This window comes from Lonchura striata, chromosome 2, assembly GCF_050655825.1.
Source record: "Lonchura striata isolate lonStrDom1 chromosome 2, ASM5065582v1, whole genome shotgun sequence".
In the NCBI taxonomy this organism is placed as follows: domain Eukaryota; kingdom Metazoa; phylum Chordata; class Aves; order Passeriformes; family Estrildidae; genus Lonchura; species Lonchura striata.
The window spans coordinates 47,863,628-47,977,039 of record NC_140704.1 but is presented as its reverse complement, the minus strand read 5'-3'; the positions used below and the strand labels follow the sequence as shown (position 1 = coordinate 47,977,039).

The 113,412-nt window shown below is 39.6% G+C and overlaps 3 protein-coding genes across 3 annotated transcripts; 1 reads left to right on the top strand and 2 right to left on the bottom strand.

Annotated features, from left to right (window-relative positions):
* Positions 1 to 48,392: 48,392 nt before the first annotated feature.
* On the bottom strand, positions 48,393 to 77,457 carry EPDR1 (ependymin related 1). Its single transcript, XM_031503909.3, has 3 exons — positions 77,192 to 77,457; positions 53,105 to 53,313; positions 48,393 to 51,076 (listed from the first exon to the last, which is right to left on the bottom strand). Exons 1-3 carry the CDS (start codon positions 77,446 to 77,448, stop codon positions 50,886 to 50,888), a joined length of 657 nt encoding a protein of 218 aa, XP_031359769.3. The 5' UTR covers positions 77,449 to 77,457; the 3' UTR covers positions 48,393 to 50,885.
* A 989-nt stretch (positions 77,458 to 78,446) lies between these two features.
* SFRP4 (secreted frizzled related protein 4) lies at positions 78,447 to 89,145 on the top strand. Its single transcript, XM_021553266.3, has 6 exons — positions 78,447 to 79,596; positions 79,752 to 79,832; positions 79,923 to 79,988; positions 82,575 to 82,773; positions 85,417 to 85,480; positions 87,934 to 89,145. The coding sequence occupies exons 1-6, from the start codon at positions 79,155 to 79,157 to the stop codon at positions 88,120 to 88,122; spliced, it is 1,041 nt and encodes a 346-aa protein (XP_021408941.3). The 5' UTR covers positions 78,447 to 79,154; the 3' UTR covers positions 88,123 to 89,145.
* Positions 89,146 to 90,512: 1,367 nt separating this feature from the next.
* NME8 (NME/NM23 family member 8) lies at positions 90,513 to 112,611 on the bottom strand. The gene is made up of 14 exons (XM_085561161.1): positions 112,488 to 112,611; positions 109,231 to 109,337; positions 108,149 to 108,220; positions 106,982 to 107,098; positions 105,987 to 106,053; positions 104,632 to 104,705; positions 103,317 to 103,409; positions 102,017 to 102,162; positions 100,529 to 100,707; positions 99,268 to 99,412; positions 98,350 to 98,454; positions 97,491 to 97,642; positions 96,351 to 96,495; positions 90,513 to 95,763 (listed from the first exon to the last, which is right to left on the bottom strand). The coding sequence occupies exons 1-14, from the start codon at positions 112,609 to 112,611 to the stop codon at positions 95,541 to 95,543; spliced, it is 1,749 nt and encodes a 582-aa protein (XP_085417287.1). The 3' UTR covers positions 90,513 to 95,540.
* Between the last annotated feature and the right edge of the window lie 801 nt (positions 112,612 to 113,412).

Sequence of the window (113,412 nt, the reverse complement as noted above, 5' to 3'; positions counted from 1 at the left end):
GACAGACATAGTTTCTGGAAATTGCTTGGGATTTGTTATGAAGACTTTAAAAATTGTTTCCATCTGTTCTTTCTCTGGGTTATTTTAAAGCAAATTTAGAGGACTACATGCACAGTATACCATGCCCACAATACATAGTTAATATTTGGAATAAACATTTTTACTATAAAGATATGCTTAAAGTCACAGGAACATTGATTTCCCTAAATAGGCATCCAAAATAATGCTAGGATTAAAAGTAACTGAAGAATCACACGGATAATCCTCTCTAAATAATAGTTTGAGGAAAGAAACATTCACTTGGTTAATAGTTATAGAAGGCTTTTTCAATGCAAATCTCAAGCCTGGGAAAGGACTGAGTTTTTCTTCACGGAGACATACTTGAGCAAAACAGGATCCCATCCACGGAAATACCCATCCTGCAAAAACTGATCATCTATCCCGCAAAAATTAGGAGGCTGCACATCCTGTGGTAAGAACAGGATAGTTATTACAGGTAGTTATTAGCTAGCCAAGATGCTGACACTATGCAAAACACTCTCACTACAGTAAGTGAGATTAGTTAAGTATGGCTGTGGATTAGTTAAGTACATGTTTTCCTCATGCTGACTTGATTACCCAAGAGATCAGGGACACCAGACATTTCCTTAAGCTTCTTTTCAGGGTAGAAATGCAACAGAGGTGAGGCGTCAAGAGACTACGTCCATACTCTCAGGAAATGTCCAGAGCAGAAGTGGCAGGTTGGCACAAATCTTCCTTAGTTCATGGAGAATGAACTTTACTCCACCTGTCTGGAGGACTTCTAAAAGCAAAGTGACAAAAAAAAAAAAATATAATGGCTAGGATCTTGAAAAAAGCTAACACATTATAGTCTACTAGGTTTGTCTAGTCAAACTAGATTTTTTACAAGGATATGTATACAAAGTGCTGCACTCCCTGGCTCCTGTTCTTAGGCCCAAGACCATAATCTTCAAACTATGGTGTGTAGACATGCAGTTCCATGGCAAACTTGCTCAGCCTCAGCTTCTTCTTGTCCACTGGCATCTCCAAATATAGTGTTGAAGCAAATTGTTATTTTTCTTTTTAGACACCAGATGCAGATCCAGGCATGCAGCCAACTTCATGTATTCTTGAACAGAAATAATAAGAGAGACTTTCTGGGAAGAGTAAGTGCCGAGTCCAAGGGGCAGATGTGCTTCCAGCTCCATTTATGTTATACTCACACAAGCCTGAGCACACACTACAAAACTTCAAAAAATATAAAATTGGAAAGTAAGATTAAGCCAAACTGCAGGTTGTTGGACTATCAGCACAGATAAGCAAATGGTTATCATTTCTCTATTTTCCAAATAAATGTCAGTAGCCATCATCTTTAGCCAGTCATGCTTATCACATCAACAGCATAGAAGGTAGAGTTGAGAGTGGAGGGTGGCATCGCTTCCCCAGGAGGAGCACCCAGGCCCAGCAAATGGCCCTTGTCTTGCTGAGTTCACTTCACCCCATTGCATGGTGAATAAATAGCAGACATGGGGGGAATGGAATGAAAAGCTTTATTTGCTCATGTGTGGGCTGTTAGGAAAAGTAGATGTCTTTCTCTATAAGAGAAGCCCCATGGGACAGATGAGACATAGACACTGCTGATACAAGTCTTTCTGAAGAAATGAAGTGCTTAGAGTGTTGTTAATAAATTCCTGCTGGTTTGAACTGCTTATTGCTGAAACTGATGGTGATAAAACTGCCTTTACTGAAGAATGTAGCAATCAAATAAGGCCTTTCATCTTTTTGTGCTAGCCTGGAACTTGCTAGTGGAATTTCTTAATGCATTTCCCAACCATCATTTATTTGTCCTTCTGTCACATGCATCAGGGTGGCTGTTAGAATTTAGGGACATGGAGATATCTGTGGATGCTGAAGAGGTTGAAACAGATGCTTCTTGCTGTGGCTGTAACTGCAAAAAGAGAAATTTCTACAACAGAAGGCAAGAAAACAAATTTTATCTACAAAACTCTAGCACTGACAGTTCTCAATTTTGTCTGTTGTCAAAACTGGAGTTCTGCTCCAGTCTAAGCCTGGATGAGAGGGGGAACAAACAAAGAACATGGATCTGCAGATGAATAAGTTGGTGACCAGGTGGTTGTGGAGTACTGGGTAACAATGGGATAGTGACCATGTCTGCACAGTCAGTGGCAGGCTGAAAAGGCAGCGGGTATTGCAGTCACATGAGGGTTTGGTGGGCACCAGTGTTGTTAGTAGTAATTATTAGAGAGGTGCAGAGGTAACAAAATCTCTGTTGCAACAGCAGAACTTGTTTTGATAATAATTTGAAAGAGCCTTTTTGTTCCCTACATTGCTTACCCCTCTCACTGCACCAAAAGGTTTAGTTCTGAGGTTCTCTTGGTCCACATCTTTGCCAGCACTTTACTGTCTGATTTATTCAGTTGGGCCTCAGAAGAGGAATATGCATGGAGGACCACAAGGAAATGTAATAATTTGTGATATAATCTGTGAAGCAGTAGGAAGAGAAATACTGATCAGTTTTGATGCACAGAAGTCAAATGACTGGAAGAGCACCAGTTACAAACTATAGACACTTGCATCCTGCATCATTGTTGTGTTCTATTCTAGAAGTAAATGGAGTGTGACAAGTGAGGCAATTGACATGGCCCCCATACAAACAAAGAAGTGACGTTTGGGGAAGTCAACTAGACTGTTCAAATTTGTTGCAGCTTGGCTTCCACCATGACATGATCTCCATGTTCACAAACTTATGTCTTGAAGGACCCTGAACCAAAGATTAATACCATTAGTGCAATCACTAATGTTCAAAAAGCAAGGTGTTTGTGGTTTTTTCCATCCTGGAAGACCTACTGACACACAAGCAGAAACAGCCAGACCAAAAAGCACAAACCCATAAGCAGTGCATATTCCATATTAGATGTACTCCAAGTGATTAGGGAACACCAAATGCAGTACTTGCTTTAATTTTGTATCATGAGCACTGAGCAAGCATATTTGGCAGGGTCTGTTGATGTATTTGAGCTTGGATAGAATTGTAATGAATAATTAAATTAACTGAAGAGACACGTGTTTGCCTTTGATGAATACTGAGGAATTAAACCCTTCCAAGTCTTTTTCTTGTAACATCTCTGATGCTGAAAAATCTGAATTACTTATCTCTGTCGGGTACTTCTGACTAGACTTTAGAAACACCTGTATTCAGATTTGTCAGTATTTTCATGGCATGGCTGTATTTAGGAAGTTCTCCTGGTACCTGACTATTTGATAAAAGTTGATCAAACCATGTATTTTTTTTTTCCCCAGGGTCTCCTGTACTTCATTCATATAGCTAAATAATTTTTGCCAGAATGCAGATATGAGAGATCTGAATTCTGATGTGGAGTTTCACTTTTGTCATAAAATCGTGCCCAACTGTTGAAGATTTTAAGCCAGTTCTATAGATGTCAGTTTCTATGCCCTTCCAGGCCAAAGGTGTTGAAGGTGTCCACTGTCTCCACAATTTGTTTGCTTTCTTGAATGTCTTATATCTTTGTGGTCTGGGCAAGGAAACTGAGTTTTCCTCTTTGCTCAAGAAACCCTTGGGTTTACTGCTGTCATACATGAAGTTTGACGGAACACATTTGAGATTTCTCCTAGCCTAAACGGACTTAATCAGTTTTGTATATGAAACTATTTTTAATCAAAATTTGCTCTTTGTCTTTTTTTAAAAGGCATATGCTACAGAACCTCAAATCCTTTCATTCATAAAAATGTAATGCAACAATTTATGTAAATATGTGATAAAGTCAGGGACTATAAATATGGGAAATGTTAGACTGAGAGCAACAGATTTTCACCTCTGAGCTTTTGAATAAGGGTTTTGGCATTATGTATCTGGACAATATGCTTGTAACTTCCATGAAGTGTAATTAACCAGCCACCTCATCTGTAAACATTAACGCTTTGTAGATTAACTGTGCTTCATCCAATCATTTGCTATGGAGGAAACTAGAACAAAATATCACAATGTGGACATAGGATCTTGTTACAATGATTAGGCATAAAATAAATCTATTTGGTTTCCAGTGGTCAAAGTGGGGTTGGAAATTTTATATTGGCTGTGGCCAAAAAATATTTCTGAGAGGACTTTTGGTCACAAAGAGAGACTATGTACTCACATGGTTGGTATGGCCTGTGAATACAGCACAGTGGACAATAGAAGCTTTCCCTAAGCTTATTGCAAATTCTCATGCTTAAAATGCATGAATATTTTTCAGTTTCATAAAATTTAAAAATTAAATGTTACCGAGGATCTTGAAGACATTTTTCTTGTTAAGTGGAATATAATGAATTGTTAGTACCTTTGTTCTACAAAAAATCTACACCAGCAATGAAATACAATACTATGGAATAATATGAAATGGTTCTTTAATATTCCAAAACCAGTAAGAATGATCCTGATATTTTGTTAGACCTTTTACAATAGAAATATTTATATAATTATATCAGAAATAAGAAAAATGTTAAATGGGTTGATAGATGATAACTGTGCAACTGACTCCTTAAAATAAGTGCCATGTTTGAGAGATAGCAGCAGCCCAAGTAGCTGCTGCCTTAGTTAGACATAAATCAGTGTAGCAGACAATTGCTGGGGAATTTTCTGAAATGACTTACTGGGAGAACAGGGTGTTGAAGGATGAGGTTGGAAGACAGACAGCAGAGTCATCACTAAATTTTAAGCAAAAGGTAGATAAAATCTGTGAAATTGCTGGTCTTCAAAAATAGTTGTTAACCCAGACTAGAGAATAATTTGTTTTAATTAGAATAAGCAGTTCTATTTTTCCTGGAGTCAGCATCATAAATTGTCAGGCCAGGATTTTAGACCATATTCTAACATAAACTAAAAGGAGACTTGACACTCACTCAAGTGAAATTAAAATCCTAAAAAAAGGAAAGCCTTAGTGTTTCTAATTAATTATAATTATTTTTTAAAAGATTTGTATTAAATATCTTTAAGAGGAACATTCTATGGATTGGCTATTGGGCTTTGACATCCTTGATCAGCCTTTACTAAGGAAGTGATTACTCAGACAGATTCCATGAAATTAGACACCAAAGCCAGTGGTCTAACAGAACTGCTTTTCTAACAAAATATTTTAAAAGGGTGTTCAGGACCTTGTTTGGATAGTCTTGTAATCAGTGGCATGATACACAGTGTTTATTTCATGCACTGAACTTGCTGTGTTTTCTTTGCTTCTGGAAGGCACTTTTATTCAAAGTGTTCTCATAATAACAAAACCCTTATAATTTGAGAAAATAAGTACTGTTACTGCAAAGAATCAGGTTTAGCAAGGAAGAGATTTGGATTTGAAGAATACTACCACTGCTAGGAAAGGAACTAACAACCAAGAAGTTGAAAGAACAGACAAATTCAGATGATTCATAGCCTGTAACCATGAAAAGTTGAAAGACCAAACAGCACAATGTATGGATGAACATGGATTTGGTTTCCTTATGATCATCACAGGAATGTCCCATATCAAGCTCTTGGTGCAGAAAATGGAGAGAAAATATTACTGAGATGTATCAACTGAGTGTGCAAGTCTTATCCAGCCTGCACAGAAGGAGATCATTGAAGCACTGTGACAGGCAGTGCTGCCATGCTAGGAGTGGGAAATGAGGGAAGCTGGCACAGAGGAGGGTAGTGATTCCTTTTCCTTGGTGCTCAAATAGAGCTGGAGGAGCAGATGCTGCTGAACCAAGCCTTGCCATGAAGACATGGGACTGTGTTAATGGCAAGCAACATAAACCATAGAAAGGAGCATGAGAAGCAGAACAAAAGCCTTTCCAAAGCCACTGGAGAAATGTCAATAAATATCCCAACAATGTTTTGTTGCACATGCTTACCTTCCCTGGTGACAATTAATCTACCCAGTGACTGTTCTCCGGAAAAATGTATCCTGCGCCATATGTCATCCTACACAGTGAAGACTGGTTGTGAAGGACATATGGCTGTAATATTTTATTTTTTTATCTCTTGGGTACTGTGGTGGGGAAAGTTTGTCACAGGCCATAGAGACCTGCTGTTACTGAGCTTTACTGCACCAAGGTTCCCCACTGGTTGTGCTTTTCACCACAAAAGCCCATTTTCTCTGTTGAACATCCTGGCAGCTGTCTGCAGGCTTGCTTACTCTGCTTATTGCTAGTGATTTCCTCTAGTCATGGTGGTTGGGGTGGACCTTGTAGCAGTCTATGTCAGTCAGTGATTTCCTTAAAGAGGGTGCAGTGGCATGTGGGATCCACACAGAGTCCTTCCCACATAAAAATCTAAGGTTTCCTAAAAGGAGTCTTTTCCTTTCTTAAAAAAACCTCTTTGCCCAATGTTTTGCTAATCTATGGCTTTAGCCTCTAATTAGGGTGGCCATTCACTCCGGGCATGTTGTGCACAGTGGATTTGCCTATGGTTTTCCCCACAGGGCAGTAAATACCCGAGTTTCCCCATCTTTAGGAACCCAATGATTTTCAAGTGAAATATCCCAAAATACAGTAACTAGGGACATGAATTAGGTCTCTAGAAGACTGCCCGCTGGTCCATGTGCATCAGGTCTCCAAAGATTCCTCTGTGAGCCATCCAGGCTCAGACCAAGACAGTGGCTAGACACCCTGAACTCTCAGAGGAGCTGCTCTTGCCCCTCTTCAGGACATCAGTCAGACCTCTGCAAGGCAAAGGGTGATTGCTTAAGCTGGCAGTTCTGATAACTACATGCTAGTGATGGATGCAAGGAGTTTAAACATATATAATTATGTCTTTATTTTTTCAAAATTTATTTTTTCAAAATTTACAACTGCCATCACCAAGCTAAATTTCAGGTTGTAGAGGTAACAGCTCATGTCATTGCATGTTAATGGAACAGGAATTTCACCTTTTATAATGTTAGGGGAAATTTTCAAAAACACTAACCCATGTTATCTGAAGTCCAGCTGTTTTTTTGTCTGCTGTTTCTAGGAGCCGCATAATAGCCAACCATAGTCTTTCACAAGTTGTCTTTCTTTAATGAGTATTATCATGGCACATTCAGTGGATATTTTCACTGCATTAACCTGCACTGGGCTTTGAAATTCTCCTCAAAATCTCAGGGCTGCTTTTAAGCATACTCATAGGTTATGAAAGAAAGTTTTCCTAGTCCCCTATTCTTACATTTTGGCCTTAATGTCCACACACAGGACCCTTAGATACACACCTGCAAACACATACATGCTCATATTTACATATGTATGCATATCTATATGCAGACTTGTTTAACTTGTTTAACAGACCCATTAATTTGTTTCTCAAGAAAATAAAATGTATCAGAGATCCTTTATCTCATCCTGCTAAATATGCAGTCACAGGAAATGGCCACATAGGTCATCGTACTGGGAGTAAAGAAGAGCAAAATCATAGTAACCATAGGTTACTATGATTTTCCTTTTGGGAGGTGGGGGAGGGGTGCATGTATTTAGAGAATTTCAAGACTAATCTTAGAAATGCTTATTGTCTTAGTGACCAGTGCGGCTGCTTTTTTGCTGTGTTTTTTGTTTTTGTAAAAGCTAAAAATAATTTAATTGGTTTGTGTTAGCAAGAAATGCTTGGGTTTTCTTCTGTGCTGCCATGTGGCATAGTCTGGGATGTGGGTTTTTAATGGCCTGAGTAGTTTGTGCTTTGTCCCCACAGTATCATCAACACCACATGCTCCAATGTACCCTCATGTTTGTACAAGGAAATGAAACCTCCAGGCATTGCAGCCTTTCTTTTAATAACTGTTCCACCTGCCAGACCTGAGTCAAAGTTAGACTATACAGCTTTCTAGTGTTGTATAGTGCTTGGGCAGAAAGCAGAGTTTAAAAATAACTGGGTTGTTCACATGTGCATTGGGTACTTGCCATAACCTTTGTAATTCTGGTTTTTTATTAATATTACAAGACTCCTCACACTGAACCTCAGAGATATTACCTTTATATGTTAAAAACAAATATTTAAAAAACATTCAGGTGGGCAACAAGGTTCCCAATGTCTGTTTAAACAGGTTTATGGACGCAACGAACTGTGACCTTGGTGCTGAGTTAGAATTCACTGCAAATAATGACCTTGAGAAACTGAACTGTAGTTGCTTGCTTTTGCTGTTGTCTGGAAAACCTTTTAAACATATTGCAGCTGTAGTGGAAATTATATAATTGATGCTACAGGTCCCTAAATCAGCCAACCTCTAGGACCTGGGATGGAAAAAAGGGAAGGATGGGAAGGAAAGAGGAAAGATCAGTCACCCAGTAGACATAAATTACCTGGAATTTTTGTCTATTTAGTGTGAATCATCCTGTAGTACTACGTCAAAGTCTGGAGGATAAGACTGCTTGTGTCTTACCCCAGAATATGTGAGGACCTTTATGCTATGCTACTGGTTCATGTTTCTTTTGATCAAGCCAGACAGTGCTTCATGTTTTAGTCTGTAAAATTCTGGGTTCCAGACTTGCTCAAGGAGCAGATTTCAGTTCAGGAAGGAAAGTGGGCAGTGTGTCAGAGCCAGTTGCATTACTCAGCTCACTTAGTGTGTCAGGGCACTGTAGAAAAGCTATCTCTTGTGGATAATGATATATTGACAAAAACTGATCTCTTCAGCTTTGTTGTCTTTATATACTATAAATTATTTGAATCCACAGAGTTTCTAAGCTGGAGATGTTTATGAAGATGAGAGTGACTTTCTGCTTTCAGTTGCTAAACCTTCCTTCCCCACCTAGATCACAGTAAAACTTCCTTTACACTAAAGGGTTTGGCACTGTCTGGCACTCTTAAAAGTCTGTGACTCACACAGTTAAAGTTTTGTGTTAAGATTCATGCACTTATGGGCTTCTATTATACTCCAAGTGAAAAGACAGAAAGGCTTTTATTATGGTTGGTTCAGCTGTGCTAAATTTGCTCGCCCTGATATGAAGTGCCTTTCATGTTTTACACCTACAACTGGCAGAGCTCAGGTCTTTTCAAGGGACATTTTAAATAATGTTCCACTGATTTTATTGGCTCATTTAATAAGTATTACTAATGTAATAATTATTTATTAAGTATTATTTAAGAAATATAAGTTAATATTTCATTTATGTATGGGTTGGTGAATGATTTAAAATGTTTTATTACCATGAGATTGTCCATTGATCAAAACTTAATTATCCCCATAAAAAATCTCAAGTCATTACTCCTTAAATGAAAATGGTAATTATATCAAATGAATTATAGAAAAAGTAACCCAATCTCTATCTCCTTTGAATGTAGTAAAGAACAGATAGATTTATGTGTAAGTGTTCAGAAATGCAAGGAAGGTTTTGCTTTCCTCTTTGCGTGTCACTGTCTATTCCCAGAGAAGAAGCACAGCTATGGAGCTCCACTACTACCTCCACAGCCAGACCATTTCTGCTAGGAAAAAAAAGCATAGAATCATTAAGCTTGGAAAAGACCTCCAAGATAATTGAGCCCAACCTTTGACTGAACACCACCACTCCAATTAAACCAAAGCACTAAGTGCTATGTCAAATAATTTCTTCAGCACTTCCAAGGTAGTGACTCCACCATCTCCCTAGGTAGCCTGTTCCAATGCTTGACCACCCTTTCTGTGAATTCCTTCTGATGCCCAACCTGAATTTACCCTGATGCAGCTTCAGACTGTCACTTTGTCATGTCACTGGTTGCCTGGGAGAAGAAGTTGTGCTACAACTCCTTTCAGGCAGTTGTAGAGTGATAAGGTCTCTTCTGAGCCTCCTCTTCTCCTGATAAGACTTACACTCTAGACCATTCCCAAATCTTGTTGCCTTTCTCTGGACATGTTCTGGCACCCCAATGTCTTTCCTGTAGTGGGGGACCCAGAACTGAACACAGGACTTGAGGCACAGCCTCACCAATCCCAAGTACAGGGAGACAATCACTGCCCTGGTCCTGCTGCCCACACTTTTTTTTTATACAGGCCAGGATGTCGCAGGCCTTCTTGACCAGCTGGGAAGAAAATAGCTCACGTTCGGTCATTGACCAGGTCCTTTTCTGCTGGACCCGCTTCCAGTCAGTGAATGTGAATATTTAACAATCTCTTCACTTAACCTCCTGTGATTTCCCTGCAAAACAGTTCCTTTGTTGTACTCTACCCAGCACCTTAAAAACTCATCTAATAACAGTCTTAATCAAAACACATATTTCTTCTAAATCAGTCATTCGCCAGTATTCATGCTTTTTTTTCTGTGCTTACCATAAGTTTTGCTTTAGGTTTTTTTGTTTTTGGTTTTTTTTTTGGGCATGTATACAGTAACTACAAGCAGACACAGGGTTGGCAAGGTACAGTAGAGCTAAAGGAAACATTACCATGATAAGACATGAACTATGGATCTGACTCAGGGACCAAACTTATGAGTGAATGTTAGAATGTGGCTAGGAACTGGAGTACAAAAGCCACCATAACCAGCCAGTTAATGCCACTGGATGATGAAAACCATGCTAATTACATGCTTGTATTTGCCTTTACAGCCATAGGAAATTTGTGGTAAAGCACAAACTGAAAAGCCAGCACAAAAACAACACCAGTATCTCCAAATGTGTGTCAGATTTTTACAAAAGCAACAATAACTCATTTTTCAAAATCATTTTTATTTTCAAATGCACTTTGCTGTCCTAAAGAATAAAAAGCCCAAAAGCTGCTGCTGATAAGTCTGTGAGCAGCCCTTAACATGCAATCCCTATTGTCCTGCCCTAAGAGGAGATGGGGCAGACTCTGCTGTCAGAGCTGCTAATAGGGACCAAATGGTCCCTGAAAGTGCAGCCAGAGGCACGTTCTTCAAACCCTACTGAGACTTAAAGAGCAAGAGTATCCCAGGATACTTCAGCAGAGGGAGAAGAAGAGGGCAGGAGATGCACCTTCTGGAGGCAGCCCTGGAAGCAAGAGCTCACCTGCTCAGCCCACCAAGGCAGAGTGCTAAGGCCTGGCCCAGTATTTGTGTTGTCCTGAAACCTTGACTAATCCTCCAAAGTTTCTGAAGTCAGACCATCTTGCAAGATTAGGCAGCAAGAAGAAGGGTTATATAGTGCTTCTTGAATTCTTTATAACTTTCCATCTGTACTCTCAGCTACATAATGGTTTCTAGGGAAGAAAGAGAAGAAGAGAGTGTAGATTTTGCTACATATCCTGGGCTTTGTCTGCATCTTATTTTAGGGGTAGTCATTGGCCATTTGCCTAGAGAACAGTCCTTTGCAATAAATCAGGCAAGGCTTGGGACATATTTATAACTTTTCTTGAGATCCCCAGCTTGATGCGAGGTCTGTTGTTTCAGATGTCCCTTGGGAAAATGGTGCAGCCAGAGTGGGAGGTGGTGAAGGTTGTCCTGCACTTGCTCTACTCCCAGTCAGCCCTGTCTTTATGGATCCAAAGGAGTTGTTGTAGTGAGCAGGAAAACTCCCTAAAATACCAGTGGTTTTTGTGGACAGACTGTTACCTTTACAGCAGGCTGGGATCCTTCCCATAACCTATTAGGATGCTTTTATAGAACCTGTCTCCCTTCAGCTCTCTGGGCTGGAAGTTGTTTTGTTACTCTGAGTTTGAAGCTTGGGGTGTGAAGACTGTGACCAGTGGCTCAAGGGATTCCCTGGGCTGCAGCCACAGCAGCCACCATTTGTTTTCTTTTGACAGCCTGTGGAGGCCCTGAAGGCAGCTCAAATCCACCAGCTGACTACAAGCTGCAAACCACAACCCCTCTCCACTGTTTTAGAGCATATACCTGACAGCAATATAAGCCCTGGAGGGCCTAGCTGTGCTTTTCCAACTGTTCTCTAGCATTTCATCAGCTTTTTATTTATCCAGATTTGCCTGAAGGAGTTTGCTTGTGTTTTGGCATCCCTAGAGCTCCAGCTGCAGACTTCCCCTGTGGGGATACTTAAAGGGCAAGGTTTTCAGAGGAGTGGGAGGTCTTTTGTAATAATTTAAAGTAACTTGGATAGCATAAGAGGTCTGCAGAAACTATGTTGTCCCTCTCTACAACTGTCAAGAAAGTGTGCATGAACCAGGTTAGGAAATCACAGAAAGGATGTTTCATCCCTAAAGCTGTCTATGAGGGTGCTGTTTTCATGTCCAAGAGCACTTCCCAGAAAGTATGTCTAGAAGGAATTTTAGATAAAATTGAGGTGGAAGAAGGACATTTATTAACTTTTTTTCTGTGTAAAATATTAGACCCCAATGGTCCGTTCTGTCATTCCAGTACCTTCAGGCAGAGAAAGACTGATCAGGTTGCTAACACAGAGTTCATCACCACACTAGTGCCAAAACCTTATTTTTCCAAAACATTCAGGAAAAGTGTTGAAGCTCCAAGAAGAGGTGGATAACTACTCTGGAGATATGTCTTTGGACAGATGCTGTAAACAAAGAAATCCCTCTTCCTATTCCCCAGTTTTGAGGAGATTCAAGCCTTCCTGAAGACAAAGAAACAACAACCAAAAACCCCAACCATATGCGTCACATATAAAGATGGTCTGTAAAGCCCCAAACTTATTTATGGGTATGGTCAGACATCATGGATCCTACCACATCTGATGTCTGGCCTCTCACTCTCTCTGAAGATTGGGGGTTTTCCATAGGCTGACTGTTAGACAGTAATCTCCAAATTCAGCAGTCCAAAACCTGGCTCAGCAACTGTTTGCCTGCTCTACTTAGCCTAAACAACCAGGCTGGGAGGATAGTTATTATTGCCCTGTGGTGTCTAGTAGGATGTCTTTTCAATCTGCCCCATGATAAATTTACATAGAGAATCTCAGCTGTGATGAACGTCAACTTTTACCCTCAAACTCTTACAAAACTACTGAAGAGATCAAAACAGCTCCAAATATCTTAAATAAATGATGGCTGTCCCACGCTCAGTCTGCTGCTGTGTGCTAAAGTTAAGCCCTACTAAGGTCAGTAGAACATGCATCTTGCAGGAATGTGACCGAGGCCTCTCTGAGGGGTTAAGCATTCTGATTTCAGCAGGAAAAGAGAAAAAATAGGGTTGCTGATTGCCTGGGGCTTTGTTATAAACAGGTACGCCTGAAAACCATTTTCTAGTACTGCGCAGCTACAAACACAATATTATTTCTAGAAACCACCCATGGCCTCAGTGCTAAAAGATGCAGAGAGGCCTCAGCATTGGGAACGTCAAGTTCTCTTGTTCCAGACTGCGGTTTCCTTACACCTTTCCATTTTGGCTTAAGTTTGCAAAGCCACTCTCCATTTTTAATATTTAAAGGTTAGCTGACGCACCAAGCATATTCTTGGGAAATGGTGTAGCTGCAGTTCCAATAGGCATAGCTGAAAGCGGGAAAAGTAACGTGCCTGTGTATCTCAAACAAATGGAGCGACAAGCTGCATGAGCCAGGAAATAAATTTTTGCCTTTCCTAGGGAGTAAGTCTTACTTTCTACTTCAAACTATAAAGATGATGGCTAAAATTAGATGATTCATGTTGATTCACTACAGGTATAAAAACAAAACGTCTCTCTGACCAAATTCTTTAGTGGGCAGGAGAGCCTTTTTTGTTAGAAACAGAAAAAAAATCCAAAAGACAAAAAGCACAACAGACATACACATTCACACATGCTTAAAACTTACTGTTTTTTACCCTGGAAAATGTGGTTTCTGTAATTGAGGGTTGTAAAAAAGAAAAAAACCTTTTAAAGCATCCCACTCGATTAGTCATTCCAGGGTGGGTCAGTCTTATCATATCACGTGATGTCCAGTAATGGTGATGCAATAAAACAGATGCTGTCCGAATTTCGTGCCACCAGTCAGAAGCAAAACTATGCAAATCAAACCACTGTCCTTTTCTAGAAATTCCAAAACATCCTATCTCTTCCAGGCCCTGTGCTTAGTAGCCTCTGCCTTCCCAAACAAACTAAATACGTGATCATTTTTTCTTCAGCAGCACATGACAAGAATGAGTTCCAGACTACTGGGAATACATCTCAGTGGAAATTCTTGTTGTGTACAGAGGGGTTCTGTACCTTCTTGGAAAAAAAGATTGGAAAAAATAGTATTTCCATAAATTGATTATAGTCTGGTATTCTGTATACTTTTATACTACATATATATACATATATTGTCTGGCAAGAAGTACTGTACATAAAATCTCATACTGAGACAGGATCAAGCCATTTAAATCTTTCAAAACACTGTATCACCTCTGAAAGTTGTTACCCAACATAAAAGGATGATGACAAAATGGCACCAATTCTGTTTCTATTTGGTATATTTCTCATCGAACAGATACGTGGATATAGAAAAAGAAAAGGTACTGTCAAAATTAATGGCTAATTTATTTAAACAAATTTCTGTCAAGTAGAGGATGTGGCTTTGAGTGACTAGATATAATCAACTTATATCCAAAAAATGAGGGAAAGCCCAATAAAAGTGCTACACACAAGATTTTATTGGCACAAAGTGAGATAGTGTTAGGAACACATAGAGAAGTATGAGGGTGCAATCAGAATGACTAGCAGCGAGTACAGCAGTGCCTATAAATCAGATTATCTGAATAAATGATAAGATATGACTTTTACACTGAATCTGGTTTTACTTGAAAAAATTGTGATATTTCTACTAGAATACATAGCCTGGAAGTTATTTATGGGTGAACTTTTCTTCATTCTGTAGATGAAAACAACATATACACAGCAAGGCTATCATCCCCCTTGAAGAATTTCATTGAGATAGATACATGTCCTGCCAAGTTTTGGATGAATTTTCTACCATAAACGTGAATTTCTCTAAAAATCTCTGAAGCTACTTTGGGTATATAAGTAAACCCTAGTGGGAATTTCCCCAGTGAGAAAATGCACTCAATTTCCAATTACACTTCTAAAATTTGTAGACATGACTTGTATAGAAAAAGAAGAGGTACCAGAGATTAATTTGATTGTGTAATAAATTCCTGAAGAACGAAAAGCAGAGCTTTCAAAATATGAGCCCAGCTGTAGTGAAAAGACAGAATGTGATGGCAGTGGCCATGTGGCAAGTGTGCTTGGGCATAGAGCCCATTACCATTGGCTTGCTACAACTGACCATTGTACCCAAAGAAGACACAACCAGGGTCAATAGGTGTCTTCCTAAATTAATCTCCAGAAAGGTATGTTCTATTGGCACCAGAAGTTTGCTCAGCCACTGTGGTATGTATACATCAGAGAAGTCAACTGAGCAGAACACACAGTTATGGCAGAACCAAATTGTCCCAGGATTTACCCTTCGTGCTTGAGTAGCTCCATGTTCTCTCTGAAATGGTGGCCTTGTGAGACTGAGGCATCAGAAGCTTGCTGTGTGACAGAGGTGTCCACTCCAGCATCCAATGAAGCCAGAATGTTTCTTGTGGGAAACAACTCAGACATTTTGAGAGGTCTCAAAGTGCTGGCTCAGGAGTAGGGCTTGGGAATTAACATGGAAAAAGCCTGGGGTAAAGTTCAGCAGTGGCTGATGAAATTGAGACTGAGGAAATAAAGTGTTTGGCCTCAATAAAAGAAATAGGGAGAGTTCTGGCAGGCTTTTGATGGAATAATGGTTGAAGCAGCCTGATTTGCAACAGTATGGCAACAAAGCGAGTTTAAGGACTAAAGGCTGGTGAAGGAAGCTGCAACAAAACCATTGCTTTGCACAGGATAACACCTTTTTTGGCATTGGCATTTCCCCAGATTGAATACTCAAAAAGCTTCAGCAAGGCTTGCAAAAGGCTCACAATGCCACCAGTTGTACCCTGCCTTTGGTTTTCATGCTCAATCCTTTCTCCATCAGCACAACAATGATGTGTGAAGGCTGAGTCTGAGCTTGTTACAGCCTTGAGGTTTTTACGGAGTCATGTATAGACTGGATACCCAGGAAAGGGATTCAAATATTGGGTCAACCGAAAAAATCTGTCCATGTCTTCAACCATGTGGTCCCAGATCCCACATACAATAGACTCCCTATCCCCTGTGTGATGCATGGTGCTCCAGTGTCACCCTGTTCTTTGAAAAGGTTTGAAGTTCCTTTAAAAGTTTTCCATACCTTCTGACATTTACATATTTCTACTGAAGTTCTCATGCACTATTCATGTAAATAATGATTGTTTTACATTCTTCTTTGTGGAAGGAGAGAATGGATAGGCTGTTAGTTTGACCAGTGTGGTTGGAGAGGTGGCAATTTCACCCTCCAATCCACTGTCACTTTTAGAATTCTATATATTGCAAGATCAGAAATAAAACTTCCTCTTTTCCTTCTTTTACATCTTAAGTGAATGCATAAATTATTTTGTGTCACAGTGAGACACTCTAGCATGACAACTTGGAGAAACTGAGCAGAAACCACCGGTTTTCTGAGCTAGAACTGAGGGATGCAAATGGTATTTGAAAGTGGAAGAGCAGCTACTGAGACCTATCAAATGAAAACAGAAAGAGAATTGAAATATAAAGAAAATTTCCCTCAAAACATGAACTTTGTATTGGATATTTCAATACAGCCTATGTAACAAATTGCAGTACCATTGCAGTCAGCAATGGATTCGCTATCTTTATGCATTCATAGGAATGAAAATGTTTTAAAGGTGCTGCAATATTATAGTCTATGGCCTTTATTGGAGACAGACAAGACATGTAATGGTATGTTTAATTTGGGAAGGGACTACATTTCCTGGTTCTTTTGTACTTTTTAACTTAGGTTTTATTTGGGAAAAATAGTCTAGTTGCATTAAACATTTATGCCTTGTGAAGTTACTCAAATGAATTGTATGAAACCAATACAGAACAGGGGATCACCCATTCTGCTTGGAACAGGCATTAGCATGAGAGTTCTGGAACAATCTGCAGGAGTGTGGCAAATGTGCTGTGCTGCAGCAACATGCTTTGTCTTTTTACTAGCTGTGTATTTAAGCAAGGGCCAATTTACACACACTCTTAGGTTTTGCCTTCTGACTGTGAGACTGAATACAATGAAGGAATAATTCTGGATAAATTTATTTTAAATGCCATCATGTCAAAATAGTTAAAGAATTTATCAGCTTCTGAAGTGACCATATAACAAGTGGGGTCAGCAATGGCAATACTGGTTTTAGTAATTCTCCTGCCTGCAACAGTATGGGTGCAAAGAATTTTCTCGAGAAGTTCTAGAATCTAGAAATATTCTGTTGGGCAATTTGACAGAAAACAATAGTATGCATGGAAATAAAATGCTTTTCTAGGCTTAAAAATAGCCAGCATTACACAGTTGATACTGTACAGGTCTGTCACTTGGACAATGTAGTCATAGAGTTTGTTACACGACACTTGTATTCTGATGTTTTCATTTCTTAATAATTCAAATTGCTTGCCAAACATAAGGAAACTTAAATTCCAAAGATGATCCAATACTGTGTTAAAGAGGAATCAATCATTTTCCAATAGATGATATCCAGGAAATATGCTTGCCAGAATCTCAGTGTGAGGCAATGAAATCTCTGTAACTGAAAGCAGAGGTGAACTTTACACAGCTCTTCAGCATGATTCAGTTTTCACCCAGTATCTACTCTGAAGTAACCATGACTATTTAATCTTGAACATTACTGTTTCGGTATTTGCAGTGTTGGAATATTTACCTTTCTTCATTTCCAGCTCTTAATTGAGGAGCTCGTTAGTGGCTGACACTTGGGAATTTTCATGCATGAAGGACGTTAGCCATGAGCTGGTTATGGATTAGATTACCCATCTGCATCTTCTGTGTGCAGAAACTCCCAGAGTCTCTCAGGCAGGGAAGGATCTCATGAAGTCCCTGCTCAAAGAAGGGTCAGAGCTGAGTTCAGACCACATTGTACAAGCCTGTGTCTGTCCTTTTGGGCCTTGAAAGCCTCCAGGGCAATGCCCTCTTTTTGGTATCCTCCTTTTGCACCCCAGGAGACTACACTGAGGTCCCACCCCAGATCACCCTGCCAGGTTATTTTGGCCTGAGGAGGCTGGCTGAGCAGTGCTGTACAGCTGAATGCTCAGGCAGCTTTAGAACACAAATGCAAAGATTTCCTCTACTTTTGGGTCATGTCTTCCCCATGCCTCATATTACTGCTCAATGCCCTGGGGAAGGGCATCCTGGGGGGGGGCTAGCAGAGACCTGTGGAGCTTCCCTGTTAACCTAAAGAATTCTATTTAAGATTGGAATGTCTCTGGGGAGTGCATACACACCACAATCATGATAGTAGCATAGCACATGTGAACCCCGTGTGTGAGAAGAAAAGATTTCAAGGAGCCAGAAATAAAGACAAGTTCCATAAGCCATATGCTAGAAGTGGTTTGTCCTTGTTTTCCACTCTAAGTGCTGTGGACTTGGACAGGCAACAGAGGAAACCTTCTCTTCCCAGAAATTTTAACCAAGCTGAATGAATTTCTGTGAGAGAGCTGAAATGGCTGACAGTGATGGGAAAGATAATCAATGCTAGGGTGAATGCTTTGCTCCACTGACTCAGACATTGCTCAGTTAATGTTACATTCAGTATTTGCAAGATTCCAGCACAATCCTTGTGGCTTTTCCCACTGGTTTTTTTCACTGAATATCCCTTCCTGGTAGGGCTGGTAGGGAAACAGAGGAAGAGAGGTATGCACCATCAGATGCAAGTAATATGAACCACCACAACTGAGCTTGTGCTCCTTGATAAAGTAACAGCAGAAAATTATAAAATAGGCATGAATAAATTCAAGCTGGAAAGTAGGAGCGGTCTAACTGTTAAGAGTAAGGGAGTCTTGCAACACCTTATTCATAGGAGCAGCGGGAGGCAAAATAATATGATTATTTTTAAGATGGAGCAACCCTGTGCTTGTGAAAGGGAAGTGTAGTAATATAAGGACTTAACCTTTGTGGTCCAAGAAATTCTAGTGCTCTCTTGATTGGTAGGAATGATGAATTTAAGAAATCTGCTTATTCATACAGAGAAAAACAAATTTAATTTCCCTTTATTTTGTAGATTATTATAATGGATTAATTTAATGTGAGTGAGCGAGGAAACACTCATATCTTCAAATACGGAGTATTCCCCCAAAACAAGGAATGTAGCTGTTCCATTTTTTTAAGTTGACTTGTGGTTAGTGAAGCCCTGGGAATATTTTCTTTGTCTAGTTAAGCATCATTTATAACCAAATGTTTGATGAGAAGTGTCATGTTTCTAGGCTCTTTGTTTTTTACAAAAAATCCCAGCAGCAAAACCTTTCAAAAGTAGATGAGTTACACTTATCTGCTATTGAGTAAACAAGTCTTGGAATTTGGGGTTTGGGACTTCGTGACCTGCTACCAGTGTCTAATACATGTAATGAGGTTTCAGTTTCTCTCATACACACATACAAAATCCACAGATGTTAAAAATGTGACTGCCAGAGCACTTACCCTTGTCTCTCATACTGCCAGCCCTAGCCTAATTTAAGAAGGGCAGCAACAACCTCCCTCACATTTCTGTGTGAGTGTCCAGCCAAGCGTCTTTCATGTCTGGTGGACCTTCTCCTGAGGGTGGTCTGCAGCTGCTGGACAGAAAATTGGTGATATGCTACTTACTGTCAGGGTGTATTTTTGGAAATTCAATTTATTTCCAATGTATGAAATACCAGTCAGGATGGTCCTACAGAAGGTCCAACTGGCTGCTGTTCACCACAACTATTAATTACTTTTTTCTGAAATTTTATTCTTCATAGTTGTAGATTTTGTGGGCAAAGCAAAAGCAGTAGGTATCATAAATCTTAAATATAACACTCATAAATAAGCTAGAGAAGCATGGTCAAGACAAACTGAGGATTCTGGGGCGGGGCAAAGCTTCTATAAAACCACATAATCTGCGGAGTCAAAGGGATGCAGTGAGTAGAGTTTCACAGGGATTTAACCTGAGTTTGATACGATGCAGTATTTCCTGGTCTGACCCAAAGACAGAGTAAAATATTGTACTAAATGTGCAAATGACACCAAGTTGGGGAGTCGTGCAAGGTTAGACCTCAAAGAAATCTTGCCATATTGGAAACACATCATGGAAACAAAATGAAACAAAACATTTTTCAACGGGGACAAGTGTGGGGGGTGCAGACAGGCAGCACACCAATAGGAAATGGCCTACGAGCTGAACATGAGTCAACAGAATTGTAAAGCTACAAGAGAATTAAAACTAGGCTCCATAGAGGATGGCCAATAAGACACAGGGATGGAAAAGACCAAGCATTGTGGAACAGCACAACCACAGCTTAAACTGTGTCTAGCTGGGGGGCTTTCACATTAAGAAGGGCATAACTACTTGGAAAGAGTACAGAGAAGAGTCATGACAAAGAGCATGAGCCTGGAAAATAAAGTCTTGGAAGAAAGATTAGATTTAGTTGTGTCTTTCCTGAAGAAGGAATGGCTAATCAGGGGCATCACAGGTTTCCAAACCAAGAAAAACTGCAGATAAGGTGATGAGAACAATAATTTTTCATACTCATAGGGCAAGCAAAATGTCTATGGGTTGAACATCAGCTAGGACACTCCTAGGAACATGGGAAGCAAAGAATGAGGTAAATGACCAGAGGAAAAATATTTTGGAGACTGCCAGGAGCAGTCTGGTTAAATGCTGATCAAGAATGATGCAGCTAGAGCTGACACAGTCATGGGACAGCAGAGATGAGTTAGACAACCCGCTGAGGTGGAAATCACTGACCTGGTAAAACAACAGTTGTAAATATGGGTGACAGCTCAAAGCTATTTTAAAAATGAGCTCATGCCACTTCAAAGAAATTACAGCTTCACAGCTTTTTCATGGCTGCCTGGAAATTCTGGGCTGTTGTACTCTGGGGAGATGGGGCTGTATGATGCCACTTCAGAGCAATTGACTGAAAGCATGGTTTAATGCTTGACAGTAAAAAGTTTTATTGTCTAGTTTAGTCCTCTCTTCTCAGTATTGCAACATCACCAGGACAGCATCAATCTCACAAGTCTTAGCTTGCAGTATTTCAGCTTAAGTTAGAAAGAAGCAGTGAAAAAGAGATACAAGATTTGTTTGGTGTATATTGCAGAATACATGCAAATTAAGGTATATATGCAAAAAAATGACACTGAACTGCACAGAAATATGCTTCTTAAGTAACTTCATAGGCTGCCATCAAGCATTACCACCACTTGTATATTCAGTATGCTTGAGTTCCTTTCAGATACCATTCAGGTTTCTCATAAAAATTGCAAGACTTTGGGGTTTACAGGGGAAAAAAGGTCAAGGATCAAGATCCTGTGGTCCGCTGACCCAGGTAATCAAAGCTAGAGCTGCTCACAGCAACTCTTTGTGAGCTACTGTTCCCAAAGGTTTTGTTAGACAGGGCTCTCTCATGTTGTGAAAGGAGCAAGAGGGGGGCATTTTCGTAAGTCCCAGAAATGCATCTTTTGGGCCATGTTTATGTGAAAAGTTATATGTGACATGTAGTGAAACAGTGTCCCAAAAGAGCAAATGTGCACAATGATGTAGCAACAAAAGTTCTTTCTATCAAACAGCTTTTGATAATGACATGGGAGAAAAAACAGTGCCAAAAATCTGTGGGGAGTTGATGTGAAAAATACCACATCTATAACTTTAGATTAAAAATACTCTGATGCTGCACATACCCACTATTCTTTTCTTCTGTTTTGATGGTTTTACACAGGAGATGTTTTTCTGAGGACTGGAACTGTGCCTTTGTTGAAAATTTGTTATGAATACTTACTCATCAAGGTTTTACAAGGAGCAACAAAACAACAAAAGTTGCACAAAGATACAGCAACATGGAAGTGTTGAGGATAATCACAGAATTACATAACCTTGTGGTCTTCCTCACCCATTGCACCAGAGCAGGCTGCTACAACAAAGATGAAGGAGATTTCCTGAGTGGTATTAGCTTCATTGTCAGCAAAATCATCAAATTACATCCTGCAAGAGGGAAGGTACTGCTGAAGTGGCCAAGATATTAAAGATCTAACAGATTTACAGAGCTGCATAAGCAGGATTTTACATAAGATTTCTAGACTGAAATGTGCAAATCCCTGGAATGCTTTCATTGCAACCAGATGGTACAAAAGACAGGAAACATCAAGTGTGAAACCATTAAGAGAAAGAGGTCAAATATCAGCCATCAAGGTGGTAGCATCTGGATGTTCAGTAAGACTCTGTGGGAAGAAATTTGGAAGTCTGTTTAAGGCAGTATTTAATTTTCAATTTAAAGAAATTCATAGATGATGGAAAAAACCCATTCACTTTTTGCACTTTAATTAAATAGAATTTAATTTTAATTTAATTTAATTTAAGATAATTTAATTTTAATTAAAAAGAAACTAAATAGTTTCTTTAATGAATAGCACCTTCTATATTTGAGTGTTGAAATTTTCTGTCTCTTTGATGAGTAACAGAATGAGGCTGATAAGTCTGTCTTTCAGCTCCATAATGCACTCTGTCTCCTACACCTTAGCACGGTGGCCTCTTTTCCCCTCAATTCTTTCTGAACAGTGACACCATAAAATAATGTTTACTGTAGTGTCAGCACTGAGTTAAAACTGTTAATGGAAAGAAACCTTATTTCACAGAGTTCTGTAAGAAGAAATTTCAGGTGATGTGCTTGGGCATTTATGCTAGTTTCATTGCTGCTAACAGTAATAATCCCTTGACTGCCCTCACTCAATGCTTGGAACTTGAGAACATTTTCATGCATTACACGACAATTTCTGCTGACTTTATTCTGCAAACATCAAGGCGTGATGAAAATTGTTTCATCAGCTTGAAATTTGACAGTCATTAGTCTGACTTTTAGACCAACAAAAACTGGATAAGTGATGATCAGAAGTGCATAGTCTTCCAGGCATATCTGGCACACTTCTATTTCATGTAACTTTTTGAACTTGCTGCAATGCAGTTTCTTTGGGGAGCTCCTTATGTATGAAAGGCTTATTTTATCTTTCTTTTATTTTGGAATATTAATTTAAAAATATTTGCAGAGAATATTGTCTGTTTACAAATGGGATGCTAAATGCCCAATCATTCACGTAATCTGTCCCTGAAGATTTAGGAAGCCAAAAAAGAATCTGAGTTAGCCAGGTTTCTGAGGTCCCCAGTTGCATTTATTTTCCTAAAGTCATGCTGAGCTCAAAAGGAGTTTAGCTGCCTAAATAATTTTTCTTAGTTTTGTTGGTAAAATCTCCAGACTTTTTAAAACTCGTGTTCTAGAGAATAGAACTATAAACCCATCTGCAGATAACATGCTAGTAATTATTTGGATAGCAGCAACACAATGAGACAATAAATCCTTTGTCACAATTTCAGTTAAAATAATCCTCTTCTCCTAACCAATGAAAATGAAATTTTAAAAATAAATAAATAAACCTCTGAGGGAAGAGTTTTAATGCCTTGCTTGGATATACTACATTTCTCAACAGGAATTGGAAGGTGAAGCCCTTCCCTATAATGGATGGAAACAGAGACACAACGAACAGAATGACAGAAAGAGACAAACTTCTCTAAGTAACTGGGAGGAAAAGGGTGCAGGGAGGAAATATTTTGTTGTCTTAAAGTTGGTTTGAAGCAGTTTTTGAAAACGTTTCATGCTTTAATAATATGGCTGGGGGACTGGGGAGTTTTTGCCTAGAATAAAACTGGAAGAATGATTCACCGCATGTCTGCAACTGTTCCTTGATCCCAGTTAAGTTTGACACCACTAACACCTATGAGTCAGCAGAGGCTCTTTGGGATGTGCTTTGCCTGCCCTGTTTTGAGACTGTTGCAGTAGGATCTTTACCCAAGGCTGGAAACTGGCTCCCAGCATTGCCTGTGTCAGTTTTTCCTACCCACTATCAAATAGCACCAGCCTCCACCAGGAGAAGGAATCTATTACTACATCCCATGATCTCTGCACTACAGCTGTACTACTCTATACTTTACTGTCTATGTCCAGGACCTCAATACTGTTTATCATCTCTCTGTAGTCAAGATAACAGATGTTCCCATAGGGACTTTGGGGCACAATGTTGAAGATGAACATCTGGAGTGGTCAACATAGCCTAAAAAAAGACAGCTGTCATAACCAGCAGTCATGCCATGGGAAGGTTTTGTGTGCCATGCTTGGAGGCTCCTTTATTCTTGAATATTCATGTGCTTAAGTTTAAAAAGCTCTTCTGCTTCTAAAATGTTATTATGTAATTTGGGGATTTGACAAAGTAGAAAATAAGGGAGCTCTTCTATGTATGATGCCATGTTACAACCACATCTTATACATCTTTGTCTTGTTTGGTTCCAAGATTGCTCAATCTCGGAGCTGCTTCAGCCTTCTATATGGACTTGACCTACAACTCCTTAGACAACTGTTACCACATTTAAATTTTTGGCTAATGGACAGGCATCTATCTTTTGGAGCCATTTTCCAAAAAACACCATGAGCAAATGGTAATGGGAATACTTGGAAGCACATTGGATTGTTGTGCTGGCCACCTTTATGCAGAATTAGAATATTTTACAAGTAGTTCTCGTAACTTCCTTCAGTTGCATACCTAACCTAGTTGCTTGTTGATTTGGGGTATTTTTGGGGGTGAAACAGAGATGTTAATGATCCTCTTGCCTATCTTACCAGTCTTATCTATACTGCAGAAAATGTACTGCTGGCTGCTCTGCAAAACAAAATAATCAAAATAATTTCTGAGAGCAATTTTTCTCCAGATTTAAGTACCAGCCACCACCTACAATCAAAAATATTTTTTTTTATATATGGCACATGGTCTTCTTGGAAGAGAGATGTTAGAGAATACTATTACCAAATAATTCAATATACGTAAAAGCAAGATTTACTAATAGGCACAGCAAGTCAGCAACAGGTCTGGAACAGAGGACATGGTATTTATGAGAAAGCAAGTATGGATTCATCTTCCAGATTTCGCTTCAAAGTACTCATTTTAATGTGAACTGATGGACAGCGTTAATGAATAGCCCAGATAAGAAAGTTTTCAAATAAATCCTCATGTCTGTAGCACTTGCTGTGTAGGTATTGATTGTAAGAAGTTGACGTTTAAAGACCAGCTTTGGGAAATAAAGAGTAAGGTGTTTGGGAGACATTTGGCAGACACTTAAAACTTTTCAAAGGAAAGATTATCTGCTAAAATCTTCACCTTGCAAAGTCTTGTGAGTAGTTTTCGATGCCAGTTGGTCTGAGTAAGCAATATCTGGCAGTGGTTTCACCTGGAAAAGCAGTGATTAAGGGGTTAATTAACACCCATGTCAATCACACAAAACCATTGGTGTTAGTGATCACAAGTTTCTAGCGCAGAGGAATGGTTTTGTTTCTCTGCAGTTTACTTTGAACTGATTTACCATGATGCACCTGATGCTTTTCCTGAAGTGGAAGACAGCACAGGATTCAGGTCATAGCTGGGTACAGAAGGCAACATTTTTCTATGGTACATCATGTCCATCTGCCAGGAACAAAAACACTCATCTGCTGAAAGTTCTGTACAGTTTTGTTCTATTGGGTTTTGTTTGTAAAGCCTGTAACAGGGTTGTAATTATTTATCTTGGTCTCTGGCTCTTCCTGTGGCATTTGTTTTACAGTCATGGTCAGAACTGCATTCCTGTTCACTGATAGAGGATACAGTTTTCTTGTGGAGACAGGGAAAAAATCCACTGGCATTTGGCTTTCTGGTTTTCCTGAAGGTACAGAGTAACTGTTGCATCTGACTTCAGGCTATACAGAAATGCTTTAGCTGATGTTTCTTTGATTTATTATTGACTAAACAAAAAGTGTCTCTAGAACAGATTATTTATTTTTAAAAAATTAGCACAAAACCCCCATGTTTCTACATGTTTATGTAAAGGATTTTTATCTTTCTTTTTTTGTGTTTAATTGACTTCAAAATTTACAATCTTGAAGGCTGACATTGAGTGCATCCTGCCCTGCCTGAGTTTACACCACCCTTGAACTTCCATCATGTCTTAAAAAATGAGGAAAAGGTACATCAGTTCCTACAGTCACGCTCTCTTTCATTCAACAACTCAAAACACTTTCTAAAAATGACAAATGCATTGTTATTTAACAATTAGATATAAGAATGAATTCCATTTTGTCTGCTCACCACTTGTAGATTTAACACTCTTAACTTAAATTCTCTTTATAATCTCCTGGAATTCTAACTGTAAAAGTTTAAATCTTTACCAAAGCATGGTCTTACAAGTAAAATTGAGGTAAAATTTTAAAAAATTGTTCCTGTACTGCAGTCTGTGATTCTTGTACTACCTCTCATCCCTCTACTCTTCTAGAGCTTTGAGAGAAAAAGATTGGAGCACACCAAGCTAGTACTTTGGGAAAAGTTCTTTTAAACTTTAAGGTAACTTTGCTAGTGTTGTAATTGCTGCTCTCCGAGGTTGCACTATGTGATAACTAATTTGCAGGAAGTTTTGGATATCTCAGTGTTAAAATATTGGTTTTGTTAAAGCAGAGGACCTTATGCTATTGCTAAATTTGCAGAACAAAAAGATTCAACAAACGGGTTTGTTTTCAAAGAGTATATAAAAATAAAGTTTAAATATTATCAAAAAGTTATTTGAGAGGAATTTAAAAATACTCCTGCCAAAAAAAAAAAGTACATTTAGAAGTGGATGGCAAGGTCAATATTTAAAGTTGTTATTCTTTAACTTTTTTAACAGAGTCTTTTCAGTAAAAACAAAGATACCCTATAATTAGCCATCCCCTCGGACTGTCCTTTTGGATTTTCTCTCTCATAATTATGAAGAAAGATAATAAGTCTTCATGAAGTCAATATTTTAATATGCCAAAAATTATATAAGAATGATGAAGGTGAAACACTTATTTCATTAGAGGGTCCTATATTGTAAAAATAAATGGCCTTTTAAATGACACACAAGAATTTCCTTTCAGACTGGTCTTGTGAAATGTAGTGGCTTTGTCTCTGTTGTGTTTTGGGTTGGAGGCCTTTTGGTAAATAATAAGGGTTTTTTTTAGCTTTTGTACAATTATTCCTTCAGATGCTGTCTAATCTAGGGTTCCTTCTGGGGCAACAATAATATTGCAGTAAATGCTCTATCTTCAGTGCAGAAGGAAATGAATTTTAGGAAAATACATTCAACTACACCTAACTTCTACGGTCAGCTAACATGAAACTATTTTTCCATCCAAGCAGGGCATTAAAAGGACTTCTAATTCAGTATTTTATCAGTCCATAAATCTCCTTATAATCCTGTTGACAAGTGCAGTTGTTGAAGGCATCTCCAGTGGCATGGGGATATGCATGTCATTGCCAGCCCTTTGTGGCCAGGTTACAGACCAGCAGAGGAGAGGAAAAAGCAAACCTTCAGAGGATCATTAGAAACTGTTAGGGGTGCTCAGCACTCTCCTTTTATTTTAAAAGGTGCATTAGTGGTGGTGCTGACCCTGGAGACACTTCCTGCAATGACCTGTATAATTCTTCCCATCTGGTACATCTGGCTTTCTGAATCTGGAATGATAAATACCCAAAGGCTTCATTACAATTCTTTTATTGCTATTTGCAACCCTAGCACAAAGCTACAAAAATATTTTTGCTGCACTGATGAGTTTAAAAAGAAACTGTTAGAAATGTGCATTAGAAAATGTGCCTTTTCTGTACACAGGGACAAAAATTTGCAGACATGAGACTAAAGCTGTTCTTGGTTTCTTGCCTGCCTGAGGATGACTGATCTACCCTGGGCAGAAAAGTTAGGGCTAGAGTTTATTGCCTTGTATTGTACAGTATGGCAAGTTGCACATGGCAACTTTTTAGGTTTCTGGAGGAAGTGAAAATTAAATCTGAAGAGAATTATTGATTTCCTTAATTATATATCCAGGTGCTTTACTTAGTTCAGAGGTAGGTGAATGCTTTACTTCAGTTAGAGCAAAATATGTCCATATTAAATTATTGTTTATGAATTCAGAGTGTGAATTTACATCAGCCACTGAGGTTAGGTTTGGAGAAGACAAAACTAAAGTTTAAAACTTTAGGTTTAAAAATTTCAGGTTTAAAAACTTCTAAGTTTAAAACTAAAACTTGCCTGATTTTTCCAAGTCTCTGTTCTCTATACTCCCAAGAATTATACCAGGTTTTTTTTTTTTCCTTTTTAAAGTTATCCATCAATTTTGAATATTTTATTCAAAAACTAATTGCAGCTTTTAAAGCTTTGATTTATCCAGTGCTCTCAGGTGATCGAGGAAAATCTGCAGAGACATTAAGAAGTGAAGCAGTTCACGCCTGTATACCAACCTTGGTGTTGTGTTTCTGTGTCTGTCACCTTAGAAGTAAAAGGCTTTCCCCAGTATAAACTTTTCTTCCTTGCTGCATCCAGAATTAGAGTATTTGCTGCAGAAAGTTGAAATTTCGGTTCCAGAGGATGTTGCTCAGTCTAAATGACAGTGAAAGCAAGTGAAGTAAATTGAAATTATTTCCTCTGTTTTCTGAAGGTGATCAACTCTGATGACTGCATTTGTGTTTTGTGATATTTTGAAAAAGTCATTTGAATTTAAAAGACCTGACTTTTTACCAATGTTTCTAAAAATGTAGCTGGCACTGTTTAAGATGTTTCCAGGCTAGAATTATTCATAAAGATCCTCCAATAAGAGACCATAAATTACTCCTCATTTTACAAAGTCTGTCTACTGGTTTACCACACAATGTCTGGGGACTTCATCCATTGCAGATGCCTCTTCATTCTTTTATGTGACAAAATAAGGTTCCTTTCTGTAATAGATCAACATTTCATTCCCAAATTCACTTGAAAATTAGACAGCTTTGTTCCAAAGGTAAAATAGCAAATATTGTAAAATACTGATGAAAATACAAAAAAGTCTTCAAACACTTGGATTATTTAGTTAATTTGCCATATTCTCCATTCTCTCTACTACCTCTTTGAACACACTTGAGAGACACCTAGAAGGGGACTAAGGTGTAGGAGTCAATAGCCCAGGCTTTGTAAACATCTGCAGGTGAGACAGCAAGGGTGGCAGAGAACCAACATTTCAACACCCAAATACCCTTGGAGTCAGGAAGAGGAAGGTGCTTCCTAGGATTTTGAGCCATAGGAGCTTTTGGTGCATACCAGAACCAGCAGTCTCCTGAATGTCTGAGATCAAGAGCTACCTGTGTGGGCAATTGGCATCACTGACCCACCAGAGTGGTGATATCCTGTCTGAGGTGGCACACACAGCAGGCAAAGAAGGTTGCTGTCTTTGTCCTTCACTCCCTGAAGTCTGGCTATAGATTAGATTCAGCCAGGATTTCCAAAGTTCTAGGGAAAGGTCAGAAAGCAACAGCTGAGATTTGCAGCAAGGCAGGTGCTAGCTGGATGTAAGCGTGGGGAGAAAATCCACTGGGTGAGTGGTGCAGCTCTGAGAGAGAGGAAGCTTCATCCCTGGAGGTGCATTCTTTGGAGAAGCTCAAGACACCGCTGGACATGGCCCTGAGTAACTTGAATTTCTTTTGGAGTTAGCCCTGAAAGGAGCAAAGATTGACTTGGGGGCCACCAGCAGTCACTTCCAGCCTCAACTATCCCCTGGGAAAATGTCTTTCATGTAAGACACCCAGGTAGCGTAGATGTGCAAAGACTGAAGAAATCATTCTCATACCCTTCAGAGAGATAAGGTGAAAGAAGAGAAATGGCTTCAGAAGAGAGGTTTAGAATAGAAATCTAGTTCGAGTACTCTGGTTATAGAAAATAGTCTAAAGTTCTCTCAAGGATGCACTTTTTACAAAGTACAATGAGAAATCATTGTCTTCTGAAAGGATTTAGTTCAAATCCTTAAGTCAGCAGCAAACTGACAATAGTTAGTACTGAGTAGCTGAAAACTGTTGTATAGTCTCGAAGGTAATCCTCTTCCAGTTCATTATGATATTGTGGGTTTCATTTTCATTTAAGAGAAAGTTCTTGTTAGAAAACATTCACTGTGTCTGTAACAATGATACTATAATAAGTTTAAATGAGTGCCATTTTTTTTTTAAATCCTCAAAAATTTACTACCTTTATTCTCTGAAAATATTTTCCAAAAGTAGGTTTGGCTTTACTTTTACTTTGCATGTTGCCTCACAGAGGAAAAAAAAGGTCATAGTAGTGAAATCGGAAGACATAAATCTTTTTTTAACTCCAGTGATTAACATTTTAAGGCTGAAAATATTTTGAAAAGACAGACAATCCTCTCCCAAACTATGGTATAAACAGAGCTGCCACAGTCTTCAAATCTAACATAAGGCTAGGCTTTGTGAACATCAGTGGAGGCTTTCTAGTCCTCTACTAGATATGGAAACGTAAATTATCAGTTTTCTGAATTTAAAATCCCATCTATAAAGGAAGACAATGCTTGATGAAATCATGACTTAAATGCAAATTAAAAACTTGAGTATATGAAAGAGTTCATGAGTAATGATTTTTTATACTGCTTAGGTTTAAAATTCTTCAGAAGCAGTGGTTAAAATGTTTTAAGTGCTAAATTACAAGTTAGCTTTCCAAACTAAATCAGCTGGATGGTACAGGAGATTGCAAATCAAAGTTTGCATCTTTTCCTTGAGACACTGGTCCAAAGCCTGTTGAAGTTAACTGGAATCTTTCAAGTCAGTTCAATGTGGGCCTTGGAAGAGAAACATTATGTAAGCACTTTTGCCTTTATGATCACCTTCTACTCCCATGCAGGATATGCAAACAAAGGGGAAACTAAGAATTGGATAAAAACTTCTGAGTTTTCTGTCTGAGAGGCAGTAGTGGCATGTGCTAAATATTCCATTTCAGGGCTCTGGCAAACAAAAGCTCACAAAATCTGCAGACAAGCATGGACAGCCACCTCTGCTGCTGTATGCATGGTCCACCCTTTCAGGCTGGAGATCTTACAGGGGCATTGGGACATCCTTTGCAAGGACAAAGTCCTTGGGTCTGCCCCAAGCCTCCTGCAACTCCCTCACTCCCACAATTAAAATATCTGTAGGAGAAACCTGTGATGTGCGCAGGATTAACTATCACTTACTGGTACCTCTAGGTATCAGTGTGCTGAGTTTCACCTCTTTGCTTGTCATATTTGCACTGCTAAACCTGATTCAAATATTTCCAAGTCATTAAAGTATAGCCCTACATCTCACCATGGGGTATGACACTCAACTCCATCTCCTTCACCCATCTAAAATGTGCTTTGAAGTCAAAAGGCTACCTAAAATTAAGATACTTTTGGTGCTCACCTGTCTTGTAGATACTGGTATCATATGACTATGAGACATATTTCCAATTATTTTCTTTTTGCATCAACACAGAGTAATTTTAGACAGGCAAAATCCCAAAGCATAAAGGGAAGCAGGACAGAAGCTCTGGAGAAGCCAGATGCTGCTGCTGGGGGCAGGAAAGACCGGCAGGAGTGGGGTTTATTGCTCTTGGGAGATGTCCTCCCCATCCACAGCCCAGGCACTACAACCCTCACCTCTAGGTCAGCACTTTGCATTTCCATAGCATTTTACATCAGTGTGGAGCAGGGTTGAGTGTACTTTGGGTGGCAGGTTCAGAACTTGGTGAAGGATTTGCATCAAGTCCTGCCAAAACTTCTGCATTTGCTAATCGTGACAACCTCATAGTGTCGAAAAGGACTGGAGGCTACCAGAACCCATGCCAGGCATCTGAATCCTTTAATGGCAAAATTGCAAGTTTAAGACTGTGCTCCTTTCTGCTCCTGTAACAATGATTCAGTTTCCCAGTAGATTTCTGGAAACTCTGATAAAATTCAGTGGCAGCCTTGATAAAAGATGTTCTAATGTCATTCAATAATTTTTGAAAACCTCTGCTGTGAAATGACTAGCTAAGGCACTGAAACACACTCCTGATCCTGCTTCTTTCATAAGAAACATTCATGCAGCAAGGCCTGAGCCCTCCCTGTCACCTGCTGCTGAGCTAGTTGCTTCTTGGCCCCTCTGAAAAACTTCTCCCCTCTTTCTTAATACAAAATTGCTGGTTTAGCTCCTTTTGCCCACTTTGTTCTGAAGTTTAAATCAAGGGCTGGGATGCAATGGCTCAAGAGTCTCTCAGAGCAAAATTTTGTTATAGTACCAGTTGATTATTATGCATGATGTCTAAATATTAAATACAATTTTTAGCTCAATCTAAGATATATTATTTTGCTATCATAGTTAAAATTTTACTGCAGGAAACCTGAGCTTGGTACCTCAGCTGAAATGAAAGGATGTTTATGGTAAATTTTCCTTCCTCAGTTTCCTAATTTACCCACTCCTAAAATGCCCAGACCATTACAGACTAATGCTTTTGTGCAGACCTGGACACAAACTGTCAGTGTAAAGAATATGTAATATGTAATTTACAGCCTGAAACTAAATTTATATTGCTTAAAGCAACCATTTTCTAGCTTAGCTGTTGGAGAGACAGAGGTGCTAAAACTAACTACAGCCTAGTTTTGCCCATTGTGAGAGGTTAAGCCATGAGACTGACACAAGACTAATGTGGAAAAGTGAGGCTGTAACTTTACTGGAACTAGAAAGCTGGCCATAGTCAAGATGCTCCCTGGGCTATACCTCTTATGAGTTTCCTGTCCTTGGATAAAACACTAACTCTAGATTAAAAGCTCCCCCTTGCTTCAGGAAGACAGATGGAGAGATTAGGCTGGGTGTCAGGACCTACACCCAGTTGTTCATTTTGCGCAAGGGAGCCACATGGCAAAGGGTCTTCTGCTGCAGGGCAAGATCCAGACCTCTCTGGGTAGAGATCAGTCCTTGGCAGTGAGTCCTGGCTTAAATATTAGCTTAAATATTAGCTGCCTGCCAGTCATACTCTTAGGAGCCGGCTTTTCAGGAAGATAAAAGCACCCAAAGCACCAAAGAAAAATCTACATTCATTGACAGTGGGCACAGGGTCAGAGGAATGCTGTCTGGGCAAAATACAAAAGGCAGAAATAAAACGTCCTGCTGCTGTGAAGCTTTCTCATCCAGCCTCATGGAAACCAGCCTAAAGCCAGAGAACCCTCTCTGTGAAGGAGGTGGAAAATTTCACAAAGTGAGAAAAACTTGAGCCTTTGTGAAGAATCTGGGTTTACCCTTCCAAGTGCTGCAGTAGGTGATAGTCCTGAGCATGGCATGGGACCTTGTCTTGTCCCACCCATGCAGCACCTTCACCACTCCATTTCCCTAGGCAAGCCTAAGGAAAGGAAAAACCCTTTGGGAAACTTGTCCTCTTTGGCATGCAGGAGTGTCTGACCATGAGCTGCAAAAAAACAATTGTACATCCACTGACAATCTAACACATTAATTTTAGGGGCTTCAACCCACTCATTATATTTGGGAGGATTTTTCTTGATATTTGGATGTTTGGGGCTGATGAAACAGCTTCAGTGGATGATATTTGGCGCTTCCTGGATTTTCCACGCAAGGTAAGCCAACAAGCCTGAAGCAGCTGGGGCTGGCCAAGTCCTCTTCCCTGTTGCGCAGACTCATGATGTGCCAAGGAAGCTCCACAAGTGGAAGCCCAAAGGTGAGAAGGCAGTGGGGGGGAGATGAAACTTTGGCTGCCCATTTCATATTGCTTCAAATAACTCAGGAGGAGAAAATACAGTGAAAATCTCTCCCTGCATGTGCAGGACAGTAAACACAAGACCTTTCTACTGAAGCCCCAACACAAGGTGGTCCTTTATTTGGATGCAACTTGTCTCCCACGCCCTCACCACTGGTGATGAATGCCCCCAAATTTGTCCCAGAAGTGTCATACCTGGCCATGTGGAAAACGACAACTGTCTGCTGCAGAAAGAGGAGCAGATTGGGCTGTGGTTACCAATCCCATCTGTGGCTGAGGCTCGCTGATGGAGGAGCCTACATCCAGCCTTTAGCGATGCTCCTGCCTTCCAGAGGTGGCTGGCAGAAGTTGCTGATGTCTTTGGCTGCCCTGAGTGTCCCTCATTCAAGGTCCTGCATGGAATTCCTTTCTCTGCCAAGTGGTTAAAAACAAAAAAAAAGGGGGAAAAAGAAGAAAAAAAAATTAGACTTACACTTAAAAAAAACAGTTTGGAAAATATGTTGCTTAAAATCAACCCCCATTTAAAAAAATTAGTTCAAGATGTTGTCACTTCCCAAGCCAGGAGACACTGGGAGCACAATGCAGGAAGCCTGTCCAGCCCCTGCACTGCTGTCGGACAGGGACAAGTTATTATAGTGTGGGTGAGATTAAAAAAGGTTCTGAGCACCCAGACAAAATTTTCCTTTGTCTCTGTGCAGTGTGCGTGTAACCCAGTCTGTGACCTGCACTGACCAGGGGATGGAAAAGAGGTTCAAGAGTTTTACCTCTATGAAGTCATTTGTTTCAGACAAATTGCAAACAGCAACACAGATCCATCTGTGGTAAAGACTATTTCTGCCATGTTGTCGGTGGGATGTTGCTAAACAGGGCTGCCACAGAATCTCTTCACCCCACAGGCCACCCTCAGGAGATCAAACTCTCAGAGAGAGATGCAGTAGGATGCTGATGCCAAACAATCACAGAATCATAGAATGGTTTTAGGCTGGAGGGGACATTAAAGATCATCTCATTCCAAATCCCCTGCCTTGGGCAGGGACATCTTCCATTAGACCAGGCTGCTCGAAGTCCCATCCAACCTGGCCTTGAATATGTCCAGTGATGGGGTGTCCACAGGTTCTCTGGCAACAGGTTCCAGTGTCCCACCACCCTCACAGTAAAGAATTTCTTCCTAATATCTGATCTAAATCTATCCTTACCCTAATGCAGGAGGATGATGAGTCAGCTATGAGAGACATAGGAATCACACTCACAATTTATTTTAGAATTGGGAAAGAGGAGGAATAGCTTTTTTCTCTTTAGCACTTCAGGACCAGATCCAAATCTCTTCAAAATCAATGGGCACCTTTGCAATGCTCTCATTAAGTTTCAGCACATACTCTGCTGCAGTAGAGCAAATAGGGATCATTATCTAGGCAGATAAACCTTCTATCACCTTTAACTAGCAGTAAGTTTCAGTGTGACAGAGACATAACTTCATATTTGGGAGTCAATATGTTGCTTGTTAATTCTCGAATAACACTGGGAGATACGTGTTCTTGGAACTGAACATTTCAAGGAGATATAAACTGGAATCCACAGTGCATAAGTTGCTGCTTTCAAGAGGCCCTACATTTTCTTCTCTTTCTTTTTTTGTTCCTCATTTCCTTAGCTTCAGCTTCCCCTTTCTTTGATGTATCCTACAGTCTTCATTTCAGTGAGGCAATGCTCAGTGTACAGAACATGAACTCCAAGTTGAGTTTCTTTGTTTTAAGACAATTCTAATTTGACCTTTCTCCATTTTTAAGCTTTGCAGCTCTTTTTGGCATCTTTTAAGTTAAAATATATAATATTATAGTGTGAAATAAAGGTTTATAAGACACAATAAAAAATTTAAAGTTTCATTTTCAAGGTATATTATAGTAGACCGAACCACTGACAGAGGTGTGCTAATGGCTGGATGCAATAATCTGAAAGGTTTTTCCAGCCTAAACAATTCTCTGAATCTATTAATAAGTTTAGTAAGTGTATAATTTAACATTATTTGCTAAGTGTTTATATCTACAATTTGAACTTACAGATTTTTTTCTCGGTATTGCCTGTATACATTTCTGAAGAATAGCAAAAATTAAGTTTAAAGGGTCTAAAACTTACTCTAACTTTCACATAGAGAATATTATTGCATTGATGCTGGATCTCTCTGGATTGCCTGTAGAAATCACTTTATTTCCTTTGATTAATGTTATCAAAGTATTGACTCCAATTTTTGAAAGTGAATGTCAGAAGTCATGTTTCAAGAGAATTTACAGGCAATTGAAATATTAACTTTTTGGGTTTTTTTCCAGGGGTTGAACATTTAATAAACCAGTCTTTGATAATGTCCTTTAAGTGCTTAAATGTGAATTTAAGAAACTGAATTGTGAAAGCTTATTTTGTTTCATTTAACAATTAAAAAAAATTGTTTCCTGTACATTGACAAGGTTCAATTTCATAAAGTGGTTTGAACAAACAGAAGTATTTTTCCCCTCTCACTTAAAGACAATACACTGCAGAGATTAGCAAAACATTTTATTTGCTTCCTCAGGTTTTGGTAGAAGAGAAAACATTTGTTTTCCCATCAAAGTAATAATGTCCCATTTTATCATCAGCTGTAGGAGTATTTGATCCATATTTAAGTAAATGAAAAGCATGGATAGAGACTTACAGGTCTGAATTTCAGAACACTTAATAACAATAATAATACTCCAATAAATCAGTTATGTGATAAAGGAGGATAAAAAAATCTAGGAAATTAATCACTTCATGATATTTCTATCTAAAGGAAAATTCATAGCAAGTTTTGTTAAAATTTGCAATATAAGGCAATACTTGTAACAACAGCAGCAATTTAGAAACCTGAATCTATGACTTTGGGGTTGTTTTATTTTTTTTTATGGATACTGAGCTTAAAAATTCCTGATAAACTGAAATATTTTGTTTATTTTCACTAGAGAGATATGAAATGAGTCACTAAGTCTTTGACCTAAATGCTGGCTTGCTTGCGTATGTTATCTGCAAAAGAGAGAACAAAGTGTTTTGGGGCAATAGATTATTTTTCAATGTGTGGGTTACTTTCAAAATTAAATAAAAAAAACATTTCCACTTGGTTATATATGTCTGTTGCCTAGTGTCACTTTGCCCTCTTTGTCTATTTCTCACATCAAGATAGGATTCACTCCTGTCCAAAATTTCTTCCTAAATTCAAAGTATAAGAAATGAAGGTCAGAAAATAAGAGGTTAACCATAACTTCTAACATTATAAATCCATTCAAGCCATAAATAGCAAGGTGATTTGGTTTCTTAATGTTTACTGTGATTTTAAAATGAGTAGTAAGAAATCTCTAGTGCTGGAAAATTGAACATTATTAAGGGTAATGAATATCAGCCAGAACTTAGATGTTAGAAATTGGGGCATAAATCAGGCCAAAGCTGTGCTGGCTCTGAAGAAGTAAGGGTTAGGAACAAGACTAATTGAGTTTATGCCAGAGAAATTCTCATTTGAGCAAAACATTCCATGAAATCCACTGTACCTTGTCTGTGTTCCAGCAGCTTTCACAAAGGCAAGGCATCACAGTGGGACATTTTCCTGCTCACCCCATGCAGTCTGGTGCTGAGCTTTTCAGACTGAGATGCTGGATGTTGGGCGCCACAATGGCAAAAAAATGCACAGTTGCTGCCTTAGAAGGTAAAGCTTGAAAAGGAGTTACCTTGATGGCCTTGGGTTAACTTTGAAAATGCCCATTTGCAGTCCTCCAGTGAGGGTTTGGGTCTTGTTTTGAGTTCATTTACCTTGAATAGATGATGAACCTGGTGTCACAATGTCCTAGAGTTAGCATAGCATTACACTCCGGATTTTCGAGTAGATTATCTGAGTTTTGCCCAGCTGTGTTCACATCGCCTCTTGGAATCCTTGCAAAACACTGTGTGGCCTCAATTTCAGTCCTCTCAAGGAATTTCACCCAAATGAAACTAGCTATCCAGATTATTAGCAGAGGATGCCACCATCTACAGTGTATGGATACCTCAAGCAACAGGGACCTCTTGGAGTTGCACACATGCATTACAGCTTGTGAGGCCAAAGCTTTTCTGTTCATCATGTCAGGGTGACCTTTTGTGGTGCACCAGGTGCACTGAGGTGTGACCCATGGGCCCTGTCCACCAAACAGGACACCCAGGCAACATCACAGAACCCGTGAGAGATGCTGACAAGCACAGAGCTGAGCACGAGTAAAGAAAATCCAGATTGTGCTGAGCACCAACACTGAGCCTTGGCCTTATGAAATGCACTTACTGGCAGAAAGCTGCTGTTTGCTTCCGCTTTCTTTTTCGCTGGAGCCAAGTCTTTAATCTCAGCGAGTGCCACCCCTGAGCAGTCTGGCATGTGCTCCTTGGGGGCTGCTGAGATCCCAGCAGCCTCCTGCCAGGAGTTCATTAATTACAAGAGCGGGAGCTCTGCCTGTGTGCTGTGCCAGCGTGTGACTTCCAGGTCTTTGACGGTGTGTGTTTATGCAACTGCAGACGGTGCTGGCGTCTGCTGCGCCTTGCAGGGTGACAAGGAAATGACAGTAAAATCAAGGGCGTGCTCGTTTGTTGCTTACGTGAAAATATCCTGCCTTCATCACTCCGGAGAGGAGCCAATGTCAGCGCTCAGAACTGTGAGGTCACGTCCCCCATATCATGTCACATGTCCTGTACTTGCATGGACAGACCAGCAAAACTGATGGATTCACATTTTGTTTCAGAGGCAGTTGACCATCACTCTGCTGCTGAGGTCTGTTGAAATGGAGACTAGGCTGAGCCATGGAGTTCTCTGATACAGCCTTTGGAGCTACCCAGCTCCAGGAAGGTTGCTATCCTGGACTTCACAGACAGAAAATAGTATGCAAGCGTCAGTGACTTGCTCGGTGCCAGCCAAAGTACCTCCACTGAATGCTGTGGACTGACACAGTTTTGCACTGCACAGAGATGTGGAGCAAGGTCTTTTGCACCTTCTGATTGCTATGAGTCACCCAGATCCCAGCTGAAATGTAAACACATTCTAAGACAGCTTAAAAATGTAAAATTAGTGCTTAGTTTCTTGACTGCTAGCATCAATTCTGGACAAGGCATCTATCTGTAATTTTAGAATATATTGAGTAGATTTATAGACCTCATGAAAACACTCTTTTCCATCTCCCTGGCAATTTAGTCTTCCACTTGCTTTTTAACTTCAGCCCGTCTTTAGATCCTCTGGAAACAACACTAAAGCTAAACACAGAACAAAAATGAGCTCACACCATCTGGAAAAGCTTCTTTCTTGGAGAGGCCATGTTAAACTTAACAAGACCCCTACCACGAGAGCAGAAGTTCAAATGAAAATCTTTTTGTAATAAATGTATTTTAAGGGTTTATACAGTGATAAAGAACACCACACTCTCAGATAACCTTGTCAGGGTTTGTCACAAAGGAACATCAAAATAGCAATGAGTTTCATGAGCAGATGTCAACCCCTTTTAATGTTAGACTGAAACAAAGGGTTTGAGGTATAGGAACAGAAGAAGACGAGTAAGACTGAAAAAGCTTAATATAATGATTATAGAAGTTTGGAAACTTCCAAACATGGTGTTATAACCATTGCATGTAAAATGAAGAGTAAATAACCACACCAATAGTAACCAGTGTTTTTATGACTTGGCAATTATATATGTTATCCTTCTATTATACATAAATGCATGACAATTGAATATAATATGCAATTAAGAGTGAGGGGTTAGGTGTTCTCAATTGCTACGTGAAAAGGGATCAAGCATTTTAGTACCAAACAGGAAATATTCATAATATGCCAGTAAGTTAAAACAATGGAAGCATCAGGATGGAGTAAGTGGAAAAACAAAGTGATGTGAGAGAGCTTGGAGCAGAGGCCAGCCATAGTGCAGAGAGAGGAGGAAAGACTTTTGGCAGAAAGGTATAAGCTTAAACTTCTATGAGTTGCAGCTGAGCCCTGCATCTACTGCAGATAATTTGAAATAAAATACTAGGAACTATAGAGTGAACTGGCCTGTGCTCTTCTGAGAACTGCAGAAATTACAGACAATAATTTTCCTTCTTAGAGTTTTCCGGTCTTTCATAAAGAAATTTCACAAGAAGTATTTAAAAAATGCAATGATCAATGAACAAATAAGGAGCCCAAATCATTGTCATACTGGACTGCAACCAAAGATGTTTGATAGACTCTGTCATGATGCTCCTTCATGCCCAGATGCAGAGTTGTTGATGCCCCTGCTACTGAACATCACATTATCAGTCTTGAACTGCTTACTGGGATGTCTGCTTTCCTGTCATAATTGCCAGAATAATGTTGCTGAAAGTCTGATCTGAAGCTGCATACTTTATTTCTGTTATCTGACACTGTGCAAAGAGTGAGACGAATCTTTCATTGTCTGTCAGCAAAATAAAAAGTGGACTGTCTGAGTCCATCTCCCCCTGACCTTGACACCATACTTAAACTCACAGAAAGTTTAGGCTTTCAGCTTTCTAGAAGATTAGATGATGCAGTCATCCAGATGTTTTTCATAGAAGGCTGTATTAAAAGGATAGTGCCATTACAACCATTGAACAAGAATTTTTAGGCATTCTCAAGCACCCTTTTTTACTGCAGTTGGCCAATTATGCTACTTCAGCAAGTATGGTGATAGAACCTGGTGGTTTTATCTGTAGAGGTTCCTGCTGACTGAAAGGAAAACAGTGTTATTCTAGTTTACAAGGGCATGAGGGAAACCTTGGAAACTACAGTTAGCCCTACTTTTCCTACAAAAAACTACCTTGTTAGCCCAGCCTCAGCATCTGGGAAAATTACAGAGAACATAATACTGCATGCTACTGATAGCCCTTTAGAGGACAAGGCAATCATCAGGCACAAACAACTTAGGTTCACAAAGGAAAAGTCCTGCATAACTTATTTAATATTCTTCTAGCATAAGGTCACCCACCTATAGGATGAAGGGAAGGCAGCAGAGAAAGATTTTCTGGATTTCATTTTATTGAGGCTTTTGATTCTGTCCCTCACAACATTCTTCTAGACAAGCCACCTGACTGTGAAGCCAGCAGGGACAGTGGTGGTTCAGTGGGTGAAGAATTGAGTGAAGTGCATGGCTCAAAAGGTTGTAGGTAATCTGGCTGGAGGCCAGTTACCAGCATTCTTCCTCAGGGCTCAGTTCTAGGGACAGTTCAATATATTTATCAATGATCTGGAGACAGGAGTTGTAAGTTTGCTGATGATGCTAAACTGGAATCTGCTGTTGACTCTCTTAAGGGACAAGAGCCTTGCAGAGGGATCTGGATAGACTGAAGCACTGAGCAATCATCAGTGGCATGAAACAGCAAGAACAAATGCTGAGATGAAGAAATACTTTCCACAGGTATGAACTGGGAGTGGGATGGCTGGCAAGCAGCCCCACAGGAAGGGGTCTGGGGCTGCAGGCTGACAGCAGGTTCAATACAAGCCAGCAGTGGCAAACCCATCTCAGGATGCACCAAAAACACCACAACCAGCTGGTCAAAAGGGGTGATTATCCTGCTGTATTTAGCACTGGTGCAGGGTCATCTCGAGTACTGTGTGTCCCAAAATTTAACAAGGATGTGAAGGCCCTTGAATGTGTCCACAGGAGGACAACAAAATGGTGAAAGAGCTGGAAGCCATGTCCTCTGAGGACAGGGGCTTAATCTAGTTTGGAGAGAAGGAGGCTGAGGCAACCTCACTGCTCTCTGCAGCTTCATAAGAAAGGGAAGTACAGAGGGTACCCAGTGCCAGCATGTGTGGGAATGGCTAAAAAGCTGCTTCCAACAGAAAGGATATAACTGGAAATAGGATTTTAATTTATGTTTCTGACTGTCTTTCAGGGCAGATGTTCACAAGCATTGGCACAATGTGCAGGTGTAGCCAGGAGCAGTTAATGCAATCCTCAGTTTAGCTTGAAAAACCATCACTTGAAGTCTGGCAAAGTCAGAGCCAGAATTTTGCAAACCCCCTACATCTTGTGGAAAGCCATTTGTGGGTCTGTGTGGGGAGAACAGATTTCTGTCTCACTCACATGTCTCTTATGGCACAGAGTAAATGGCACAATTTGTATTCCAACACAGTTGCTTTGAACTCCACCTCTCCAGGCAAGTTTGCCCATAGAGTTTCTTGGAATATTCTAAATTATGGGCTGTTTATCTTCCTGGTGAGCATCCTTCACCCAGGCTTTCCCTGGAGAGAGTGAACAAGATGCTCTATAAACATCATTCCGTCACAGGACATATTTCGTTTGACCACACATACTTCCTGGAGCCTGCCATATAGAATAACCCAAACAATGGAACTGCCTGGAGCCAAAAGAAGTGGTGCCAGGTGAACCCAGTCTCCCACAAATCAGAGGCAGACACTGGGTCAAGCCACACAAAATACAACAGTCTTGAAAATATGTAACTGATATTGAAAAAAACACTGAAAATTATCTAAAAAGTATTAATCTTTACCAGAAACAGGAAAGTAGATAGCCAACTGATGCACAAAGAAGACTCTTTCTAGGAAAATAAAAAACTCAAAAGTTTTAAAAATGTGATTTTCTCTGTTTGGTAATGTGTTTTTTATGTATGAATTTATATTTTGGCATTCGAAAAATCCAACCCCAAGCATTCTTACTTTACTTTTTTCTCTGTTTTAAAATTATTATGATTTTTGGCCTTTGAGGAGGAAGAACAATAACTAAAGCCATGTATTACTTTGGGTGTAAAAGCTGAAACAATTTGGGTTTATGAATACAGGTCAAGCAGTCCCTGTTTCCTGAAAAGCAAGAATAAGGATTGGTTACAGTCACACAGAAAAGGAGTAATGCTTGGTATTTTCCAAATTATGACACACCTTGATAACACATGAACCACATTTTTTGCCTTCTAAAACATTATCTGCTGTGGTTCTTGAATAGTGATGCATGAAGAGCACTCCTGTGCCTGCCTGGTGCTTGTGTTGCCCACAAGGAGTGCTGAAATGTGGCAGCTCTTCATGGGGCTGCAAGCCTGCAGCCCTTCCAAGCACAGGCTGTTTTGCACAAGCAAGAATCCCTGGAGAAATGGAGCCAAGGGAAGAGCAGAGCTCACTCCACTCCAGGTTCACAATGGGCCAGAGAGAGCTAGGGCATATGTGGTGCCTTGGAAGCACAGGCGCAGCAGGCAGGAACAGAGTTGGAAAGGCCCAGAGGAGCCCTGGCAAGGATCTTTGCTCACTTACACCAGGGGAAGAAGCAATGCCTGGGGGCCACCCTCAGAGCCTAGAAAGTCTCTTTCCCCAGATGTGGGGCATAAGGGTCACCTTCATGGGGCATGAGCAGCAGGCAGCAATCTGGCCAAAAGGGACCCCTAGATGCCCTGACCTGAGGTCATGCTTGATGCTGCATAGGAAGGCCAAAAAGCCATGGAAAACTGCGCCAATCTGTCCCACACTAGTACAGGCTATTCTCTAGACATGCATGTATGTGCCTAAGATCTGTATTGTTGTCTCACAGGTTGGTCAAAACATCCCAGATGTCTAAACCCTATTATCTCTCAGCCTGGAGCTGTCTCAGGGTCTTGTCAAAGTGGCCACACTCAAATGGATGCTGAACTAGCACATCCTGAAACAATTCACTAAGGCTGTACTGATTGCATTGCCATCCTGTGCTGTATCTAGCAATAATCCAGACTGGAAGTAGCAACTTCCTATATAATTGGCACTGAGTGCCACATCAAAATAAACAGTCACATCTTTTGGCTGCTGCGGGTGGAATTTTTTTTTTTGAAGTGCAAGTGAGACTTGGCTTTCTTCTTTTACTTTTAACTATTGTCATTGATGGCCTGATGTGAGGTTTATGTCTCATCCCAAACATTTTGCTATGGGCTACTGTTACATAGCAGGGCACTTTAGTGTGAGCTTTTTGGTACAAAGCACATGCTGTTTACAGCACTGGAGTGCTGTGATTCTGCTCACACCCTCGGGTTCAGGTGGCCCAAAGTTCACTGTAGTGCTCAAGGCACCTGACCAAACACACACCATGTATGTCTCCCTCCTCTACAGCCCTTTGCCAGCCATGTTTCAGGCAGCTGCTGTAGAAATAAAGGAGGAAGTTTCAATGATATATTGTGCTTGGCCGCCCTTGCCTGCTTCTTTTGGCTGGCAGGAACATGTTTCCCTGCAACGCAATATCCAACATTTTCTTCTGCTGTTTAAAGAGATCCTGTGGAGGGAGAGGTTTTGTTAGTGACAACACATCTGACATCATGCTAGAGGTGCTCTAATCTAGGCAACATTGAGCCCCAGCCTTTGAAGCACAATAATGCTTTGCTTCCTGTGGCTTTGCTTTTGCCATTTTGCCATTGGACTGTTTCACAAGTCCACCTCAGGTGGCTCAGTGATGGGAGAGGCAGCAGGTGTATGGGAACTTGTCCTGCCTTGCCTCATTCTGGACTTCACCCTCTCATTATTACTCATAATGTTTCCTAAGGGGACCATCAGTCCTTTTCATCCACATCTGTGGGAGTGAGACTGTTGGAACAAATAAGGGCAATATCATTTTGGCAGTGTGAGCTAGTGCAAGGTGGAAATTAAATGGAAGGGAGTTGGGCGCCTTCAATGTCCAAATTCAGCAGCTCTGTTAAGAAAACTTTTCTTGGAATTGAACGAACAGAGTCATAAGTGCCGACTGTTTATTTCCACCAGCTAGAGATTATTTCATGCCTAATCTATTCACTTCAGTGGGAGGTGCAAATGTTTGGTACTTCCCTGAAGCAAGCGTGAAAGGTCAAATCCATCCAAGGCCTCCTTCCTTTTGCAGGGCACCCAAAAGGCATGCACCGGTCCCTATAGGGCCCTCATGCACTGAGTGAACAGCAGCTGTGTGAGCAAACCCCAGAAGTGCTCTGTCAGATTGGTGAGGTCTTTCAGGAATTTGTATTGCCCAAAGAGAAATGCTGATGTTTAGGAACCTTTGAATATGGATTTGGTCCCCATAATTAATGTCCTTTGTATAAACTTATAAAATAGGCTGAGAAGGGGCAGGCAAACATGGTTCTCCATCTTCCTTTCTTTCCCCTCTGCCCCCCTTCCCCCCGGCCCCTTTCTTTGGGGTGTGGTTGACTGGTTTTTTTGAGCTACCACTCTCTTGGTATACTTTAACTGTCATAATTTCTTTTTTCACCTTGCTCTATTATTGCTGTTTTTCTTCCCTTCTCACCTACATGAAACATGAATTTTACAGATTTTTGAATGAGATGTCCCATCTAGGATGTCCCAGCAGGCTGGAAACAGGGAAAAGTGTCTTCATTTTGGGTAAGCTTTCTCCCATGGTGAGGGATACTGCCTGTTGCTCATAGCCTCCTCTGTGTTCAAGCAAGCGCATTTGACAAAACAAAAGATTCAGAACACATCCTGTGCTGGCATAAAACATCATATTTCTTTGGAAATCTGCAGAGTACTGAGCCCATACACAAGCAAAGAAACCAAATTTCTTTGACAGGACTGGGTCTGCAAGAAGAGGCAATGTCTTTAATTAGCTGAATTGGTATGGTTGCAAAAGTAGCCAGCTTTAGGCAAGAGCTCCTCTTCAAGCCTACAATAGAAGCAGCTTCTTTCAAAGCTGAATGCCAGCTGAGAGGAATTATTCAGAGTTTAGACCTTCTGACAAGTTGTGTTATTTATTTACTTAAAGTAGAAGTTCTAAGGCTAAAAACTTTATATTAAAGCTATATAGTGCTTTATAGATACAGCATTTGTTCCATGACAAATCTTTGGAGCTTTCTAAATACAATTTCTTTAATTCAAAAGTCAACATTTTATGAAAACAACTTTTACATCATCTCTGTAGAAGAATGATAGAAGAAAACATCTTGTTTTCTCTCTCTCTATGAAGCAACTTCTCAAGAATTAGTTATGGTCATACATACAGGATTTAGTATAGCACCTTACTTTAATAAAGCAAAAGCAATGTGGGCTGTCCAGCATAGTTCTCCATCTCCTTTGGAGATATGGTGTATTTCCTGGGGTTAAGTGTCTACAGACTCTGCAGAGCCCAGAGTTTTAACAGTCATCATACTTGGTAGTCACTTGGGCAACCAGCAAGGGTATCCCTGCTGTCACCTGTCATTACTTACAGGATTTCTACCTCCTGTGCTCTTGCCAGTGCAAACTGCTGCCAACATCAAGAATGTCCTTCTTTATGCAAGTCATTGATTATGAGATATTGCAGTAATAAACAAGGGTTGCTACATGGCAACGAGTCTGCGGCAAAAAAAACCCCAAACTCAACATTCATAAGAAAGGAAAATCATCCCATCAAATTAACAGAAGCAGCTCACATACAAAAAAAAAAATAAAAAGAAGAAGAAGAAGAAGAAGAAAAAAAACACATAAAAAATTAATTTCAAAATGGCACAGCAATGGGAAGATAGGAAGGGCTTTTCCCACAACTTTACAAGTCCTACAGGAAAGTGGAGAAGACCTGCCTGGCCTGTGTGTGGGTACAGTGAGGTTCCTACAGATCTGAAGAATGAAGATGGGACAGTGGGGACAGGCTGAAGGGCACTGTCTGGCCACACAGGGGCTGTCATAGACTGCTGGACTGGGGCAGGAGGCAAACCCTGCCAGACAGGCTGGGATGGCAGTGGCAAAGGTGATGGGAGTGGGTGTGCGTTCTCCATGGAAAAAAAAACTGAGTCACTGGCCCAGCCTGAAGGATAATTTTAGTACAGAGGGTGAAACTCAGCCCTCTCCTTCAGCGTGACATGGGCCGTGACGTAGAGATGGCAACTCAGCTTCTGCTGTTTCAGGAACGTCAAAGCTGTTTATCAGCGCTGGACAAGTGTGGGAAAAACCTTGGCAGGGAACAGGGTGAGCCCAGCAGGTTTTCCTTTCATTTCCTCTCCTTCCCTTTCTCTCGTGAGCCCCTCTGCCCGGCGCCACGGAAGCCTGAGCTGAGCCCAATTAATGGTGACGGCCGGGTGCTGAGGGCAGGAGCAACACCCCGTGCACGGAGCGAGCGCGCAGGGGCACAAAGGGCAGACGTGTAACACACACACGTCATTTTATTGCACGCTGTAAGGCAAGGGCTGGGAACCCTCCGTGACATCGCTGCTACTGCCCCAGTGCCTCCAGGCCTTGAGGGCCCCAGTGTGGAGGCAGTGATGTTGGCCCAGAGTTATCACAATCAGGAAGGCAAGAGCAGGTGGAAAGCAGAATTATTGTTCCCACCTTGCAGGGTGGGAAAGAAAGGCATCTGAAGTAGATTCTTATGGATGTAGTGAGAAAATGAATTCTTCAGTCCTCAAAGGCTGCAGGCAGCAATCTTTTAAAGGCACACACATTCTTGTAGATAAACACACAGGTCATCAGTCATGCAATCGCACCTGCAAAATGCATAGTACTGGGCTATTTGTCTTAGTTTCAAACAAAATATCCTACTGCAGATATGTGCATCACTTCATTCAGGATGCAGTTGTGGGCACTGTGCTGACATAGCCATACTGGACCACATGGATAATTACCCTGGAGCACACTGAATCAAATTAGTGTTTGGAAATTTCGCTAGCATCTTCAGAGCAGCACCTTGTCCTACATTTCTGACAGTTTTCCAGGACTACTGATTGGATCATAAGGTTTTTTCCTCTCCCCTTACAAAGCAGTAAGTCCTCACGATTGTTTAAAAAGTTTTCCAAGCTTGCTCCATTTGTTCCTATCCCTAAGTGCAGATGTGATGAACAGATCTGTAAGTGTCTGCATTCATGCAGCCTCCTGCAAAGACTGTGACCTCTAGATCTTTATAGTCAGGGACCTCTATCTATTTGCATGGGTGCCCTTTTGAAATCTTTATTCCTTATAATTAGGGAGTAAGATACTGATGATCTCATGATGTGTCTGTCACGTGGGAACATCCTGCAGTTTGCCTCCAGCATCAGTTTGTGGCCAGGGATGCAGCAGATGCAAGATGTGATACAATTGACATGCCAAGACCTCTCATCAACTGGTATTTTGGGACAGCAGTAATGGCACATGAGCCAACTCTGATCTCTCCGTTGGACACCCACATGTACTTCAGTGTATGTTGCTCACATATGGCTGGCACTGCCCTTGCCCTTGAGATAGAACTGCTGACAAAATAAATAGGTCAAGTACAGCTCAGATCCATCAGGTATTCAGATGCTAAATTTCTACTGAAATAAATGCAAGTGAAAGTTGCAATCACTGTTTGGAAGTGGAACTTCACTGACATTAGGAAGTAAAGGGTGGTGGGAAAAGAGATGCAAGTTTGCAAGGAGTAATTGTAAGCACTAAAATGTAATTAACTTAAAGGTGAGAAATACACTGATTCTGTTAATGTCCCAAAATAAGAATGTCATACTGTTAAGAGATTTCTTGACCAAAATTGACTTTGACAATGGATTATTGTGTTTCTTCCTATGTTCTTCATGAAAGTTGGCATTCCCTGGTAAATGGCAGAACTTCCATGGTGTGCAGCATGGCTTGAGGCAACAAAATCCGTCCCTAATACCAGAGTTAAGCAAACTGTTAAAATAGGAACTGAACCAAATGGCCAGATCTCTTCCCCAGACTCAAACTAATCCTTTCTTTGAGGTTCAGGAATGTTTGCTTAACTTTAAATTAAACAATGTTGTGCTTCTACACATCCTGCTTTCAGCGAAGACTCCGAGCAGAAACACAAAAATATGGCAGGCACTTCTATGTTTGCACTATTTCTGGCCCAGCTGAAGCCAGGAAACACTGGAAATCTCACAAAATCAGCTTTGCCTCACAGACTATCCAGATACCAGGTTCTCTTGTTGTAACTCCACAGAATACAATACAACTCATGTACACACCAATTTATTATTAATTTTTCACCAAGTAACTGTGATAAACAAGTTTCCCATACTATCAGACATATGAACCCTCCGTTTTTTTTCAATTGTGGCAGCATACTACATAGCTACCTTATATTCCTTTTATGCTCCTTCTCATTGAGTCACTGGTGTAGTTGCCTAAAGACAAGATGTCTCTTGTGGTACACGACAATAAACCAAAGCACATCATAACAAAGATAACAAACCAGGCATACGCATGGTGTACTTCATATTTGGTTTGTGACTAATTCAAAATACGTCATCCTAAGTTTTGCTGTTTGATATCTCTTTGACAACTCTCTGCACTGGAACTGTAGAGAATAAATATGAAGACAACAGCATTGGTTTAGGAGAAAATATTCAGCCATATAAAATTGCCCTGCAAGTCAAGGCAAAATTTTTAAAGCACTTTTGTGTACCAGAATTTTGCAAATTTGCAAATTCATATTTAAAGGAATACTTAAATGCTATTGCTAGAAACTGCATCACTGTCGGCAAAACATAATACAGACACCCTGATTACCCAGCTATCTGCTCGACCACAACAAAGCCATCCCAAACGATTCAGTACCACAGCTTCATGCTTGCTAGCCAGATTTATTATATTTTCCAGATTCTAACAGGACACATATTAAGAAATGCATGCTAATCATTGTCCTAATGAGAACAATATGCAGTTAGCATTTAGGGTGCCACACAAAAAATACAGAAGGCGAGTACAGAATAAATGCACTCTAAATCCAAGGAAACCCAATCCTTCCTTCCACTAGCATATTTCAGTGAAATGGCTCTCTCCAAGAGAAATTTTTAATGAACTAGCTAAATTTTAACCAGTATGTATATGTGCTTTCATTAGGCATGGGGCAAAGTAAAATGCCGTTGTGACCACAACTGTGAAAGAAAAGCAACCACTGTCCCACTTGCTTACGTACAAAAATCTATGAGTATATAAAGCACTAAAAGCCTATCCACCACCTCTCCTCTGGAGACACGAAACTTCCCTTTGCTTACATCCCCTTACATCCAGTTGACTTCTGGAGCAAACAACTACCCAATATGTGTAAGAAGACAAGAATCTGTCTTTAAATTTTTTTTGCGAGTAGCAAATAAAATGCACACCTTACAGAATAAACCAGTTAATCTCATTTGGTAAACTTGCAAAACCCATCACACTTCTGAGAGTATCAATAGTGCATGGAAGTTTGGTTTGAATTTTCTGATGCAAAATATATGCACTCTGCACTTTTTTGATTATGTGGAGATAATCAGGTTGAGATGCTGATGAAACAGTAAATAAAACAGGCATCAAGCCTAACAGGATCTGCTTAAATTGTAGTGCCTTGCTGCCATACCACACATCTAAGATCTGTGCCTCCCCCATTCCTCCCTCCTGCCTCTCTACACAGGTCACAGGCTCTGTCTTTCTCTCCATCCCAGCCACCAGGAACTGTGTGAATGCTGATTCAGCCTTTCCTAACTATGCACAAAGAAAAGCTTTTATTTTTTCAAACTTCACTGGAATTATGAAGATGTTTCCACACCCTGAGTAAAGACTGTTGAAAGTAATTACAAAACATTAAAGCCATTTAGAGTGTGTTTTATCCCTTTCCATAGGTTAAAAATAGTATTGCTTTGAAAAGTGAGTGCTGAAGTAAAATGGACTGAAAATTGTTAATCACACCCTACTGGAAGCCTTCTCCAAAAGAGAGATGCATAAAAAACTTTGGCTTACTTATTTTTGAAGGTGTATCTCTCCCTCCTTCCCTTCCATTCACACCATTCTCCCAGGAAACAGAAAAGCATTTTTTGCATGTCAGCAAGCATTACATTAATAAAGCTACACCAGTTTCTTTTCAGAAAGAAAAAAACTTAGCTCAAAAATTGGCTATCAGCTTCCTGAAGAGTAGAAAGAAAAAACAAAACAAAACAAAACAACCAAAACAGAACACAAAAGAAAATAAAACCAAAAGAACAAATTAACACAATTTTGATGCATATAGTTTAAAATTATATTTTTCACTTAGGGATGAGGCTTTATGCAGGTCATCCATCTTTCCCTTCAAGTCTCCAGAAGTAACAACAACAGTGACAACAAAATTTAGCTTTTTCTTCTAGACAGCACCATTGCTGGTGTCTGCCTATGCTTTGTCTTCTTGAAAAAATAAATAATGAAATCTTTGCAAAAGGAAAATCAAACTTAAATAAATAGTATCTAGAAATATTATATTAATGGTAACTATAGAATACTGCAAGTGCATCACTGAGCAGATTGTGATCAAATGATATATTTTGTTTTATATATTTTACTCATTTATATGTTTATATTCTCTCTCAAGTGAAAAATTACAGGTTGCAAAGAGAGCAATTAGCTTGAAAAACCAGCTTAGCTGTCAACAACTGACTACTAATCACCATCCTCTTGGCTAGTATGTGTTTGCCCAGGGCAGCCAGTGTCCATACTCAGCATTCATCTTTCATCCTTGTCAGCTGGGCTGCCTGGCAGGTGCTGGGTGGGGTGAACACGGAGGGGTCTGTGATGCCCGGGTGGATGTCAAAGAAGCGAGTGGAGGTTGTCACGCTGTAGTTCTTGGTGTAGGTTTCCTGTACTGGGTAACAGTCTTTGACGGTGTAAACGCCGACCCAGGATTCCACTGCAACCAACCAGAAATGCGACTACTTTAGGTGACAAGACAAGATCAATGGGTCATGATGTCAGTCTCTTTTAACTCATTGCTTCTGTTTAACATTGTCTATTCAGATTCTCACTATAATTTTTTTTTAATTCCTATTCCTTTCAAACATGTCTAGCTGTTCACATGTCTCAAGACTACACTCAACACTGATCTCCTCCAGAATGTGATGTAGCAAGTCTGTGTCAGTTTTTAAATTTCAGTTTAATTCCACAGTGTGCTAACCTCAGATGTGTCCCCTTGCTCTGTTTTCTCTCTGTTCACTGTCATCACCTCTGCCTTTTCCACTATGCTGTTTAGGCAGTGGCTGTAATACCACTGGTGCCCTCTGAATGCCCTTTGTTTTTATCTCTCTTTTATTAACCTCACAGACACCTTTTGTGGTCATTCTTTACCCCTTCAATCATACTCCATTCTGTTGTTTTATGCATTTCAGATCTCTTGATAGCAGAAACTCATGGTGTTAAAATTACCAACTGTGATCATAAATCAGCTCCTCTGAAGAATGCCTGTAACAAATTTTTCTAGTTCCAAGAACATTTATTTTCTCCCATAGAGCAGTAATCACACACACTTATTTTCAGTACTTGCAGTTTTGTGTCATGGGCTGTAGCACAACCGTATTACCAGAAATAAATAAATGGTGACATGAAACACACTTATACTGTATTCAAATAAAGGGTGGCAAGCTAAGCAATATCTGAATAGGCCTCTTTTGAGCACGCTAATACACCAACAACATTTTGACCTTAATTAACATGGTTTCGAGTACACAGAAATAGAGGCAACCTTTTACTGAACAAGCCTTCTCTCAGAATTTAGAATAAAAAATCACGGTTAAATGCTACCCAGTTAGCCCATATCTCCCCTAGAACTTTCATAACTGTAAAAGAAATATAATTTTCACAATTCAAACCAATACTATCTGAAAGGTATATAGTAGGTAGGTAACTTTCAGACATTATGTTTATGAATGATCATACAGGAAAGCACTGGAGATACAAATTAATACAGGATAAAAATCACACATCATTAATTGAATGTATCTGAATATAAACTTCCACAAAAATTACAAAAATCTCAGATCTGAAAATAAAAAATTATTGGAGTGAGTGATAATTTGCCTCTTGCAGAATACCAGAGGATATATCAACCTAGTTACAGAGGTCTAATGATCTTATCCTTCATTCTCTACTTCATTTTTTCTACTTTTAGTCAAGAAGAAATATTTTCCTCTGGCTTAATGCTCAAGTTCAAAACCAGCCTATATATTAGATGTCCATAACCAGAACTATTGCATTAGCTGAATAGTCCCATAAATTTCATGGAGGTTTTAAAATTATTTTTATAGTTGTCGGGTCATCAATAAACCATAGGTGAAACCGAAGCCAAAGTGCAAATAAATTTCTGTGCATTCAAAATCTAGCATACTATACACTGGAAAATTCAGTCTCCTTTCTTCTATGATGCAAGTGTTCAGTTGCCAAGTGCAGAACTAAGCCTTGCGAGCAGATATTTCTTACCAGTACAGAGGACAACAAAATTTAGGCATATATTAAGGATTTCAATGGCTGCAGAACCATGTGCAGACAAACACTGACACCGGCTCTGTTTTTGTTACACAGACTCTAGTTTGAGTGTGCCCCTAATTATAGTACCAATTCTTCTCTAGATAAATTTTGGATACAGGCTGCCAGATTCAGACACAAAATGATGCTGTTCCAAGCCACACCATGTATGATACCAAATACAACACAGCCAGTCCCCTGAACATATTTAATCCTGCTCAAATATGAAATTTTTCTAAAAACTGACATTGTTATTATAATGATATTCTGTGCACAGTGCATTTTCATTACTTCTTCCAGAAAACTCTATAGAAATATCAAAAGCCAGGGTGAAACACGAATAATTTTATTTTTTCCTGTGCAGCAGATAATAATAATAATTTATTATTATTTTTAAAATAAAAGAAAAGCATGCACATACATTTCCTGGCTGGTTTTCTGTCAGACCATTCCTGTACCATAACTTCATCTCCAGGTCCCCCAATGTAGTACTGATCTTCATAAGTTGAATTGGCAGGGATATCATATGGATCCCATGGCTCTGTCAGAGCAATCTTTGAACAAAGCTTTGTAACTTGTTCAATCTGAAACATCACCGCATCTTTGTAGAGCAATATATACTCAAAGAACCTGAAACATTAAGAAAAAGCAATTAATATATATATATATATGTATATATAGATAGTCTTTTTCTGTCCCAAGCAAGGAACATTGCTGATATGTAAGCTTCCCTTTGACTTCTCAGCATAAAAACATTTCCACTTGCATTAAACTTTGCCAAACTTTGAGAAAAACTAACCAGTTGGGCTGAAATTTCCCATGCTAAAAGTTTGTCTCAGCTGATTCTTTCCAAAATAAATAAATCAGGCTGAACTGGTGCAGCCATTTCTGAGAACAACAGAACAACTTTTCTGAGAACAACTAAGAGAAAAACATGTTATTATTCCTGGTTTTGTTTTGGTTTTTTCTTTTTTTATTTTTTTTTTTTAATAACTGTTTCATTAAAAAGCTCCAGTGCTTCCATGTTTTGGAGAAAGGACTTAAAATTTTGGCAGGGGAAAAGTTTTTATTAAAATTTGCCCAAATTTCGCTAAGTTATAAGCCTTTGAAAAAAATTTGTTTGCACAGTCTGGATAGATTCAATTCTGCATGAATGTGGTAGAGCCTTCCTCTGTACTGGTTAGATGTGGTATGTGCCATCCTCACAGATGTTTCTCCATGGCAACACACACAGCTTAAGTGGGACATGGTGGTGAAGGGGGAAGTGGGGATGTACATGGTCCCAAGGGCAGAACTGAGAGGGTCACCCTCCATAAGGCACAGTTTCTCCCAATACGTAGTGAAAAGAAAAAAGCAGAGGAGTAAAATAGTAAGGCAGAGATAAGGAGAGGTGTGGAGCTCAATGAGCTTGAGAGGCTAGAAGGTGAAGTCACCAGCATGGGTAGTTAATAAGGATTTAAAACCAATCTTCTAATGAGTACGAAGTGACGAAGCCAGGCTCTGAGGAGAGATGAGTAACATTTATATGGACACTTCAATCTAGTTTCTTTTTAGTGGTCTGCTCTACCACCAGTACTTGTGACATTGCTTCCATACCTTCAAAAAGGAGGTGGTATGGTCCTTACCTTTTAACTAGGCACAAAACCAGACAGAAACAAAAAAATCAAAATTATCAGAAGTATCAGCTGATCTTGAATACTCAGCTGGAAAGAGCAGCAACTTAACTTCTCCAGGGTACTTTGCATTACTAATTAGATGAGAAGTTGTTCAAAGCATGTCTCAAATCATCGTCATGCATGCTGTGCATCTTTTGCAAAGGACTTACTGGGGTCACTTTCTAAACCCTCCAAAACTCTGCATTCATTATTAGAAGATTCCCTTGAATATCTCAGCTCAAATATTTGGCTACAGACTACTGTTATGCAGTGACTCTAGAGAAAAGAAATGGAACAGCTTTATCTTCCCATTTGTAATTCCTTGCTTCATTCATAATGCTGCCTCCATTTCCTGCAAAAAAAAAAAAAAAGGCTTAGGTGCCTTTGGACACAGACATCTTCTACTTCATAAATCTGATGCTAGTCCCTAACACTATTCATTCTGTGCCACCAGAAAGATGGGAAGTTAGTAGAAAACATTGCATAATTCACGTAATTGAAGAGATGATGCACAAATGCAAGACCAGACCCTTCTCTATTTCAGAACTTCCACATGTCTCTCTTTGCAGTCCTCACATTCTTTTGGGGAGGATGCAAAGTTTACATAAAACAGGGTTGAAACCAAAACAATCTACAGTTTTAATTTTTGCACTACACAATAGCACCAGAGAGCAATAACCTCACCTACAACTGACATTGTAGCATTTAATGATTGCCTAATAAGAAATGTCTCAGCATGGTTAAAAGCATCTGAGCAACATTCCCAGCACTTCTTGAGAGCATCATTTATTCTCCATGCATGGAAATGTGGTCAGGCTAAATGCCCTTAGCAAAACTGAACAGTTAAGGAGAATATAGAATGGGACAAGGAATCTGGCATGATGTAAACTGGGGCCTATCTCTCATTCACAACCTTGTAAAACATGGGAGGTAGCTTGTCCTGCTTTCCAAGTTGGAAACTGGGAACTTCCCCCACACTGACATGACTCATGCAAAGAGGCTGATAAACTGCAAGGCTACATATGACCTTCCCCATGGTACATCATTCTCCTGCCCATATCTTAAAATATTCCTGCTTCTGCCATGACTTTTACCAACCTAAATTTCCCTGCCATTTTCTTAGTCAAAGGCAAGAATTCCACAGTCATGATGTGCTAATGAAGAATTCAGTATCTTTTTAAACTATTTTCTTACATAAATCCAACCTGAGATCACATATGGACATTAATAACGTTTATATCACATTTGGTCCTGAGAACATACAAGAACACTAAAATACATTTATTTATGTGTTTTCAATGAGAGTGTAATGACCCAACTACTCTTCAGCTGGCTGCCCAGCAGCTCCCATAAAAGTGGGATGGAAAATCCTTTACAGAGGAATCTATCACCATGTTTGAGACATCTGAGTGATAATACAGTGATTTTGTAAAAGAACACAAAACCCCAATAGATCAGAAAAGCATTACAAAGTACTAGGAATAAAAATGAAACTGTCATTTCTTTTTTATTTTAAATCCTCACTTAAAACTTAATTTATTCAGAAATTTTACTTGCATTTTTAACAATCCTGCAGACAGCAAAATGGACATTATGAAACACTGAAGTAAATAAAAATGAGGACAATCCAAACAAATCAAACTCAGCAATAATAATCTCTGTAGAGTAAGCGGCTCTACCATGGAGATCTTTGGTTCTAGGAGAGGTGGACAGATCATTTGTGTAAGAGACACCAGCCCTACACCTTGATGTGCTGCTGGGATGAACTCTGCTTCTCTGGTGGCAGGCAGACAAGAGGAGATCAGCAGAAAACCTCATTCTGCTCACTGTGCATGACAGTCCAGGGTAAGCAGGGGCAAGAGTTACACTGTCCTTTTTCAACCCATATGTGCCACATATCCAAGCTTTATAGAGAATTGATCTGTTCTGGAAAGAGCCAGCACAGAAACCTAAGATTACACAGGATCCGAGTTTAACGGCATATGAAAGGTGAATGGTTAAGTTGTTGTTTTATAAAGAGAAGTATTTATCAGCCAATATTAATAGCAAAATGTGCATTAATAGAAAAATTATAATTAAAAAAAAAAAAAAATATTTTTCTCTTTTTGGTTTTAATCAGCCAAGTCCTGAGTGTACTGCCTCTGTTTGTTTTAAGTGCCTGGTATTTCATTGGCTTCTTGAGGGGAAGCACAGAGTCCTGAGAATAGGTCTTGGCAAAGAAACAGGAGAGGAAATTATTTTTAATTACTTTGTTTTTTTTCAGAAAAATGTAACATATTTGCAGCCTGCACCCACTTCTAACATTATTTTTATAATCATTTAATTACCTAGACTGTAATTTCAAGAAAGCCCCAAAAACCAAGTGCTCCAGCTACGCCTCAATTAGGCACCTTGAAACAGATGTGAAGAAGTTACTTGGAAAATTATTCTATTTGACTGACTGAGACTATTTCCCTTCCTAGACTAGCCTAGCCTAGCCCAGCTTAGCCTAGCCCAGCCTATGCCTCATCCCCTTGTACACTACGGAACTCTTGCATGATCCTTAATAATCCCTTTGTCTGTGCCTGAAAATTGATAAATCCCAGCATATAAAGACACACATGTTTTTGCTCCCATGCTTTAAAGAATTTCTGGACCATATAATGCACAAATAATTAAATTGATTTTGCTGGAAGCAATCATGTCAGATGCAGGCTGGATTCAGTACTTTCTTCTCCCAATCTAAGGTAGTATTTTTCTGAATAAGAGACCAAGTGAGTTAAATGCAAAGCCAGAATACCACAACCACACAATCACAAGGTGAAGTACTTGTGTTAAAGATGTACTCAAGAGGTGGCTGTGCATCCAAATACTGTCCCAGTTCTGAGACTCCTCATGAAATGTGGGGAGATAGGCAGAGGTGCCTCTCAGGACATAGCCCAGATAACATAAAGAAACACTCCTGGACCCTTACAAATGCCTGAACTAATAAACTTGTCTTCTGAATGGGTGATTTTTTTTTTTTATTTTAATAATGCAATTCATAACAGTGAACTATTTTTCAATGTATGTCATAAAAAAAAAACAACAAAAATCTTTAATGTTAAGATCATGCTACCAGCTCCTTTTCAGGTGCTCTGTCTGCATCCTATGCTGGGTCCTTCCCAGCCCTGAAGCCTGCTAGCCTGCCCACCACCTAACACATCTGCCTGACTCCCAGGGTTTACTTCTGCACTTCCAAGGGCTTCCTTGTGAGAGCCAAACCAAAAAGAAAGGAGCTTCTTGCTTTCCAACTGCCTTTGTAGTGACTCAGAGGAGCAGAGGTGCTGTTAGTGGCCTGGCAAGACCCATGTGATGTACTGAAGAATATCAGACAAGGTCATTTGCTAGAGAGAAGCAAAATAACGGTCTGAGATTGATACTGAGTAATAGAAACTCTTTCTGTGCTAAATCTGCCCCTGCATAATTGTGCTCTGTGGCTTTGGACAATCAACTTACAGTACCAGAGCCTTAAAATTCTGTTTATTGTTTTCCTTTGATTGCTGTAGTACTGGAGAGACACAAATCTAATCTGCAATCACAAAGCAGTTGTGTGAGGCATTGTATTAACAAAGAACAAAACCACAAATCCTGCCTCCAAAAATCACTGAAACAATGGCAAAACAGACTTTACTGCAAAGCTGTACTAGGGTTTCATGAACCTAGGACTTTATTTAACCTGTTGATTCAGGATTCCCAGCTGTACATATTGTAACCTTAAAACTTTCATTCATGTTAGCCAGGACTTATATTACCTAGTAGTATAAAGCTACTGAAAATGGAAGCAAAATTTTATGTATCATTTGTATCTGAAATACTGTATTACTCAGCAGGAAACAGTATTTGCTATTTGATATTTCAAGTTGAGGTCATTGCATTTATTTGCAAGCTAACTTTACTTTCTCCTTGGTGATTAAATTAATGCTTGAAGCATCTGTCTGCCTTTGTGGTACTACTTAATTCCTTGCCAGTTATCTTTGTAAAAAGACACTTTTAAACATTTTGGAAGAAGCTAACCCCACATTTGACTAGAAGAAATTGCCCTACAAATATCCCAAATTGTCTGTCCTAGTGTGCACAGACAGATACATCAATATATTTAATTCTTGAGGTATCTTGTATCCTCCTGATAAAATACCCTACAATTTACCCCAAAATGTGTAAAAAATTTTTTTACACATTTTTTTCTGATGATGGACTGGGAGAATGGGAACCTTTACTAGAAGTGTGACTACATAACCCCATCTTCTCAGGTTCTCAGATCAAGAATAGTTCAAGGGAGCAGAGCTGCCAAGCAGACATGCAGACAGTTGATAAACACTCATCAGGTCAAGAACATTCATCTGCTTTTGGAAAGATCTGGCAAGCTCATTTCAAAAGGGAGAAGCATTCGTTTTTTAGTATATTCTGGGAACTCCTTTCCTCTTTTCCATTAAGTTTTCGGTAATTTCAGACTTGTGTTTTTCTTCTGGTATATCAGACCTCAACAACAACAGTAATTTACCATATTTGATCTCACATGTTTGGCAGTGGGGCAGAACTATGGTATATTGTACAAATACAGGACTGTGCGAATACATGTGACAGTAAATGTAATGTGATATTGTGTAAAAGCAGTATCTTTTAGTCTGACTTAAATCACTCACAGATTGTAAAGGCTATTTTTTTTTTAATAAATTTTCAAGGTGATCAGGCCCTGTGGATCAGGTATCTAATTAACAAGGTATATGAGGAACTTTGACCACACTACCAGTTTCTGAAGCAGAGAGAATGAGCCAATTAAGTTCTGTTAATAATGCAGTTTGTTTAGAAAGAGAACCTTAAATACAAGAATCAAAAGCTGCAAAGTCAAAGCTACATCAGCTAAAGGACAACATACTTTTGTGACTCTAATTATGAAGCTCAATAAAAAATGATGCAATTTCTTATTATTTTCATTGTTTTCCCATAAATTAGATTAGTTATTTTGGCAAACACTAAGGGAAAATCAGCTCTTCAGCAAGAAGCTTGTTTCCCTCGCTGTCCCCTTTTGGCTATTTGACACTTCTTAATAATCCACCAAGTCATAGCCTTGAGAACAATGCATCGCAATTGAAGCTGAAATTCAGAAAAACAATAAAGCAAGAGGCTACAAGATGCAATGCCCTTAATGGAGAGCATCTGTGTGTTTGCATAAGTAACAGTATATTCGTAATTGGAGCCCTCAGTAGACAACAATGCAGCTCAAAAGGAAAGGAATGGAAGATGTGGCCAGCATACCATAATGCTTTCCAATGAATCAATGGAATCACCTCCTAGGGAATATGGTATATAATAGCAGAACCACATGATATCAAAATATACTTGAGGTCAGAGATTATTTTCCTGTTATGGGTTTGTAAAAATGTCTAGCATAATGACGCTTCCATGAGTAAGTTAATAATAATAAAGGTTACTGGAAAATCACAGCAGGACTTAGAGGAGACCAAAAAGAGTGAGGAGGGCCAGGACTCACCTCTCAGTATATACAAACAACCTTAGGAAATATGAAATAATAAAGAGGAAAATTACAGTGGTACATTATAATTTACTTATTACATTTCTCACCCTCTTTGTGCTGTATGAAGAAGGGAAGTAAATAACTCAATTGGAAGAGCTGATGCTCAAAACTGAGACATAGAAACACTCTTTTGAGAGTACAATTATTTTAAGGCTCTCTGCACGGCTGTAAAGACGTAAGAAATAGGAAACAGAAATTTAACATGTAGAGAGCCAGAAAAAACATGGCTACAATGACTGGGAGTATCTCAAAAAGGGAAAAAAACATACCCAAACATAAAAGACATACCTGTCTTCCTGTTTTTAATTTTACACCTAGAGGCCAGCCAGGAGCCTGCAGCTTGTGCCACAAGGGCTGGCAGGCCCTGGGCAGGGCCAGGAGCGATGGTGGCCAAATCCCCCTAGCATGTCCAAATGGAGCCCACAGGGAGCAGCAGAGGCCAGGGCAGGCCAATAGGATGTGGAGCAGCTCTCCCCCTGCGAGTGCACTGGATGGGATCCACCCAAGAGTATTGAGGGAGTGCACACAATTGCTCACCGAGACACTTTCCATCATTTCCCAGCAGTCCTGGCTCACACAGGAGGTCACAGTTGACTGAAAGTCATCGAATGTGATCTTCATCTGCAAGAAGGGCAAGGAGGAGGATACAAGGAACTACAGGCCTGTCAGCCATGAGAGCCGATCACCTCGAGTGGCATTACGCAGTATGTGCAGAATTGGGTCCAGCCCGCAGGAAAGGCTTGCTTGGCCCATCCAATCTCCTATGACAAGGCGAACCGCTTAGCGGACGAGGGAAAGGATGTTGATGCATCCCTGGGTTTTAGTGAAGTGTTTGACACCATTATCCACAGCATTATCCTGAAGGAACTGGCTGTCATGGTTTGTATGGGTGCACTGTTCGCTAGGTTCAACACTGTTTAAAAAGTTGGGACAAAGACGGTGGTGAATGGAGTTAAATTCAACTGACAGACAGTTATGAGTGCTGTTCCCAAGGGCTCATAACTGTATGAGTACTGAGGCTAGTCCTGTTTAGTATCTTTATCCATGAACTGGCTGGATCATTGCGCTGAGGTTAATGGTATGAGGTCAACAAGGGCAAGAGCTGGGTCCTGCACTTGGGTCACAACCATAGGAAGCACTTCAGTCTGAGGGAAGAGTAGCTGGAAAGCTGCCCAATGGAAAAGGACCAGGGGTTGCTGGTTGTCAGCCAACTGAACATGAGCCAGGGGTGTGCCCAAATGGCCAGGAAGGCCAAGGGCATCCTAGCTTGGATAAGCAAGTGTGATCAAGGCAGTGACTGCCCCCTTGTACCCAGCCCTGGTGAGGCTGCACTGGGTCAGTTCAGTGTTCAATTCTGGGTCCCTCACTACAAGGACATTGAGGGGCTGCAGGGTGTCCAGAGAAGGGAAATGGAGCTGGTGAAGAGCTGGAGCAAAGGCTGATGAGGAGCAGCTCAGGCATCTAGGGGTGTTTAACCTGGAGAAAAGGAGGCTCAGGGGGGACCTTATTGCTCTCTACAACTCCAGAAATGGGGCTGCAGTCAGGTGGGTGCCAGTGTCTTCTCGCAAGGAACAAGTGATAAGACAAGAGAAAATGGCTTGAAGTTGTGCCAGGGGAGGTTTAGATTGGATATTTAGAAAAATTTTTTCAAGCATTGTTACAGGCTCAGCAGGGTGGTTGAGTCACCATCCCAGGAGGTATTTAAAAGACCTGAAGATGTGGTGCTTAGGGACACAGTTTAGCAGTAGCCTTTGCTGTTGTTAGTTAATTCTTGGACTCAATGATCCTAATGTCATTTGCAACACAAACAATTTAATGATTCTAATTGTCATTAGAATTATCATTCTAGTTCTAATTTATCTAGAGTTTTCGCTTAACCTTTCTCTTAACCAGGGTCTGAGAGAGGATATTAAATTGGATGTTAGCTCTGCCCCCTATGAAAGTATTTTACACATCAGAAAGGCATAATAGAATAAAGTTCCTTCATTACAAATAAATAAATTAAAATACTCTAAATACTCTCCCTTTCCCACACATGTATTTTAGAATAATAATAAAATACAAAAATTTTTTTTTTTCAACTAGGACTGGGTATTGCAGCTTCTTACACATCTTCTGTTTATAAACAAAGGAGGATCTTCATATGCTATGAACAGGCATTACATGCATTTCAGAAGCCCTATGATCTTCATTGAGATTGTAAATCCCATCATGAATATACTTGGCCAGTTAGTTGTTTTTCAGTATGCATTCCTGCAGAAAAAGTAATCATGAAGCAGTCTAAGGAACAGATTGCCCTTTGGAACAGACTGGGAGGAGGTCCCTATTCTGATAGAGCAAATTTTTATTTCATGATGGAATATTCTCTGGAAAAATTTGTGAGGATATGCACTTGTACCAGATTGCTGTCCCAAGATGTAATGATTTCCACCTTCTATCTGCAATGATTTCCTTAAGAGGGATGATTCAGGTCTTTCTGATATCTATCCAATATAAAAAATAAAAAGACTGTGAGTGTTTTCAAAGGGAGATTGGAAGCCAGGCCAGATAATCAGACACAAAAGTTTGAAAGCTAAGTCCTTTTCAACTTTCCAACCTCCATCCAAAGATCTGAGAATAGCTTATTGTTAAATAAACTTTGTGAAAGATGGAGATTCACTTCACTGGAAATACATGCAACCTGAAATCATAGCACTGAACTACATTCTTCCTCCCCAACTCCAATGTAAAAATAACTTCATTTCAACCAGAAGTCTTTGTGCAGGTCTTTTTCTTCTTCCTTCAGCAGCTATCGATCAAAAGTCATAGTTAGGTGTTAGTGGGGCAGCGTGTTAAAATTCCAGGTGTAACTGACTGAAAGTGTACAAAACAGAAGAATTATGGAAAAGAAGGGAATGTCTGTGTAAAAGAAAACATATAATTAGGGAAGGCAACTGCCACATGGTTGGAAAGGAAATGGCATTTTGCATACATATCCACTGAGAAGTGGTGCAGTGATGATTTAGAAAGGGAAGTTTACAGTTCTGGGTCCATTAGGGAGGTCACTTATTCTGCTCGGCTTAGTCCTGATGAGACCAGAATGCCAATGCTGCTGTTGGTTTTGGATACCTCACTTAAGGAACAGGTAAACAGATATGATATAGTCCAGACACTATCAAGGACAGTGGGATGGATGTCTAAGAAACAGGACCTATGAAGAAATCGAGCATGTTTAGTCTACAACAGCAAGACTGAGGTATGATGATAAGAAAGTGAGTATATCAAAAGCTAAAAATGAATACCATGTCCATGTCACCTGAAGCAATGAGGGCTTACTTAGGAGATACTCTGAAAACATCTGGGTCTTCTTACACACCAGCTTCTACAAGAACTGGTAAGAAAATCAGGGATCAGGGACAACCCATGTAAAGCTTTTCTTCTCTAGGATGGAGGAACAGGTTATATGGCAACTTGGGGACCTTCCCAGCCTTACACATAAACGATTAACTGATGGCTGCTGGTCTTTTTTTTTTTTTTTTTTTTTTTTTTTGGTAACAGACTAGCTCAATCAATGAGTCCTGGTATTATAAGACCTGGATTCTTGACACGGCTACCTTCATAAAGACACTGAACAACCTTGTGGAGATGACTTCCTGAGACCTCCCAAATGCAATAGTGGCATTCTCTGAGAAGTCTCAGCAGAGGGCTCAATCTTATTTCACACAGGAATTTGAGAGATGGTGCCATCTCCTGCACACTGATGACCTTCAGCTCTGTCTGCGTGCATAATTACCTATAATTACACCATCACACTGTTTTCAGTGTCTGAATGAATTAAAGGCAGATACTGTCTAAAATCAGTACTGGTGAGATAGGAGTAAAATTAAACATGTTCAGCATTCACAGGGAATAATGAAAAGGTTGAACTATCTGTGAAACTTGTTCTTCACAGAACTGTTTTTCTTTGGTCATCTATTGAGTTATTGTGCTTTTTACAGTTTATTGTGTTACGGCAACAACTTTTCCACCTTTGGGGGGTGGGGAGTGGCTTTCAGCAGTCACCACATGCCTAGTGCTTGTAGGAAACCTCTGTAAGCAATAACCATGATGCAGCACAAGAAACTGGCATGTCCATAAAAATCAGCTGGGCTGAAACTACTTAAGTAATTAGAACATGAAAATTAATTTCAAAACCTTTATCTTCAAGTTATTAGGACCACATCAGTGTGTTTGATAGAGAACTACTTCCCAGGTTATCTGTTAGTCCATCACAGAAACAACAGTTGCTGAAGACACTGCAATCAGCTAAAGGAAACATGGTTAAGCATACATTTCTATTTTTAAGAATGTTTATAGCTATTTCAATTTTATTAAACTCCTGACATGTTTATTTTTCATTTAAGGACAGTTCTAAGAAGCAGTAGCAAGGAGGGCAAGACCTGTAAATAATATTGGTATAAATATACTACATTGGCACAGCTGAAAGTTTTCCATTACTTGGGAAAAGGTCACTAGACCTATTGAACATGTTTAGACTACCCATGCTGCTTGAAACATGACAAAAATAGCTTTACCATTTAGAATCTGACACAAATACAAACTGAAGTCTTTAGCAGGCTGGTATGTTTACCTAATTTTGGGGTGTTTTCCTGACATGGAGCCCAATGTCCTACATGCACACACACAGGGAACTACAGCTTTCTTTGAGCTTTGCCTAGTCATATGAATTCAGAATTTTTGTGTATGCTAGAAGTCTTTTCCTCTACCATTCCTATAATCATAACAGAAATGAATGTAACTCTTGTTTTAAAAAGAGAAAATAACTTTATAATTATTTCAAAATTACATTTTCATATTTGCATATTACAGTTTTTTTCTGTTCTAATTGCATTATTTTATATACTTAAGGGGCAGAATTTTCAAAACTGATCAGTGATTTTTAACAGCTTCCTATTTTGGGCATTCAACATGAAGATACTTAAAAAGAGCAAATTTTCAGAAATACTGCATTTAGAATTTTCAAAAATTCAGTGCAAGAGTAATCACTGCAAAATGGGGGTGCCAAATTTTACTAGACAGCTTTTTTTTAATTCAAAGACTACACAAGAAACTCCTGAATTCTCTCTCCAGAGAAGCATATGAGCAGAAATCACTTTCTGCCCATCAGATTTTCTCTCATCCCTCATGTTTCCAATTGTCAAGAGACAATTGTCCTTTCCACATCAAAAGAGCAGATCTTCATGTAACTGCTGCTGTTTGCAATTTCCATCCATCAGCTATGTAATTAGAGAAAAATATGGCTCGATAACCCCTTCTCCAAATTATACATTAACCTGACCTAAAGTCTTGTGAAATCAGCCAGAAAAGTATCACTGATTTTTACAGATGCTACATCAGGGGTTCCATTTAGAAGAAAAAGTAAGTTGAAAAAAGTTTAAAACCTAGCAGGCTATCAACTTATCTCAAATGGGCAAAAAAAAAAGAAATACTGAAAGGCAAACATAACATTTTATGCAATTTCAACTGCACAAAAATATATTTCCACAGGTTTTTCCCAACTTTTTAATATTCTGTGCTTTGTGATATTTCTTTTTATTATCCCTTATAGTGTTCTGGGCCTTGTTTTTAGGCAAAGTAATTAATATCTTTATATCTTTAACAGCAAACACCTGAATTACATGAAACATCTTTTGGTCATAAAAACACTCCTTGGGAAGGATTTTTTATGTAGCCTCTTGCTACAGCTAACTGGACAAAAATCCTCCAACTCTGAGAGTATGGAGGCTCAGAAAAATTAATTTGCTTATGAGAAATCTTTGGAGTGTTTTCATTTATTAATTTTGTTTTCTGGTCTGCTGTATTGCTTGGGATACTTGATCTCCCACATTCTCTGCATTGCATTAACCATGTAGTTGGACTAATCCAGGGAATAGGAAAGTGGTTTCTGAGGGAGCGACGTGCTACTGAAGCAACCAGGGGGAAAGAGGATGGAAAAAACCTTCTGCACCAAGCAAGTCTCATGTTGTTACTGCCTGCTCCAGTGCTCTGCACTGCAGGTCTATCTCAAGGGCATTGTACCTGGAGGGTGCTATGATCTGGTCTCCCAAAACTTAATTTCTACATGTGCTACTCCAGTACAAACAGTTTGGGCTAATGATGTGAGCTGACTTCATTCCTTATATTTGATTATTGTTCATACACTGTACTAAGATCCTGGTAAACATCATACACATACTGTAATGATGAGATGTTGTTTCACTTTTCGTAATATTTTAAGGGACATTAAAAAAACACCAAATACTATCTACAAAAATAATCTATAGAGTTTTACAGCCTGAAACTGCCTTTCCATATTTGGGAGCATGAATCAGGCTTGTAGGCCTGATTTTTTTTCCATTCTTTCAGAGGAAGGAAATCCAAAGAACCAAAGTGTGTTTCAGATGTGTCAGACTTCCAAAACACAAGACAGGAGGTCTCACTTGACCCACCATGGATTCCTCTACCTGGCTCCAGATAAGCAGTTGTGGCAGCTACATTTTTGAGGCAGTGCCTCAAATATCATCTGACTGTACATCACTTTGACTTGGCTTGACTATGCTAGCACAACTTATGTGACAGACTGGGTACACTGGACATCTCTAGTGACCAACTGTTTTCTTCTTCAGAGGACTAGATTACTTACTTTAGGAATTTAGGAACTTACAACAACCTGGCTATGAGGTACATATCTTATGAAGTCACCTACTCTTACACTCAGTGAAACTAACAAAATATGTGCGTGTGTCATAATAATAAACAAAGAATATACACAAATGTATTGAGAATTAATATCTTCATGCTCACATTTGGTTTAGAGATAGGCAGAGCAGAAGTTAAAAAAAAATAGGAATTTTTTATCTTCTGCTGTGTTGAAGCAGTTAAGTGGTCTCTTACATTTTCCCTCTTCAATAGCAAGGGGATAAACTTAATGTAATAGGGTGACTCTGCTCTCATACCCTTATCTCCTTTTACCTTCCCTAATTCTTTTCTTTCATCTATTAAAAAAATACCTCACCTTCACACTTCATCAATGTATTATCCAAGTTTGTGCCTTCCTCTATTTTCTGGAAGAGACAGGGTATCAAACCAGTCTAGCTTTGCAAATCCTGTGCAGTTTTGGGCACAGATACTTAAAATGAAGTAAGTGCCCAAATAATCACAGAATCACAGAATGCTTTGGAGTGGAGGGGACCTTAAATATCATCTAGTTCCAGCCCCCTGCCATGGGCAAGGACATCTTCCACTAGACCAGATTGCTCAAAGTCCCTAGGTACTCTCACAGATAAGAAAAAGAAATTAATTTCTTGTAGAGAAGATGTAAGTTAACGAATCTGGATCTAATTAAATAGTGATACATTAATTTTGAAACAAATTCTACTAAGAATTCCTCAATCTGTACAGAATTCTGCTCTACAAATAAGCATCCTCTGAGAATTACCATAACTGCACAGCATGAGTAAACTTTCCAGTGCTGGCTGCCTAAAAGTATGGCAGAATCTTAAGTTTCCTGGCAAGAAAAGTATCTGAATATGATAAAACCACAGTTGCAAATATTATTAGGAGATACTGAAAGAATGAAAAATGAAACCTTTCTTTGTTGTGTTCACTGGGTGGACTCCGGTCTCCATATGAGTGTTTAAAAACCTTTTAGCACTGCCATGCACAAAACTGCTGTTGGAAAATTCTGGGGAAAATCTGGCCATTCCCCCTCAGAAACATTAATTTCTGAAACGACAGGTATCCATACAAACAGTAGGTCTCCATGCAGACAGACTACTTTAGAAGAAATTTCCAGCTGTTTAGCAGCTATGCAGGTCTCATACCAGCTTTCCTGTGCAGTGTTTCACCAAAATAAATGGCAAAGCACAACACATTTTCAGAAGCCCGCGCATCTGCTGAGCCATCTGATTTTCAGATGAAGTAGCAATTATGAATTCCCACAAAAAACTGACAGAAGGACAGCAAATTAAGGCATGCTAAGTGTGAAAGTACCAGGACTGACAGAGTAAGGGATGGGTAACATCAGAGACCAAAATCTCAGTGGAAAGTCTTATTAGTGGTTTATCTTCCTTGCTATCTTTTTTTACTGCAGCACGTCCCAACCTCCGAATAAGAACAGAGAAGAATGAAGATAGAGGTTTTTGTTCTTTATCTTGCTGATAAAGATTACATTATGAGGAGGTGTGTTGGGGCTCTTTTTATCTTACCCCATTAAAGCCTGAAGAAAATGTACATTACAAAATGGTTTATTCCAAACAGACAACTTGAAAAATTAGTTACAGACATCACAAAACTTTTCTTGCTAAAGCAGTTGACTGTGTGTTTTGAACATACACTCTAAAGTATGAAATAATATTTGGCAACAGCTATAAAGAAACAGATTCTGAAGAGTACATTACTGCACTAGAAGTCAATCATTAAGGGTCAGTGAAGCTGTTTTTGGAATGATGTACTTGTGAACTATTCAACTGACCAGAAGGTAAATATGCAGGGTATTATTGCAATGTTTTTTAAATTAAGAAGTAAGTAACCTTAATAAGAGATGTTGCAATACATGTGGTAATATTGGTCTTCTGCATTGTTTGCTACCTATCACATTATCACATTCCACTATGAACAGTCTTCAGGAAAAATAATACATATAGAAAATAAGATAACTAGTATGTAGACAATATTGCTCTCCATTTGAGAAGGGCAAATGAGTTTAATGAACTTAAGGACAAGCCACTTAGATGTTTCATATTAAAAAATAATTTGAACAGCAGTGAAGAGATTGCTTTTGTTTATGATTTAGGGAGAAGCTAGAGCAAAAAAATTAAGCTAGAGTCAAGAAAGTTTCAATCTTCTAATATCCAAAAGAAGGCAGCAATTGACATTTTTATTACTTTTAGAACTCCATAAATATGATGTCCTCTTATCACTCTTAGATCTCTCTTTGGGGACGGTTGGGTTGAATCAGACAGCTATGCAGTCCTACATGTATTTCTATGAAGCTTTGAAACATGTTCTTTTTTTAGTTACAAAACAAAACAGAAATTTTAAAAAATGCAGACCGACCTCCAGAATCTACATAATTTGGTATCTCTCAATGATGTTTGAAAATCTACATCATCTTCACTGCTGGAATCTTACAGGTTATTTTTTTCAGACAAGAAATTAATAATCCCGAGATCACTCACTGTCATATGTAAAAGAAATAAGCTATACACATGCAGTGTGACATCTGCACACATATTACCATGAATTTCCAATCACTCCTTCAATACGGCACTGTAGGCCACTGACCCTCAGCCACAGGGTTGACTGAGGTGATTTCCAACCTATGCATCCAGTTTCTTCTGTTCCTCCCACATGCAAAGAAGGGCAGCAACTCATTGGGATCCAATTTCAGACAATCATTAAACCAACAAGGAGTTATTCAGTGGGGAAAGGCAGAAGGCTGGATGGAAGTTGCCTCTGGGCTGGATTTAGCCCACAAAACAGAGTCTGGATGATGCCAGAATGGAAGGGTAAATTTCATAAGGAATGAAAGGGATAAAATAAGCTTTCATGGAATGAATAGCTAAGTAGCTCCCCAGACATATGAAGTCTTAGTGGCCAAAGGCTGAAAAATTGTAGTAACTACAGTGTGAGCACTGTACAAGAAGAAAATGCCTGCCAAATTCATGTTCTGATGCCAGAAATGTTTAAAATCATGAAAACACATAAACACAAATCTATAAAAGCATAAATATGGTCATTGCTAAGTTATGGGAACAACCCTATTGACTGCAGGAATGTAGCTAGTAAAATTCTCACAGCAAAACCAAGAATTGCTGAAATTACCATACCTTTCTGACTTTTTGTGATACACGGGAAGCACTTTTAATAATCAAGTTGGACACAAAGCCAAATGTCTGCACATAATCCTAAAAATAATGATTAAACTGATTCTCAAACAAATGTTAGCCAGGGATTTTTGTTAATGAAAGATGAAAAAAAAGCGTGAGTTCACATGAAAGCAGATGATTCCTTCTTTCTTACTGTAGAAGAAAACCATAAATTGGGTAGTAAAACCACCTGTAGTAAAAAAACCATAAACTGGGTTTTGCACAAGGACATTTAGGCTGCTATTGGAAACCTCCAATTTACTCCTGAGTGCAAATGTGTAAGAGGTACCAGCTCCAAATACACTACTTAATACACCACTAAAAACAAAGACTGTCTCTCATGTTGAACTGTCTGCACTTTCACACATGGGAACAAGTTCTTGGCAGAAAATCCTGTTCTAGGCCTATGACTCTCAGGTATGGGAAAGTGACCATGATACAGGCAAAGAAGCATCCCTGTGGAATCTCAGATCTTGAGTCAACATACCTACATCTCCCCTGGGGCCATGAAAGCGAGGCAGTGAACAAAAACAACTGAAAGAAGCAGGGCTGCTTGGCAGAGGTGAGGAAAAGTTTCACTGGCCGCTGGTACCTTCATGTTATGCAATGCCATGCCGGGCATAATGCTCCTTATTCTAGAAGAGCCAAAATATTGCACAAAGTGTCCCTGTTTTACCCAGACATCATCCCCTCCCCAGCACATCAGACACTGTACCATGCCTTGAAAACACTCTGGAGGAGAAAATAATTTCCCCTTTGAGTAAAGATGAGCAACAGGTAAAAATACTTCATGAGAGAGAACTCCTCAAGTTGCTGAGCAAGCAATTCCTAGCAAATCTACAGGTAAGGCCAAAATGAAAGTCATCTGAAGACAGGGATGAAGCTGATCAAGATGAGGAGTTGGATTGTTGCTGCTCCAGCTACACAGATTCACAGCTGGGTGGCCTCAAGTCTGAATAGCTCAGTATTATTTATTATGCCATGTCAAGGTTAGCCACCAGTTAGTTCATAGCAAAATAGAGAGGCTAGAAGGATACCTGAACCATAACTTTCAATTTTCAATCAACCAATGACTTGGCATACTAAAAAAGGCATAATAAGGCACTATTTCACTGAAATGTCATCCAGTTGAAAACCTGTCCCATGCAGCTAATGGATAAGATTGTTGATATGCAATACAAATCAAGTCTCTATCTGGGAAACAAAACTTTTTTTTTTACCTCACAGAAACCCTATATTAGAAAATTCTGGTTTAGCCTTCAGAGGAGATACTTTTTCAGATGAATGGCCTTTGGTCCTGTGAGAATAGGTGTGATGTTGTCAGTTGTGACATCCGAATTGCGTCAGGCCTCAAGCTGGAGTCCAAATTAAGATCATGAATATAAAGATGTCTTTCATTGTGTTTGTTTAGTTGTGCAGTCACGTCACCATCAGCTGTCTGTGACCACAGAACACTGAATCTCTTTTGATTCATGTCCACTTTAAATCTCTATCAAAAAGAAAAAAAAAAGGAAAAAAGTGAATAAAATTTACAGTGATTTTATATTTTGAAAACATTAGTCCAAATTATAGATACACAGGCATATTGTATTTTCAGTGCAGTCCTGGTCTTGCCACAAGTTTTTGCCATAATGTCCAACAGTACAAAATGAGCCATAAGTTTCAATGCAAAAATACATTATTTCAAAAGGTTCAAATAGACAAGCAAGAGATAATAAGAGGGAAGAAAGTAATTCCCTGGATTTAAAGGATTCAGATGGATAAAATGCTTAAGCAAATTTACTATATCAAGTACAGCATGGTGTTAAATGGTGACTACCATTTAACATCTTTTAGAAAAACAAAACATTTTAATCAGAACCTCTGTTTTTTAACAATATCTAGTAAACAATAGCTAGAACTCATGTGGTAGTAATGACCCCAGTAGTGTCTGACAGTGGTTTTTAAGTACACCAACCAGCGCTCTATCAAATTATCAATTTGAGGTCACTGGACACTTTATGTACATTTTTTCCATTTTTTCCTCTAGCTTTAAAAGGTTTTGTGGATCCTGCTACTTTGAATTTAAGAGCCAGTTTATTCTGTTCAGATTGGACGTGTGCTATGTTTTGGTATTGTATGAAATGGCTCCAGAGCACTCAGCATAAACAATGGTTTCAAGAACACTACACTAACACTACACTAAACATTTCAAAGCCATTTCAAAGCAATAGATTTGCTTTTTTCATACTCAGGTGTTTTTTTCTGGGTTTTTTTTTTTTTAATAACTAACAAAACTAACAAAGATGCTGTTGTCCAAGGAAGCACAGCACACAAGACAGAAAAAACTTTGCTAAGCTAACAGTTCCCAACTTCCTCTAACAGAGTCCACTTGTTTATTACTGATGCAGTTTAACCGCTGAAGAATTTCAACTGCCTCTCCTGAGCAGTGTTTTCATCTCTTCCCAACCAGCCCACCTGTAACAACAGAAGCAATTAACTCCAGTGCCTTCCTGAGCTGTATAGCCTGGCCAACTTCCAACAAGACTAAGAACTTGGAAAAGGGAATGATTGCTGCTGCCTGGGAGCAGAAGCAAACAGAATGAACAGCTGGAGTGAGACGAGATGCTCCTCCATGCAGTCATGGGCCACAGCTCCCTCCTAGTACAGTGCTCTTCTCCAAAGAACCAGCTGCCTTGGCAGGGAGCATCACTGAGGGACTCACTAAACTGACTTGTAAATGGGCTTATGATGGAAATGCAGTTGAGGCTTTTACAGCCAACCCTCCATACCCCACCACACAACTCTCATTAGAACAACTGAGGCTTGCTTCAGGGTATTGCCTGGCATTTGACAGTCAGTGTGCATCCAGCATAGCAGCTACAAAGCCACATTTCTAAACTCACAGTCATTAGCAGCAGCACACACTTGAAAGAACTTGACACCTATAGGAGGAAAGTAAATGCAGGAGGGCTAAGTACCTTCCTTCAGATCTTGTTATCAGAAGCAAGTTATATACACAGCAGCTTATGAAGAATTTTAGGTCCCAAGAACTCAGGTTACATTTAGAGAAACTGCTGAAAATTCATTTCTGTTTCATGGCAAATTAAGGGTCTCACAAGTCTGCACACTCTACATAATCTTTAAAAAATGGAACTTGGGTTCCTGGGCAACTTGGCCAATTCTGAAAATTTTACCCATGACAGTCTTTCATTCCCCAAAACATTAAACTGCAGAAACCACTCCCAAAACCAAGTCTGGGAAACAAATTTGCAGTTGCTCAGCGTAGCTCAATACTTAGCCTATTGAGTCACCACAATGACCACAGAACGGATGGATTATACGATTTTAATAGGTCAGACACCGCTGTTTTTTCCTTTACAATCACACATCCTAAAACAACTAAAAAGTAGTTGAGATAAGTCAGACACGTGTGCCCACACTCTGTTTATTTTGAAAAGTCATCACCTCTTCTCCAGATGAATGTTGTTATATTTACACCTGACCTTATGCTGCCTCTCTTCAGTCAGGGACAGGGATTGACACACACAGGCAAAGAGCTTGCCAGAATAAGAGAATTATTTCTCTAAACATAGCTTTGTCACTCCATCAGTTTGTGTGGCCAGGTGAGAAGTTTATCCTCCCCTTAATTGTGCCTATCTTTTGCAAATTTGATTGAACTAAAGGAATTTAACAACATGCAGTTCTCTTTTTAAATTAACACTGATAGGGCACCTCCTGATTGTTTTTCTGCGGTGCAGCTAGTTTTTAAGACATTAACCCTGACAGCTACAAATACACAGGCATCTCAATGTGCTGAGTACTGTACAATAGGGCAAGGAGGTTACTGTAAAAATACATGCACAGAAGAAAAAACCAAAAAAGCATTTTCTTCCTCCTCCTGACTTTCTTGACCACATGGAATTTCTTTTCTTCCCACCATCACATTTCTCATAGGACAATATGTTATTGGGCCTTCCTTGTAAATCATTCTGCAGAAAATAGTACGGAAGATAAGCATGAAACTGTGTGAACACAGCATGTGGCAAGTAACACTCCAGCTCTCAAACACCACCTGTACTATTTCTGCTCTGCTTCTCACTTTGTGCTTTTCTTTCTTCATAGCTGAACACTAACACCTGTTGCGTGGCTTCAGCAGTGCCAAAGAGCATACCCCTTGCTCTGTTTCTCCAAGAAAATGAAAGGTGACGGATGACATGAAGTTCTGGCCACAGTGCAGTCAGTAGGGTTTTTTTGTTTGGACTTTTTTGTGCCAGAATTTCCCACCAGTTTGCAGAGATGTCATACTCAAATCTACACCATTTGAAGTTACCTTAAAAAGAAACTCTTGCCCCAGCTGCAAACCATGCTGGTGACTGCTACCTATTTTGTGAAGTGTTCTGAGATAGTGGCCAACAGAGGGTTGAACAATAGTGAGGAAGGTTTAACATCCAGAGAGCACAAAAGGAAGTAATTTCATATAGTAGGCCATAAAGGATTAAAAAAAAACAATGTTCTGTGTTTAACAGCATGAACTCAGCTTTGCCTCAAGAGGTCTAGGGAGCTGTTTCAAGTGTTCCCCTTTCAAATTATATCTGGAATGAACTAGTCCAAATGGGAAACAGAACAATATACTCAATGTTTGTTTTCTTTTCTATTCTTCTGCTATTGGTATCAGCTGAGCACCACACAAAACTTTAAGATTGTCCCTGCCCACCTTGTCTATCCCCAAAAATTTGATCCTGAAGGAGAAAGCAGCAGTGCAAGGCATGCTGGAGAAAACAGAGGAAGTAGAGTGTAGATAAGGCAGGGTCTGTAAAAGGAGTGAAAAAGAGAGCTCAGAAATGAATCCAACTGGAATAGGTTCTCCTCAAAAAATCTCAGCCTAGGATCACTGTTGGTAGTTTTTACACTCTGAGCAACAGTGCAGGAGTCAAATGTGGACCTAGAGAAACACCCACCCAACAAGCTGGCTGAAACCACAACTATGACTTCTCTAATGAACTGGCTCTGCTGGCTGTCTGGCAAGCCAGGCATGTGCCCAGGTGGCAGGTGACACAGTGCAGCTGGACAGTGGGGAATGGGCAGTCTTTACCAATGGGGTCACTGCATCTCAGGTGATCTTCAAACAACTGATGGACAAAGAAGTAGCAAATGGGCATTTACCTTATGGCTACTTTTCTGGAGTTGAGGTAGGTATGAAAATGCCACATGGCAGAATGCATGAATTTGAAACATAGATCTACAATAAAACCTAAAAGTTTCATGTTTTCCTGTGGTTATGAGCCTGCAAGCCATTCCACACAGGCAAATCTTTGTGTCCTTGATTAACCTCAACCAACAACTCAAACAGGGCTGTGTCTCATTAAGGTCCACATTTGCAAGCTTCAGAAAATGCTCTGTAGAAAAATGTGGTTGTTGGCCAACCCTGATTGCTGCACATAAGTTACATCTGATAGGAGGAAAATGTGACAATTTAGACTGAAATTTCCTTACAGACCAGGGCAGCACTATTTTTCTTGTTGATTTTGTACTCACTGCCTCAGCATAATTACCTCTTTCTTGTCAGTGTCAAAACGGGGTGGAGGAGAGGTTATTTTTCAAAAGACAGAATAAATCCCTGTGAAATGAAGTTGTGATCACAATTCTAGACCTGATCCAACATATACTGAAACCAATGGGAGACTTTCTGTTGACTTAAATGGAAGCTGGGTCATGCCCTGAGCAGACATTACTGCACATATAACAAAACCCTTCTCCAACTATGGATGGCAGAAAACATGGACCCGGAAACATTAAAGACCCCTGAGGTCAGAAATTTGTCTACAAAAAACGTCTAACACAGCAGAAATCAACAAGCACACCTGACTGCACTCTGCCTCTTTCTAGCACTACCAACCCAGACAAAAGTGCATCCACAGCAGGTATTTATCAAAAATGTAGAAGGGTAAGATCTTGGAAAAAGACAAAATGTGGCCCAGAGTCCAAAATGTAGAGTAATTATTCAATCTTAAAATAAAGTTTTCAAGCAAAATACATATAAGCTTGAAGAAATGAGTGTAATACAACTTAGAAGCTAGAAAAGACTTGCATCGGGCTTTGTAGCAGAGTTTTATGGTTGTCAAAAATTAAAGGCAGCCTAGGACTTGCAGAAGAAGGGAAGCATGAACACCACATAGCCAGTGTCAGACTCTGTCAGCAAATCACCAGCAAACACCTGTATGTTTTTACCATTCTTCATATGGCTCCTATGCAAAAACAGTAATGAAAAAAGCTTACAATGAGGGACAGGTAAGCCTGAAAATGAGACACACAAACCAGTTCTATGAGTGTCAGGAGATTTGGAGGGAAAGGATCACAGAAGAGCATATGCTTCGGAAAGATTAAAACAATTACTGTGCAATGTTGATATGAAATTGATTGTCAGGAAACAAAAATACAGCAGGAAAAAGGGATATTGATCTTCTAACAGGAGAGACCATTAGTTTGGATGATACAGCATTTGTAGGCTGGTCATTACCTTGTCTCACACATCCTCAGGATGGATGCACTACTATTTGAACAATCTGTAGGTGGAAGAGGCGGAGGTTATGGGCCGACCTGCTACGCTCACACTGTTTTGACATATTGTCTGAAAGTGATTGACACTCAGTAGCCAGAAATGTCTTGCTCAGAAAGGCCTCTCTAGGCCAATCAGTTCTCCCACCCAACCTGAGTTTGGCAGGCTGAGGAAGGAAAGAGGCTCTTCTTTAGTCAGCTTTTTCCTACATTTGTTTTTCAGCAAATCAAGAAACACATAATGACACAGGGATTTTTTTGGGATTAGTTATGGGCTTAACAGATACATCCTGTATTAATGAAGAATAGGAAGATCCTGCAGGGCTGTGCAATGGGAAAGAATACACTGTACCATAGGTAATGGATGCATCCTGACACCCTGGCACTGACTTAGGACCAAGCGCTGACAAGGACCAGGAACACACAGAGAACTTGTAACTCAAACTTATTAGCTGATTACTTCATAATACCTTAGAATACCCATAACACTACAAACTTTTGGATTTGTTTCAAATTCCATTTAAATAGAAAAAGAGATTGGGGGGGCGGGGGGGGGGGGGAATGACAACTGACACTGTTGATCATAAATGTCTCGATATATACATACATATATCTACACGGAGGAGGGATGCAAACCATGCCGGCGACAGGTTTCCTAGCGCCAGCTGTTCGCAGCACGCCGGTGCCTCGCCTGCCGCCGTTTCCGCGCCGTGCCGACCCAGGCAGGGGAGGAGCCGCCGGCAACGCGGGGCCCGAGGGAGACCCCCCCGGCTTGGCATCACCCACACCCCTCGGGAGGCGCCTCCGGGCTCCGTGCCGACCCTCCCCGCCCCGCCCGGCCCGGCCCCGCCGCAGGTCCCGCCGCCACCTACTTCTTGCAGGGGATGAGCGCCTTCCTCTCCTCCAGGATGCGGAGGCGCTGGTTGGGACCGTCGTAGGTGACGGCGGCCCGCGTGTTGCGGCCCGAGCCGTGCTCGTAGAACACGGTGCGCCCTTCCCACTGCCGCGGCGCCTGGCACGGCTCGGCCGCCGCCGCCGCCGCCGCGCCGCGCAGCAGGAGGACGCCCAGCAGCAGGAGCGGCGGCCCCGGCCCCGGGCGCTGCCGCCGCCCGGCCGCCGGCCGCGCCATGCTGCGCTGCGCTCCCTGGGCGCACGGCCGGCCCGCACGGCGCGCAGGCGGGCGGGCTGCGCCGGGGGGCGGGCGCGGCCCGCCTCCAAACCCGCATCACCGCGGCGGCCAGAGGCGCTGCCGCCACAGCGCCCGGAACGCCGCCGGGGCACGGGGCGGCGCGGCCGCAGGCCACCGGGACCGTCGCCCTCTCACGCCTCCCTCCCCGCAGACGGGAGGGTCTGCGCGCCCCGGCCGTGCGCAGAGGGGCAGCTGCGAGCTCCAAGCCCTGGGTATTCTGCGTGAGCTCGGGGAGGGAGGGGATACGCGAACTGGAGTGACCTGCTGGGACAAACGGCTTTAATGTTGCCCTCGAGGGAGGCATTTCAGTGCCTCCCTACGGACAGACAGTGTCACCAACCATTCCTTCACCGCATGTATTCCTATATCTCCCACTGCCCTCTTAGGTGTATCACCTGTTCTTTCCTGCCTGCTCTGGATGTGCTTTTCTCACCCGCTAAGGAAGGGGAGGCCCATGCCCCAGATGCTCCGTTTCTGCAGCTCTGCTGCATCTGCAGGGAACACCACGGTACCTGGCCGGTGCAGGTACCTCTGAGCCACGCTGCGGCTCTCTCAGGTCACTGGGGTAACTTGGCATTGAGTTAATCTTCTTATCTCAGCGGGTCTCTCAAAGACTGGGGAACGGCATTTCCCACAGTGAAGAACGGGCTTGGAGGTCTTTCCGTGCAAGGCGGGACGGAGGTGGGCAGTGAAGGGAGCCCTCTGTCCCCGCCTGGGCACGCCACTCCTCCGCACCAGGGGTGCGTGGCCGTGGAGTGCCAAAGAAAGGAAAAATAAAAAACAGCTTGAGAAAAGTCTGAAACCCCTTCTTCCGCTCGTGTGCAGATGCGATTGATGGGGGACAGCGGCGGGGGAGCGGGGCGACGGGCGCACCGCCCGCACAGCAGCCCCGCACCGGCCCCGCGCTGCCCCGGCCCCGCCGCCCGCTCCCGTCTCAGCCCGGCCGCCGCCGCTTCCCCTACCCCGAGCAAACCGGGCCACGAGCCACCACCCCGTCTGGCCGCCCGACCACTTCACGCCTTTCCCCGTCCATGCCGAGCTCATGGAGGAAATTTTGCAACCCCCTGGAGGCGACGGGAACAGCCGCCGGAGCTCCCTCAAACCCGCAAAAAGTTTCTTCTCCCTTGAGAAAACGCGGCGTATAAAGTTCAGCCCCACGGGAAGAAGCCGCGGTTCCTACCGTCGCCTTCCCTCTCCCCGCGCCGGAGCGCAGAGCCCCGCCGCAGAACCCTGTGGTTTGAGTTTCCTTCCCCTCCTCGCCCCCCTTCCACCTGAAGGAATTTATGACACAGATGAAAACTGAAACGGAGCTGGAGCGGCGGCCGAGAGACGCAGTGATGTCGCCGGGGGATTAAACGGGGTGGAGGTGATGTCACCGTGCCTGCACAGCAAAACGCACACATACACGCACACCCCCCACCCCCCGGAGGAGCGGGGCTGCCAAGGGAGCGCGATCGGCCCCACGTCACTCGTGCCACTGGTATAAATGCGGTCCTGCGATGTCCATGGCTGTCGGCGCGGCGGCTCCCGCGACTTGACTGCAGCAGGGCTCCGGGAGGCAGCGCCGCTCCGCGCCCTTCGGCCGCCGGGACCCGCGGGGCGGCGGCGGGCGGCGGCGGACGAGGAGGACAAGGAGGAAGAGGAGGATGCTGCGCGCCTTGGTGGCGGTGTCCCTGTGGCTGCGGGTGAGCCCGCGGGCGCAGGGCGCGCCGTGCGAGGCGGTGCGCATCCCCATGTGCCGCTCCATGCCCTGGAATATCACCCGCATGCCCAACCACCTCCACCACAGCACCCAGGAAAACGCCGTCCTCGCTATCGAACAGTACGAGGAGCTGGTGGCCACCGGCTGCAGCCCGGTCTTGCCCTTCTTCCTCTGCGCCATGTACGCCCCCATCTGCACCCTGGAGTTCCTCTACGACCCCATCAAGCCGTGCCGCTCCGTCTGCCAGCGCGCCCGCGACGGCTGCGAGCCCATCATGCGCCGCTACAACCACAGCTGGCCCGAGAACCTGGCTTGCGACGACCTCCCCGTCTACGACCGCGGCGTCTGCATCTCCCCAGAGGCCATCGTCACCGACGTGCCGGAGGGTGAGAACTCTGGGGGCAGCGAGAGGTGGGAGGGAGGAGTCCCTCCACCGCCGCGGGACGCCCCAGGGTGGGACGGGGGGGCTGCGGGACCCCCACGCTCCAGTCCTGGAGCCTCTACCGACAGTTTTCACTCCCTGAAGCACTTCTGTTTGCAGATGTGAAGTGGACGGACTTCACACAGGGCTTTATGGTGCCGGACAGACCTCTGGAGCCTGACTGCAGGAGCCGTGGCCAGGGTGAGCCTAGGACGATCCCCCGCCTCCACCTCCCGGGAGACAGGGTCCTTCTGACACCCCTCAACCTTTCTCCCTTCTCTTCCTTTGAAGAGCGGTGCAGGTGCAAAAAGACAAAGCCTACGCTGTCAACCTACTTGGCCAAGAACTACAGCTACAGTAAGTGCATGGGGGAAATGCTTTACTTTGCCTGCCCCACATCCTCCTCGTGTCCCTGCAAGTTAGGCAGCTCTGTGTGGGTGCTGAGCCCACACCAGGCTCCATCCAGCAAGTGTGGCACGAGAAGACTGCCTTCAACACAGCCTTTCCAAGTGGGTGTTTGCTGGGGAATACCTAGCTGTCCTCTTCCAAAATCCAGCTGTAGCACACACCATGTAGCACACACCATAATTGCACAAATGATGGTGTGTTTCTGACAAAAGCAGTAAAATGTCAGTAGTGTGCACCCTGCAGAAAGGGTAGTTGCTGCTGCAAAGGTCACTCTAGTAAAGGCAGTTAAGCCTGATGTGAGTGTGATGACTTGGCCAGCTCCTGTTTTCATCCAGCAGGTAGAATAAACAGGGGTTTGCTACCCAAATAAAACTTGTAAATGTGAACCAGCTGCAGCAAAGTAAAAAGTTTTTAGAAATTTGCATATACTTATTAGCCAGACAATTCTGTCTGGCGCAGAATTGTCAGAGAATAACTGAATTCAGTGACAATTTACACCATCCAGCCACAGAGATAGCTGATAGTTTTATTATATGTTGGGTGACATATTTGCAGTAAAAATAAGTGTTCACCCCTCTTTCCCCTTGGCTTCCCCCTGCCTCAGTTTTCTGATGGTGTGAGTCAGGAAGAACTCTAATTAATATTAGATAAATGCCAGATTAAACTTAGTGTCAATACAAAGCCTCTATTGACTGAATTTTATATGCAGTGTTTCTTCATTTTGCACTTGGTGGGTATTTTCTCAGATGGTAGGTTTTTTCCCAGTCATTTATCTAGTTCTTCTGCAGTAGGTTTATAACATAGTTCAGTTCCTATTTGTTTGCTATCAAATGAAAGTCAGTTTGTAGCTATTTGCTTCTTTGTTAGCATGTTTGGTGGGAACAATCAAGCTGAACCTCTAGATTAGGTAATTGTACAACTTTTTGTTCATTATAGCATTTTGGTGCATTTACACGACTTACTCTTTTTATATAATTCTTTGATCTGTATCGGTACAACATAGAGATATGTTTAGGTGGAACAATAAGCTACCACAGTTGCCTGGAACATTTGAAAAGTAGTGATATCAAATGACTGTTCCAAAATGAAAGACAGGTGTTAGCTATATAAATTCTGATTCCAGTGGTTTTGGTGGGAGTGTTCCTTGAGTAAAACTGGTGTGTTGAGGTCCAAAATTTAATTTCATTGAATTTATGAAATCAAGATTTTGTTTTTGAGATGTAAATTTTTATTCAGCACCCTGTGATATAAATAGACCTATTTATATGGAAAAGGAATTGAGGGACGAGATTTAATGAGTTTAGAATCAATCAAATTTTTTTTTAAAACCTTTAAAATAAGACATACAGCCAAATTGTACTTTCAGTTGTACCAATCAGACTTGAAAACAGATTGTGAGTCTCCAAAATTGAAATTCCTCACATGTTTTGTGTGTGATACATGTCCTGATAAAGGTAGCGAGGCGTAGTGTGGTAAACCCCAGACCGTATTAACAGTGCTGGTCTCCTGTTTTCTATGTGTGAAGTTTACTACAAATGTTTTGAGGTTCATGTGGAGGCTTTTGACCCAGTGGCTGGCAGGAGCAGGCTGATCACCCTGTGATCTATACACTTCTCATGCCTCTTTCACTGAAGAATTTTTGGACAGCAGAACCCTTTCTATTTTGACGTATCCTAGAGACAAAATCCTTTATGTAAAAATCATACTTAATTTATTAGATCTGGTATTTCTCACAAGAGAGAATGGATAAAATGCTGGAGTGGTAGGCGATGTCAGAGTTTGTCAGTACAAAGTTAGCCCAGGGATCATTTCAGAGCAATCTATAGTGTTTCACCTTCTTGCATCTGTGTAGGCAGTTTTCCTCAATGAAAGGTAAAAATACAAATGATTGTGTATTCAGAGTTAGAAGAACCTTTCTCAGTGTCTTGTTTATATGAGGATCTCACTATTGGTAGAGAATCCAAAGGCAAAAGATGAAAAAAAGTATAGCTCAAGTAAATAATGGAAATCCTAAGCCTCTTAGTTTTTTTGACTATTGTTTCTAGCCTTCCCTTGTTTCTTATATTTAAGAAAAGACTATATTTCCTGATTACAATCTACAGGAAGTGATTTTATTATTGAAAAGACTGAATTCATAACAGCTGTCTGTGAGGTAAATTATTCATTACTTAATTGGAAATAACCAGATGTGGCTGGAGAATGGGTTAGATTTATGCAAAGGGTTCTTCAAGTCTGAGTTGAAGGAGCTGTTTGAGCTGTTTGTGTGTGTGATTCCAGGCGAGATTGGTTGGCCTGATCTGGCAAAGATTTAAGCACATGTTTAATTTTACAGTTGTCAACAGTCCTACTGAAAGCCAAATTGAGATCAGGCCTCTGTTATTCTAAGCCACTGTTCATGCCCACACAGGCAGAAGTAGTTCTAGTTTCACAACCAAAACAGCAGCTTCCAATTCAGTATATTTTATTTAATTTTGAGATGCATTTAAATTTCCAAGACTGTTTATTGTTCTCACTCCTCTATTTTTCTATTTGCAGTCATTCACGCTAAAGTAAAAAGCGTAGAAAGAGGGAACTGCAATGAGATAACGACTGTGGTTGAAGTCAAAGACATACTCAAGTCTTCAACACCAATTCCTCTGTCCCAAGTGCCTCTTCTTACAAATTCCTCCTGCCAATGCCCGCCTCTTCAACCAAAGCAGGATGTTCTCATCATGTGCTATGAGTGGCGCTCAAGGTGAGCCATGATGTCTGGCAGAAAAGTGTTAGAGCCGTCTGTGATAGATGGGAAGGAGGACCAGTAAATCTTCCTCAACACAGGCTTGTTTTGCTGGTAGTTTTTCTTAGGCAAACAAATACATGCATGTACATGTTTCCATTACTTTCACAGCTGACATTGTCCACTTCATCAGCCTCAGCTCTGTGCCATGATGTGTTTACAAAATTTGACTCATGCAAAGAGCATAAAATCTGGTGGCATTAGGTGCTGACAGCATAGTGATAAAGCATCATGCAGCAGTTCAGTTGCCTCCAGCTTGGGAGTGTTTTTCCAGGACCACTTTCCATAGGGATGAGTCGCTTTTTGTGCAGCAAGTCTAGTGGTGGCTGTAGATGATGATCTGTGTTGGCAGGACCACATGGAAGGCATCGTTCTGCCTGACCGGGGGAGTGGGCAGGAGATGATACACATCCTCTGTCAGCAGAGCTGCTGGAGTCAGAGCCAGGCCTTCTCTTCTGGCCTGTCCATACTTTGGACCAGTGCCATCAACGAGATGTTTCTGATCCCGCAACCGTAGCAGGACCAGCCAAAGCTGCAGCCATTGGAGCTCCAGCTCCCGGATGGCAGATGAAAAGTAAATACTCTTAGAGCAGCTTGCCAGTCCTGCTATATGATTAAAATTAAAAACAAAACAAAACTAACTTTACCAGACCTTTCATCTGGCAGTTAGCCTAGCCCCAGGCATGGAAGGAAATCCAGCATGCTGGCGTGGAGGAGAAGGAGTGATGAATCACAGCTCCCTTTTCTCCCTGGTTCCTTGAGGCAGAAGGGGACATCCCATCCACATTAGCACCCCAAGCGCACCAGTAGATGCCAGCAGAGCAGGTTGTGGTGCTTTAGGTTCTGTGTAGGTCTGTGTGTTGTGGTTTGGAGGCAAGGCTGTCTGTAAAATGTGCAGGCTGGTTTTGCTGTGATGTTGCTGTTAATTGTCCACACACACTTGTAAGGACCACAGAACATCCACATGTGGGATGTGATGGGCCTTGGGAGCATTTTATAGGTGTTTCTAAAATTTGCCATCTGATGTCTTACTGCTTTAGCTTGTTTTTTGGTAAGCTAGCAGACTCAGTATTTTATTACTACCCAGCTCTTTGCCCCTCCAGGTCTGGAAGTATTTTACAAATATTAGTGTAGAGCCCTCTATTTGTGTTAGTCATTTTAGGGATACAAGCTCTGACTCATGTAAAAGGGCAATGACCAGAACGGCGATGGAGGAGCTCTGGGCTGCAGAGGATCCTCTGGAGACTGATAGGAAAGGGAGATTTCATAAGTCAAAGATCACAATCGGCATCTCCATTATTATGGAAAAAACACGTGATTCACTAAATGTCTTGTGATGGTTTTTAAAGGTCATTGAGGTTTTTAATTTCATATAGTGTACTAAAGTGGATTTGAAAAAGAAACATAAACTATTATATGTGCTTCCTGTTGAACTCAGTGGCAGGAAAACAGAAGGTTTTGAGTTACAGCAGTTTTTGAAATGACAAAATGGGTTCAGGCTGTACCTCCTTGGCAGTCAATAGCAAAATACCTATTCCCTGTTGTCAGGGTTAGAACCTCACTGGATAATTTGACCTGAACCAAAGCTGTGCCAGATGTACCCCATGTTGTGGTTTCATCCATGGCAGTATGGCCTTGGCATCAATCCTGTACGTTAGCTGTCTAATTTTTCTTCTGAAAAAAATGTACAACATACTGGTCCTGATTCTCCAAGGTTTGCACTCACATTAGGCCTTTTATGTTTGGTCAAACTGGATGGACAGTGGCTAATGACTATGAGAGACAGCATTTTGTACTGTGTTTGAGCTGCTACGAGCAGTGATGCTACTCATAGAAACTGGAGGTCAGGCCCTGCTACACTGTTTAACCTTCACCAGCCAGAACAGTGCACTTATGACAATGTCTTGATGTTTCCACCCAACACTGGTGTTTAAATACAACCCCCCAGAATTTTAGTGGCATTTTTATTAGGGCATGTTATGACCTACTATCTCAACCAACCAAACAACAACAACAAAAAAACCAAGAAGTTGTCTCTAGGTTGGGATGTGGAAGGTGTGGCATCAGACTGCTTTAGAATAAGCTGCTTCAGGAGCTGTTTAAGGCATATATATTTAACAGTCAGATTTTTGTTTTGTTCACTTCATAACACCTAGACTTAATGTTTTCATGCAGGAACTAGCCAGAATTCACTGGTAGGCAAGTATGGCAAGTATCACTAACCATACCTCTTCCAAATTCATCTTAAAGGACTCATTAATGAGTTAGATGTACTGCCATCCTCATGTATTTATAGGTAGAAATGGATACAATTGTAAGTGATCATGTACTTATATTACTGTTTTCAGCTAAGCTGTATTAGCTGGTGCATGTGAGACAGCTTATTTTTTTAAGTCAGATGTAAAATGCATCAGTTTAATCTACTCTTCACACAAACACACAGAGAAACATATGGTATCCCATCATCCCATCCATAAAACCTGTCAGGACCAGTACCTGTGGGTGCATTACAACCCCAGTCTGTGTCAAATCATTTGGAATGGCATCTCATGAATTAAAATCAGAAATATGTATAATTTGTGTGTATTTCTTAATTTTCAGGTTGATGCTTCTTGATGGATGTCTAGTTGAAAAATGGAAGGACCAACTAAACAGAAGATTTAAGGTAAAATGCAACCAAAGAAAAGAAGGCTGAGGTTCTTGATAAAAATTTAAACACCTTTGTTTTATTTCAGTATTGATTAACTTCAATGACTTTCAGATATCTATATCATTATTTTCACTTGAACATTTTCAGCCCTCATAGTTACCCAAGTTTAAGTGAAAATTTGAATACTTTAATCTTGAGTTTTAGGATCTCTAAAATTTTTTTTAATTTTACCTTGTGGGATGATCTTTGTGTGAACTCTGGTTTCTTACAATAATGTCTCTACGAATTTCTTTCATATCCCTGCTACTGCAAGGAGTGATGATATGAAAGGGAAGATGATATGCAGATGAGTACATAGCCCACATTAGCTATGAAAATAAGTTTAAATCCTCTGCACTGGATTAATGTTTTTTGCTGCATTAAAGATTACAGGCTGGAGATGCACACTTCTCACCAGGTACTCCCTACTAAGACCCACCCAAAAGACTGGACATTGTTTCTCTGGATTCAGGAAACACTGGAAGGAATGTCTTTAGTATAGAGACATGGGTGGCAGGCACATCAGATTCTCCTGCTTTTTGGGGCTTCAGGATAGCACTTGATATCACTCTCTATTTGTAAATACCTCTTTTTAATGGAAAGAAAGGATGTATTGAGAGGAGGTCTGATTCTTCCTCCCAGTTTTAGACATGGAAGAAAGTTATTTTTGGAATTCAGAAAGGCTTTCAGAGCATTAAGGACATACATATATGTTTATGTATGTTTCAATTATAAGTTGATTGGCAATTGATAGAGAGGAGGAAAAGCAATGTAGGAATCCATAAGCAGAAGCTTTTAGATTACAGACCAACTTATTGCAGGAAATTGCATTCAATGCTTCTCTCATACCCTCTTCACTTACTCATCTGTAATCTATGTGTGGAAAACATGCTTTATATCTATAAAAAATAAATGCATGTCAATTGCAGGGGATGCCATGTGGGATTTAGAGGAATACTGACATATGATTTGGATTCCTGAAATCCTTTAGCTGTCAACTTAATAGCCTGTTACTGGCGCACAGTGTGTTTTAGTCACCTCCTCACACTGTTTTGTCATTTCTAATTGTGTCTTGAATCATGTTTAGGCGTTAGTTTTCAGATTGTCAAATAGATGCATGACTGCCAAAAAAAAAAGCCCTTCAAAGCATATGTAATTTCCTCTCATATTTCAGAAACTAAATCCTTGTTTAAACATGTTGGAGTGGGACACAACTAAATATCTTCTGATAGTTTTGGTTTTATAAAGATGCATAAAATAACTCTGACCACACAAAGCCAGTATGGAGCTAGGTATCACAGTGGCTTCATTTTAATGCCCATCATTCATCTCTGAAGACTTGCATCCAAATTTTGTCTTGAGTTCCCACCTACAATGGATGTTTTGAGCTGTCTGTCAACCACAGAAGACAGTTGTTAACATAACCACAACATTGCTGGTCTTTTCTCTAGCCAGGACAAGAGTCTGAGCTGCAACAAAGACAGTGCAGAGATACTGAATAGGCAAGCTGGAGAACATTTCTCTTGCTCTGATCACTGGGTAAATCCACTGCCTTTAGGAATTTCAGAAGGGAAAGATAATAGAGGGGAGAGGTGAGATCTTTTCTGGGTTGTATTGCCTGCCTTGTTTTCCTTAAAATAGGTATTTCTGTTCCTGGAGGTGAAAGTCTGCAGTCTCTGTTGCTGTTTTATGGATCCCTCCATGTTTTGGAGAGCTGACCAGTTAAACTTACTGTAAAAACATATTTTGTAACTACTGAACTATTGGAAAATCTGACAGCTGTTATCTTTGGTAGGCTTGTTGCTTTTCAAAATTTATTGGAGATGCTGCTGAATAAAACTGCAGGTGCATTATTCAAACCATGCCATTGCAACTCTCGACACTGTGATTTCACTGTGATCATTGCTATTGTCTGTCCATAACATAAGCTTGTTCATGCCCAGTCCTTTCCACCCCAGAGAAAAACAGAAGTGGAAAGTAAATACCAGCTCCCCTTGTAGCTGTGTGCTTAAATATATATTGTGAAAGGATAGTTTGATTCCTGTAGACTTTTCTGAGGAAAAGTCAAATAGCAAGTCCAGCAAGACAGCAAAGAAGGGCCTTGCAAAGGAGCTCAAATGTACTAGTCCTGACTTTTTGGCATGATGCAACCTCCTCTGTATTTCTGAAAAGGTACTCACATGCAGCATGCACATGAGATGGGCAATTGTCATTTCCATCAGCTGGTATTGTGGAAATCCCCTCTCACCTAGAACACACTCCCTGCAAATAGCCATTACATGCTGACATCAGTGGCCTTGCAATATAGAGCATAAGACTGTTAAAGGTAGCACTAGCATCAGTGGTTCAGGATAGCTTTGATTAGGATGTAATTATTTATGATTATGTCCTTCCCTAACTCATCCTCTTTGTCTTCTGCATTTCTACAGAGGTGGGAACAGAGGCTGCAGGAACAAAAGCGGCGAACTGCTCGCAGTAGAAACCACAATTCGGGACGCAGTGGTCAGAGTGGAGCCCTGAAACCGCAAACCAAGAACACCAACCCACTGATCAGTGGCTCCAAAAAGGCCATTAAAATAAGAAATGGCCAGAAAGAAATCAACCCCAAAAAAGTATGAGTGTGAAATTCCCAAAAGGAAGGACTCTGCCTGCACGACAAGGGTCACAATCTGGCTTGGTCAGCATGTTTTATTAACCTGGAACTCATCGACTTAAAAAAAATCATGTCAGTTTCTACATAGACCTCTTTGCTGCACTTTACTGTTACAAGGTTTTCTCATCCTTTCATGTCACTGCAAGCCATAGAGCATAGGTTTGCACTAATAGGAGGTAGGCATATTCCAGCTGACTGAGCTTTGTCTTTGGGCTCTGATTTCCCATCTAGATAGAACTAGCCTTGGCTGCCAGAGGTTTTGACTCCTTGTACCAGTTTTCTGGTTTGCTTCCCTGCCAGATGTTGGAGAGTTGCATGGAGTTTCTCTCTCTCCTCAGCTGGTGTAGTAGTTGGTGAGTTAGTCTGTGAGTTAGTCTGTGAATTAGCTGAGAGCTCACTAGACCAGGCAGCTGAGGAGCAGGATGAAGGATGGTAACCTCTGGCAGATATCTCAGGCAGCAATGACTGCAGCTGCTGGAGCTGAACCTATCTGCTGTTTGGAATCACAGCCCTTGTTCAGAGTGTTCAAAAGCATAGTTTACCATTAAGCATCTGGGTACACATTATGTGATCATTTTTATGTGTGTGCCAAAATTATGCTTACAGTGATAGCATTTGATCTTGTGGGTTTGTGTAGTAAAAATGTATTCAAAGCAGACATTTAATTTTTTTATTGTACTTCAGGCTGGCTTCTGTTGTTCTAATTTCAAATATATTTAAACATCTAATTGAAAAATCTGTATTTTTTTGAAAGGACTGATTAAAGTGAACAGATCTGTAGAATTCTTAAAAGTAACACATTTGCTGTAATATAGCTTTGCTACGAAAACTGGAATAGAAGCTTTATTCTAAAGATAACTGTCAGCTACTGTACAGAATTAAGGAGAGATTAGGGCTTCAAGTGGCTCAGTAATCATTTGGATAACTTTTTATTATTTGATACCATATTTCTAACCTTTGTCTGAGATTAAATAAATACATACATAAATCAGCTTTGTCCTTATTAATGAGCTTCTCAAAGCAACTGGCTGTCTGCAGTTTTTCATATCAGAAAGTAACATTTATGCATTTAAGGGTGACAGAAGAACAAATTATTTTATTTATGGGGTATGTTTACTGACTTAACATTTTCTGTATGAGGCATTAGAGCAGCAAAGGTGATACAAATCTAATCAATATAACTCCAAGATGTCATTTGTGCTATTCCTTCCAAGGTGTACTTCAATGAGGCAGCATAGATAGTACATTCTGATTTCAATTTCACGTAACACGCAAGACGATCACCAACATTAAGATCAGAAGAGCTCATAATAGATTCCTGAAAGACCTTCCACGTTTCCTGCAGGAAGGCTAAGAACTAGACTTGTCAATTCTGGTAAAATGAGGATTTTTATAATAGAGAAGATCTATGTCAGAGAGGAAAAAAAAAAAAAGTCCTGTGTAGATTATCATAAGGAATAACAATAGGTCATGTCAGTATGTTGATCTTTGCCATGACAAGAATTCCAATGAAATTTGCATGTGTGAAATTCACAGAAAAATATGCTGGAGTGATTCTGGTAGCAGCAATTACATACTTAGTAATTTGGTAATGCAAATTTGGGACATAGATGCCAAGTTACAAGGTTTAAGATAGACAGGTGTTACAAGAAGATGGAACAATAGCTTATAGAAGAATTCGGGGTGGGGAAACCAACCTAAATGGTTGTTGTTGAGCTTTGAACAACTAGTTAAAATATACAAAGGGCTGAACTTGAGTGTAGCACTACTGGTAATTCTAGGCAGGTGCAGTACTTTGTTGACATGGAACACCTGCAGAATTAGATCTAAAATTTATTCCAGGTGCCAGGAATGCTGAGCATATATAGGACATATTGACTTTAGTAGGAATTATGTGTTTGACATGTCTGAAAAAACAGACTACAAACTTAGATGCTTAAATACAGCCTATAGGTTAAACCTTAATCATGTTCAGTGAAATGGAAAAACTGAAAAGGAAATCAAAGGAGACAGAATTTCACTTGCAGGTGTCAGGTTTGAAAATGCTGACTTAAGCATGATCAGAAAGATTGGAAAACTTCTAGAATAGTTTTATGTACTGTACAGCAAGAGTTCTTAAGTTTTTTATTACCTATTGATCCCAATTTAAACTATCCCAGTAAATGTATATATGGTTAGCCATTAAAAAATGAGTGACAGTCACATCAATGTGATGTTGAAATAACAAATACTGAAGTCATATCACTTCAAGAAATTTTATTGTGAACATAGTCAAATGTGGCATTTATTAAATGGAACTTTTGGAACAGTTACGTAGACTCCCCAGCAACATCACATATTATTGTACAATGCTTAGAATAAAACTTTTTTGTTTGTTTTGTCAGAGGAAAAAATGTACAAATTATTTTCTCCAGAGAATTGTCACCATTCCTTCTCCAAGTTGCTGTCATTAGATTGACCATTCCAATATGCTGGAATAGACATGGATGCACTGAGCCAAGTGTTTCCAAACTCTTAACATTTTAATGTATACTTTATGCATATTAACTTTCAATCTGATATGGAAGAAGGAAAGGCAATGTAACAAAATGAAGGGATATCATAATACAAAGAACAGACATACAAGGGATAAATTAATAAAGCAATGTTTTTCCAAACCTATTTTTTCCTATATTTTAAGAAGACATGGATCAACCCAATTTAGCACTAATGCAAGTCATTCCAATTTGAAAATCCCCTACAATTACTAACTCCCTATGACATCAACTGCCAGCTGAATCCAGACCCAGAACATCCTCACCCTCCAGCTTCCCTTTCCCCTTCCCCTTCCCCTTGCCCTTTCCCTTCCCCTTCCCAGGAATAGGTGTTGGAGCAGTGAGAGCTGTTTGAAGAGGCAAACTCCTCCCCAGAGGATGCAGTCCCCACCTCTGCTCCCTGGCATGTAGCTCAAGGTCAGACTCCCCTCTTGTCACACACATCCATGGCCAGGTGTAGCCATTGCTGTGCTGGTGCCCTCCAGCACTGGAGTCATGAAACCTCCATTCAGCAAAGGGGGACAAATAGTTTGCTGATGGATTAATGTAATTACTGTAACTACTTAAAGATTAAAAAAATTAAGAGACCAAATTCTTGAAGTGTTAAATGGGTTTTGTCTCAGTGTTGCAGCTGCCTTCTTACTGATGTGCTTGGCAATTTTTTTGATATAAAATAAAAATTGCCTGGAACACCAAACATATGCTTCTAGTGAGTTTCTTACTACCTCCTAAACACATGTGCCCAGTTTAGTTAGAAGTGCCATTCAGTATTTTCACTGAATGTTCTACCCTCAGTTCCAAAAGAATGAAACCTGAAAAAATATTTACTCTAATTGTGAATGATTGGCACCATTTTAGTAGCTCACTGTAAACGCAGATCAGAACTGTGTTTTATGAAACACATTTTTAAAAAACCATAAACCTCCCTCCACAAGACTTGAATGACCCGGTCACTTCAATTCAGGGCTGCAACTTTCGTCCAGTCAGTGCATATGACTGAGAAATACTTCCTAAGCAAATAAAAAGAAGATTTTCCTGTCCAAAATACTCAAACAGCTCTTAAATTCTTTTATCCAGAATTGTAACCTAGATTCCAAATGAATGAAACCTGAAAAAATATTTACTCAATTATGCACAACTGACATAGGCTTTTTGGTTGTGCTTAGCAGTTGAATGTAAATGGACATCTGAAAATATTTCTTCAGCCAGGTTTTTATGGTAAGCTACATCAGTGACAATTAATTTTGTAAATAAACATAATCCATCAGTATGGGTCAACAAACATTCAAAATTATGTTTTCATTTATAAATACCCCCACTTCCCAATAACTTGTAAGTAATTAATTTCTACAGAAGTGCATTACTTCTAATTAGAGCTAGCCAAGGCTTTCTGGAAAAGTCACAGTGAATTTCAACTGCTAATACTATATTACATGTAGCATCTCTGAAATGAAACAACAGCTTTATTGGAATTTAAAACAGCATTTCAAACTTCCTTGCTGGATATGCAGTCAATTTGAGGGCTTCTAGGTAATCTATTAATATTAGATTGGTTACTGTTGCTGCCAAAAGGTCACTATGGAAATGAGAAAAAAGCAAGGGAGGGCAACACTCCTTTTCTCTAGATGGGGATATTAACATCAAGCCCTAAAAGTACCTTAAATGTATCAGGCAGTCTACATCCAGATAGAAGGCTAATGCTTGTATCAGAGTGACCAAGAAATACCCCAAACAGATCACCCTAAGTTTTTGATTTCTTGTTGTTACAGTGTGATGAAAACTTTATAATTTGTACATACTCAGAGAACTTCAGTTTTTATTCTCAGAGCAAGGTACCCAGAAAGACAATCATTTGCTCACAAAGAACTGTGGATAAACTGAACAGATACTTGCAAGGTCTGACTTGCAGTGTAGTTCATTCAGCAGTCAGAGCAAAAGGAAAAAAGTGGTACAGAGCCACAAGCTGATTGACTCCATCTTTTTGGCAGGAAAAAAAAAAAAGCTTTTTTTCCAATTGTCTTATTTTTTTAGGTAGTAATTCAGTACAAAATCTCAGGACAATCAGACATACTTATTATTCTAAAACAGTATTTTGAGATTTATAACCCTCTTGTTTACCATTCTAAACAGAAACAGATCTTTAATATAGTTTTTAGTGTCAGGTTATGATTTCATTAAAGTTCCTAAACAAGGAAATATGTGGTCTGTGGTACAAATAAACATGCCCTCTGATTCCATTTCTCTCCTGCTGGGACAAAAATCAGAAGAATAATTATGTTATCTTTTGTTAGTCTTGGAAGAATTATAATCAAATCTTTGCACCACCTAATTCTATGATGAATGACAAGATGTTTTCTAAATAAACAGTTCTAAAGGCCACATTCTTTTTTGATTTGGCATTTAGATATGAGATAAACAGACAGAGTCAGACTTTCTGTAAGTTTTATATGCAGCATTTTTGTGTAAATTTAATTGCAGGAAGATTTTAATCTGTGAGACTCCTTGGAGTTTATGTTGGAAGAGAGTCCTTCTGACTCTATAAATCAAATGATTGATGATCCCACCAAAAATGTTAAAATTCTTAAAAATTGAATCCATATCTATATCACAGCAATATAATTTTTCAAATCAGAGTGGATGGCAGTATAAATAATGTGTGCAATACCTACAGGGTGAGTTAAATTTTTAAAGAGATGAAGTGATCTTTTAAAATGCTGACAGTATTTTGATTTCTGTTATTTTGAATGCATATTTTGATGATTGTACAAAACTGTTTCTCAAAGATATGAAAGCTTTACAAATCTGAATCTCTTCATCATCGGAATTAAACAGTTATGTTTGATATTTTAAGATATATTTGTTAAATTTCTCCTTTCCAAAGCTGCTAGAAGACTTTAATATCAAGAATGTATTTAGGAGAAGAAATGAGCATTAATAAATTAAATGTTCCCACATTTCTGTTTGGGTTTGAATACTTAGGCAACATGAAGAAAAAACTGTCATAGACCTATACATAATATTTCAGTGGAATTTACTGGATTGCTTTAACCAAACACATAGCAGGGATTGTAATTGACACATATGAATATGGAACCCCAAATAGACAAAATCCTTCAAAATCCAGTAGTTAAACCAAACTGACAGAAATGTTATATTGTTTAAGAGTGATGTGATGCAGTATGGAGGATAATGGTTCAGCAAGAGCAATAACTCAGTATACAGAATTTCACCATACTTAAATAGGCAGAGGCAGAGCTACAGTACCTCCTCAGAAAACTGAAATTTCTCAGACCAAAGCAATAAGTGATTCACAGTATTCATAACCTCTATATGATACTTATCAAGCTCTTTGATTGTGAACTTCCACCACACATGTTATGGACTCTTAATAAGACATAAAAGCACTTTGCTGTTTTCAACATATCTGCTCCTAAACTTTCAGCTTTGTATTTGTCCTACTGGTTGAGAAGCCATGAACTCCAGTGAAGATCTGAGGAAATGAGCTGATTTGATGTATGTGAAATTGTACTACTCAAGCAATCTACTATTTTCTGAGGCTGCTTCTTGGTTTAAAGGACAGCATGCCATGATCCAAAAGACCCAGTGCTTAAATAAAGCCAGGAAGAACAGTTTTAATGAGTTTTTGAAGTAAGAAAGAAGCCAAAGATCATACAGCAATCCTGAAAAAAGTTTCTCAGAACTCACCTCTCTGAGGCAACATAGAAATTCTGCACTAATTACAACCTCCTACAGGCTAGAAAGCCTCAAGCTGAGTTTGTGGCACTAAAGCAGCTGTAGGTGAAAATGGGCCACCGGAGAATGCTTAGTCCAACTTCTGCTGTAGGAATGTCTATAATAACAAATGCCCCATCACAACAGAAATATTTGTCAGGAAGCTCATTATAGCAGCTAGTTGTACTAAATACAATGGGAACAATAAAGAAATTATGAGAAGGACTTCTTTCTTTCTAGACTTCACACTTAAAGTCAATTGTGTAAATAAATTGCTTTAAGTGAATGCCGTTCTTTAGAATCTCAACCTTCAACAGACTTAGACAGTAAAAGTGAGACTACATCAGCTACAGAATAATATTTTTGTTCTTCATGAAGACCAGCCAAGTTAGACTGGGCAGGGTATGAACTCACTAGTTTGTCAAGGAGGTGCATGGCAAGAATAGCTGTTATGTAAGAGCTGGCTTTATATTTTAGTTCCTCTGATGTATTTGAATTAAGTAAATGGACTGGAAACAAACTGTTAGTTTATTATCCTATCTGTGACAGCAATCCTTAGAAGATATTTAGGAAAAGGATGAATAAACAATACAAATATTTTTCAGGGGCCTGAGGGAATCAATAGACCTTAATAGCCCAGAGCAGTTCCGCCAGGGATGCACACATATGCAGTTGGCCAGTGGGCCCAGGAGCCCCATTTGGCTCACATTTGGAACTGCAGAACTCGAGCCACATCACCAGTGGACATGCCTTTAATAGTGTTTTAATCACCTTCCTTGACACTTGTCCTAGCTCATTTTAAAGTAGCTATACACAAAATACTTTAGAATCCTGGAACTATTGGAAATGCATAAATCTGTTAAAATGCTAAAAGGAAAAAACATCTACTAAGCATACATAAAGAAACCATTATTAGTGTCAAACTCCTAGCAGGTGTTACTTGTTACATTGCTATGTTTTGCAATGTGGAAGAGCTGATAACAAAACTTGCCCAACTAAAACTGGATGGACTCTGAAGAAAAATAAGTGTGTTTATGTAGCCTTAAATATAGTGGTTGGATAGACAAATCCATTTAATTACATGAATATCAATTTTCAGAGACTGTCTCTGAATTGTTTAGTCTGCATCCAGCTCTCCAAATGCAAACTGAATGCTTCTCTCTGCGTGTTCTACATTAGATGAACCATGAACAGCATTAGACAAAATATCATGTGCAAACTGAGCCCGAATTGACTTAGGGGAGGTCTTCTTTGCTTCTTCTGGATTGGTTGGACCCATTAGTTTCCTCCATTCTTCCACTGCATTTTCCTTTGATAAGACCATTATCACTGATGGACCCCTGTAAAATCAATATAAAAAAACTCTTGCACTATTCTGAGATTTCTGAGATGCAGCCTCAGATTTAATGTCAGAGGTATCATGGAGTGTTATAATAAGCATTGAACTATCTTAATTTTATTAAACTGCATAAATATTAAAATTTATTTCTGTGTATTTTGTTTAAGGAAAAGTCCCATATTTGAAAGCCAAAGAGATTATGATGATCAGATATTGGATTTTCTTGTCCAAAAGGCATTCTCACCCAATAATTTCTCAAGCAAGACAATACATACTGTTTTTATCAGCTATCCTAACAATATTATGAGTAAGATATTTGTACCGCATGAGAAGAAAAAGGATTCCATTGGAAACCTGTTCCTTTTTAGGGAAAATAAAATCTAAAATAAAACTATCCATAAGTTTGAAAAGAATTGTAAATCTCCCTTCTAAAGGAAGAGTAGTCTGTTCTAGAAGACATTAAACTTGCCAGAAAGAGTGACAGGTTGTAAAATCCTTGCTCCAGTTATGGTGTAACATGATTTGTTGGCACTGTAGAAAGTGTGATGTCTACTTACATACCTCAGTACTGTAAACCAAGACACTTACTGTGTCATAAAATTCACCAACTCTTCATAAAAGGGTTTTCCTTCATGATCCTTGTAAAAGTGTGCAGCCATTTCACGAGTTAAAGCTTGTTCTTTTACCTTTGAGATGCTAAACCCAGCCTCTTTAACTTTTTTCATAATTTCATCTAGGACAATAACAAACAAGCTCATTTTTTATTTGAAATGGTTTATATGCAAAAAATGCAGACCTCAAACACCCAAAATTTAAAAATTTCAGAAAATACTAGATGCCTTTTTCTAAAAAAAATCACCAGTAGCTATTAAAATTCTTCTTACAATATCAAATCAAATATGGACAATACAAGAAACACTTCAACAGTACTGTAAAATTGGCAGAAACCACTGTTACTGCATTATCCATCTTGATGCACGTATCAAACCCAGATTTTAATAAACTATGCTAATAGCATTCACTGTTCTTTCTCACATTTAACAGAAAGTGGACTGTAGTTGTAATGCTTCATCAAACATCAGCTGGCTGGCCAAAATCAATCTGTATTTTCACAAGACGGGAAGATAAACTCACAAAAGTCATATCCCATTGTGTCTGTAGATACAGACACGGACACTAAGTAGGAGGTCTAGGTAGAGAATTTTTAAAGAGTGGCAGCAAAACATCTTTAAGACAAGATTCATAATTCTACATAGTGGTCTTTTTATTTTGATTTTTTTCCTCCTTATTCCCTTATACTGACAGTAAGTAAAACCAAGGATGGGAATGCATCTAACTGAGCAATGACACCTTTTGAGTCAGTAGAGATACCTGTCTGAAATGAGTAATACAAGTTTGGCAAGTACCTCTCTCCTTTGACTAATAAAGATGCTGGGCAGGTAGTCTGCAGAAGTGCCTGGCCCTTAAGCAGTTTAACTTAGCTAGGAACTCTCTTTCTTTGATTCACCACTATTCCAGTGAAGAAAGACAAAGGCAAAGGCAGCTTAAGCAAAAAGAAATATCACTTTTGAGATCTCTATCTGAATTATTCAAGCCATGTAAAAGCATTTCTCTGCACAGAAAATGTACTTCAGAGAGTCGAAAGAATGCATTTGATGTGATTTACTGCAGTGTGCATTGCTAATCCTTTGTAGAAATTATTACATCACTAGATACTAAGTGCCTTACCTTTATGAGTCTTAGCAGCATCAGGTTTGATTAATGCAAAGGTTTGTTCCTCAGGGAAGAAGAACTCTAGTTCCTTCTGAGCATCACTGGGTGTAGAGCTGCCATGCAGCTGATTGATGGGTACATTTTCAATGGCATACTGTGCACGCAAACTAGAAGGCATTAAAAGAGTGAGGTTACTTAAAAGCATAGCCATTTTGAGCTCTGAACTATAATTAGGCTCAACCCAGGGAATATAAATTACTGTTGATCTGGAAATCTGAACTATAAACACCCTCCCTCCCAACACTGGTGTTGTTATATTTCTAAGAAATACCAGTTATTTATTAATGAAATGGCACTTCTGTCAGCAGCAGGTAAGGGGACACCATTGCAGTTTCCTAGAGCAATGTGATAAGCAGGCAGAACTAAGGTGTCTGTTTATAAACTGTGTAGGAGAAACGGTCACAAATAAAATATTCTTCAGATGCAAAGTTTTCAATAAGCTACAAGAAAATCTTAGTGGTATTTCAAGAAAAAATAATGGTGGCATTTCAAGACCCCTTCCCCCACCCTCGCCACTATTAAAAATAGGTATTACCAGCATTTTTTCTCTGGCTCAAGAGTTCGCCTTTCACTTCATTGCACTCTTTAAAACTCAGATTTTAATTCTGTTTAGCAGCCATTATAGCTCAAAAAATGCTGAAGTTCCTATGTGTAATACACTACTACCTCCAAGAAAAGCCTAAAAAACGGCATGAATGCACATCTGTGTCCAGATGGTGTCACTATAGTTACACTAGTTGGAATGTGGAATGCGATGAGAAACGTGAAGGTAAGTTGGAAGCTGTGAAGGATGGTTCACTTCTGTGACTATTACCTCTCTGGATTTTCCTTAGCCTCTTCAAGGATCTTTGGACCTAGTAAACTTCTCCAGTGTGACACAGCATTTTCTCGTGTTAGAGCCAATATAAGAGTTGGACCACTGTACATGGGGAAAAGTGCATTAAAAAAAAAAAAAAAAGACCAAAAACTCTTGGAAATTTTAAAAAGTAATTTGATTATATATAGCTCAGACTAGGAAAATGAGCTCCAGTATTGGGGAGCCTTAAAACTGGTCTGATTGTTTAAACAAGTACAGGCTGATAAAACCTTATGGGGCTTAAATATTAATTTAAATTGCAAAATTACTGTGTTTTGTCACAATGGCAAGACAGAGGAAGACTGATCATGCCTCAGTCATGTCCCAGCTTCATATGAAGAGAATATCCAAACATGATTTGTTTCTCTTCCCCAAGTTATACAGCACACAGCCTTGTTGAAGATTTCAGAGCTCTCCTACAAACAACCTAAATGCAGCATTTTCAGAGCAGACCTAAACTGTTTTCACTCAAATCAGTGGACTTGGCCACTGAGATATCATACATACCGCAGTATGAAGTAGCTCATAGCTTTTAAAGGCTTGATTTTTTTATTTTTTGTACTTGGAAATTATTCCATTGTCTGCAGTTATCTGTTCCTATTTTGTCTTTTACTAAGCTTTTAGACACGTCTATCTTGCAGCCATGTATTATCCAGGAAGTGTTCAACACCAGGTTGGATGGGGCTCTGAGCAACCTATTCAGGTGAAAGGTATCCCTGCCCATGGCAGGGGGTGGAACTAGATGGGCAATAATGAACCCTTCCAACCCAGACCATTCTGTCTCTGATTCAACAATTATTTAATGTAAAAATTTCACTCTTTTCTGATTCTATATGGATTCTATTGATTTATGCTCTGCTTTTTCATTCAGCATACCTGGTCATTTGCTCTAGAAGGACTGAGAAGTAGTCTTGATCTACATGCTCTTTGTAAAATGTACGTACTTGGTCCTCAGATAGAATTATTTCTTTCTGCATTGCTATTTGGAAACCATCATCCTTTATCCTTTGAATGATGGAATCTGTTAAATATATTTAAATAATGCTAAATTGCCATCCATTCATTTATTTGCATACTTGTAGAGAAATGACACAGACTTTTCAATGATAATGTTAAATTTTTTATGGGTGAATTTGTTTCCTAACTAAAGAGCAGGCATCTAATATAAAGCAACTGCTAGCAGGCATCACTAGTTGCCTGGACACTCAGAAAAGTGATCCTCATTTTGTTTAGGCTTTCTCTTGCTTAAAAAAACCTTAGTAGGAAATCCTGACTGAGAAATATGATACATGTTGTTACCAGCAAAAGAAGGTCTAAGGAATTTGAATAGGTGAAATGTTTATTTAACTAAGTCTTACAAAACCACATGGGTAAGTCAGCAGTATTTGGCACAAGTCAAAATTACCTACAAAATTAATGTGTAATTACCTAAACATGCACTGCAGAACAGCTGCTCTAAGCAACATGCTAGACAGCCATAAGGAAAATAAATTCACAAGGAAAGATCAAAATTGAAGTCTTTCAGCTCTCTGCACATAAGATTGCTCAAGTACAGGGATTCTCAAGTCAGAAATAAAAATACTATCTGAAATCAAGGAAGAAATGTAAATAAATGACTGAAAAGAAAAGTAAACTTGTTTGGATGAAGCTTCATGTTATGGGGTAGATTTTTAACTTAATCTGTAAAAATGATGTTTGTTTAGAACTGCCTTTGGGCAGCACTGCCTCATGCAGCATAGAACATTTTGGGCTGGATATTTTTCCCCTTGCCATTGATCTATCTTGAGTCTGATATTCAGGAATATCAGCTACTTTATTATGGTGAGAAATATAGTCCCCTATACTACATTTGAAAATACGAGCATCTCTGAAAGGTCTTCTAGAAATATTTAATCTGCAGAATTTCTTGAAAAATTAACCAAAGGAACAAATTATCATTGACATTTGCAATCTCAATATATGAAAAATATTAACCTCAATCAAAATTCATTCCAGCAAGGATTACTGCTGGCCTAATGCTGGAGAGACAGTATAACCTAAAAAAATATCATTAATTGAGTTAGAATTTATAATTCAAAATTCAAATTATGAGAGTATTTATATACCCTTGATAGCAAACACAGTTATTAACACTTACTTCGCCTTTCCTTCAAGAGAGTAGGTCTAATTATGGCCAAAGTCCTTTCAACGGGATGTTTTCCCTTATTTGTATGAAAGTTTGGGAAAAAGAATGCAAGGTGTCTGCTGGCATCTTCAATACTGTCTTCCACATCACATAAATTTACCAGACTCTCAGTTTCCTTGAGTCCTGGCAAGCTGATGAAACATGAAGTGATACAGTATTTAAGTCATTGCTTAGTGTTAACAAGCTGAATTTTTGAAGACATACTTTATTAAAATCTAGTGAAACATAAGAATGGAATGCAAAATTAAGTTTTTATTAAATTCAGATTAATGAGTAAAGTAACATTTCTGAGAAGAGAATTATTACTCTTCTCAAAAAGTGCATGATCATGTGCTCTGAAGGAGAAATCTCAACCAGGCTGCTTAAACTATGCCCCTCTAGTTTATCCAAAATAGTTTCTCTGTTTCATGGGATAGAATTACTATTGACAAGTGTACAGTGTATAATGAATGATCAATAGAAGTCTTGTGCTTAATTTATGTACAGTGTGATTATAAAAATGATAGCACTACAGAGTAGTTGATAACACTTCTTGTTGTTTCTTACCTGTTTGTTTAGCTATGTAAATAAAGTCCCTCTCTTAGCTACTTGTAGGAAACTGTAGTATTCCCCAGCTGTACTAAATTAATGCAGAAAGGGATGAAGCAGGCATCAACAAAAATGTCAATTACTATTACAAATTCGTTTTCAGGCAAAGTATTCAAGCTCATGTTGCTTTAAGTAAATGTCTAAATATAAAACTTGATCCGATGCTTGTATTTTTGTGAATACTCTATTGTCTGAGGCTGTGTATACAACTATCATCCTTAAAATTCTCTACGAACCCTTGGCAGTGAAGAAAAACACACATTTCAAGATGCCATGGATGTGAACATGGATTTGTGAACATCTGATCCTTACAAATTTTTTTGTGTCTTGGAGCAGGGTGGGGACCCAAGCCCCAGTATGCTTCCCCTTCTCTGCTGGCTTTTAGAGTGTTCTCAGGGAGAAGAGCATGCCTCAGGTGTGCCCTGGTCTGCCCTGGGCCATATCTACATCTTCCCAAGGAATACAGGGGTAGACTTGGGAACGAGTGCAACCTTCTGTGCAGGCAGTGCAGGCAGTGCCCTGACATGGGTTAACTAGGATTGCAAGGACTGCATCAGGTTTGAAGGGTGTCATTGTTCCCATTGTTCTGAGAACCCACTGAAGGTGAGTTCAAAGAGATCAATGACCTTGGCCTGGCATTCTTGAACTAGGAAGCAAGGAATTTCTGAATTCCCATGAGAACTGGGGTTGCATCTCTACTAGTGGTCCTGTAAAGGATTAGATGATGAACTCTTCCTGCTCCCTGGACCTGCACACGTAAACACGTCTGTGTCTGTAGGAACATGCCTTGGTTTATAATGTGCTCTGAACAATGTGACAGAATCAAAGATACACATTTTGATTGGTACTTACTTGATTGGCTCCTCAGGCTCAGCAGACTCATTTGTTTTGTGTAGGTCTATCCACTGAGGAATAGCATCAGATGCTTCTTTTTTTGTGATTATCAAAACATGGCATGGTCCACTCTTCATGAATTGAACGAATGCATCAAAGTCAGGCTAAAAAATATAATTTCCCCCCCTATGAATTGCAGGAACTCTGAGTTTATCATGGTTTCTTATAAGATTTCCCTGTAACTTCCTTTCTAAACCACAGTGCAGCCATCTAGTGATTACTATCAGTTTTCTTTTTTCTCTCTGACTTTAGTAGGAACTATCTCATTTCACTCTTATTCATTTGGAATGCCACAGGAGCACCTTCCCACCTTCACCTTCAGATTAGGTGAACCCTTCCTTTGCTCCCGCTAATAAAATCAAACAAACTGTTTGTTTTAATTCCTGTCTCTGTCTATCTTACATTTATAGCAGAAGGCATAAATATTTGCTAAGGAACTTCATTTTTTGTCTCAGATCCTTCTGAAGACTTAATTATAGTTATCACACTGGTGGAAAATATGACCATATCCAGGTGCTAGTTTGCTAGATCATTGCCATTTACTGGTGGACAGCCTAATTTAATTTTTTTCTTGAAATTTATATCTGTCTTTAGCTATTTTTTGTCCCCTAATACAGGAGAAGGCACAAAAAAGAAAATATTTTGTCTGAGATGCTTTCCCTCTCTGCCTGTGCACATGTTTATTCCCAGAACTACCCCATGATAAAATCTGGAAAGAAATAAAAAATTTAATATGTAATGCCACTTGTTTTCTGGCTGGAAAGATATATATACAATGTCACATAGAAGACATTGGATTTTGGGTTTGTGCCATATTTCAGCACCTAATAGCTAAGGTTGAGTAATTGCAGAAATAAGCTATACAGTACTCTAATTTTCTTTCCTATAAAGGTCACTACTCCTGTCATAACATGTTTTAAAATCAGTATAATTTAATTTTGATATATAGTGTTATCAATTTAGCTCAATTTCTAAGGACCATACACATTTAGATAACAGAAAGAAGACCTAAATCTATTAACATTTAATTGGAGGTCAGTTTAATTTGGTTTGAATATTAGATTGCTACATAGTGATATTTATATGAGTCAGTGAAAGAAAAGGGAGAAAGAATATATCTTTTTTTTATGTACTAAATCTACATTAATTCAGTTCTTCAATATACTTAAAATTTACCATACAGAGACTTGCAAACACATCTGGTAACAATTATATGTTGTACCTGTTCCTTTCATTTAGGTTTTTAGTTTGTTTTTACCTCTTCTTTTTTCCGGGCATAAAATACTCTGATTTGCTCTTCAGTAAGCATTCTCTTCTCATCTGCTTTAATGTCAAATCCTGCATCTTTAATCTGAAATTATTCAGTTATTACTTAGGGATATTTGAAAATGGACACATACAAAATCATATGTTATTGTAAATCTAAAGATTGATTGGTTTTGGAAGCTATGTTAAATTTAAAATTCTCTGGAATATTCAAAATATAACCACTATATTTGCCTAAACTGAACTTCCAGCCTTTCAAAGCACTTCACTAAATTCAGGCTTACAATACCCCTAAGCTAATGTTTGATAAAAAATATAGTGAAGTTCAATGTATGAAGTACATTAATTCAATAGTTAGTAATCCCTTTTATTTCACATTAATTAAATTCCTTTGGATCCCTGTGAGTGGTTAACATGCAACTTATTTTGCAAGATATTATAAATTATATTGTAACCATAGTAGTCACATAAATGGGCTCTTGTTGACAGTTGTATTAGACTAAACTACTTGGCTTTAGAAAGAGCAAATAAGGAAAAACTGAATCTACTTTATAATTTTCTGTTTTAAGCTAGGTTACTGAACTAAATGCAAGCATTTGTGACAGATGTACACATATGACTTGCATCAAAGTTCTCAGTTCATTGGTATGAGGTTTGTACCATATACTGATATTTTAACAGCCGAGGCAGTACCCAGCCCCAGTACTGATGATACACCAATATTAACCTGTGTACCAGCACTCTGTCTGTAAAAGCCCCTGTGGTGCTGCTGAGTGTTTTCAACCTGCCCCAAAAAGGCTGACTGTGTAACCAGTGTTGGAAAATACACCTCATCAGCCAAGTAGCAGCTGCTCCAGCTAAACTCTTTTCAAGCACTGCTTTTTTTTTCCCCTTTACTGAGCTTCTTTCTGTTCCAGCTAAGGTAGAGTAATGCCAGAAACAACCTATATAGCACTCTGATTCCCTTTTCTACAAAGGCCACTGTCCCTGTCGCAACACGTATGAAAATTATTTTAATTTGGTCTTGATATATATTGTTGTAAGGCTTTTTTTTTTTTTCTTCATAACAGAAGCAATATGAATCAATGTCTAACCTCTGCTGGCATAGAATATTAAAGCAATAGTATAAATTTGAATGTCATATTATTTTTGGTAAAAATTATTGTGCTTTTATTATCCTTAGCAGAGAAACTTTATCAGATTCTGTTCCAAAGTCTGGGCATAAATTAGGATCTACTTAACCTTACATTTTGCTATTGTGCCTCTTAAATAAATAGAATAAATGAATACTTTAAAATTCTCTCTACCTTGTTTTTAATTTCTTCTACACGTCCTGCTAAGACATCATCAGGCTTTATAATTCCAACAGAATAAGTGAGTACTTCTGAAAAAGGGAAAAAATAATGTGCTAAGTAATACATTCATCAAAATAAAGAGCATCATCTTTACTGGACCTGAAGTTTACAGTTAAACTTTTGACTGTAACTCAATCAGATCCCAAAAACTGTAGAAAAATTTAAGATGGTGATAATGGAAACAGCAGACTACTACTTGTTACCAATACTACAAACACTTAAGCAACTGCATGTGTTAAGGAAAATATTCCTGCCAAATGTTAGTGTATTACAGTATCTGAGAGATCCCTTAACCTGAAGCTGAAGCTGAACCTGAGCTAAAGCTCTGTTTTCTGACTTTCTGTCATGTTTAGATTTTGGGGATTAGTGTGAAGTCTGTAGATAATTGTTAAATGATAATGGGGATTAGTGTGAAGTTTGTCGATAATTGTTAAATGATAATACTGTACTTCTAGGTCTCATAAATCAAAGGGTTTATGAGAAAAAAAATAGGCTAAAGCTGAGGTCAGGAATATATCAGTTGAACAATAAAAAAAAACAAAAACAAAACAAAACAAAAACAAAAACAAAACATGAAGAGAAAGGAAAAGGGATGCCATGACTGTGATCTAATGCCTCTCACAGGGAGGGAAAAAAAAAACCAAAATCAAGAAGAAGGAGAGGATGGAGGAGTTTGTTCCATCTCAGGATTGTAGAATGGCATTCTCTGCATAGATGAAGCAGTAGGAACATTCAGTAACCACAGATAACAATAAAAATAGAAAAGATGTAGGTCTCAGCTAGTGAAAAACCTGACATAAACCACAGACAGGACTTTTAAACAGAATGGTGCTTATTTTTTAATTATTTTGCAATCTTATCCTACTACTATGTATTTATATTCTTTTTAAATTCTGTTATCAAATCTAATCTGGTGAAAGAATAATCTGAGAGAAGGCATGCCTTTGCTTCACAGATTAATTCTTCCAATCCTCTCAGGTTGGCCCATCCATTAGTACTCCACCTTGGAAGCTCATAGCTCACACAGGGTCTGTGTAGAAGTGACTTTCAGGCCTTAACTTTATACAGAAAATCCCCTGGCACTTATCACTTCTGTCTAAAGTCTGAAGGCTCTCAGTGTGGGGGTGAAAATGTTGATGATGACAGCCCAGTACATTAATTCCTTACAGAAGAAAGCTCAATCATAGCATTTAATTAATGCAACCAAAGGAAGGTCTGTTAGTACTAGACACAGACAATTATTAATTAAAAGATATTTGTTCTTTTTCTTTCTGTTAACATTTCTAAAGTAAATCAAATATATTTACCTTCCTCTACAGCCTCCTCATCAGACTCTTCTGATGAACCTTCCTCAGGAAAAACGATTTCTTCTACCTAAGGTAATTGCCAGTGGAGTAAAAGTGCATCACCAGTGCAAAAGCAAAGTCATCAAACACAGCTGTCACATCTTTACAACACATTAATCTTAATGTAAAAATGGCTTTGTTACTCTGGAAAGCAAGCAATTCTAAGAAGGACATTTGGTCAGTCTGATTTTCCTTAACTGAATTTTGGTTTGTTAAAAAGGTTTTTACTCTAAGTGGAGTTCTTTCATCTCCATTTTAACAAAGAAAGACATGATTATTTCCCATATCTTTGTTTCATATGGTGTAGTTCCTAAGTTATATATAAGAAATACTTAGTCCTGAAAGAAAAAAGATTACAAAAACATTTATGAGCTAGTGGCATTTCATCCATCTCTCCATTTCTTATGTTGCCAGTCTAACCTGTAAATTTGTGAAGTTTATATAAAGTACCATAATGGAAATTTGGGATTTCTGAGGAGAACGAGCAACAGGGGAAGACTGACTCTGCTACTACTGTGAATTCCAGCAGTGGGATCTTTCACAGTGCAGGCTATTGAGGTCAGACTGAGCTGTCCTTATGTCCTCATGTTACCTGGAAGTCAGGAGTCAAAGGTGATAAAATAAACTTGTTGAATGGTCTTTGTTTTTTGTAGCAAATGGGATTCATTAGGTACAGAGCAATCCGTATGGCTTTGAGCAAACTGATCTAGTGAAAGGTGACACTGCCTGTGCCAAGAGGAGTTGGGCTAGACGATCTTTAAAAGTTTCTTAGAACCCAGATAATTTTACTTGATTTCTAAAAAAAAAGGCGCATGATAGATAATGCACCTAAAAAACATAATTTTATTGTTAGGACAAAAATATGAAAAATTAAACACTGTCATAGGCATATTAGAGAAACGGTGAAAGTGTAATAAAAATATACATTTATGCGTAAGTATCTGGTTTGTGAGTACCTCAGCACGTTCCTTCTCTCCAGCTGCAATTTTCCTCTCTTCTTGCACTAGATCTGTTACTATCTTAGTTATGAGAGGAGCATTTACACCTTTCACCATTGCAAGAATTTTACCATGCTGTTGAAGAGAAAATAACACTCTTAGTGAGTTTTCATCACTTAATTTGCACATTTACTTGAGTTTTTGAAATATGCAATATCTTGTTATTTTTTTCCAGCTGCAGGATTATTTCTCATGCCCACTGGAGGGAATACCAAAGCTACTACTGCATCTATTATTTCAGAATGAAACTTTTGTGCATTTAATTCCTTACTTCTTTCTTTACCAAATTTTCCATGTTTATTTCTAGGCTCAATACTAATGATACAGTTGGAAGCAGATGCACATATGGATTTTATTTGTTCATAATTTCTGTAACATGGAGTTTCCCATATTTTTTGTGTGTGTGCTTGTGTGACTTTTTAGTGCATTCTCTACTACATTCAGGTGCAAAATAGTGAAGCCAATGGTGACCAAGAATACTGCCAAAATTTCTAGGCATCATTCAGATTCAAATCCGAAAGAGTCCTGCAAGTGTGAATATCCTTGGTTGTTGCTTATGGAAATTCTTGTCCTGGCACCCTCAAGTTAAAATAACCCCCATCTCTTCCTAAGTGAACAGTGTGCTACAGCTGTGTCCTAGGAGAACTAGCTTTCTGTGTCCATGAGTGAGAGATAATAAATATATGATTAATTGCTACAGTTTCTCAAGTATGAAAACACAATTTTATTTGTTATCTTAAAAGTCTTATAATGCCAGGAAATGAAAACTCTCTTTCCGTGATGAAAAGTGTGCATAAAATAATCATTTCAGTGTAACCACATGTAGGCACTTTATGTAAGGCAAACCTGGAAAAGTTACCTGGATTTCTCACTAACTACCAAAACAGTGACTACCACAATTCTTCGTGGCTGTATGTGTGACAGCTACAACAAAAATGTGCTTGAGAACCACCAAATTCAGGCATGGGAAATGGCTCATGCAAAAAACATCAGATAGTACCATCCTACATCATATAAAATGTAAAGATAGGATTTGTACAGCTTCACATCTATTTTAAAATCTATTGAAAAGTTAAGGCAGAAGTAGGCAGCACATTTAAAAAAAAAATGATGTGATATACTTACAACACTAAAAAGAAACACAGGTTCACAGCTCCTCCTAAATGGTTTCAGAATTTCAATGCTGTCAGCTTCTGCCTGAAGTCAGACAAAAAAAGATTATTTGCTTACGTAAGTATGTATGCATACATAAAGAAAACCTTTTCACTCACAGGAAAACCCCACTCTTAAATACTTTGGTGTTGCTAACTCAAACTGCAGTTCTAAATACAACTAACAGTCCTTATAGTGATGAAGAAAGAACTGTTTTGGTAACATGGGATTGTCCTCCCTTTATATTACAGCAATTAATCATGGAAAAATATCTATTTTCTCATGTAGGTTATAAAAATATATGTAAATTAAGAAGTAGCCAATGTAGTCTTGATAAAAGAACTTATCCAGTGCATTAATTTTTTTGTGAAATGTGGTCAACTGTATGAAAGCACATGAGATAGCCTTGGAACATAACTCTCTGCCTTTTTAATTTACAGAAAATTCATGTTTTTTCTGTAAAGTTCTTTAATAATGGAATTTTAAGTTTTCACTAAGGTGAAAAAGGATGAACTTGGTCAACATCTTGGATAAACTGGGTCTTTGAAACAAATGTATCTACTTTAAATAGGGGGTATAATACACTCATATATATATACTGCTACTGTAAACAAATATTTTTACTATTACAGTTTTGTGATTTTTTTAGATTTTTCCCTTTTTGTTTTCTTAAAACTGAAATAAAAGGTAACATTTACAAAAAAGATGCAACAGTTTTTCAGGGATATAAGAACTTTAAATGCAATGGTCTATAATGCGGAGACTTAAAACTAAAATTATATAGTCTGGCTTTTGAATATTTCTGCAATCTCATCAAGGGAAACAAAAGTTTTGGGATATCAGCTCTTTTTTATTATAGCTTCTTACATATATCTTACCATTTCTAATCTACTTCTAAGCAAAGGCTTATGAGGACATATGCAGGGAAAGTAACCAGGCCAAAATTATGGCAACTCACTATAAGGACAGTAAAATGAAAGCTCTGTATATGCAGATCAGAAGATATATTTAAATCAAAATGTAAAGATAGTCACACGCACTATTTGTATCCTTACCACGGCAAAATGTAGCACATTGTCTTCACTAAAGTCGATCCTTAGTTTTTTCAATAAATTCTGCACAGCTTTGCAAGGACCACACCAAGCTTGATACACATCTATTACTAAAATTTAATAGTTTGGAATTATAAACAGATGACTTGAGGAACTTATAAAATGAGACCTTTATGTTTGTGCTGAAGCAGCACTGGGAAGGCAATCACATGGATATTTCAGTCCTTTCTAGACAATGAATGTATCAGGAATACATCAATGGATTCAGTGGATACATTGCTGGATACATACTCTTTAATACAATTACTTTTGACATTGGAAACCTACTTCAGAATACTATTTGAGTTTATTAATCCAAATAGCAACTTTTCTCTCATATTATTTTTCCTTTTATTTTCTCTTCTTTCCCACTGTTGGTTTTCATTCTTATATAGACGTTTATTCTACAGGATTTTCACCTCCCTGAGCCTTTGCCTATTACCTTTGCCTATGATCCTGTTACAGATTTTTTTCCTTTTACTGAAGAACAGTTCCTAGGAAACCTAGGAGACAGTTACTGGATAAAATGAACTGAAAACTGGGAATAATGCATGTCATGAAACATGCACTCTAGAATGCTGCAATAATTACTTAGTCTGTGAAAGATTTTACACACAGAAGCATCCAACTCCCTACCATGGAGAATACCATATTGGAAAGGTATTTCCTAAACACTGGTGTACAGCAGTATATAAAAATAAAATTTAAATAAATATTATTTTGATGAGTATTTATCATATAAGATACTGCATATTCATAATTGTAATACATTATCTTAAAAGTCTTTTCCAAATGAAAGAATTCTATGGTTCAATGACTTACGATATATCTTTATAAATATATATTAATATCGCCTTTCTTTAAAAGGTATGGTGCTAATCTTCTAGAGTATCTATTAAAGCTAATATATAAATATTAAAACCTGCACATATGCCCATGAAAGATTAAAAAGAAAATATCAGCTGTAGGTACCTACTATACCCTTTATCTGCAGCATTTCATCCCACTGTTCTTGACTGGTTATTGTGGTCTGAAACAAAATTAATTAACATTTTAACATTCTAAAAAGGCAGAAAAATCATCTATTTCCTTCTAAAGTTGTTCAAGAAATTAGGATTTATACCTGAAATGGAATTTCTTTCTTCTTGCCAGCCATTTCCCTGTGATTATAGGAAAAATATTGAAATCCAAAACATTTTTAAAGATTTTTAAAAGACTGTGTGACATATAGAACTGATTTTTATGGTTCTCAAAGTATCACTGCTTTCTGATTCCCTTAGCAATTAACTCAACTGAAGCCCCTACAATGATTGTAGTTAATACTCCACTTTGGAATTCTTTGGAGAAATATACAACTTGTTTGCAAAACCCACATGGCACAAGAAAAAGAAGAAAATTTAGTATCTTAATCTGTTAGAGTGTGCAAAACTTTTGACCTCAACAATATTTCAAGCTTATAATCACTCTGCTCAGAATAGCCACAGGCACTTTGGTGGGATGACAGCTGCTGTAACATTGGACCATTTCAGAAAAATATTGATTAAAGAGCTTCAACTCTAATAACATCAAATCAGTCTTCCTGTCTGCTGGGATACATAAAAAGCAGTGACATGCTTGTGCTCCAATAACTAAAGTCCCAAACAGAATCCTGATACATTCATCATCCTGCCATTAATGAATAATGTCCTTCATATATTTATGATAGACAATTAACTGTGGACTGGAAAGAACAACAGCTCTGATACATATGTGGATGGATTTTGACTTCAGCATGGGCAGCTTGAGTTTCTAGAGTTCTTGGTTAAGATGGTGGTCTTTGCCACAGGAAAAATGATAGGCCCCCATTGAATGTGACCTCCTCTGGCATTGTTGTTTGAGAAATCAACCAGCAAATATATCCAGGGTTTGAACTATCCTGATACACTCACCAAAGCTGTTCTCTTCAAATCACAGATTGAGGCACAAAAGACAACGTGAGAGCTCTTACCCTCATGCTTTTTTTCACATTTCATGTAAAATTGTTGGTAAGAATTAAAATTTTTAATTCAGGCTTTCTTCAAATCCCTTAAAGCAAGTGGTGGTACAAAGCATGGCATTAATTCCTATCCTTTAAAGACTCTAAGGAGATGATGCTGACTACTGACACTAGAGGGAACTGGCAGATAGAAATATGTCACATTACTAGGAAATCTTCATCAAAATAACCTATCTCTCATTGTTACCTTCTAACACTGAGCAATAGCAATAAATTCTTTGCAAGATCAGTTCTGCAAAATGTAAACCAATACATGAAAATGGTCTGTATACATCCCAATCGTTCTACACATGCTCTCCAACTAAAAATATTCAGTCATACACACTCAGATGGCAAAGCAAAGCATTGCAGAACAGACATGTGCTGCTGTATGAAAATATGCAAATATGCACACTAGTCTGGCATAGGAGCTGTATGTGACAGACATGTGAAGGCTACACGTGGTATCTATACTTTTAAATAACATTATCACATAACATTCCCTCAGTAATGCACTCGGTACTATACTGATTTAACCTGAACAAACAGCTTTTCTCCTTTGTCTCTGATACGGGCAATGTGTTTCTCTAATCTTGACAAAAGGCATTTTTCTATCCATGCTTCATCATGGATATGCAAATTCTGCATCTCCTACTACATTCTTTACAACCAAAACTGCTTCCTTGTACTAGTCAGACATAAAAATAGATTGGGGTGCACACTCAGATACACTGTCAAACTGATAAATATGCACAGTCTTTGCAGATCAAAGATTCAACATCTTAGCACAAACCCTCATCACACATATATACATTAAGAGCTTGTGAGATTTTGACATGCTGCTGTGTCTGTGTGCTTACAGACACATAACACCCTGAACATAAGCTCTTGTGTGTGACAGTGGATCCTTGGGAGTTCCTAGGTGGCACTCTGGTGGATCATCTCCCCACACACACACGTACACATGCAAACAGAGAAACATGTGCAAGTGAACAAATGCACAGACACACAGGCCAGCTTGGGGCTGACTGCTCTACACCAGATGCTGTAACCAGGAAGAGCTCCCAGACACTCGTGTACCCCATGTTTTGACTCACACCCTCCACAGCAAGCACAGCACAACACAGCACAGTGGCTTGGGTGCCACTCAGCCCTGGGGTGGGAGTCCCCTCAGGAGCACACAGCCCCCCAGCCCACCTGCACGCACCCTGGAGCAGCCGCTCACCCGGGGACGCTCCGTGGCTGCCCAACTGCTGCCCCTCAACCGCCCTAACGGCCTCCCCAGCCCTCATCCAGCCCAGCCCCTTCTCTGCTCCATCCCCAAGGGTCATTTCCCCCCATCACACTATTTTATCAGTCTGGGGTCGACATGGCACAGAGATACAGGCTGAGAAGGAAATGGAGTGAAAGGCTGGGAGGAAGCATCACTATTTCCTCTGTTTCCTTTACCCCACAGGGAGTCAACCTTATCATTTTAACATGTGAGAAAATTAATCTTGGCACCTAATTAATGATTTGCCTTCACTCTGTCATACTTGCAAATTGTGAGACAATGGAGACTAAAAGAGGAAGCTTTTAGTGGTGGTCCTGTTGACCAATAGAGGGTTACAAAAGCAAATAGTGGTGACTGCCCATGCTCGTACGCTATCAGTGCAGGTCTGTCATCATGCTGGTGCAAAACAAAATTATCATTTTAAATGCACATTTGCACCTCAGCAGCCCCCCAAAAGTCACAGAAGATAAAGGCAAAACTTATTTGTACACATAGAAAACACAATTGGTCCAGAGTAGAGTGTGACTATTTTCATGTATTAACTCTTAACAGGCATTGTAACTGGTGGGAATTTCTTTGTGAAGGTAAAGGCTGGAGAATGTTCATGAATCTAATGTTGGTGTCTCTAAACTGCAGACATTTCACATATGCATGTTGTTACAGAATTATAAATTGTCCTTGTATCCAATTTATTTTTGAAACCCTGCCCAAGCATACTATGTCCTATCATGTTTGTCTACCACATGTTAAGCAAATCTAGTTTCAGTGACTTTCTTGTAGCTTTTCTTGATCATTCTGGTGCTGCTCACCAAAGCATGACTTGCAAAGCCCGAAAAAAGCTTTCATTTGATGAAAATAA

Bases quoted from the DNA above. Each gene is read 5' to 3' on its own strand.
- NME8 (XM_085561161.1), bottom strand. From the start codon at position 112,611: ATGACCCTTGGGGATGGAGCAGAGAAGGGGCTGGGCTGGATGAGGGCT. The intron at 98,455-99,267 runs GTATGCTGAATG...CCCCATGTACAG, and splicing joins CTTCTAGAGCAAATGACCAG to TGGTCCAACTCTTATATTGG. The intron at 95,764-96,350 runs GTAAGTGTCTTG...TTGATTTTACAG, and splicing joins TTGGTGAATTTTATGACACA to GGGTCCATCAGTGATAATGG.
- SFRP4 (XM_021553266.3), top strand. From the start codon at position 79,155: ATGCTGCGCGCCTTGGTGGCGGTGTCCCTGTGGCTGCGGGTGAGCCCG. The intron at 79,597-79,751 runs GTGAGAACTCTG...TTCTGTTTGCAG, and splicing joins CGTCACCGACGTGCCGGAGG to ATGTGAAGTGGACGGACTTC. The intron at 79,833-79,922 runs GTGAGCCTAGGA...CTTCCTTTGAAG, and splicing joins CTGCAGGAGCCGTGGCCAGG to AGCGGTGCAGGTGCAAAAAG.
- EPDR1 (XM_031503909.3), bottom strand. From the start codon at position 77,448: ATGGCGCGGCCGGCGGCCGGGCGGCGGCAGCGCCCGGGGCCGGGGCCG. The intron at 53,314-77,191 runs GTAGGTGGCGGC...TTAATGTTTCAG, and splicing joins GCGCTCATCCCCTGCAAGAA to GTTCTTTGAGTATATATTGC. The intron at 51,077-53,104 runs GTATGTGCATGC...GGTTGGTTGCAG, and splicing joins CAGAAAACCAGCCAGGAAAT to TGGAATCCTGGGTCGGCGTT.